The 125,472-nt window shown below is 40.9% G+C and overlaps 5 protein-coding genes and 1 long non-coding RNA gene across 7 annotated transcripts; 2 read left to right on the top strand and 4 right to left on the bottom strand.

Moving 5' to 3' along the window:
• Nucleotides 1-9,201: 9,201 nt before the first annotated feature.
• On the bottom strand, nt 9,202-16,547 carry ptchd3b (patched domain containing 3b). The gene is made up of 4 exons (XM_085140447.1): nt 11,473-16,547; nt 11,301-11,422; nt 11,061-11,206; nt 9,202-10,730 (listed from the first exon to the last, which is right to left on the bottom strand). Exons 1-4 carry the CDS (start codon nt 12,220-12,222, stop codon nt 9,214-9,216), a joined length of 2,535 nt encoding a protein of 844 aa, XP_084996573.1. The 5' UTR covers nt 12,223-16,547; the 3' UTR covers nt 9,202-9,213.
• Nucleotides 16,548-17,153: 606 nt separating this feature from the next.
• LOC146498173 (ras-related protein Rab-18-B) lies at nt 17,154-32,164 on the top strand. The gene is made up of 7 exons (XM_085140276.1): nt 17,154-17,360; nt 25,560-25,615; nt 25,717-25,778; nt 26,741-26,813; nt 26,949-27,067; nt 29,999-30,065; nt 30,682-32,164. The coding sequence occupies exons 1-7, from the start codon at nt 17,293-17,295 to the stop codon at nt 30,852-30,854; spliced, it is 618 nt and encodes a 205-aa protein (XP_084996402.1). The 5' UTR covers nt 17,154-17,292; the 3' UTR covers nt 30,855-32,164.
• LOC146498172 (homeobox protein Mohawk-like) lies at nt 30,681-45,143 on the bottom strand. The gene is made up of 6 exons (XM_085140274.1): nt 42,935-45,143; nt 42,530-42,689; nt 42,260-42,413; nt 41,770-42,108; nt 34,532-34,565; nt 30,681-34,307 (listed from the first exon to the last, which is right to left on the bottom strand). The coding sequence occupies exons 1-6, from the start codon at nt 43,156-43,158 to the stop codon at nt 33,968-33,970; spliced, it is 1,251 nt and encodes a 416-aa protein (XP_084996400.1). The 5' UTR covers nt 43,159-45,143; the 3' UTR covers nt 30,681-33,967.
• Nucleotides 45,144-45,153: 10 nt separating this feature from the next.
• On the bottom strand, nt 45,154-78,787 carry LOC146498171 (MAGUK p55 subfamily member 7-like). Its single transcript, XM_085140271.1, has 18 exons — nt 77,810-78,787; nt 76,845-76,874; nt 76,468-76,586; nt 75,560-75,637; nt 74,170-74,250; nt 69,724-69,858; nt 67,837-67,918; nt 67,606-67,691; nt 66,380-66,457; nt 65,551-65,747; nt 65,395-65,453; nt 64,543-64,596; nt 57,302-57,475; nt 54,333-54,413; nt 54,149-54,242; nt 53,911-54,019; nt 49,395-49,538; nt 45,154-47,530 (listed from the first exon to the last, which is right to left on the bottom strand). The coding sequence occupies exons 1-18, from the start codon at nt 77,826-77,828 to the stop codon at nt 47,300-47,302; spliced, it is 1,851 nt and encodes a 616-aa protein (XP_084996397.1). The 5' UTR covers nt 77,829-78,787; the 3' UTR covers nt 45,154-47,299.
• Nucleotides 78,788-78,997: 210 nt separating this feature from the next.
• Nucleotides 78,998-88,803, top strand: LOC146498170 (WW domain-containing adapter protein with coiled-coil-like). 2 transcript variants are annotated; one of them, XM_085140273.1, is made up of 13 exons: nt 78,998-79,350; nt 79,768-79,801; nt 80,122-80,311; nt 80,716-80,807; nt 82,924-83,033; nt 83,237-83,334; nt 83,434-83,706; nt 84,497-84,613; nt 84,976-85,124; nt 85,272-85,363; nt 85,732-85,909; nt 87,144-87,271; nt 87,358-88,803. In XM_085140273.1, exons 1-13 carry the CDS (start codon nt 79,310-79,312, stop codon nt 87,425-87,427), a joined length of 1,572 nt encoding a protein of 523 aa, XP_084996399.1. In that variant the 5' UTR covers nt 78,998-79,309; the 3' UTR covers nt 87,428-88,803. The 2 variants fall into 2 exon arrangements, with proteins under 2 accessions (XP_084996399.1, XP_084996398.1); XM_085140272.1 differs by having other exon boundaries at nt 78,999-79,350; nt 85,729-85,909.
• Nucleotides 88,804-111,674: 22,871 nt separating this feature from the next.
• On the bottom strand, nt 111,675-114,586 carry LOC146498169 (uncharacterized). Its single transcript, XR_014870575.1, has 3 exons — nt 112,442-114,586; nt 112,217-112,363; nt 111,675-112,134 (listed from the first exon to the last, which is right to left on the bottom strand). It is a non-coding gene; the product is annotated as an uncharacterized LOC146498169 (long non-coding RNA).
• Between the last annotated feature and the right edge of the window lie 10,886 nt (nt 114,587-125,472).

Raw genomic sequence — 125,472 nt, 5'->3', positions numbered from 1 at the left:
ATCAGGGGTTAGACAACCCTTCAGTCGTTGCACAGATCAGGGGATTATTCTGCCCCGATTTCAAACAATGATCTGTGTATTTTGGGGTCACAGCTGTATTTCCCAGAAAAAGGAACAGGAACGTGTCCCCCTTATGACCAAGAGCCTCTCGAACGTCGTTGGTCTGGTGTTTCTGGATTTCCGCCAACCCCTTCATGGTTATTGCTGTGTTTATGGGATCCATCCTTTTGAGGTGACTAACTGGAGCCCAAAATGCCATGACACTTGAACCCAGTTGATGTTTCAGCAGTCACCGTGTCTGTCTCTGCTGCGAAGGATCCTCGTATATCTGTGACCTCGTCTGGTGTCTGTTCCTTTCTCTGTAAGAGACAGAAAACCAAAACACCTCTCTTCCTAGCTCTAATCTAATGTTGCTGTCTACTGATCTTTTGGTGGTTCAGAATTGGTTTAGAACATTCAGAATGTCCCAAGGACTTATCCTAATTTAGTGTATGTGTGTGTAAGCGTGTTTGCATTTAGCCCGCTGCACTGGCATTTCCCACACTTTATCAGTCTGGACTATCGCCGAACGAAGCTTATGACCTTCAAAAGACCGAGTGCCAACTCATTATAGGTACCTTTGCAAGGTATGTATGAAAATGATTAAAACCACTCATTCTAATAAAAGACATCAAAAACAAATCAGCCATTTCTAATTCTAACATGTGTCAATTCAACGGAGCTAGAAAATTAAAAAAAAGGTTAGTGACCTCATATCTTAGAAAGTATCAGACTTTCTCCTATCCAGTGTCGTTGCTCCAGTCTTGTTATCCTGTGTTAGGGAATGAAATCAATTTAATTGTCATGTTAGATCTGTTCAACTCCTGGCTCCGCCCAGAGCCTGCGTCTTCACAATTGTCTACAAACAAAACCTGTATTAATATGAACTTCACTTCAACATGAACTTGTTGACTACTTTTGACACCTGTAAATAGAAGATTAACATGAGGTTATAACAATCACTGTAATACAAATATTAATGTAATGTCAATAGCTTCAATAAGTGTTCAATGCAATGCTTGTTATATGATTCTGATGTAACAATAATGCTGATGCTAAAATAACAGTAAAACACACCATTTTTATCCCATTTATAAACTTCACACATAAACGTTTACAAATGCCTCTTTTCAATTTTATTTCCCCCTGTTTTCCCCTTACTGACCACAGCAGGGGCATCTATGTTTTAATTCAGCCATGAATCCAGCTCAGCTGATTCATCACTGAGCCCCACCGGCACTGGCATCTGACAGGGTGGCGCTGCATATTCTTCCTTTAATGTCACTATTTTCAATCTGTTAATTAGAGTGTTTAAACATGAAGTAGACTACGTCCACAACAAGTCAATGCGGCTGTAAATGTGGCCAATTATCAATCTATTACCAATCAATAACAAACGACAGCTTTTATTTTATGCATGCTTTTAGTCAACCACTCACCCAGAGGATCTTCAACCCCAGAAAATTCCTTCTCCTCATTTAATGAGTCTGTCCTCCTTCCATGCCCTGGTAACTGGTCCATCCAGAGCCATATCATCTTGAAATATACATACAACAAGCCAAACCCCACCTTGGTCACACCAACCCTTTTCCGCCCTGAAGATGTCCAACGCCATCTTAGTCTGGACTATCAAAGGTGACTTTAACGCTGACTGTTCCGACAATCCATTTTCTAACATTTCCTGGTCAGATTAGCCAATCTCTGCGCACTGGAATAAACATAATCAACATGGTCAACATTTTTCTTGCGTGTTTTTTCACCATCTTATTGATTCCAACGCTCCATCCTTATGTGGTTTGCTACATTATGTTTATCTAGAACTCCACTCTGTCTCTAAATGTTTGAAGAATTTTTCATGTTAGGGGTCAAATTTTAAGAATTTGACCATACGTGAAATTAATGATGTTATCACCCCCATCGGGGCTTACCCTTCCCACTTCTGATGATATTCCTCCCTATTCTTTGCAAGTACCCCCTTTTGGTGGCGAGAAACTGTTGGTGTGGTCAAGTGGGTGCTGTAAAAACAAAAGCTCAGGACAGAACAGTTATCAGTCACGTACTTCATACAAAATTAGCATATATTGAATTTCATATTGATCCTCTGAGTGTAATGGTACATTTTAACTTGAATTTATCAAAGCTAAACACAATAATTTTTCTTTATTTTGCTCTTGTTCTTGTGCAGCACCACATCTCAGCACATGCCCCTGTCGGTTATATCCTACTTTTCTAAATTATTGACTATTTCAATGGAGAACCTAAATGACGTGGACCAGGGTTTGTTATTACATATCTCTATTTTGAATGTGACAAGTCTATCATTCCCTTGTTATTCATAGACATCAATAGAGTTTTTTTGCTTTTTTCCATCCATCCATCCATCTTCATCCGCTTTATCCGGGGCCGGGTCGCGGGGGCAGCAGCCTAAGCAAAGAGGCCCAGACCTCCCTCTCCCCAGCCACCTCCTCCAGCTCATCCGGGGGAACACCAAGGCGTTCCCAGGCCAGCCGAGAGATATAATCTCTCCAGCGTGTCCTGGGTCTGCCCCGGGGCCTCCTCCCGGTGGGACATGCCTGGAACACCTCACCCAGGAGGCGCCCAGGAGGCATCCTTATCAGATGCCCAAACCACCTCAGCTGGCTCCTTTCGATGTGGAGGAGCAGCGGCTCTACTCTGAGCCCCTCCCGGATGGCCGAACTTCTCACCCTATCTCTAAGGGAGATGCCAGCCACCCTTCGGAGGAAGCTCATTTCCGCCGCTTGTATCCGCGATCTCGTCCTTTCGGTCACTACCCACAGCTCGTGGCCATAGGTGAGGGTAGGGACGTAGATCGACCAGTAAATTGAGAGCTTCGCTTTTACACTCAGCTCCCTCTTCACCACGACGGACCGGTGCAGCGTCTGCATTACTGCAGCTGCAGCCCCAATCCGTCTGTCGATCTCCGGCTCCCTTCTCCCATCACTCGCGAACAAGACCCCGAGATACTTGAACTCCTCCACTTGGGGCAGGACCTCATCCCCGACCCGGAGTGGGCACTCCACCCTTTTCCGGCTGAGAACCATGGCCTGAGATTTGGAGGTGCTGATCCTCATTCCCGCTGCTTCACACTCGGCTGCGAGCTGGAGGCCCTCACCCGATGTTGGCTTCATCGGGTGAGGGCCACTGCTTTTTTTTCTATCAAAATTAATTGGCTTTTTACAGTGGCCTGCTATGGTTAATAATAACATGTTCAGTCATGAGTGAAATCAAAGCTTCTCTCCACTTTAGCATTTAACATTCCCAACAATATAATGTGATACATTAATCGAAACACAGCTAATAAAACACAATTTTCTTGATGCAAACGTCAGTAACTCAAAATTAGCAACCAAAGGGTTAAGTCTGCAGTTCACACTCATGTGAAGCTACAGCCTCCCCCTTTAGTCTCTGTCATCCTTCTGTTCCTGCAAAAACAAAACAAAGCGAGACAAAACATCCACCCTTCTTTTACAGGCTGGGTGAATTGTTTGTGGACATTTACTAATCCTAAAGTCGGTACAGTTTTTGTCTCAGTATCAAGTCAGTTTAAACTTTTAGTCGTCAGTCCATCACAGTCCAGTCACATGCCTACATTCACACACATTCATACCAGATATTGCTAATAATGGAGTCTCACACGCAACCTATTCGAGCCTCCATCACCAGCAAGATGACGTCATCATTTTAAAGGAAAAACAGTTCCTTGTTTTTTTTTTGACTGGATTGACTCGCTGCAATCCTTTTAGGCTCAGGACTTCTCATGTGATCAATGTCCCATATAAGTGAATTTCTCCAGAGCCCATTATAATCATGGAGAAAAATACTTTGCGACTGTTTTCAGTAAGAATATTTTATAGCGCTTTAAAGTTCAATCTCTCAGGCCTGGATTAAAGAGCTGATTTATTATATCAGGAACTCACAAAATACCAAAATATCACCACCGGTGGATCACACCTCTAAGATGTTCTTATTTCAGTGCACTGTAACAAAAGCAAAAACAAACGTAACCAATAAAATACTCATATAATAACAAATACTGGGGCCCGTTAGAACCATGTCCAATCATAAAACCACCTTTCTCTCTCTTAGAGAAAGAAAACAATCCAAACCTCACTGATAAAATCAACCTAGTATTAAGCAAAACCCAAAATCAACCAAAACTTCACCAGAAAGTTTTTCTCCGTCCCGGGACAATATTGTGTAAGCATACAGGTACCGTAACTTCTTTTTGCACTGACAAAAACGTGTTGGACTTATTTGATTCAATAGTGGACACTAGTTGCACACAAATGTTTTGCTTTGGTAGAAACTTAAACAACTGAGTTAAATCAACACAACCTTTTCATATTCAGTAAACCTGTGCATTTTGAGTTCATAAAACACAATTAAAACATGTTCAGATGGAGTAAGTTGAGCTCCTGGAATATTTTAATCCTTCACCATTCTGTCATTTTATTTCAACACTATTCAATAACTTTTATCCAAATTCTACTTGGTCCCTTAAATACTACATGTTGTCTTCATATTGCATACGGTTCAACAAAGTCTAAATTCTGGTTCCCATAAAAATTGAATGGGTCTACAACAACTACCATCCTCCTATCTTTATCCTGATTGCCGGATGGCCTGGGAAATAACCCTGAAGTGATAGGTTACGAGGCAGGGTGCACCCCGAACAGGTCACCAGTTTATCACCTAGAAACAAACAATCATTTACACTTACATTCACGGATAATTTAGAATCATCAATTAACCTAGCTCTAACAGCTGCATGACTTTTCACTGTGGCAGGAAACCAGAATACCCAGAGAGAAACCACTGCAAACTAGCCAGACTGTGGACTTGCACCCAGGACCTTCTTACTGTGGAGCAACAGCACTCACCAGCATGCCAACAATGTAGGAAATACAGGGAAGCTATGATTTCCTGTTGAATTTTGTACAGATCTTTAAAGCCTGAGGCAATTGTGTTAAATACACGTGGGATGCTTACGTAAATCCAAGGGCTGGCCCCCTTTTCTTTTTTCTTTTTTTTAATTTTATTTTCAGTGTGTTTCTCCTTCAATTAAATCTCAATCACAAAAATGTGGTGCTCCGAAATAAGGCTCACACCGTTAATTCATCATTTTCACTCTGTACCACTGCTCCTTATCAGGCTGTGTGAAGCACAGTAAACAATTCAGTCTAGGCCTTGAGCCATAAACAGACATCACTCACAGACATTGTTTTCATAACCAAACTGCTTTAGACCCTGTCCCCTAAATCTGCACAAATGCCCTCTGGGTGACATGAAATGCATTTAACCAATAAACAATCAATGGCTTCTTGTTGTTGTAACAAATTCTGTATTTGGATGTTTGTGTGCAGCATTTTGCGTATCAGCATAGCATTTGTTAGTAAAGCCTTCTTCATTGCATCAGCGTGTGTGTATCACTCTTTATTGCACAAACATGTGTATGTGTGTGTGTGTGTATCATTTCTCAGTCAATCAACGAGTGCATATGTGTTCATATGTGTGTTTCTCTTGATTCTGAGTCAGTGTATGTAGATGTGTGTGTTTGTGTGTGTTTGTGTTCATCACTTTCCTGTTCTGGTGTTCTGGGTAAACCATGGCCTGAAGCCCCTGGGGTCCTGCCTCCCCCTTTTCAGTCCGTTTGGGTCCATTGGTGCTGCTGCCCAAAGTTCTCTCCATACTGGTTCTGACCCCAATTGAGGCAGTCCTTTTCTCCAGTGTCCTGCATCTTCTCCTTGTCCAGCTCCTCTTTAACTTGACCCTTTTACTTCTGTAGCTCCTTCAGGGTTTGCTCCTGCTGTTGGAGCTTCTCGTCAGGTTTGGCAACCTCCTGCTCCAGCAAGCTCCGGCCTGATTTAAAGTCCTGTATCTGGGACTCTAAGCCTGACTGATGGGTTCGATTAGCAGCCAGCTCCTCCTGAGGCATGCTCAGTTTCTGCTCTGATGTCTTGAGCTCTCACTGAGGGCAGAAACCTCAGAGTCTTTTCCGTACACGTCAGATTGACATTTATTGATGTTTTCCTTGCTTTGCTCCACGGCCTTCTGCAGCCCTACTGTCCGGCTCTTCTCAGAGGTCAGCTCCTGACCGAGCCCCGACACCTGTGCCTTCAGCTTATGTTCTTCTGCTGCTTTTGTCCAATCTGAGGTGCCTTCTGACCTCAGTTACTACTCGTGTCTCTGGCACGCCCTTTTTGCTGCCCGATCCTCCGTGTTGGTCCATCACTGTCCTGCACAGTTTTAATGCAGAGTAGTTAAGGTCAGCATTCTCTTGCTCGGCCTCACTTTTTATCCGGGCTTAATAGGCGTCTCGTCACAGCTCTGTCAGCTGAAGCTGTCTGGAAATCTCCCCCGTGTAGTGAAACGGGCCTTGGATTTAACGTTCTCCGGCTCCGCTGCATGAGATCTTTTTCCTGCAGCACTGTTGACATTCTCAGGCTGTTGTTGTGGGTCCAGCTGCTGTAGCATTTGGTCAGGGTCACATCAAAGATTTGACTCTTTTAACCACTAAATTTGTTGTTTCATCACTGGTTTGTCATACCAGTGTCTTTCTTTTTGAAGTCAAGTTGTTGTCCTGCAACCCAGAGAGTTTATTTGTTAGTAGTAGATAAACTTTATTATGTAACAACAGGTGTATGTTAAGTTTCGCTGCTTTAACCTTGCTGGAAAATCTTCACGTGTTCATGAATGTAAGCTGTTTCTTCATTGCGTGTGTGTACGTTTGTGGGTGGGTTATTTTAACTTTTTTTTTTTTCTCCAACAAGGCATTTCTCTAATTGTGTGTGTTTTTAATTTTGTTTCCCAAATTTTGATTTCCCACCTTAAATAACAGCATTCCATGTCTTCAGCCAGGAATTAGAGCTTGCTTGTGAGATTCAGGGACACATGGTGCCAAAAACAATTCAGTGAAAAACTTGCCTGAAAATTTCCAGTGATGGTAACCGATAACTGGAGGAGAAGATGTCCTTTAAGCTTCTTTTTCGGGTGGGGACAAAGTGAGAGGTCAAGCTGTAAAATTTTGAGCCAGAGCTTGGCCTGTCTGTCGTCCCAATTTTGTTAATCTATCCTTTTGCTGCTGTACTCAGGTTTCCAGGTTGAGAGAAATCCACCTGTATTAAGAGACTAAAACATTCATTTACTATTTTTCTTACAACATCCATTTGGTTCATCTGCCTAGATTTTACTCTCTCTCTTGGTGCATAGTTCACACAGTCAGGCAGTTGCCTTTTATGGGCATGCAGATTTCCGGTCACACACACACACAGCTACTCACCCCCAGCAGCTGCAAAGCCGTCTCTCCTATATCAAAACCCAGCCAAACATTAAACATTCACCGTAGTCATTCAAAACTTTATTTGTAATATTATAATCAGCAAAATCAGCGTTTTATTTACAGGCATGTATCATTGTTTGCATACTTATAAAACTCAATAACACGCTAAACAGGAAGTCCTCTGTGGGCTTCACAGCAGCCACCTCATTTGCATGTTCACACACTGTCTAAAAATAGCTCGCAGCGCTGCAGCGTGCTTTCGTCACACACAGCCTCGTTTCACACTCAACTCTCTATTTTATTTTACAAACACGTCTTATATTTACAATCACTCTCAGGCCTGAAAGTTTTAGCGCCTAACAATTTTGACAAATTTAAGATAACGGGTCCAACCGAAGAAAGTCCAACTTTTTTGTACTCAATTAACCAGTATCAGACTCTAACTGTATCTGGCCTCATCTCTAAAGTCCCTAACTCAATTTAGAGTGTCCAAAAAAGCGCAGATACCGTTCAACACGGTAAGTGGTGCAACCACTAGTTATTCTGGAGTGCCCCAAGTTCCACAGTGACCAACTGACTATCCCTCAAAGAGGACAAGGCCTAGGCGTCCCCGGCCTTGGCAAGCGTTACCTCTGAGCACTGCGCCTCCTAGTGGACTCTAACCACCGTTCTTAAATAATTTATAATACTTTTAAACTGCCGTCAACCCTCTAAAACAAGAGTATGACTGACGCAGATGCAACGTTATGGACAATGGAGACTCTAACTCGCAACATGGCCAACACAGATGCAATCCTTAGACCAATGGAGACTCTAACTCACAAAATGACCAATTCCCTATCAAACTACCTGGGACTCGAACCCAGTATTATTTTCCTTTATTTTGGGACTCTAACCCAGTATTATTACTTATAAGCTTACTTCAAGTTTCAACACTCATGAGATTTTTCATCAAAATCAAAACAGGCCTTCACCAGTAATTTCAGTGAGTAGGCTTTTAATTTATACAGTCCAATTTGGCACAGTTTGGATTTACATTCAACAGGTTGTGCCTCACCTTTAGATGTGCCGGCTTGCCCACTCACGTCAGACCACTGGCTCGTGCCTGCCCGTTCAACCACCTCGGACCGTCCAAACCTCCAAAACTTCCTCCCCAATACCACAGGACGAGCCCCCAAAACTGTTACGGATTCAAATATTGGGGATGGATACAAGAGGAAAACCAAAAATAACCACACTGGTCCGGCCGGGTCAAGTCAAACGATGATTTAATGAACACACGCGTGGGAGATGGACACCATACAGCAGACAGCATCAAATCCCAAAATGGTGGAGCCTTGATCAAACTCTTATAGCCTCTAGTGGCCCCCACCTAATCATAAAAGCCTAAACATTCACATTCTTTCTCTCACACAGCGCCTAAGCTACAACCTTGGCTCCCTGTTTATCTGCTCCTGCTGAGATGGGGCAGTATGCTCTGTTCTCTTCTAACCAGACAAATAAGGCGATGACTTTCTGGAACAGTTTTTCTTATAACTCAGCAGTATAATACATCATAAAACAATATCATTCATTCACAATAAATCAGCAGTCTAATGTAATGCAAATCAGTTTACCAAATGTAATAGTTATCACCTTCTTCTAATTCAGGAGCATAATGCAAACTAAAACGACATAATAATTCACAATCTTTAATTAGGGGTCTAACATGGCATAAAATAATATTATAATCCGACAATAGATATATATATAGATACTTTCAGTGTGTGAAAACACACTATATATATATATATGTATATATATATATATATATATATATAGATATAGATATAGATATATATATATATATAGATATAGACGCACTGGGCATCAACTTAACGTGACTTGCTACAGGCCCCAAACAACGTGAGAAACACTGGAATAAACGTCAAGCCGTGGAACAGTCCAAACACAATGACAAGAAACACGATTTTGAAAAATGTCCGGAATATGTAACTCCCAGACATGCTCAACACCACCACACCTAAGATAGTGGACAGTGCTCCCTGCAGTACTGGGTAACCCAAAATCGCCAAAGCCTCAATAGCTTTCTCATTGGCATCACGTTTGGGACTCGAAACAAAAGAGTAGCAAATGTGCGCCGAGAAATCTACCGAGAAACCGATGCACATGACCAGATTGATCATGGAGATGGAATCCAGATTGACGCCCCAGAGGGACATGAATCCCGTCACGCCGGTGATGACTGAAACAATTGCAAACACTACACAAAGTGAGCAGAGAGGATCGGGTATGAGTACGAGAGAGATTGCAAGCATTACGATCACAGCGGTGAGCATGGTTTGGATGGTGTTATTTAAAATGACAGTGTACTGGTCAAAGTAGATGAAAGAAGGGTGGTACACCAGGAGGTCCACTGAACATTTCTCTGCAGTTTTCCTGAGCTCCACCATCATATCTGCCATCGGTACGTTGTTTTCTGTCTGAAGGAAAAAGCGAGATGCCTGAATCTTACCATCTGGAGTCCATTGGATGTCTTGTGCTAAGAATGGGTCAAAATTTAAGAAAGGTCTCAGGTTGTTTAGGAAATCCTCCTGGGAGCTTATGGGCTTATTATTGGCTTCTGCATAGTTTTCAAAGAAAATGAACCAAGCCATTGTGTAATTGACAAATTTCAGTGATTCAAAACTTGAAATGCAAGAATTTAATTGCTCCCGTTGGTCTTTGTCCCAGTAGGGGAATTGCTGCTTTATTGCCACCATTGCACTGAAGCTATATTCACTGAAGTGCTCCTCTTCATGGTTGTAGTAATTGATAATGTAAGAATCATCCAAAGCCAGGTTCTTAGTATCAAGTCCTTCTTTTAAGATTACACAGCCATAGATACTAGCAGCTAAATAACCTGCATAAAGGACAAACACAAAGACTTTTGTCACTTTGTGGGTCAGAAATGGACCGTAGAACCTCTCAAAAAAAGAACTTATGGGCTCTGTTTCCTCTTTTTCAGTATCTTGGTTGTACCGACCCCCAGTACAGCACAACCAGAAGGCTTTTGATTTCCCTGATGCATCACTTGGGACTTCGATGCAGGTGATCCAGTGCTTGTTCTCTGCTTCCCTCTGCCCATTTAAAGCCATGCATGCACCCAGGAAGGTCAGGCTGTAGAAGTAACAGAAGCAAAGACAAATTCCAGCATAGAGGCAGAAGGACTGGACCGAGCCAAAGGGTGTGATGCAGCCCAGGAAGAGAGCCAGCACATCGGTGAGGGTGGTAATGGTAATGGAGATGGCAGCATCTTTGTAGGTCTCACCCAGCCGGTCTGGAACGCTGTCCAGAACACGAGTCTTTTGCCAGCAGGAGATCATGATGAACATATCATCGATCCCAATACCTTTAGTGATAAAAGTCAGAGTGGGGAATATTTTTAAAATGCAAAATAAGACTTCAGGCTTAGAGTATTGGTGTGTGTTTGTGTGAGTGTCTACAAGGCTAGGGTTAGGGGAGATAGAGACCACTAATGACAGGGTTACCATCAGCTGTAATGGTAGTTTCTTAGAAAACATTGCTGAAGTCAATCAACTGTAAGTGTTATTTTAAGAATGCAGGTCTTGTTGACAATCGCTGCTGTGAAAATCTTGCTAAAGCTTTTTCTGGCATAACATTTTCTACAAACTGCTGCCTTAACTGAACAGTTTGACCTGAATGTTTAACAGAGCCTCACCTAGAATCATGAAGGGACAGGAGGCAGCTGTCATTACAAAAGGCTGGCCCACCAACAAGAGCAAACCAAAACCACTCAGGACCGCTAGACTTGTAGAGAGAACGCCGCAGAACCCCACCCACACCTTCGTCCTCACATTATCCAACCTGAAAAAAAAACAAACTCATATTTTATTTTATCTTTAAAGTAATTTGTCAAATACACATTCAATGACAGGCTTGGCTGTTATTTTTTTCTGACCTCCAGCAAGTTATGATGGAAAATGTGATGGCAATAGAGTAGGTGATGGAAAATAAAGAGATGACAGAATCTGGAGATTTCTCAAATTCCCACTGCATTGACATTGAGGTGGAGTATGATACCTAGAAGATGGGAAAAAGAATGAGCAGGAACAATCTCACCAAGTGGGAGGATAATAACTTAAACACAAAATGTGAGTTCTTACCTGGAGGGAAGGTGAGGGGCTATTCGACACCAAACTAATGAAGCTTTCCAACCAAAGGTCATTTTTTGTTTTGTTGCCCTCTTTTAAATAGTAATAGAGTTGTATAGCTTTAGCGCTTTCAACAACTGAAGCGTCTCCTTGTGTCACACCCCCCAGACTTGTATACAACGGCAAATTTGTGTTACCATTGTGATACCACGGGAATGTCAGTGTGACAGCGTCTATATTTTTGGCATTGTATTGAATGATATCTAGAATGCTGTTTGAAGTGCAGTTTTTCATCACCTTAGCACAGATGCCCTCATATTTAAATGATTCCTTGTCAAATTCTACCAACATGTTCTTGATTTTAGAGTCCAACACGAGGATTTCTTCAAGCATTTTAACAGTCAGAATATTAGTCTCGCTTGTAGCTATGAGAGTGGCATAGTTTCCATCTGTGGTCTGCCGCAAACTTGAAAACGTGGAATCATCTTCTGGAAACATTTCACTGAAGTGCTTCCTCTCTGTCTTGGCCGGTCCATTAAAAGGTGTAAACTCCTCTTCAATATTGTTGGAGATTCTGTCCTGAGTAAAATAAAACCCGCTTCCCAGAGCTGCAGAGACAATAAGGGGGGCAATGAGGAACCACCAGGGATTGGATCCAACAGATTTGCCCATCTTCTTAAAGAAGCTCTGAAGGGGCTTTTCTATGCAATCCATGCGACATCTGGCCATAGCTTCAAAACCTGGCTCCTTTGACAGGATGATAGAAGCTCAAAAATATGTTTTGTGGATATAAATCGGTTGCTCCTTTGCTTTCAGAAATGTTCAAACTATCGTCACAGGCTGCTGTGAGAAGCAGTTACTGTGCCGCAGATTCCTGTTTGGCTCCACGTTCTTTGTTGCAGTTTCTTTTCAGCAGATGTGGTTTGAGGAAAGGCTCACTCAGTGAGCTTGTTCAGGAAGAGTTGGTTTCATACGGTTCATTGGTTCTATCTCACTCTTTGCTAGAGTTTCTTGTTGCTTAATCTTGTTGTATCACAAAAAAAATCATCTTTGGAATCTGTAAAAAAAAGCAAAACACCTAAAAAAATAAAATAAACGGAGAAGAGCAAATTTCAACCAAAAAGATTTCCCAGAGTGCTGATTAAAAAGAAGATGCACTAACAGCAGACCAAAAAAACAGATGAGCTCTCCTGAGCGCTCAACACCACCACACCTCCTGAGCACTCATTTATATAGAGCAGGGAACTGCTGGCTCCTCCTTTTGGTTATACTATAACCATCTTGGCATCATTTTTTATTTCAATTTCATGACACTATTACAATCCATTTGTAACTTTCTGAATCCAATATTTCTATATACATGCTTACAGCATTTCTTTTTAAGTGCTCAAAACCACACATAAGCTAAATATGTTGGTAATAATAGATCACAATGACCTCACTGAGTACTTGACGGTTTCCAGTATGTTAGTACAAAGTTCAGTGTGGTCATCAGTGCCAATGACAGGTTATGGACAATGAGGATATAAACGGATGGGGAAAAAAACTCTTTCTCCTGTGATCTTATCAGTCAGATGACACACCTCATATAATTAACCCAGCAAATGTATCATACTCGATGCATGAGTTTTTCAGACTACTTTTAGTTTACCAGCACAGCTTAAAACAGTGTGATTTCTCTCCCCTCAAAGCGCCTAAATAATTTGCACAAAAGCAAATATGATACAAATCCAAATTCATATATGTAAATTTATATTTAACATCTTTTTCATTTTCATTTTTATTGGCCAGGTTCAAGAAACACCCTAGTTTTTTTTTCTTTTTTCGGACTATTTCACAGTTCAAGCATCACAGCGTTAACTGCAGCAAACGCACCCCGTTATTATTCCCCCACAACCCTCGGGCGATACCATGTCATGGTTCGGGTAACGTAAAGGTTACACAAAGGAGGGCCTTTTACGATTGATGGAATGAAGCCGATGCACAAAACAAAGACATGTTGTGCTCCATTATGTGACTCTTTATTTAGGCACTTGAAAGGTAACCCCACCTGAAGGCAGTCATTTCCTGTGGTTGTGGTTCCATGCACTAATTTCAGTTCAGCCTGAAGGGTAAGCTGGCCCATAGCAGAGCAAGAACATGTGTGTAAATACTAGAACTAACAAAATCAAACATTTAACTGTTAAGATCGGGAGAAATCCCAACAAACAAGAACAAAGATGCATTATTAAAAGCTTTTATTAACAGCTTGTAACAGAAATTAGTTTCCAATCTTTATGTTTAACTCACTTGTATTTGACACTAAATGCATTTGCCTTGATCAGCTTTTCAAATCCTGGTAGCGTTTAGTTGGTTTTAGGGGATGTTCATTTATGCAAGTCATGAATAACTTGCATAGTGTAAACATATATTTGCATTTTCTTATTATTTCTGACCAAACACCAATTAAATGAAGTAACGTAGGTGAAATTCACTAAACCCACTCTAGAAAAACTAGATTATTGCTTCTTCTCTGCACCACTCCTGCAGAAAATCTTGAGAACCCTTCATTTCTTTATATTTTAATTCAAAGGAGTTTTAAAGTGCTCTTGAGCAAAAGTTCATCGGGATTTCTGAAGGTCTTTCAAATTGTTTATTGTTTGTTAAACAATATAACACTGGTCTATGGATCATAAACCTTTAAACCTTTAAAGGTCATAAAAAAGCATAAAACTAACTAAAGTAAGCAATTTGAAATTGTTTGTCTAGGCACTTTGTTATAAGCTGCCTGTCACAAAAGCCATGGGTACATCCACAAAATGACAAAGATAGCACAATTATGACAGACATAAAATAGTATTTTGAAAACTCATGCAAAGACACGAGATAGGACTTGAGAGATGCATCCCACACTGCTAATGAAACGGTGTGGAATAAGTTTGACAGAGAGCAGAAGAAAAGGCAGCCGATATCCAAAGAAGAGCTTTGAATGTCCTCCAAGAAGCCTGCCTGGGGAACTATTCAATTCAATTCAATTCAATTTTATTTATATAGCGCCAAATCACAACAAATGTCGCCTCAAGGCGCTTCATAGATACAGAGAAAAGCCCAACAATCATATGACCCCCTATGAGCAAGCACTTTGGCGACAGTGGGAAGGAAAAACTCCCTTTTAACAGGAAGAAACCTATGCAGAACCAGGCTCAGGGAGGGGCGGCCATCTGCTGCGACCGGTTGGGGTGAGAGAAGGAAGACAGGATAAAAGACATGCTGTGGAAGAGAGACAGAGATTAATAACAGATATGATTCAATACAGAGAGGTCTGTTAACACATAGTGAGTGAGAAAGGTGACTGGAAAGGAAAAACTCAATGCATCATGGGAATCCCCCGGCAGCCTACATCTATTGCAGCATAACTAAGGGAGGATTCAGGGTCACCTGGTCCAGCCCTAACTATATGCTTTAGCAAAAAGGAAAGTTTTAAGCCTAATCTTAAAAGTAGAGATGGTGTCTGTCTCCCGAATCCAAACTGGAAGCTGGTTCCACAGAAGAGGGGCCTGAAAACTGAAGGCTCTCCCTCCCATTCTACTTTTAAATACTCTAGGAACAACAAGTAGGCCTGCAGAGCGAGAGCGAAGTGCTCTAATAGGGTAATATGGTACTACAAGGTCATTAAGATAAGATGGGGCCTGATTATTTAAGACCTTGTATGTGAGGAGCAGGATTTTGAATTCAATTCTGGATTTAACAGGAAGCCAATGAAGGGAAGCCAAAACAGGAGAAATATGCTCTCTCTTTCTAGTCCCTGTCAGTACTCTTGCTGCAGCATTTTGGATTAACTGAAGGCTTTTCAGTGAGTTTTTTGGACATCCTGATAATAATGAATTGCAGTAGTCCAGCCTGGAAGTAATAAATGCATGAACTAGTTTTTCAGCGTCACTCTGAGACAGGATATTTCTAATTTTAGAGATGTTGCGCAAATGGAAGAACGCAGTCTTACATATTTGTTTAATATGTGCGTTGAAGGACATATCCTGGTCAAAAATGACTCCAAGGTTCCTCACAGTGTTACTGGAGGCCAAGGTAATGCCATCCAGAGTAAGAATCTGGTTAGATACCATATTTCTAAGCTTTTCAGCACCGAGTACAATGACCTCAGTTTTATCTGAGTTAAGAAGCAGAAAGTTAGTGGCCATCCAAGTCTTTATGTCTTTAAGACATTCTTGCAGTTTAACTAATTGGTGTGTGTTATCTGGCTTCATGGACAGATAGAGCTGGGTGTCATCTGCATAGCAGTGAAAATGTATGCTATGTCTTCTAATGATGCTGCCTAGGGGAAGCATGTATAATGTAAACAGAATTGGTCCTAGCACTGAACCCTGTGGAACTCCATAATTAACCTCAGTGTGTGAAGAGGACTCTCCATTTACATGCACAAATTGGAGTCTATTAGATAGATATGATACAAACCACTGCAGTGCAATACCTGTAATACCTACAGCATGTTCTAATCGCTCTAATAGGATGTTATGGTCAACAGTATCGAATGCTCCACTAAGGTCAAGAAGGACAAGCACAGAGATGAGTCCACTGTCAGAGGCCATAAGAGGATCATTTGTAACCTTCACTAAAGCTGTTTCTGTGCTGTGATGAGCTCTGAAACCTGACTGAAACTCTTCAAATAAACCATTCCTCTGCAGATGATCTGTTAGCTGTTTGACAACTACTCTTTCAAGGATTTTTGATATGAAAGGAAGGTTGGAGATTGGCCTATAATTAGCTAAGACTGCTGGGTCTAGAGATGGCTTTTTGAGTAAAGGTTTAACTGCAGCCACCTTGAAGGCCTGTGGTACATAGCCGATTATTAGAGATAGGTTGATCATATATAAGATCGAAGAATTAATCAATGGCAGGACTTCTGCAGTTTTGTAGGAATGGGGTCTAAAAGACACGTTGATGGTTTGGAGGAAGTAATTATTGAAGTTAACTCAGAAAGATCGATTGGAGAAAAAGAGTCTAACTTAACATCAATGGCACTAAGAGTAGCTGTAGATAATATTACATCTGTGGGATGATTGGTAATTTTTTCTCTAATGATAAAAATTTTATTTGTGAAGAAGTTCATGAAGTCATCACTAGTTAACGTTAAAGGGATGGTTGGCTCAAAAGAGCTCTGACTTTTTGTCAGCCTGGCTACAGTGCTGAAGAGAAACCTGGGGTTGTTCTTATTTTCTTCAGTTAGTGATGAGTAGTAAGCTGTTCTGGCTTTGCGGAGGGCTTTCTTATAAAGCAACAAACTATATCTCCAAACTATTCCTGAAGACTACTTAAAGAAATGACAAGAGAGCTGCCTCAGAGAGTTCAGGCTGTGTTGAAGAATAAAGATCAAGGTTATTGGAAACGTACAGACTCTGATTTTGCTTTATATCCTGTATTTCCATGTATGCTTACATATTTCAATAAACTGCTGCAAGATTTTCATAGCATAATACAAGGAAATTAGAACCTTTATCAGGAGAGCTAATATATTTTATACAAGTTCTTTGTCACTATAAATAATTGTTAGAAAATCTTCATACTTAAAAACTAAATAATTGAGTTTTGTATCAACATAATAATAATAATAATTTTTGTGTTTTTATTTTCAAATCTCGCGAACACCGGTGACGTCGCGCGTCGCACTTTGGCCGGAAGTTGCGTGAGCAGTAGGCTATCATCGGAACTGATAGCCGCCTGCTGTCCTAAAACACATTAAAAAAATATCTGTAAAAGCGTTTTTAGTTAATTCAGAGTCAAAGGTAAACTAACTCCAAAACAAATATGGACGACGATGTGTTGACGACTCTGAAGCTGTTGATAATTGGTGAAAGTGGCGTCGGAAAGTCCAGGTTTGTCTGTGTTTTAGCGAGCTTAGCAGCTAGCCTGTTGTGAATGTTGACATTGTTGTGTAAGTTTCTTTCTCCCTGCCCAGTGTTCCAGCTTAACTGGTTTTCGTGGTGTCTGTTGATGCCAACATTTCAGCCCGTCTTCACAAACTTCAGATGTTCCTGGTAACAGATTAGACACATTTCTGAACACTTTAGAAGTAGATTTGAAGTTTAAAAAAGACATATGCTCTGGGGTTGCAGTGTGATTTGGCAGGTTAGGGGAAAACTACAAAAATCTTACATAATAATGTCTGCTCTGAGCTTCAGAAGGCTTTCTTTGTGTACAGCCTGGGATCAGCTGACCTGTCCTATTGCAGGTTTGGATTTTTTTTGTTTAGTTTTTTTCCCTTTGTGAATTTAACCAACTGTATTCTACAATATAAAGGCCCACGTTACAGGAGCCTTGTCTGCTTCCAGCGTCTAGCCAGTATAAATGCGGAATTTGCAAGTTGATCAGCTCAAATCCAAAGTGATACCTCCTTTGAGAACCAAACCCTATTATACAGCAGCTGCATTGAAATGCAAATGAGCACTCCATTTTTTGAGTGTTATTTCAATTAATTTCAATTAAAAAAAACCCAAACAATTCATGTACATAATATTAAGTTAAACCAGATTTTTTTTTAAATCACCTTACTATGCACACAAGTAAGGTTTTAAAAGATTTTCACCAGGAGGCCATACTTTCAACACTCTCATGAACTCACAGTTCAATTACGTGTTTCTCTCTGATAATATCTGTGCTTTTACTCGGGAGCTAACCTAGCACAGTCTGCCCTGCACCACTCCAGCACCCATTACTGTAAACAGCACCACAGCACTGCACATAGCTCCAGTTTAGCCAGCACTTACTGGTCAGTATAAACTCTAAATTGCCCAGAATTATAATCTTATGATTGTGAATTTGCTTCTAAAAACATGTCAGAGTACTTAATGTATTCAGATGTATTCAAATAAGTTCAACAGCACATCATGTATAGATCCATGATTTGATAAAAAAAAAAAAAAAAACCTCAAGCAAAACAATTAAACTTTTGGAAAATGCATCCACTGTGTCATTAGCTTGCAGCTAGCAGTAGGGGTGGGCAACAATGAAATCTCTGACGACATAGATTCCAAAGAAATTCTGAACGTTTTATTGATGGTTGTAAAGTAAATGGAAAGCCATCTTTTTCCAACAAACCGCTGTCACTGATAAGCAGTAGCAAAAGTAAGCACAAAACTAGGGCTAGGCAGTGTTTGCCTTTGTAGCTCTTCAGGAGCTGCACAATATGGTCACATATTAAAACAAAAAAAAAGTGTTTTCTACCAGAGATGACTTGGGTGTCTTGGGTCAGGCTTTTTAACCAGTTGCTGAATTATCAATTCTCCAGAAAATAGCGTCACCATTCCCAAAGGATCCACCAACCTCTCTGCCCGAACAGTAGGAGTAAATAATAAATAAATATTAAATAATATAGATTTTTAAATGCGACTTTATTCCTTAATGTTTTTTCTCCTGTTAGCAGCAAAAAAAATTTACAACAGCTTTATTGTTTTATAAACAATAGCAAGACACCGACTCGGTACTCGCTGACCTCATATCAAATTTATACTAATTTTGAGTTCTATTTTTATATTTAAGCTTTACTCTCAAACGAGAGTAAAGCCTTTTATTGGTTTTTAAATCTCTAAATGGTCTGGCACCTGTTTATTTGTCTGACTTGTTGAAACCCCATGTCCCCATTCGTTCCCTTCGGTCAGCTGAGCAGTTGTTGCTTTCGGTCCCAAAGTCACTGCTGAAACTTGGAGGAGACCAAGCGTTTGCTGTTGTAGCACCGATGCTTTGGAATAACCTTCCTCTCCATATTAGACAGGCTACATCAGTGCCAGTTTTTAAGTCCTTATTAAAAACCTATTTTTATTCCCTGGCTTTTAACTCTGTGGGTAACTGACATTTTTATTAATTTGATTGCTATGTCTGGTTTCTGTTATTTTATTACTATATCTATATTTGTATTGTACAGCACTTTGGTCTACCAGGTGTGTTTTTAAAGTGCTATATAAATAAACGATGATGATGATGATGATCAGGGCTCGCAAAATCGCTAGCCCGACGTCCCTGGGCTTTTTCCAGTCGGGCTATCAAAATCTATCTCTGCCCTGCCCGTCGGGCTATCATAGGAAGGAAAAATATATGTCAGTGCTTTTGCATTCTTTCGGAAATGTAGCTGGGTAATTATGTCATTGGCATCGGTGAGCCACTGTTAATATGGGACATATTGACATCGCGTTTGAATTTGCGCTTGTTTTTTGCTTTCACTTTGCAATCGCGCAAACTGTGTGTAGAGAGTGACAGCACTGATTGGTGAGTGATGATAATTTGCACACCAATTCCTCTGACATCGTCTTATCAATCGTTAGCTTACTATGCAAACATGACAAGTGAAATCTCCCGCAGCTTAAACATGTGAGAGGTTGATCGCGCAGAGAATCGCTGAGCGTTATGTGAGTGCGTGTGTAAAAGCAGCAGGATATATATTTTAGTTCTGCTGAGCCAAATAAGACAGGTCAGCGTGAAGAAGTGACAGCCAAAGAAAAGCTTACCACAAAACGGAAAAGTTATGACAAATCAGACTATAAGGCAAAAAGAAAGTGCAGCTTTATGGTTTTATGGACAAAATAATTTCTGTGGCTGCAATATGACGAGCTAAATAACCAGGGCTGCACATAAGTGGTCCGCAGGTGCGCATTCGCTGTCAAAATAAAAAAAAAACACGCACAAGATAAGAAGTTGCAACGTGTGTTTGCGTACATAAGATTTTCTGGAGGAGGACAGACATTTGTTTAGAACTCTTAAAGATGTCGAAGAAGCTCCTTTAAGCAATTACTGTGATGTTCCTCCACCTCCAAAGAAATGTCAGGAGTCCGAACCACAAAAGAAGCGCGTATTCTTGGAAAAGTGGTTGCAGGAGGTGAGCTGGCTTCAAACAAATGATGAACGCACAGAGATGTGGTGCAGAATGTGCCATGAAAATCTCACTGTAGCGGACAAAAACACTGCCTTTTATATGGACGCACACGCGCGTTGCAACTTCTTATCTGGTGCGCGTCTTTTATTTTGACAGCGAATGCGCACCTGCGGACCACTTATGTGCACCCGTGTAAATAACATAATGTTCTGCCGGGTGTGTTGTTACTGGGACCAGTAATTTTATGAAAGGCCCCCATTAGAACCCATGAGAAATGCAAGAAATGCATTATTGCTCAGTCTGCAATATCTTTCCCAGAAGAAACACCAATTGCAAATAACATACTAAAAATAAACCTGAAAAATCAGTTTAGACCAGCGTACTATGTTGCAAAGAGTGAACTACCACTGGCAAAATTTAGCAGTCTTTGCAAACTTCAAAAAGCAAATGGCCTAGATCTTGGTTCCACTTGCCTCTGACCTGTGACTTCAGTGGAAATTTCTAATTCAGGATCTGACACAGACTGATTCATGTTCTACACAGTTCTTACCTGTTCATAGAAATTTCTGTTCAATTAGAACCAAGTATTTGAGTTGATGATTGTAATTTTTATACAATGTTGTAATTTGTGTTTCAACAATTTTTTGATTAATGTTTTGTTTCCGTTACAATATTATACTTTAATGTATAATATTGTATCGGAAACAAAACATCAATCAAAAAATTGCTCTCTTTTTTATTCGGGCTACTTAAATTTATTTTGGGCTACCAAAAACTGAAGAGTCCCTGCCCGAAGGGCTACCAGGGAGTTTGAAATTTTGCGAGCCCTGATGATGATAACACTAAATAATTCTATGGGACATTCTTCTTCTTTTTGCAACAGTGCTGCATTTTACTAGTATATTTTTATGATCTATAGAGGTTTTTATCACCATTTGATAACATTACCGGAGTAGCTGACGCTTTGAGATAATTTTCTGTGGAAGAAGAGTGAGGTAATAGTCAGCTTTGTGTGACCATGGTGATCCCTATCACCTATGTTTGAGTCAATCTAGATAACAGGATGACACCATATTTGTAGAATATAGCCCTGATTGTACTGTGGTACAAGTTTATTTATAACAAGTTTATTGTTTCCACCTTAAGAAAAGTTGTTTTCTTGCATATTTGCTAAGCACTGTTTTTAAAAAAAATAAATAAATAAATTTAAGGTTCAGAGGCTGACATGCAGCCCTTGCTCTCATACATATCTTGGCATGCACTAGGAGACGTAAACACATGGCAGAGAAATGGTGTTGATGTTCTTATATCATGTAAAAAATTTACATGATCATTATCACAGGATGATATGATAAGAAGCCACAGCTAGCAGGCACACTATGTGCCAGATTATCATATTTTATACTCCTTCTACTTCTAGAGTTAGGGTAATCATTAACTAAAGGTGCTATTCTCGGGTTACTTCCTTAAATATACAGCCCTTTTTTATTGTCTCCTGGAAATAAATAATGCAAAAGTAAAAATGAAGTGCCTTAACCTTATTATGCGCAAAGTAATGCCAGACTGTTACCGCTGCCAGTGCTAAAATGCAATGATTGCTAGTTAACATGGGCTCAATGAGCAGCAGGTGTTAATCAGCTGACAGTGTGAACAAGACAGAGCTGCAGACTAACAGGAGAGATGAGGAAAGTGCACAAGTTTTATTAGTAAATGGTTGTTTGAACAGGCTGTGAATGACGCAGGGCTGATGATACTCTGGACACAAAATGTGTTATGTCTGTCAGGTAAACATGCGTAGGCCAGTGTGCACTAAAATACCATTACAGTTGCACAGAAGCTTCTCTTCAAAACACAACAAGAAACTGCAGGTGGCCTTAACCTACCACTGCACCCCTGGCAGAGTGAGAGGCTTGTCTGTCAATTAGATCATGAAGTACAAAGTACTCATGTTTGGGGGGAGAAAAAGAAGTTAAAATTCTGGTGCCTTTATAATCTTTTGGCATGTGCCCACTTGTCCTTTAAATCATTTTCTAATAATTTTAAGTCAGTTAAGTTGCTTTTAAAATCCATGTTTTTATTTTTGTTTTTGTAATGTTACCTTTAGATCAGGGGTCGGCAACCCTGGGCACGCGAAGGGTTAACTGATGGCATGACTATAGCTGGACTGGCCATCGGGCATAGCGGGCATTTGCTCGGTGGGCCGATGGTGATTTTTCGTTTTTATGGGCCCATGATTTTTATTTATTTCTTTATTTGTAACGGTAAGCAATGAGAGGTGGTGGACTGGCCAGATGCTGGCCGGTGTGTAAAAATAACTCAGTTGTTTGGTGGTGGCTATGGCGGAGCTTCCACAGATTCAGTAACATTAGCAAGTGGTGGAGGCCAGCAGGTGGATGAGGGAAAGGGGAGGCAGGAGGAGGAGAAACCCGAGGCGGCCTCCGGTCAGGTGTCAGGTGAACTGAACTTCAGGTGAGAAGTTATGACCTGCAGTCTATCTGGGCCAGATATAAACCAAGTTTAGGTGCAGTTTATTTTCGTTGTGCTAACTTTTTACAGTCAGTTACACTAACTCGTACTGTGTGCTAGCTAGCATGACAGAGTTTCTATACAGCTGGGTGGGTGCTATGATGTTACTGATAGTGAACTTTATTTTATTCATAAGGTTAGTTAGTAGAGTTGCCAACCGTCCTGTATTCAGAGAAAATATTATGTGTTTCGTATTGAGGTGAAAAGGAACACAGTTTGTCCCGGACTTCAGCTACAATGGAAAAAGACACAAAGCTGGAGTTACTCTGTCTTTGCTGCACAGCTGCCTCTTCTTCTCTCATTCTCTCCCCTCCCTCTCCTGTTGCTACTTCAATCATGAAACTGATCAATGATCAGCTGATTGGCTTTTCTCTCTTGTTTGTTTATCGCCCACTTTACGCCAGAAAGAGGAAACCAGCGGATGTCGCGCTAAACAACAGCAGCACGTTTAAGCTTGATCAGCTGTTGTTAGAATTTATTTAATATTAATTTCTAGTATCAGCTGATGTTTGTTGGAGCTGTAAAAGCTGCTGGTCATGATATCGGTTTGGTTATCTGGTGAGAGGGAAACATGAAGAAGAAACCAGGAGATGTCCTTACTGAATCATCAGAGCTGAACAGGTGATGGAGAAACAGGTTTACCTTTTAGGTGACATGGATGAGTTAATGGGAAGTTATGAACTGTTGCTGAGAGACAAATAACACCAGGATCCTTTTTTACGTAGCTGACAGCTGGTAACTGTGCAGGGGCGGGTCTAGCAAAGTTTTGCCAGGGGGCCAGGTAGGGCATTAACAGGGAAAGGAGGGCACAAAGAAATACTTTTCTTTCTTATTCGCATTTAAAATGTCTAGCTTTTAATAAATAATTATCTGAATCTTACAACCAAAGTTTTTATCTGATGTAAAATGTATAGAAGTCATACATATACCAACAAGACTGTACATCACTGTCACAACAGCATCTGTTTTCATTCAAAGGCTTTATGGCTTTTCCTGTAATACGTGGTGGGCCGGTCTCTAGTCAAAATGCCCGAGCCGATTTTTTTGTCCCAGTCCAGCCCTGGGCACGACACGCAGTGAATTAATCTGAGATGGTGCATTAAAAAATAAATGGCCGCGCCAGCGCTGCACATTGCAAATTAGCTCGCATAGTCACATTAGTTGTGCTGCTTCTTAATGACGGTATCTTAGCTAACAACCCCAACTACCAGATTCAACTTGTAATTGGCTAAAAATAACTTAGCCTACCGGTGAGAGGGACGTTGTTAGCTTTCCACATTCCGACACTTCAAAAGCTTCAGGAGTTTTCCGCTCAGCGCAGCATCAGCACCGCGGAATTACACGGATACATCCGTAGACTCGAGACAGAATTCACAATGCTTTTTTGGGACGTATGGACCAATGTTTTCTTTTCTGATCAAACCAGAAAGCTTTAATGAGCAGCTGGGTTTGTCTCACATTAACTGGCTGAGTTAATGCCAGTTAATGCAACATCGAAGCAGCTGGAATCCACAGCTGTGCGTGTTCATGCAGCTTGCATTATCACCCGCTAGACATCACTACCTGACAAGTTTAACTGTCTTCAGAACATTGCAGAGGCCTTATTGACAGTATTTGGCTCTACATATCTGTGTGAGCAGATTTTCTCTCACATGAAGAGTGTCCTCAGGTAGCCGTCTGAATATTGGACACTCGGAGACCTGTGTCTTGTTATGGATAAAAAGTGTCTTTTTTTTGTTTCAAAATAGCTGATAACTATTCGCTGATAGCTGCCAACATCTGCGAACAAATATAATTCTATAAAGTGGTTCTATATAGTGTGTAATTGTTAATATAGATTGTTATTAAATTTATCGCTAATGCAATCATATGGCACATTGACTTCTGAGGAAAATTTAGATGGCACTCGTCATCAGAAAGGTTACCTACCCCTGCTTTACAGCACTTATTTACAACTTATTTAAAACTTAACTTAAAATTGTTTGAGCTATTTCCATCCTGACTGATTCCCTGCTCCCTCTTTGTAAATCACCTCGTATCACTTTGATCAGATAAGTTGACCTGTTGAAAATGGCGACTCTGAATGCAAATTCTTGAACACAGAGACTGAAAAATATAATCAAATCTCACCAGTTAACATGGAAACCACTTAAGTGTTTTTGGTCTTTTTCTAACCGTTTGCTTCAAGTATTTGCTGCTAACAACCCTGTAGTAATGCTAATCTTAAGGGCCTTCCTTTACACACGGACGCGTAAACTTTGTTTGAACGTTTCGTGAGCTGCACATATTCTTAATGCAGATTCTCACACTGTCCATTTGATTTGATAGGATTAATTTTTTTTGCTGCAAATAAAAAAAATCGTGTCAATCAAACCGCTGCATTTGGCGACGAGTACGTCTTACTTCAAAACATGCACCAGTACTTAATTTGGAATTTTGTGTTGCAGGTTTAAATTTTTTGTTTTTTGCACCTTGCCCTGTGTCTAAAGGCCTTTACTCCTGCAGTTTTAAAGCTTTCCAATTTTTTCTTTTAGCTGAAAGGTGTCAAGCGCTGTTGTCAAGACCATAAAGTTATTGTGATCCTGTGGCCCTGCTCGGGGGAAACCTGTTCAAAGCTACGGCTAGCTCACAATAGCCTGTTGTACTGGATGAACTGCTCATTTCCATTTTATCTTTATTACAGTCTGCTCCTGAGGTTCACAGAGGATACTTTCGATCCAGAGCAGTCTGCCACAATAGGTTTTACACACTCATACATGCACACACATATATGAAAACTACTATTGATTTTAAACTTATAACTTAAAGATTTTTTCTTTTTGTCTCTTATAAATGATCAGGTGTGGACTTCAAAGTAAAAACACTTGCAATCGATGGAAATAAAGCTAAGCTCGCCATATGGGTAAGACAGAAATTTTTATTCCTGTTTTCTACATTTCATGTTTGGTGGGGGAGGGAAAAAAACACGATGAAGTAAAACGTTTCTCCACAAGATGGTGACATGGTACAGCCAAAATTGAAGGACATAGGTGGTATTCCCAGTATCCAGTAAAACCATGCTATGCACAATGAATCCATAACCTAACCCCCATACAGAGAAGTGCTTGAAATTTCTTTCTAAAAAGTTATTATTATTGATATTATTATTTTATCTGGTCTCAATAAGAACATGTGTGGGAGGTTTATAAAAATTGGAAAAACCTAATGGCCTCTGTTTTTATGTGATGAGGGGAAAAGTAAGGTTTATATTGCATCTGTTGTTAAAAATAATGCAGTGTTCTTGGAAAGCGTTGTCCCGGGCATTCACATAGACGTTACTGTAACACAAAACACCTAGGGTACCATTGTCCCATTCCCTGTATGACTCCAACTCTTTCTCCCAATGGCAGCAACACATCAAGCCATGCCACAAAAGGGAAAAAAGACAAAAAAAAAAAGATCAGAACCAGCTCTGAGACTTGGTCTCCAAACTATTCACATCCCAATCAGATTGAGCATCTGCCAGAATCCATATGGACCCTGTCCTGCAATCACGGGGACCTAAAGGCTCTGTTGTCAACCTCCACCACTAGAAGACACACACGGGGTCAAAGGTGGTATGACAGCAGATCGGGGATTTAAAGAGTATTAGACAGTTTTATTGTGGTCCATCACTTTATATTAATAGTGTTGTTTTCCAGTCAAACTTGATAGAAAAAAAAAGATTAATTGTTCCCGAGGCAACAGAAAGCTCACATTGTGACTGTCCGAGTGGAACTTATCAGAAACACATGGTCTCTGAGGTCAGATGCTGGGAATTGGCTGCTGTGCCGCTGGCCTTAAAAGTTTGGTATCAGAAATCTTTTGCGGCTTTTATTTTCGTAGGACACAGCTGGACAGGAACGGTTTCGCACTCTGACACCCAGCTATTACCGCGGCGCACAGGGAGTCATACTTGGTAATTACCTGTACTGCAACATAAATCAAGATCAAAACAGACCGATACTGGCAGTTGCATTTCTGTCAGTGCTGTTATAGTAATGTAATGATTTTCTCCAGCTCCTTCTTACTCGTCACGTCTTCCTTTTTTCAGTGTATGATGTCACAAAGCGTGACACGTTTACAAAGCTCGAAAACTGGCTGAACGAACTGGAGACCTACACAACACGCAACGACATAGTGAAAATGCTGGTTGGGAACAAAATTGATAAAGTGAGTCACTTTTACAAATCCTTTTAGCTCTGGTTTTATGAATCCAGTTCATCCTATATTGTTTAATAGTGCATTTTGTCTGTGAAGGTTCTCAGTCATCCAGGTCATCATAGTCTAAGGAGCTTGGAAAGAAAAGCGTCTTGACTTTTTAAAGTTTCCTCGAAGACATTTCACCTCTCGTCTGAAAACCTTTTTCAGTTCTAAGAGCAGATGGTGGAGATTTCCCACGACATCCCAGTGTACTTCAGACCCAGCCACACAGTCAGACAAAAACTGGTTCATCCCAAACACAAACTCCCAAACACATACTTAACAACGTAATATATGCTGTACAGAACAGCGAGGAATGCTCAAACCTTTACATTGGAGAAACCAAACAGCCACTTCATGAACGCATGGCACAACATAGAAGAGCCACCTCGATGGTACAAGACTCAGCTGTCCATCTCCATCTAAAGGACAAATGTCACTCTTTCAAGGATGCCAATGTTCACATATTGGACAGAGAAGACATATTGTTTGAAAGTGTGAAAGAAGCCATCTATGTCCACTGTGAACGACCATCTTTGAACAAAGGGTGGTGGCTTATGGCACCAACTGTCTGCCATCTATAATCCAGTTTGGAGATCCCTTCCCAGACGCCTTAACGCCCCCTCACATCCTGGCCTTCTGACCTCAGTAAGGCTACATCCACACTAATGCGTTTTCGTTTGAAAACGCATCGTTTTCTCTCCGTTTCGGCTTCCCGTCCACACTGAGGCTACGTCCACACGTACCCGGGTATTTTTGAAAACGCAGATTTTTCTATGCGTTTGCACCTTTCGTCCACACATAAACGGCGTTTTTGGTCACTGAAAACTGAGATTTTCAAAAACTCCGGCCAGGGTGGATATTTTTGAAAACTCTGTTTTTGCATTTACGTGTGGACGAGAAAAACGGAGAAAACGCAGCATCAAAGGTTTTTTTTTTTGATGTCACACTGTGCGCCACGTTATTATTTGGGTGAAATGAATTTCTACAATACTGTTACTGTTAATTGTTCTCTCTGCAGTATTTAAATGCTTACATATACACACACAGTTACTGTCCCTCCACACATACGACTCGGTTCTGCTTCTATGCCCCAGCTTTGTTTACTTTTTCCCACCGAGGCTTCTAGACTTCTGATTGGCCAACATTTCTGCACGGTTAGGAATATATCGCCACCTGTTGCTTTAGCGTGTTCCTAGCAGCGTTTTCCTTCATTTCTGCCTTTACGTGTGGACGGGATTTGAGACAACGTTTTTTCTGATGGAAAACGCAGCGTTTTGAAAACGCTCTCAAAAACGCATACATTTCAAAACAGAGCTTTCGCGTATCCGTGTGGACAGCGAAAACGCAGACTTTTGAAAACTATGACGCATGTTAGTCATATGATGCAGTCATGTGACCACTTCACCCAAGATGGCGGAGGGCATTATAGAGCAGTTGTTTTGTTTGCTCTCAATTTTGACAGCCCTATTAAAGAGTAATATCAGTTTGTACATGCTCCAGATAGCTTTTCTTCCAATTCTTTAATTCTCACTCGCTTTTGCAACTTTGTACTTTTGTGTTGCTCGCAGCAACAACTCCACCTCATTGTTAGTCCATTTAAAAAACTCGGTGCTTTTCCTCGACATTTTGCCACCACGTTTCAAAGAGCCGGAAAGTAAATAAACGGCAGACAGAAATGAGGCAGGCCAAATCTTCTTGCGCTTCATGCATGCGCAGTACTGGAACGTAAGTGTTTTCGGCCGTTTCAATGTGGACGCACAACTCTATGAAAACGACTGAAAACGCTAGTGTGGACGCGGAGTGTTTTCAGATGAAGACGCCGTTTTGAAATCTATCCGGGCTAGTGTGGACTTAGCCTAATGCCGGGCTCACACTGTGCGATTTTTTGGCCCATTTTGAGCCGATTTTTGAGTTGTGCGACCGTTTTGGCGATCGGCCCAATTTTGGCCTTCACCGTGCGTTGTGCATCGTGTAGTATACGTGGGGTAACGAGAAGCGATTAACACCTCATGACCAGCTCCCGATCATCAATCGCTCGCGACCGTCGTGAGGGTGTCACCGCAGTTTCTCACACTGCGCATGCGCAAACACAAATGTCAGCGAAAAAGACGGCACAGCACGGCAGTGCAGCGAGTGATCTGGACACAAGCGATCGAGGCACAACTTGTAGAACTTTGGAAAGCTCGTCCGAGCCTTTTCGATGTGGCCTCACAAAATTATCACGACCACAACAACCGTGAAAATAGTTGGATCTACACTGCTGCTCAATCACAGCTGCCTGATCAATGTTTTTCATTAGCAATTTAGCAAAGTTGATGGCGGTGGTGTGCGTGTCTGTGTGAGTGAAAGCGAGCGACAGAATTTCTGTTATAACCTTCATTTTATGGACATACAGTGTGAGCACTCGGGTCGCATCAGAGCATCGGGTCGTATAGTGTGAGACCTGCATCGTGACCTACGAACTTCTAACCCCTGCGAGTCAATCGTACAGTTTGAGCAGGAGCTGAATCGCGCGACTGAAAAAATCGCACAGTGTATGCCCAGCTTAAGTCACATGATGGGGTGAGGCTAGGTTTCACAGTGGGTTCACCTGAAACCTTGGCTGATTGTGACCCACACCCATTTTCACACCTTGGGTTGTGTGATTAGGCAGAGGAGCACTAGGGGGTCCATGACCCTCTTGGAGACATTCCCATAGGGCTTAAAATCTGGGACTCTTCACCAATTACCCCTCAGAATTGAAGAAGCTTCTCGGATGAGAGGTGAAACGTCTTCAAGGAAACTTAAAGAAGTCCAGACGCTTGTGTTACTTGTCTTGTGTTGTACTTTTATGATATGTACACAATTCTCCCTCACCATTCGGGCAAATGACAATTTTTTTTTTTTTTAACTATTCAGGACGACCGCGAAGTGGACAGAAACGAGGGGCTGAAGTTTGCTCGGAAACACTCGATGCTTTTTATCGGTGAGTTTCTGTGTTCGAGTAACGTCAGGCGTGGCCGGTCATGCTCGTTTAAAGTAAGAAAGGCATAAAATGTAACTTAAAGCTATTAGAATTTACCGTAGTGCTGCTTAAAAGTCAGGACTGTTAGTGCACAGCTGGAACAAGCCAAGACATCATTGAGTTAGTCATGCGTGTAGTTCAGATGAGATGAGCTGTGCTGTTTATACTGCTCGCGCATTTCTGAGTCTCTGCTGTTGAAAGACGCGGCCACTCAGAGGAGCTGCATTATGATTAAAATCTAGCCAGCTTTCATTTATCAAATCCATGTCCGCACGTGTTCCTGATTCTCCTCTCCAATCTGGCCCTCTCTGGTAAATTAGGTTAAGGTTTGTAAAGAGTTTCCATTTTAGAACGGCCAAATTAAGGGGTTTTGAAAAGGGCAGGGCAAGAAGAATCTGAAGCTTTCATCTGCAGCAAGGATGTCTTCATCCTGATGGATGACTTCTGCTTTTATGAAGTCATTTTATACTTTATTAGTCATGTTTGTCAGCTGACTGATATGTTTTGTTTTGGTAGCATGCTGGAAAATGCTCACATTTACTTATTTACTGATCTCTGAAATTCTTCCCTTACACAGAGGCCAGTGCAAAGACCAAAGATGGCGTCCAGTGTGCCTTTGAGGAGTTGGTAGAAAAGATCCTCCAGACTCCGGGGCTCTGGGAGAGCGAAAACCAGGGTCAGAAAGTTCGGCTGGGAGACCAAGAGCATGCCAGGCCTGGGGTGTGCGGAGGATACTGTTCCATACCCTGAAAACGAAAAAGCACAGACGTGAGAGGACTGACTAGTGACGGGAAACGGAGAGTGAGCGAGAGGTGGAAGTGGATGAGCGCCTTTTTATTTGTCGGGAGTACGTCAGTCGGTCGAAACAGACACTGCTGTTTGCACACTTCCTTTTCCATCACTTATATATCACTACTTCCTGTTTAAAAGAATCACGCAGAAAAAGAGCCTCGTGTTTGAGGTGGGTGTTTTAAATTAACCACGTGGAGTATGAGTCTGTCATCCGAGTGTGTATGGTTTGAATTTATCTTGGTGGCTCAGCTGTACATTAAGACTTCAGGTTACACAGTTCTTTCAGCGTGGACCGATTTTGTGGTTAGAATAGACAACCTGTCAGATTTTAATCTAATAAATTAATTGAAGTCTCCTTCATCTCTTCACAAATCTCACCTTCTATGTAGCTGCAAAGTACAAAATCTTCTGCCAAACATATATTAGGAAGCTTTATTAAACACATACTATAGCACTTGGATTGAGGATTAGGGTGGGAAACATCCAGGCTAATGCAGGTTTTCATTTCAGTGCACTCGAGAACACTGTGAATTCTCCAAAATCGAACCTTTTCCAATGACACCCCAACCGTCACCCAGTTACTGACATCAGTTTGTCTTTTCTGTTCACTCGTGTGTTGTCTGTTTGTCTATTATGTCGATTCTCTGCTTCAGACTGTTTAGATGCCTTCAAACTAATTGATTTCCTGTGTTTATTTCTTTTGGCGTGAAAATGTGCAAGAAAAGTGATCAACTTTGTCTTGCAGGATTTCCAGTAACCGAACCCATCTCTGTCTTTGCATGCGTGATCTGGACGGTAACTTCTAGAGCTACAAGTGTAAAGTTTACAGTACCACGAGCTCTTGCAATAAAATGTAGCTTTTTATGCACTTGAGCTCATAGATTGTTTTTTTTAATACTAAACTTTGACTTTGTAATCTTGTTTTCGCATTTATTTTGAAGGATTCATTTAGTGTTGTCCAGGTTAATTGAAGGTATTTCATACTTAACATAGCTGTGTTCTTTCCCATCTTCAGTATATTATAAACTTGATGTGTTTTTGCTGTTTGTTTCTGTTTTCTCGATAAAAAATGATGTTGAACTCTTCGCCCTGCTACACCCTTTCTCTCTCCCCCCGCTCCCCCATTGCTTTTGCTGTGCATCTGTTTAAATCATATAAAGTAATATGTTAAATCGATATCTGCCTTAATATCGAGATGCATTTGCTAGAGTTATGGTCAATTAACGTTTGAATTGTTTCAAACTGAAATAAATGACAAACCTCAAGATGCCGTCACTCGTGTCTGTTGTTTAATGGCCCTGTGGGATCTGCCTTTTAGTTTCCGTGTTGTGTAGAAGCCCACCTAATCAAAAGCAGGTTTACAGTGGAAACTTCAAGTGAGGCGCTCTTTCCATAATACTTTGTTGATGACTAGCCTCCTGCACATGTAAGACTGAAAACATTCCTTGCAACAAAAAAAAACAAAAAACAGACCAAAACTGGGACGTGTGGAAAAATCCAGTTAATCATGTTGTTTAAAAAAAAAGTTCCAGTATGTGATTACAAGCTTGATGTCAGGATGTCCCCAGATGCAACAGGACGAGACATTCTTCTGAAGCCTGAAGGGTACTTGGTATTTCCATTATTTATTTTCTGCAGCTGATCGTGTGTGTGGAGGAAATAGAATTCCTGAAATGTCATTCAATATAAAATAAATTAAAAACATTTGTGAATGTTTCATTGTGATCTTTGCTGTTCCAGGAAAATGAAAAGGTTGATTTTTAAAACAGAGAGCACATCTATTGAGAGCAGCTTACGTTATTATTCCATGACACCACAGGGGCAATTCCATTTGAAACTTAACAAAAACCTTACATTCGAGCTGCTTGGGTGGGGTCTCTGTGTACATTACTACAACATTAGTATCTCTTTGTAAATGGTTATGGGGATTTGTTAGCTATAGAGTTATATACAAATTTGTTGATGGGAAGTGGTGCTATATAAATAATCTCAAAGGGCTTCATATTGTAAGGTAAAGAACCAACAGTAATATAAGCCCAACAATCATGCAAACCTCCTATAAGCAAGCACTTGGTGAAAGTGGGAAGGAAAAACTCCCTTTTAACAGGAAGAAACCTGCAGCTGAATGTGGCCCAGGGAGGGGCACCTATCCATCACAAATGTTGGCAGTGAGGGGAAAGAGAAGAAAACACAGAGACACACTGGGTGATGTGTTTCTGGTAACTTGTTCAGTGTCTGTTCTTTTAGCACAAACTAGCATCTTTAGGAAATCATACATTATCAGCTCTTTGGATGCTAAGCTCTTCTTTGTTCATTAGATAGCTGCTATCCATGTCTAGTGTGTGGCCAGTACTCTTCAAGAACATCTACTTATGGTTTGGCTAAAACACTGAAGACAAGCATCATAAGGTCAAAAACAATGATTTAAGTGAGTTCAAAGAGCTCCACATGCTGTGGTTTCATCACTGTGAAAACCCGCATTCACATCAGACAATGGAACCATTGTTTTTAAAGAAGTATTAATATGGCAGCTCTAAGTTTGTAACAGGAAACTAGGATTTGGCCCATGTCTGTTTCTAGCCTTCCCTCCATGTTCCCTCCAGGAACTGTCTCCCTAGGCCACTATAATACTCTTCTTCCATCAGTACAACCCTTTTAAAATCCAGTTTGTGTAACGATGCAGTAAAACTTCACCACGTACGTCTGCACACGTGAAAACTAAGACTAAATACAGCTCAGCAAAACAAAACTGTGCATAGAAATTACTCTAAGCACACGACTATTCAAAAGATTTCACATTAGGTTTATTGAAATAGCTGCTGTCAAACATTAGCATTGGATGATGATCCAGTCTCTTGGAAGTTAATATAACTTACTGCAACAGAGGGGGGCAAGAGGAACATAGCAAAAAACAGTAACAACTAATAAACAGCATTAGGTTAGTGTTAAAAATGGTTACAAACAAGTTAATCAGCATTACAAAACAAAGATCTCAGAGGCTGTACATATATATATATATCGCAAGGCACGTGGACGTCTGGTTTTCCTGTATGAAACAACATGTTTAATGCCTACACACTGTTTGCCAGTGAGACTTTGACAGTCTGGACCTCAGAGATATGAGAGGATTTCTGGATGATGCGGTTGGTGAGAGCGGGCCCGGTGGCACAGCTCTGCTGTAGACCTGAGGCAGATCCTGTGTTGCTCATCCCGTCTGTGATAGTGGTCTTTGCTACAGAGAGAGGCCCTCGGGTGTAGCTCTGCCCTGTGGCAGCGCTGGACACTGGAGCACTGCTCTGGTCTGCAGTGCAGCTCTGCCCCTGGGCCAAGCTTGTCAGAGCCACAGCAGCGTGGATCTCCCTCCAGCCTTGGTCATGTTGTCTCTGCTGGCCTCTGAGCGGCTGCTGGTTCCTGTGAATACATACATACATATAGAGTATATACATATCATTTGTAGATCATTTATTATCACCCACGCCTTCCTTTAAAAAAAATGATCTAAACACCAATTTCAGATATCCAGAGCCAAAAAAACCCACAAAAAAAGCATCTCTTTATAAAAGTCAGATGATTAGTGGTTTGATTTCAGTGAGATTATAAAATGTATGTATTCAGTAATGAATGAGTAAACTTACCTGTCACATTTAGTTGAATTGTAGTCGCTTGTATCTGTAAAAGAGAATAAAAAGACTCAAAACGTGCCATGAATCAGTTCGACTCGACAGCAGTGAAACTACAGACAGTTTAGTCATGGGACAATGAGTGTTTGGGTTAAGCTTTGGAATCATATATTAGTGATAAATACATGTTTTTTTGTGGATACCCATGGGCTTGTGTGTGGCTGTGTATGTCTGAATGGCAGTACATTCTTATATGTTTGTGTCTCTGGATGGATTTTAACATGCTGAAAAGTGTATTGGTCTGTCTGTCCTCAACTATTCAACTGCTATTCAGTGTTGAGCGTTCAAGAGGGAGAAAACAATCTTAAATGTACACTGTATCTTGTGGACACCCTGTTTTCATTTTTTTTTAACAGCCATATGGGTCACATAAATGAATACGACCATCATCTAAACCTGTTAAAGAAAGAAGGATGAGGTGTTCTGTCAGTGCCCTAAATAGAAACAATCTGGGCATTTTTAGGAGCAAGAGAAGAAAAAAACAAACTTTTCAGTAATATATCGCTACATGGTTTCTGTTTGTGGTCAGCATATAAGTGTGCATTATATGTAAAACATATTTTCCATTTCAGCTTTGGAATATTGCCTATTTTCACTGGAGCAGATTGAAGCTGGTCAAAAACAGATTTTTCTTCAGAGAGGACTAGACAGGGAAATTAGAGGTCTGCTGTGAAACGCAGTCTTTCAATGCTAACAGCCCGAAACATTCCCATCTCTGACTGTGAAAAAACATAGGCCAGGGCCAAAAGCAACTACTTGTTGATAGTAAATCATTTTGCTGTCTTATGCTTTTCTTTTGCTACCGAATGTTCTTCAGCCTATAACCTCGCCAGTAAAATAGTTTAGTACCTCAGTTGTATTTATTACCCTGAAAAAACATTGTTTCAGCTCTGGTGAGTCTTAGATTTGCAGCAAAGATCAGTTACAACAAAATTTTACAAGGGGTAACATGAAGCTGCTGAGACGTCTAACTGCTATTACATTGTCCCGCAGTGATGCAATGTCATTTCATGTTGGATCCATAATTATGGCCATATAAGGGATGGTTTCATATTAAAAAGAAACAAACTATTTCATTTTGTTGCCGAGTACAACGACAAGAATGATGGCACTCAAATGTCTGTATAGCAAATAGCCCATAAAACTAAAGCAAGCAAGCGAGTTAATTTAGCTCAGTAAAAAATGTCTCGAGGTAACAAAATCCACTTTTTGGTGGATTTACCATATTTGTTTCAATAAATGCCAAAGTTTAGAAACATGTAGTAGTTACATAGCAATGTCGTTAAAAACAATATGGTGCCTAACCTGTAAAACTCTATTTGATGTTTTTACAATTTGTTTTTTTTTTGTGTGTAGATGGTATGAGTGAACAGATGGTATAATTAATAAGTAAAGAAAAGCAATATTTTTACATTTGGAAAGAGGCTGTTTTCCCTACTGTTTGGGCTATGCTAAGCTAAGCTAAGCTAACCATGCTAAACGTTTTACTAATCTACTAATAAAATTTGAATTTCTTTAAATTTGAAAAAGTAACATAACTTTTGCGTTAACATTGTCTAACTCAGACGTTCCCAAAGTGTGGGGCCCGCCCCCTAGGGGGGGCGCAGAGCCATTGCAGGGGGGGCGCGGCATGAAAAGGGAAAAAAACAAAAAAAACAACGCTTGGACACTGCTAGCACGGGCGCCCACACGAACGCAAAGCAGGAGATGAAGCATAGCTGAATATGTTTCCAAACCAACTTCATTCTATGGTGAAGCATATCTTCCCTTTGGTTTCACCTGCACAAGTGCCGAGGTAGGTCTCCCTGCAGGATTGGTTTCCCCTTCGTTGGGAGCAGCGCTGGGCTGTTTAAATCACGGACAAACATTATCCCACATTCTTGATTTGTAGTTCACAAACACTTGTTGTAATGACTAACTACTCCTGACATTTTGGAGATGTTAGCTCTTTATACAGTAAAGTTACAGTGGGATACAAATAACATCAGGCTCATCCTGCCACAATTAGTTCCCCGGTTCAAATCACGGACAAACAGCATCCAACAGTTGTTTATGTTTTTGAACCCATTTTGCAGAGGGATTTTTTGAAAAATGTATTGATAGCAATGATGAATATTATTACACAGGAAAAAAAAAACAACTACATGTAAAATAATTACACCATGACGCCTCTGCCTTTCTAAATGGAGGGACAGTAACTGCGTGGGTATGTAAGCGTGTAAAACCTGCAGATAGTCAGATTAACAGTATTTCGTCTCTGTCTGCCATTCTGCAATTCATCTCATGTAAACAATAACGTGCACACAGCGTGACGTGAAAAAAGGCACATACCTTTAACGTTGCATGACGAACTCTGTATTCCTCGTCCACACGTAAACGCAAAAAAGGAGTTTTAAAAAATCTCTGTTCTCAGTGATTCGAAACGCCGTTTACGTGTGGACGAAACAGCTGCGTTTTCACAAATACCCGTGTAGGTGTGGACGTAGCGTAAAAGACTTAGTAGTTTATTTTCTTACTACCTGTAATTTATTGCAGATTACTTGTATTTGCTTAATTGTTTACTAAATGTTTGAGGTGTGAAATAAACCGCAATGGAGCAAAATATGGGCGTGTGTGGTTGGAGGATGTGTTCGTGCGTGTGCGCGCGAGGGGGGGGGCGCGAACATTTTTCTTGTAAAACAAGGGGGGCCCAGCAAAAAAAGTTTGGGAACCACTGGTCTAACTTATGCAGGTTTCTGGCATGTTGTCATGTACACATTGTTTGAGAGTTTTTGGTCATATTGGTTGTGCCAAAGATGTGGCTTTGGCCATTAATGTGTATGATACCAAATTTTCCACAAACATTTGCTAACTACTTGCCAAGTAATAGCAAAGCTTGAAAACTATAAATGTAAAGCGTTTGCCTTCTAAATAAAAGTTGCGTCTCAGCACAGGCTCCATTTCTGGTCCGTGTTACATTTTTCACTATTTCACTACTGCACAGAGAGTAGCTAGTTAGTATTTTCAGATAAGCCGGTGTGCTTTATACAAACTACAGAAGACCGCGACAATCTGCTAGTGACTAGTAATTGTTGGGTTGTCACTGGCTGGTTTCTAAGCCTGGATGATTGGTTCTTAGCAATCGATTTCACAGCAAATGCAGGTTAGGGAATACATTTGCTTGATGGTCATGGACCGGTCTCTAGGTCTGTGTGACTGGTGCCTTATTCACCCGATCCTACATTGCCACATGTCCAAAATGGTGGACATGTTAAAATGATGCGGTTAGTGGTCACAAGTTTGCAAAACCTCAATACTATTTAGTAATAAAATATTAACAGATCACCAGACAATGAATTAATATCTACATGAGATCTTTAAAACCTTGGCGCTCTCCCACAATATAAGTTGAAAACCGCTCACATGTCCCAGTGTCAGTGATTATGAATTTTTTCCCAGATGTATAATTCAGATCCACAATACAGCATATACGAAACAAAAACCTTCACTCTCCAAATCTATGCTTTCACTAGAAACAAAACAGGTAGAAAACACAGTGAGTTTTTTCTCTAGTTATGCATTTCACTGCTCCGCATCCAATAAAACCTCATTCTAGTCTAGTTCATGGCCCTCCAGGCTTTTTAAGGGAAATACTGAACTTGCTGTGAGTGTCAAATTATATAGTATAGAAAATTACTATACAGCCAATACTAACATTGCAAACATAGACTCTGCTACTAGACTTTTACTGCCTGTGGGAAATAAACCGATATCTTTTAGGTGTCCTCGTAGGTTAGTGTGTAGTGGCATCACCTATTAGCCAATCACTTTGAGTTTAGTGACTGTTTTAATCGTCTCCCGGGCAGAGTTAAATGTGTTAATGGTGTTAGCGCCTGTCATGAAGCTGGCAGCTTAACTTTCCACTTCACCTCCACAGAGGAGTTGCAAACGTTGCAAACACCCTTAATATGACCGTCAGGGATACATTAAAAGTTTGTAAAAACATTTCAGCAGCGCTGCATGTAGTGTTTGATGACATCATGAAAACCTCAAAGAACCACCAGAAGAAATATAATTTCAAGTAAGTATATTACACACTTACAGGAATGGTTCAGCATTTTGGGAAATAGAGTTGACCTCAAGAATTATTCTATGTCTACCAGCTAAGCTGAGCTCAAGTTGATCAAAATAACTGAGCTTGTTTGGACTCTGTCTGTAAATAGTGTTGCCAATTAACTAGTTACATGCAGAGACAGATAACTGAATTATAAACAAAAAAAATGTTGATTTATTGACTGAAAAATGCATTTAAACCATAATTACTGGTCAAAAATTATTAAAAAAGAATTTACATTTGTTCTCTTTTAGCTAACAAAGCTAATGTAGTTAGCTTTACGTACTGTACTTTAGTTGTGTCTTTCCACCATGCAGGAATGCTATGTTTTGGCATACTATACTATAAGATAAAGAGGAGTACAACGTTATAAAGTGTAGGATGGCTTAAAGAAGCCCTGACTCACTGATGATGGACTGCCAGATAGAAGAACGTGCATTTCTGTAAACAACCAGTACTGTTGCATTTGACAAGAATTCCTTTCAGTGTTGAAAATCAACCATTGTTTTTAACCTGAAGTTAGTATAGGTTTGTAACACTACAAAGTATTGTTTGATCTGTTACCAAGTAGCAACAACCAGGGCTAAAACAGGACGAAATGTGGAAGTACAAAAAGACGCAATTCCTTCGATGGCCACATGATGCTAGCTAACAATTTTGGTTGCTATAGCTAATTTTGTCTTCATTTATCTATCCCAGTGTTGCCAACTTAGCGACTTTTTTGCCATATTTAGCGACTTTTTTTCTAAAAAGCGACTAGTGACAAATCTGGCAACGTTTCCTGGTGTTATTGGAGACTTATGATGACTTTTTGACGTGAAAGCACATATCGCTCTTACTCTCAACAAGCAGCGGGTGCTGCCGTGGGTACCTCATCCGTGCTATAGCACTCACAGGCAGCGGATAGTCCTTACGCAGCAGTCACCCCCAGCTGCTGTCAGAGCAGGAGATGTTAACATCTTGCTTCCAAACTCCAAATGAATCACGCTCCTGCCCTGACTGTAACGCAGTCAGTTCTTGTTTTACTGTTACTTTTTGTGGATCACAAGGTTTAAAACTACTTAAACACACACACAAACACACAAAGTCGCTGCGCCAGAGTGCCTATTTTGGGTCACTTTTGCTGGTCCCAAGCCCAGATAAAGGAGGAGGGTTGGAATTCTGACATAAAAATAAACAATAATTGCTAAAAGAAATTTAATTTGTAGATCTAAATATATTCTAAATGCATTTAGGGTGTTTTTTTTTATTCACTTTATGTCTCTTCCACAATGTTATTTCTCCCTCCTACAATGTAGGTTACAATTACATAAGCATGACCAATTATCTTAATAGCAGTTTTCCTTACTAAGGAGTTGGCAACACTGATCTATCCCATCGTCATTTATATCTCACTGTTCAAGGTTTCAGTAAGACCTAAAGTTAGGTGTATGGCCATTGTGACGAGAGCTGTTTGCTAGGTTTAAGTCACTGAAATGGGTGTTGGTTCCTTTACATGGATTTATCTAAAAGATAATATGACCTGTTATATTTTACATCCCATTCAAGAAGTTTGTGCTTCAGTTTTGGTGAGTGACACTTACTGAATAGTTTATAAGTGCAGCTAATTAAGCTTCCTAGCATTAGCTGATAACAACTAGCCTAAATATTTGAACTTTTGCCAAAGTAAACCAAAGTGGCAATGGCAAAAATGCTAACCCCCTAAACAACGAAATATCTTTTATGTTGTTTTAATCAATTAAAAATAGTTTTTGCGATTATGAAGCGGCACGTCTTTTGGCATCCTACCTTATTTTATACTGTCTAGAATCTATCTAGACTCTAGATAGATAACAGTTAAGGCAAGGCATTATATTTCATGTGGAATATAAGTTCAGTGGTTTATTTATCTACATATGTTTCTTTCTTAGACTGTAATTTACTCCCCAGGTTTTTCAAGTCAGCCATGACATTTAATTTAGCTTTCACAGAAAATAAAATTATCCATTAAATAACTTCTTTAGACTGGAACAAGGTGATTGCCAGGAAACTACTCTTAACATAATAAAACAGAACCTTTTTTGATTTTAGAGTCAAACTAAAGAGAAGCGCTAAAAAGCAGAACTGGTTTCAAAAATCTTTTCACAACTTTTATAATGTAATGTAAATTTAGATTGACTTTGAGTAAGAAAGTAACACTTGGGAGAACCAGACTGCCAAAGCACATAGCAGTCGAGAGAGCGAAGCCACAACTTCAAACACCGAAGGGGGAAGCCAAATGGATATTAGTGGTCTTGCTCTGCGCTGTCTCACAGATGAGTGGCAGCACCGACAGTCGCTCTATGAGACCTCTCCGGTGTAGTCCTGACAGACTGCTCCATTTCTGCATTTGGCCAAGGTTTCCACTTCTCACCCTGGGAAGAATAAAGTCTCAGACATTCTGTAATTGTCCTTGAGACTGGACTGGACATTTCCACCATGGCAAGAAGCTGAAGCGGAACAAATGGCACATTCTAGAATATGGAAATGATATTTGCGGTGTGCAGCAGCAGCCAGGGCGAGCTCCATCCAATTTTAAAATGAGGGATTTCAGCGTCTGCATGAGACTTTATTAGTAATGTTTGTAGAGGCTTTGGCTCTTGCGCTTTAGCGGATTCGAGGCTTGTCAGTTTGCTGTGCTCCCTATAGGTCTGAAAGGGCACCCAGGTGTCAAACTCCCTCCCACTTTCCCTCTAACTTTATAATTGAATCTCACAGAGCTTCTGACTTTCAGTGAAGTGCCAGAGATTTATTAATATCAGGGCGCTCAGAGGAGCCATGTGGAAGTTTCTGTTCGTTCTGTTCTTACTTTACTGTACACTGTGGTGTGTTAAAAATGAACAGAGGGGAAACAGGGTAGTTAAACTGTCAGTTTGCCTCACATTCAGCATAAATCCACAATTAACAAGGAAGATGCTTTAGTAATTTCTATGGATGGGGGGAGATCCTACCATTTCTAGACTACTGTGCTGTTTTTGATTGCTGATTGATGCATGAAGCTGATATTGCATCACATCTTTCTAAATTCCTGTATTAACACATACAGATATTGCATTTGTGTTAGAAAAGAAACAGGTCTCACCCATGTGGTAGACAAAGTTGGTCTCTGTTTCATAGGACGATGCGGGCGAGACGACATCTCCATCACATTCGTTTGAACTGAACGACTCGGAGTGGCTTCTTCTCTTGCAGGCTGGCGCAACGCCATCGGCCTTCGCCACCATCATGTGCCGCAGGGTGTCGTTCAGGTAGCGATTCAGTAAGCTGCTCTTGTACTTGGAAGGAGGGGACGTGCTGTCGTCACTGTTGGCGCAGTCAGCCATGGTGAGCATGTTGCCTTGTTTCTCCAGCACGCTCTTGTGGGATGATGACCTGCGGAAGTTTGACTGGCTGATGGGAGTCTGTAAGGGACATTCTTCATCTGCAGCAAAGGAAACAAAACTGTCACTGATTTCACACTGAATCGATTCATATCAGTGAATATGAAATGTTACAAACTATGATTAAAAAAGAGAGACTGGGTACATCCACTCTGATGACTTAGAAACTACTAATTCCCTGAAGGTCCTTACCCTCTGAGTCAGTGTCATCACTGCACATGCTCAGCCTCTCCGCGTTTCCCTGGATATATTTATTGTATAGTTTGATCCTCAGGGCCCAGCTCAGGTCTGGCTGCCTCACTGTGTTCTTCAGCCTTCGTCGGGCGTTTGCAAACCAGTTGGAAACCTGCACAGATGCCGCTGTGTTTTTTTTAGCACAGCACTGACTCGCATAAATCAGCACTAATACATCTTTCAAATCACTTTTGCTTCATTCTTCTTTCTTGCGTGAGCTCGTCTCACCTGTACTAGTGTCATGTGCGAGCCCAAAGCCAGTAGGACCTTCTCGGTTTTAGTGGGGTAGGGGTTGTCCCGGTGTTTGTATAACCAGTGTTTCAGGGGCCGAGCCATGTCCTGCAACACCTGTCTTTTGTGACGAACTTTTACGCCAGTCAGACGGGACCTGAAGGAGTAAGAGGTCAACAAACATTGTCCAGCATGCTTACCTGTAACCTGATTGTAGCACTGTAGCAATACTTTCGATCTACTTCACTGTCAAATTTGACTAAATTATGTCATGCAATTAATTTAAGCAAAGCATAGATATCCAAAGAAGTACAAGATCTGAGATCGCAGCATTATTTTAGATTCTTTATAGGTTTAATGTGTTTTTCTGCTATCAAAAAAAGCAAAAAAGTGATAAAATACCCATATCTTCTGTACTTCACGGCAGAGTTGTGTTCTGCGGACTCTTGGCATCGCAGCAGGTCCGTGCTCTGTCCTTCTGCTAAACTTGTCTGAGGTACGTCTGCACAGTTCAGTCTGTTCCTCTCCTCTGCTCTCCTGCCGTCGTCCAAGTGAAGCTCAGACTTCATCACAGCAACTTTGTTCATTCTTAAACGTGCCGAGTCTTCCTCAATCAACAGGTGCATCAGTAAACTCCCAGATGTAAAGAAAGGCAGTAGATTCCCATTCTTGGTAGACTTGGTGTAAAAAGGAATAGGTTAAAAATAAAAGTGTCCCATGCTTTTCTTTCGGTGCTCTCGGGAACATACGTTGACAGACAGAAGAGGAGAATGATGTTTGAAAAGTCAGATGATGTTGTGCGAGGAGAGTTCAAATAACCTGCTGCTCCGCCGCCTATTGGCTCCCCCCACCGTCCAATCGTTTCTGTGGAGGGGTCTGTGAGGCAAAGCTTGCAGAGCAGCGGTAGCACCCGACGGTTTGAGCGAGATTGCACATGAAAAGAATATCAGCAAATGCGGTCATTAGATTTACAAGTGAGATTTTTGCTTGGTGTGACTGCAGTCTGTGCTAAGCAGTTCAACATGCCCTCATATTTTCTACATGAAGCACATGATTCATGTGGACCTTACGGTTTTACCAAAAACCGTGTCAGCAAATAATAGTACATGTTTTACCAGGAGATTCTGGAAATTTATGCATGTAATTACACGGTTACTTATAACCAGCAAAACCACGGCGCTGTGCCCTGTGATAGGCAGCAAATCCTGCTGTTTTCAGATGGATTTCAGTACAAATTGGCCAATCCACAGAGGCCACACAAACACAAGAAAATGACATTAAACTGTGTGTGTGTAATTATGAGTTTGTGTTGCGTCTGGGGTTTAAAGTTTTTAAAGTCTACGTATTTATTTGAGTGTCAGGACTGCATTGCATCCCTTTGCACTGGGAGTAGGGTTAATCCAAAGATAATGCGCATATTTGTCAGTGTGGGTCCCCATTTTTGAGCAACCGGGACTGTAAATAATTATGGAAACTCAGTCTGAAGGAACTCTAACATCATCATTAGTGTAACTAAATGACAACATGTGGGCTCTGAGCCCAGTATTTGAAGACTAGATGGCTCGGCTTAAGCTGTAATTCACGTATGTTTTTCCTCTAAACACTCTTATGTAAGAGTGTTTGGATATACACTGATGACTTTGCCATGCACAATCATAACTCAATAATCTTTAAGCAAACATTTGTGATAAAATGGGGTTTTGGTCATCCTGGCTGCAGTTTAAACTTTGGAAATTGTGGCCAAAATCCAAGTAGCACTTGTTCGGTGTATTAAAGCACTCTAAAAAGTCCACATTCATAATTCAGGACTATCAGCGGGGGAGGTTGAGTTTCAGTGCTTTCAAAGCTGAAAAACACATGTACAAGAAGCGTCCCCGTTAGGTGCTGTAAATTCCTTGCTCACATTCCTCGGCAGCAGTCGGAAAAGGCTACATGCTATCTCACACCATTTACTCCTGTCCCTCTGTGATATGTTCACCGGCTCAACTGTTGATATTAGCTGGGAACACGCCTACATTTGGCAGCCAGGAGACCTGTAAAAAATTCAAGTGGAAGGATATATATCTCGCTTTGTTTGGATACTTTGGCACTTGTGTCTGTGTATGTGTCTTGCAGGTTCACAAACTCCAGGCCTATCCAAAGGGACAAACACCCAGCAAAGTGTGAAGCAAAGAAACAAATTGCCAAGAATTCTTTTTATTATTATTATTTCTAATCCGTTTGGTTCAAACAGACAATTATTGATAGCGCTGTCAAATGTTGTAGATTCTGTTGCATGCTGCTGGCGCTTTGTCCTATTTTAGCATTTCAGCATTTTTTAGCTAATTGTTTTAGTTTACAGCCTGCAGTTAGTGGAAATGAAGCAGCTCAAGTACTCTAATTAGTTAGCAATTAACAACAAACTGACAAATTAAGTTTCTGAAGAGGATGCATTTCCCCGGTACATTCAGACATGGTGCTAATCAAAATCAAATAACTGTAGCGCCAAGATAAATAGGTAGTGCTAGCATAAAACTTAGTCTATTTCTTCAATTATTATTTCTTCAACGCTAATGATGTTATGCTCTGATGTATGGTAAAATGGTAAATGGCTTGTATTTGTATAGCACTTTACTAGGATGCATTTCCCCGGTACATTCAGACATGGTGCTAATCAAAATCAAATAACTGTAGCGCCAAGATAAATAGGTAGTGCTAGCATAAAACTTAGTCTATTTCTTCAATTATTATTTCTTCAACGCTAATGATGTTATGCTCTGATGTATGGTAAAATGGTAAATGGCTTGTATTTGTATAGCACTTTACTAGTCCCTAAGGACCTACCAAGGCCATGAAGACAAAGCGTTAGCATGTCTGTTGATGCTTGAGCGAACTGACAAACTTGGTGACAAGCTCATGAACGCCGTGTAGCATTTAGCGGCTAAGGAGCTAGCCATTTGCCTCTGGAGTGGGTGGACCCAAAACAGAGCAAAAAAGTTAAGGTGAAAATTCGAATTTGATTCTTTATTGGTTGCAAAATTGTCTTTTTGAGATTTTTGTGTTGCAAAGTTGTTTTGGGTTAATGTCAGCACAAATGAGTCAGCCAAAGACTCATTTGTGCTGACATTGAGTCTTAGTCTATTCTGCAATAAACTAAAAACCTTTCCCTTCCTGCTTTAGGTTTGTGTAAGTATCTCCCATATATTTTTACCATGTGCTTTACTGTGTCGGTTGTTTAAAAGTAATGAACATTTCCTGCTAACAAACTAGATGTTGTTTAACATTGGTTGTATTTATTGTTACATTCTTCAGATAGACAGCTACACGACTGAGCCAAATTATTAGACCAATTGACATCATACTTCTGTGTAATGTTTGAAGTGGGAGCTACTCTGAACATAAACCGGCAGGTTTTCATTGGAGCACTCTGGTGTCTTTAATGGCATCATTATGATCTCAGAGGGTGCCTGCAGATTCTCAGCGGTGTGATGAAATTACACTGCCACGCTTTGGCTCAGGTTGGGCTTCAGACCTGGCAAGAGTGTCGAGTGTTGTCTTGAGAGTCTGCATTTAAAATAGAAAATAAGAAAGAAAGAAATGCAGACATACCAGTGGATGCATCTATGCTGTCTGCGTCCACTCAGTTATGTTTGACTCTTACAATAAGCTTTCCAAAGACAAATAAATATTTGAGACTCGATGATGCTCTCTTTACTGCTGCAGCCCGATCGACTACGTCTAGCTTCACTGTGTTTTTAAAGTACAATTTTATATGTCGTCATAACTTCTCTCCGTACGTCTACGAAGGCCTACGTCCCTTGAAAGCCATTACCGTCTCCCCACATCACACTGCTCTCTCTTCCTCGCAAACACGACACGATAGAGCCATTAACACTCCTTCACCCCCAATTGAGCACACCATCCAAAAAGAGGAAGGAAACAACACGGCTGTAGAGAAATGTAGTCATAAAAACATTGGATTACCCGCCATGTGTGAGTGAGAGGAGTAAAATTTGTACCCGACGACCAGCTGTGATGCTCAAATATGAGTATTTGTTAATGGAGTGTCACTAATGGTGAGTTTCTGCCAATTGTTTCGGGTAAAAGACACCTCGTTGTGGTTAATGTTCTATAACAAAGGTGATTTTCAGAATAGAGCATTTAACAATTAGTTATTGGACTTGCTGCACCTTTGGGTCTTTGCAGTATTTGCACCATTCTGCTGTTTGCAATCATAAAACGGTTTTTCCATCTTGCTTCAGCAAAAGTTTATGATTATTATCGTGTTTGTGTCCCTGCTCCATATAGCATGTAGCTGGCAAAAAAAGCCTCCCTGACTGCTACTAATAATATTTCTCTGGTGTACATTACAGTTAATTGAAGTGCAGCAGCTGTCAGAATAATTACATGCTGATGTTTGCGACTTGGCAGGCAGGCATTACACTCAGCCACAAGCTCTGGAGAGTTTCCTTTTTTCCCCCTTCTTCTTGTTCTTCTTCTGCAAACTGAAATGTTTTCAGCCAAATGCCAACAGAAAAGCAGGAGCAGAGACAGATGGAGGGAGAGAGAGATGGAGAGAGGTGGAGAAATGGATTCTGCCTAACTGGATGCGCACAAAAGACAATATGGAAAACTTTAGAAATCGCAGCTTTTGTTTAGCCCAGGATTAAAATATGTTTAAAATATGAAATTCAGTCTTCCATGTTGTTTGTTGTAAAATGACACATTACATACAGCTATGTTATATTTTTATTAATTTGTTTTTCTTACTAACTTCATATATAAATCTCAAATCCAGCTGGGCAGATGACTACAGCTTCTCCGTGCTTTTGTTGGTGAGGAGCAGCTCCACTCTGTGGGCACCCACTGGACCCGTGCCTCCTGAATCTTCTCGAGGTCTGACCTCAGCTCTCTGAACGCAGAGGCGATATCGCCATTAACAATCACCTTGTCAAACAGGTGACCGTACTGGTGCTCCATGTTTTCAGCCAAGTCAATCATGTCCTCAAAATCCGCCTCCTGTGAAAGGAAAATAGTGTCACCAGTATCCATCAGACAACAAAGATTCTATCCATGGATGGAGTGGTGTACAGTGTTGTGCAAAACGACTGCTCATTTCTTTATATTTTGTCAGGAGAATGGGAGATAGGTGCAGTAATGTACTGAAATGTGTAAACATAAATGGAAGTACTGGCAAAATCAGTTTGTGCAGTTGAAAGGCAATATTTGATATGACCACCTTTATTCTTCAACGCAGTTTCTCTCATTTCTCTCAGTAGTCTTCAGAAATAGTTCTCCAGGCTTCCTGAAGGACATTCAAAGCTCTTCTTTGGATGTTGGCTGCCTTTTGTTGCCTTCTCTGTCAAGATGATCCCACACTGCTTCATTAAATTTGAGGTCCGGCCTCTGGGAAAGCCAGGTGTGACTTTACTGCATTGGCAGTGTGTTTGGGATCACTGTGGTGCTGAGAAATGAAACTGTTGCTAAACAGATGCTTTCCAAAAGTTACTGCATCATACAAATCTGACGGTAGGTTTCTGTGCTCATAATTCCGTCAATTTTGACAAAATCTTCAGTACTAGTGGCTAAACCCACAAACCATGACAGAGCCTCCACTGTGTTTTACAGCTGTAGCTCAACTTACCTCTCTCCTGACCTCCTCTGTCTAATATTGATGACGATTTTAACCAAAAACGTCACACTGAGATGTCTGATGAGGTTTCAGTAAACAGTATATGGATCAACTCAAAGGCCTTTTCTGGCTTTCAGATACAGATCAACAGTTGTATATATTTTTTTAGGCTTGTCACTTCTTCTTTTGTTCTCCACCTGTCCAGTCTTTTGCAGACATACAAACATTATGCCGATATGTGACAAGTTGTCGGCTAAGGCACAAGAAGCCTTTTCACGCAAGTTGAAAACACAGCCCTTTGAGACGAGCCTCAACTCTGAATGGACAGTACCAAAACCTTACAGCAACACAGCTGCGTCACCTTGTGGGTTTGAAAAAGGCAACCTGGGCAAATGTGGCCAAACAATGAATCTGCAAAGCATTTTTAAAGTTACTTAGCATGTTTTGATTCTGCTGTGCCCCATCAACTCCAGATGCTTCAGTTTTAAACTCCTAGGACCTGCGTCCAGATATGTGGACATCACATTTTGGGTTGTCTAGACCAAAATACTACATTTTGCTCTACAACGGCCTGATATCCACGTACGAGGACATTATACTGCCACTGTCCTATTGAAATTTAAAGCGAATGTCCTCTTATGTGGATCTCATTTTTCTCAGAAACAAAAATCAGGTAAAATAAATAAATAAATCATGTAATTCTTTGTTTTTACATTCATCGGGTCCCAGTCAGCCCAAATAGCAAAGAGAGATAAAAAATGCATGCCGTGAAGAATTCGGGTCTTAGGAGGTTAAAGTGAGCAGGTACTCAGCAGAACAATATAAAATGCACAGACTCTTCAGTCTACATCAATTTGGTGAATAATTTAAGTGTGTTTCCCTATTTAATGTGATTCCTTGCTATTGCCTATTTATTGTTACAGGTTTTTGTTTGTGTTTTCTTTTAGTCCCCCCCCCCCCCCCCCCCCCCCCATTTAAATCACGATCAATATCACACACAAGCTGAAACTTTTATCTCTGACACAAATACGCTTCCTTAGATGTTATCTTACTGGAGAAGGAGCCAATCAGAAAGCAGTTTTGTAACTTCCCATGTCTTCTAAATGCAAACCACAGGACCAGCATAAACTAAGGTGTGTGTTAGTTCGGGGTGTGTGCCACAATGTTTGTCCTCATACTGTCATGTGTGTTACATGGAACAGGATCCTTAATGCACCATGCTATTGCTGGACTGTGTGTGTTTTTTCTTACTGAAAAGATCCTGACTTGGTTAGTATCCTCTTCGTCGCAGACAAATTTAGCTCTCCGTCTGGTGAGGCGTAGCTCCTCTATGCGCGGTGGCTTGACAAACACCACGTATGGTTTAAATTCAGACGTGTACACACACTTTATTTTCTGTTGGAACAAAAGAGGATTAGATTAGTTGAAGACAGAAGGCGAGTATCTGTAATAAAACATGTTGTCTAAACAATACACATGTGTTTTCTGAAGACTGGGCCACTGCTTCAGATTCTGTTTGGCAGAAAAACACAAAATCATAATTATATCCAACTCCCATGATGTAAAGCTACTACTGTTACTTCAACTGTGGCAAAGTAATTACTTGTGAGAGCTTAGAAACTGTTGTTTTTTTCCTAGAAGAACCATTGTCTCGTGTGTCTCACCATCTCATGTGGAGCCGAGTAGAAATCTTACTTTAACTGTTCACTTATTTCCCATTTAAGCAAGCAGAAACGTTGCTATCCGATATAAAACCGGATTACAACGAGCAGTGTGACATAGCGTATAATTAAAAGGTTTGTCCAAAGGTCCAAAGGCTTTTACAAACCATCAAGTTCAAGGTCAAGTTTATTGGTATAGGACATTTAAAACAACCACGGTTGACCAAAGTGCTTCACAGGCTGTCAATAACAACAAACAAAATAATTACAAGATGTCTAGATTTAGCTCGACATGAAGGCCAGAGAGTAGAAATGAGTCCTGAGGAATGACTTGAATGTAGCAGCTGTTTGGTCAGTTCTTTTTTTTTTTTTTTTTTTTTTTTGCCTGTCCCATTTGGTTCTTTAGCCGTCAGAATTGTTGTCTGAAGACCAACAAGGATACCCAATGGATTTATTTTGCCAAATGGATCGTCATGGCATTGCCGTATTGGTCCATTTGATCGACCTTTGTTTTTATTATTTATTTTATTTTATTTTCAGTTGTTACAGACGGGACAGACATGAGTGAGGGATAGGAAAGGGAGAAAGAAAGAGGAAGGAAAAGAAAAACAGAAGGGGAGAGGGACAGTGAGAAAGGGGGGAAAAATATCTCTGGGATCACCTGTTGAGAGAAAAAGAATAGAAAACAAGCAAAAAAACAACAACAAAGCAACATACTAAACACAACACCATCGCATTAATCTAGCTAAGTGTAAACAGCAGTAAATACTAAATATTGAATGTTGTTGTGCAGCACGCAGGACAGACAGCGCACAATGTGCTTTGAAGTAGCAGCCAAGAAAGGTGTGATTTAAGTCTACGAACAGTGAACACCCGTGTGCACACCTGTGTGGATCGGCGTGCTTGTATTCAAATGGTTTCCCCATGTAATGGTCTGCAAGAGGATGTAGAGAGCCATAGCCTTGTCCCCCAGGGCATGAAGCAGGCATGGAGGAGATCCAGGCCCCAGACATCCAGAGGCCCCAGAGTGCAAGAGCCCAAGGAGGACCCCCGGAGGGGCATCCGTGCCACCCTCATGGGAAGGGCTGAGGATCCCCAGACGAGGGGTCACCCAGTAGCCACCGGGCAGAAGCTAGAGGGGGCTGCACCGGCGTGCCCGCCGGCTCTGCCGGCAGCCAGCTGTGCCAGAGTGAACCGAGCCGCAGGCACAGAGGCCGGAGGCCCGAGGGCCCTCCGCGCCCTGGAAGAGGCCTGACCGAGCAACAGGCGCCAGGCCCCGCCAAGTAGTCACCGGGAGTGAGCTGGTACATACCTGAGCGCCCAGCCCCAGACACCAAGAACCAACAATGCACCGACCCCTGAGGGCATCAGTCACCGGCAGGGAGTGTGGTGAGGGGAGATAGGCCTCCACACTTGGAGGGCCTGGGAGTTCCCAGAGAGGTGGAGTCTAAGACCCGACCTGACATATAGACACAGACAAACAGGCACACACAGACACAGACATGCATTCCCACCCTCATGCACACATATACAAACACTCAGCACTCACCCAACGTAGGGATAAACGTAAATGGACATGTACACACAATCACACTCCCCAAACATACTCTATACCCCGGGTCCAGGTATCCTCACCCCCAGAGGGGGAAACAGCACCCAGACCCAGGAGATGTTACCCTTCCCTCCGGGGTGGAGGCAAGCAGACCACCCCAGGCTCTGCAGCAGCAGGGAGGCCAATCGGACAGCCAGCATCTCCCCCCCCCCCCCCCCCCCCCCCCCCCCGGCCCCGATGGCTAGTAGAGAACGGGGGGGTGTGTTTGGTCAGTTCTAATATGAAATAATAAGGCATTCCAGAGACTCAGGGACACAATTTGAGAGCTCTGTGTCCACTATTTTTTTAAAGGCTAAATCTCGGACTATTGAGGATAATCTGAGTAGAAGACCTCAGTGCTCTGACAGGAGTATGAGCATGAATAAGATCAGACAAAGACAGTGGTGCCAGCCCAATTAGAAACTTAAAAATGATCAATAAAATGTTACAATTAAACCTAAAGTTGACAGGACTCAAATGGAGTGAAGCTAAAATTTGTTTTTGTGTTCCATTTCTTTCCTACATACAAAGAATAACAATAATACAGTCTTGTCATAATAAGAGCATGTATGACTCTGAGTCATGAGTCACGAGAAAGGCAAGGCTGCACTTTGGCCAATAATCTCCACTGGTAAAAGAAGCAGTTTTATCGCAGAATCAATCTGTTTATCCAAATTAAAAGAGCTGTCAACAATCACACCCAAGTTTTTAACAGATTGATAAATGAACGACCCATAAGCCCTTTTTCCATTAGTACCTACTTGGATTGACTCGGCACGGTTCGCCAGGGTTTTCAGGGCTGTCCAATAAGTCATAGTACCAGGTACTAAAATAGTACCTGCTTGGCCGCGGTTAAAAGCAATCCAAGCAGGTACTAAAATGTGACGTTGTCAGACTGCCATGCCACCGATTGGCTGGTCAGTGGCATCACTTGATGAGTTATGAGAGTGTCTCATTCACGAAGATCAAAACTGCCATTTTTGAAACCAGGAAACGAGGGAAATGGCTACAAAAAACAACGCCCGGCCCCCGAGTCTGACGATAAGCAACAGAATACCAGGTATATTGTTGGCTCGACGTCCACTTTGGTTTGCCTTCCGCGTCGCATACTAATTACATCACGGGATGCTCTGCAGTGTTGCTATGACGACAACCATGGACATTAGATAGTACTGGATTGTAATGGAAAACCAGTCGATGCAAGTCAAGTCAATCCGAGCAGGTACTAATGGAGTAGGAGAGCCAACACAGAGGAAACACAGTCCTACAGCTGCTCACAATCTCTGTTTTCATTTCTGTTCATTTTACCATTAAAATTAAGAAAATTCATGTTTAACCAATTCTTTAAGTCAGTCTAACTAATGAATTGGGGTCATTAGATTTCACAGGAAAAGAAATCAAGATGTTATCAGCAAAACAATGAAAGGATTGGTTAAATTTCTCAAAAATTAATAATAATTTTTAGCTCACTGACATGTGTAACCTAACAGGATTAGGGACAGGATAAAGTGGCAGTCTCTAAGGTTGACAGAAAGAATCACGAGAACTGTAGAAAGAAATGACAAAAACTGCACTGCCTCAAATTCCCAAACATTTCCAAATGTTAACCTCAGAGTAAAAACATGTTAGCGGTCTGGTTCAAAAACTGTTTTGGCCTGGATCGTTAATTTCCCCCTTTATAATAACTTTTTGTGGGATTATTATTTATTTATTTGTATCCCTTAGATGGCTCAAAGTTCATTTTTAAGTGGGGAATGATTATTTTTAAAAGAGGGGCAGTAAAAGCCTGCTTGGTGACCTTGTTTGGTGTTAGTGCCTTATGACCAAAGTTGTACTAGCAGTTTGCCCAAGTTATCAGTGTTTAGCAAATATCTGTTCTTGTGCAGTGTACCCATACTGTCACTTTGCCTACTAAACTTGCTGGTGTTAACTGAAAACTTCCCTGCACCCCACCCTCTGTATAATTACATGTTCAAAATGTTCTGGCTCCCAGAAAACAAGCTGTGAATGTCAGGCTTCAAACATCTACAGATGATGTCCTGTTGGATAATGCTCATCTCTTATATACAGTCTATGATTTTATCCCATTTTTCCCTCCACAAATTTGAACTGCCCTAATATCCTAAAGCTAACTTGGGAAAAAGTCCACACAGGAATGTTCTTCTTCTGATAGAAGCAGAGTACTCAGTCCTTATTTGTTTCTTTAAACTGCAGGGTTTAAAAAGTGAGGAGGCTCATGCTACTCTTCCACAGATCATGCAAAAAAGCAAGTACAGTGTGATCCCTCACTGGCTTCCCAGCATAACTAAAATAAAAAACTAAACCCTTGTCGTGACACACGGGACTTGGAAACTTTACTTTTATTAGTTCAACGTGAAAACGCCATAGGACAAAAACCGAACTGTAAATTTCCATTTCTGAAAAAGGTGCTGGCTCACAATGATTATTTAGTATGAAGAATCAGCGTGAACTGTTTATTAGGGACACATGACTTTTTGGATGGCACAAAGCTTACACTGGGGTGAACATCCAGGAGGCAGACCTTGCCCTCTGCCATCACTCTGTGCACAGAGTCTAGACTTGTTCCATAGTAGTGACCTCTGTAACTCCCATACTCAATAAACCTGGAGGCAGAAAGCATCAGGGACAGGAACAGACATGAAAACAATTAAAACGGCAGAGTAGACAGAGTGAGTGGACAAAATGCAAGCGAGATTCTTTTAATACCATGGGAACACATGCTAATGGAGTACCTGTGACTCAAAATGAGCTCTTCAAACATGTGGACTGACACAAAATGATAATCCACACCTTCGCTTTCCTGCCTTTTCTTCTCCCGTGTGGTGTCTGTAAGAGAAGAGCACGGCAGGCGGGAGATGAAACGCATTTTAGCGTGCAGGAGATGACAGTCGAGGAACTCGAAAGCGTGTGTCTTACGGGGTACGGTGACGCCATAGCGGTCGGGGTCGGAGATCAGCAGCCTCCTCTTCAGTTCATTAACGCCAACGCCGCTGGGCCCTCGAGACAAATATCAAAACACAGTGTTCTCCATGTGGGTATTCATTCCAAGTATCACTAATGTGTACTAATGTTTTCCTCAAGACAAGCCCAACATCAAATGACGCATCTGTCTTTACCATCAGAGAGGGAGCGACAGTCAGACAGAGCTCTGATTTCATTCAGATTTTCAGCGTCTGTCTGCGCCCCCCCCCATCGAACGTTTAACGCTCCTATACCCTCTGGAAAATACATAGGATTGCACTTAAATGTGACATCTGCAAAGCCACGCAGTATCAATGTCATTATAGTGTAGGATGCACAGGATGAAGCGCACACACAGACACACTCGCGCTGTAGCATCTGGGATTTTCTTCTAGAGCAGGTTTCGGCAGCCCCAGATTGCATCAGACTCTAATGGAGCTCTGTCTGAAAGTGGGATTCCTGACATACCTGCCTTTTCCATCACTGGGTTGCATGAGCTTGATACATTACAAAATATCAGGTTTATGGACTCTCCGCTCTTACACTTCTAATGCGTTTCACAGCTGCCGCACAGAACCGGAGAGGAGCATCATCGGGCTTTGTGGATGCTTTCCTTTTCAAGAGTTACACGATCTGTGGGCGCTTTAAGTGGCTGGCAGTCACTTTCACCAACTTCCCTGGGGCATAGGGGTCTATTGTTTCATTCAAAGTGCATATGCAGTGCAAACTGAAAGGATATATTTCAAACCTGGTCAAACATCATCCAGCTGGTCCTGGTTTAGTGATCCAAGGTTTTGGTTTTCCCGTCTATAACTTTCATTGCCAATAAGCTATATATTCTTAATGATGACCTCCGGTCAATGAAGAACCCTCACAGCAGACAGTAAAACGTAATCCCGAGTCGGGGTTAGCTCCAACTCAATTAAAGAGGTCTAAATCTAAATCCAAGCTGTCTTAACTGTTCCAAGTTGATGATGGAGCACTTGGCTGACATTATGAGGGATCGTCTCCACCATCCACCATTTCTCTCCATTCTTTTATTTATTTATTTTTTATCTATTCTCTATCTAGTATTGTTTTTGCACCTCTTCAGCTCTTTGTGTTTCTCGCTTCTCTTTTCTTTACTTTTTCCGTCTCTTCGTTTCTCGTCTGCCCTCCGTTCTCCTCAGTCACAGGCGACCTACAGTTGTATCGTAATATGACATTAAAAAGACCTTCAGCGGGGCTCAATCTAAAATTCCCTGTGGAGAGATAGAGCTCAGAAATACATAGAGCAGGCCTGCCGGGCTGGCAGAGAAGCGAATCTGGGGTGGGCCGCTAGGTAACTTAAGAGAGCACGGTATATTCTGACTTTGGGTTCTCTGACAGTGTTTACGTGTTTCTGATGGGAAAGGACTGTTCTTGCGCTCATGAGTGGGAACATAAATCTTCATTAACGCATTGCTTTTTCTTTTGATCAGCAACATTTTCAATAATACCGTGTTTTACGTAAATGGGACTCTGGCATTTCTGAAATTTTTGCAAGGGCTAAAAAAAGGGAAGCTACAGGATGATATAAAACAGAATATAACTGACTAATACACCTTAAACTGCACGGAAATATTTATGCTGTTATCTCCATCATCTCACTGGCACATTATTTAACTCTCTCTAATGTTTATGGCATTTTTTGATAAAATTACTCTCCACACAGCGTGGTTGTGTTCAGGGTGGATATTGCACACACAGAGATAAGTCTTGTACACCCAGGGGAATCAGCTGGACATTAATGTGCCAGTGAAAACTACAAAAAAAAAGACTATGACAGCATTTAAAAAAAAAAACCTCATTGTTTTTCATCATTATCAAAAAAATGCAATGCTTTTTCCTTTTCCTTTAAAGTAGCAAAAACTCCCGGTTGACTTTGTTCATTTACTAAACATCATCTTAGAAAAAAAAAACAGCAATCAGCCCAGATGCTGTTTTGTCCAAGACAGGAATGTCAGTGAATCGTATAAATCATAATCATACAGCCACTGCTCCCTAATCCTTTCTTTTCTATTCCACTAAGAAAAGCACAATTTTTCTGCCTAGTTCATCATACAAGTGCTCGTCATAAAAACTATATTTTACAGAGATTTTTGTTTTTAATGAGGTATTGGACTTGGATAGCTCTACAAAATCTGAATGCAATATTTTTTTGAGTTTTGACTCTCCTAACCCACCATAAGTGCGTCCAAATTCAGGGGCTCCATCCCTCAAAGGACACAAAGGAAGGTCGAGAAGGCCGGAAGTGAGTGGCTGATAAATTAGACCAGGGGTAGGCAACGCCAGGCCTTAAGGGCCGGTGTCTTGCAGGTTTTAGATATCACCCTGGGTCAACCTGAATCAAATGATTAGTTCATCACCAGGCCTCTGGAGAATTTCAAGACATGTCGAGGAGGTAATTGAGCCATTTGAATCAGCTCCTTTTTGGGTCAAGGATGCATCTAAAACCTGCAGGACCTTGAGGCCTGGAGATGCTCACCCCTGAATTGGACAAAATGTAACTTTTTAAGATTCTTTGTTAATTTAATGTTTGGAACAGTTGGATATTTAAATGCAATAAAACCCAATGCTGACTTTAAAAGTTTATCCCTGGACTGCTTTGCTTGGACCATCTGCCATTTTTCTTTTCCAAAAAATGTTTTACAACCACCAATGCACAATAAATCTTGGGATAGAGTGGGTTGAAAAGGATTCGCCTGATGCATCCTTCAAATCCCAGGGACACATTTGTCGGCCTCGGCTGGAGGAGCCTTCGAATTTGGACAGCCTTCGTCGCCTTGCTTTGATGTAAGAAGCCATCAAATGTGGCCTTCAAAGGATGGAGCCTCATATCGCTCCCCTAAAACGTCTTAAAAATACCCACCCATACACTTTTTTGCTTTTTTGATCATACATACCAACCAGGATGACCACTCGATGTCTGTCCTTTGGCTCCCTGTGGTAGGGGATCACTTCTATGTAGGTAGGTGGACAAATTGAGCTGTGTACCCCGGCGCTCCATCTCCTGAACCGAGCAGCTTCTTTGGCCCAGCTGCTCTTTCTACCGAGTCGGAAACTCCTTCTTAACCCAGCTGGCAAAGAGACACAGGGACTCTTCAGTAAGGTGTATAACTGGAAAGGTAGCTGTAGCTATATGGCAGTCCTAAAAACTTGGGTTAGTTCATTTGAGGCAGGGCTACAAAGCCTCTGGTGTGTACAGTTATGTATATGTGCAAGCAAACCAACACGGCAACATTTGGAGCAATATTTCTCATCAAGTTGAAAACATTAACTCTCAGTTTGGCTCTGTTATTAGTGTTAGCCATGTATTCTTGAGGGAAAGATCTGTCTTTAGGGCTTTTTTGGTGGAAGTGAATCACAACAGTAAAGCTGTGCTTTGTAAAATTAAAGAAGTAGCATAAAGGTTTGTGGCTAAGTCTGTTGATCATACCGTTTCATCATCTGTGTTTCCTTTCATACACATCATTGAATCCATTGTTAATGCCAAAATCTTCTAAAACATTTCTGTCGCTCCCTCTTTTTTTTTTGCTTAAAGACGACAATATTACTAGTTATTTCTTAAGTCTGAAGAATTTTATATTTTGAGCACATTTTCACACATTAATAGTCAGCAGAGTTGCGTAAGCCTTGATTTAATCTAGGCTTAATTGACCTGCGTCTGGTTTTTGCTCTTGTTTTGGTAAAAAAGGCAAAGACCAGAACTCTTTTATACAGTGGAAAGGGAAAAGCATTGAGAATTATTAAGGACAAGAGAAAACAATTCAAGAAACCATCTGGTGTCAACTGCTATCCTGAGCAGCACACGTCTTATTTAAGAGACAATAATTCAGTCTGTCACGCGTCACTGCTGTCCTGTCTGAAATCCAGCCTCTGCTATGCGACTGTGGTCGGGCCGGGCTTGGCAGACTTGCTTTCTTTCATGATGTTAACTAAGTGATGGTGCCAAGCCCTCTCTGACGTCAACCATAATTTCACTTTGTAAGCATGTCTATCCATTTCCTCTCCAGGCTTCATTCTGAGAAACATACCAATGTGATTTCAAGCTTTTGTTTACACTGGATTTAAAATGATGAGCTCTCTCAAATATGCGGATTAAACTGTATGAAAAATAATTTTACAAAGCAAAAAAACAAATCCTATTTCCTAAAATCAAATGCGCTCTGCACAAAGCCATTTTGTATTTGTCAGTCTTAAATCATTCTGGCAGACAAATTATCATCAGTGACTGAAAATGCTCCCAGCCCCACATTTGTTGAGATACTAAAAGATATTTCAGATTTACTGATCACTGTGATGTGACGGGAAAGGAGTGATAAGACCGAGTAACAGGCCAGCATACAACATGCTGTGAGCTGGGCCTGAGCTCTTCATGTCAATGTTGTCAGTGTAAAAGAGTTGTGTCTGTAGCATCACAGCCCTCCAACAATACAGTGAGATCATTAGGTGGCACTGAATGATTCAGTGTTAGCAATTAAGGAAACTGAATGACAGGACTGGTAGATTCCTGGTTTGGGACTTCTCCACTGAGGAACCATTTGTTTGTTTGTGACTCAAGAATAAAACATGGACTTAGCTTCCAGGTCAGAAAAACAAAGTCAATGCTGAAGTGCCTCTGATCTCCAACCACAGATATTGCCATCTGGTGGCGATAGCTGCGGTTGGATGTAAAGGAAAACAGCTTTCTGTGTCAGTTACTCATTATGCGTCATGTTGAATATTATCATTTGGTCATGCCATATTTCACAATAAAAGATTATGAAAGCTGGTAACAACTTTCAATTCAGTTCAGTTCAATTCAATTTGACTTTTATAGCACCAAATCAAACAGTTCACTCAAGGCGCTTGTGACTGACAAGTAATAGACTATGGTTAAAAATATCTTTTTCCACATATTTGTCATTTAACAAGAGAAAATATGATAAATGAAAAGCATCTCCATATATTTCAGAGCTTTTACTTCAGAGCAGAGATTACTGCTGCTGTTCGTACTATTTAAAAAGGCAGAGATTGGGCCTTTATCTGAGCCATGGTCTGAGTAACCCCTGCCTTTCTATTCTAAATGGTAAATGGACTGGTTCTTATAGAGCACTTTTCTACTCTACAGTGGCTTGCAAAAGTATTCGGGCCCCTTGAACTTTTCCACATTTTGTCACATTACAGCCACAAACATGAATTAATTTTATTGGAATTCCACGTGAAAGACCAATACAAAGTGGTGCACACGTGAGAAGTGGAACGAAAATCATACTCAATTCCAAACATTTTTTACAAATAAATAACTGCAAAGTGGGCTGTGCGTAATTATTCAGCCCCCTGAGTCAATACTTTGTAGAACCACCTTTTGCTGCAATTACAGCTGCCAGTCTTTTAGGGTATGTCTCTACCAGCTTTGCACATCTAGAGACTGAAATCCTTGCCCATTCTTCTTTGCAAAACAGCTCCAGCTCAGTCAGATTAGATGGACAGCGTTTGTGAACAGCAGTTTTCAGATCTTGCTACAGATTCTCGATTGGATTTAGATCTGGACTTTGACTGGGCCATTCTAACACATGGATATGTTTTGTTTTAAACCATTCCATTGTTGCCCTGGCTTTATGTTTAGGGTCGTTGTCCTGCTGGAAGGTGACCCTCCGTCCCAGTCTCAAGTCTTTTGCAGACTCCAAGAGATTTTCTTCCAAGATTGCTCTGTATTTGGCTCCATCCATCTTCCCATCAACTCTGACCAGCTTCCCTGTCCCTGCTGAAGAGAAGCACCCCCAAAGCATGATGCTGCCACCACCATATTTGACAGTGGGGATGGTGTGTTCAGAGTGATGTGCAGTGTTAGTTTTCCACCACACATAGCCTTTTGCATTGAGGACAAAAAGTTCCATTTTGGTCTCATCTGACCAGAGCAGCTTCTTCCACATGTTTGCTGTGTCCCCCACATGGCTTGTGGCAAACTGCAAACGGGACTTCTTATGGTTTTCTGTTAACAATGGCTTCCTTCTTGCCACTCTTCCATAAAGGCCAACTTTGTGCAGTGCACGAGCAATAGTTGTCCTATGGACAGATTCCCCCACCTGAGCTGTAGATCTCTGCAGCTCGTCCAGAGTCACCATGGGCCTCTTGGCTGCATTTCTGATCAGCGCTCTCCTTGTTCGGCCTGTGAGTTTAGGTGGACGGCCTTGTCTTGGAAAGGTTTAAAGTTGTGCCATACTCCTTCCATTTCTGAATGATCGCTTGAACAGTGCTCCGTGGGATGTTCAAGGCTTGGGATTTCTTTTTGTAGCCTAAGCCTGCTTTAAATTTCTCAATAACTTTATCCCTGACCTGTCTGGTGTGTTCTTTGGACTTCATAGTGTTGTTGCTCCCAATATTCTCTTAGACAACCTCTGAGGCTGTCATAGGGCAGTTGTGGAGCTGTTTTGCAAAGAAGAATGAGCAAGGATTTCAGTCTCTAGATGTGCAAAGCTGGTAGAGACATACCCTAAAAGACTGGCAGCTGTAATTGCAGCAAAAGGTGGTTCTACAAAGTATTGACTCAGGGGGCTGAATAATTACTCACAGCCCACTTTGCAGTTATTTATTTGTAAAAAATGTTTGGAATCATGTATGATTTCCGTTCCACTTCTCACGTGTACACCACTTTGTGTTGGTCTTTCATGTGGAATTCCAATAAAATTGATTCATGTTTGTGGCTGTAATGTGACAAAATGTGGAAAAGTTCAAGGGGGCCGAATACTTCTGCAAGCCACTGTATCTGAGCATCAAAGAGCTTTACACAACTAGCCTCATCTACCCACAAGCACTTTTTTCTCTGCTGTTTCCAAGTGCTTTCTATCTAACATTCACACACATTCATACTTCGATGGATGCATCGGGGAGCAGTATGGGGTTAGTATCCCGCCCAAGGATATTTGGCATGCAGACTGGGATCGAACCTTCCAGTTAGTAGGTGACTGGCTCTACCAACCCCCTTACTATTGTTTATTATTGGGATAACATGCACAGTAAACACAGAGATAGTGGACTCTTATAAGTACCTGGGTGTTCACCTCAACAATAAACTGGACTGGACTACAAATACAGACGTCCTGTATAAGAAGGGCCAGAGTCGACTCCACTTGTTGAAGAGACTGAGGTCCTTCGGAGTCTGCAGGACTCTGTTAAGGACATTCTATGACACTGTGGTAGCATCTGCCCTTTTCTATGCAGTGGCCTGCTGGGGGAGTGGATGCACGGACAGGGACAGGAGCAGGATTGACAAACTGGTGCGGAGGTCTAGCTCCGTGCTGGGATGTCCCCTGGAGTCTGTGGAGGTGGTTGGTGAGGGGAGGATGTTAGTAAAGCTGACATCCATCATGAACAACCCACATCACCCACTGCATGAGTATGTGAGTGGGCTGAGCAGCTCCTTTAGTCAGAGACTGAAACACCCTCGCTGCAGGAAGGAGCGCTTTCGCAGATCATTCATCCCAACAGCAGTTAGACTCTATAACTCCTCAATCACGATGTCATAAGTCACTGGACACTGTGAACATCCACGGTCACCACCTCATGCATAATGGCCCTTCCATGACCTTCCAAGCTATTAGTTTATGTCTTCCATATTTCCAACTATATCCATAATCACATACTGTGTATGCTACCATTGTATATAGTGTATTATCTTACTTTTTTTTTTCATTGATTGTACTTATTTGTATTTTTATATTTCCTTCTAATATCTGTACCTGAGCTGAGGTGACGCAAAATTTTCCCCGTTGTGGGATCAATAAAGTCTTATCTTATCTTATCTTAAACACCACACAGACTGGATTTGAACCCCCGGACCTTCTTGCTGTGAGTCATCAGTGCTAACCGTGATGCCACTTTATAAAAGTTGTTTCAAAATAAGCTTTACTCACTGCCTTTGTGACAGAATCAGTTCAAGAAAATGTGCCATGGATCATTATTTTGCCATGACATACACACACGCAGTCAGACTCGAGTTAAATGGACACACAGTACTCTACTAAAACCCTTTACAAAGCTCTTTAATTCAATTTCAATTCAATTCAATTTTATTTATATAGCGCCAAATCACAACAAATGTCGCCTCAAGGCGCTTCATAGATACAGAGAAAAGCCCAACAATCATATGACCCCCTATGAGCAAGCACTTTGGCGACAGTGGGAAGGAAAAACTCCCTTTTAACAGGAAGAAACCTCCGGCAGAACCAGGCTCAGGGAGGGGCGGCCATCTGCTGCAACCGGTTGGGGTGAGAGAAGGAAGACAGGATAAAAGACATGCTGTGGAAGAGAGACAGAGATTAATAACAGATACGATTCAATACAGAGAGGTCTATTAACACATAGTGAGTGAGAAAGGTGACTGGAAAGGAAAAACTCAATGCATCATGGGAATCCCCCGGCAGCCTACATCTATTGCAGCATAACTAAGGGAGGATTCAGGGTCACCTGGTCCAGCCCTAACTATATGCTTTAGCAAAAAGGAAAGTTTTAAGCCTAATCTTAAAAGTAGAGATAGTGTCTGTCTCCCGAATCCAAACTGGAAGCTGGTTCCACAGAAGAGGGGCCTGAAAACTGAAGGCTCTGCCTCCCATTCTACTTTTAAATACTCTAGGAACAACAAGTAGGCCTGCAGAGCGGGAGCGAAGTGCTCTAATAGGGTGATATGGTACTACAAGGTCATTAAGATAAGATGGGGCCTGATTATTTAAGACCTTGTATGTGAGGAGCAGGATTTTGAATTCAATTCTGGATTTAACAGGAAGCCAATGAAGGGAAGCCAAAACAGGAGAAATATGCTCTCTCTTTCTAGTCCCTGTCAGTACTCTTGCTGCAGCATTTTGGATTAACTGAAGGCTTTTCAGTGAGTTTTTTGGACATCCTGATAATAATGAATTGCAGTAGTCCAGCCTGGAAGTAATAAATGCATGAACTAGTTTTTCAGCGTCACTCTGAGACAGGATATTTCTAATTTTAGAGATGTTGCACAAATGGAAGAACGCAGTCTTACATATTTGTTTAATATGTGCGTTGAAGGACATATCCTGGTCAAAAATGACTCCAAGGTTCCTCACAGTGTTACTGGAGGCCAAGGTAATGCCATCCAGAGTAAGAATCTGGTTAGATACCATATTTCTAAGCTTTTCAGCGCCGAGTACAATGACCTCAGTTTTATCTGAGTTAAGAAGCAGAAAGTTAGTGGCCATCCAAGTCTTTATGTCTTTAAGACATTCCTGCAGTTTAACTAATTGGTGTGTGTTATCTGGCTTCATGGACAGATAGAGCTGGGTGTCATCTGCATAGCAGTGAAAATGTATGCTATGTCTTCTAATGATGCTGCCTCTTTAGTAAGTTGTATGACTACATACTTCAAAGTTGCAACACAGTACTGTTGTAATAGAGTCTCTCTGCAGTCAGACAGACCCACCTGCCAACCTACCAAAATACCTCAGCTGCTTCTATGATAGTGCCCACCACAGACGTCTCTCTAGGACCACATTTTTATGATAAACACAGGCAGACTAATATATATAGTCTGCTGAATACCAGCTGTGTTACTGTTGCATATACACCACCACATCCCTTCTCTTCTCCCCTCCTCATGCATCACTAAGGATGTACATGCAAAATAAAGAGTCTGAAGCTCTGTCCTCAGGTGGAATCTGGCCTCAGATAAGATGAAATGCACATTATTAACTGTACACGACTCTTTGAATTGATATTGCGCAATATCTGTAATTACCTTTCCTTTTACAGACGAAAGGAGCCTTTTTACAATCAGCCACAAGTGCACTTCCCCATATGAACATCCTGCACTGCTCACATGCACACATGCAAATACACACAAGACATTATTTCCAATCCATGAGATCAAGACAAATGGGATAAACTGTGCAGCTGAAACCACATTTGCTGTTATATTCCTTTCCTCTAAATCTACAAACCACAGAACTACATCACCAAATGAACTGGTTTGTACGGCAAAATACAACTAGGGTCTCCTTTTTTAGTTTTTATTACAGAGTTTAAATATGTGTGTTTTTGTGATCGTTCAGGTTGAAATGCCCCTGAGTTATATTTTGGAGTAGCAGTCTGGCCCCTTTTCCATTAGTGGGATTTGAGTGGGACAAGTCAAACATCTTACCAACATGGATCCCTGTTATAGCTCTATAGTCTGCATCCTCCGTGACTGGAAAAACTGGAAGAGAGAGGAGAAAGGAAATCACAGATAAAAAAAGAGAACCATTAACAACCATTAACAAAGCATTAATCTTCGAAATTAAAAGGTAAAGCATGCTCGAGTCGGCCAGATTGGTTTTAGATGTTACATCTTAGGTACAAACAGAAAACCCCAAAACCAAAACCCAAAACATACTCATTACCATCCATTCGCTTCCGCTTATCCTTTTCAGGGTCGCGGGGGGCGCTGGAGCCTATCCCAGCTGTCATAGGGCGAGAGGCGGGGTACACCCTGGACAGGTCGCCAGTCTGTCGCAGGGCCAACACACAGGGACAGACAACCATTCGCACTCACATTCATTCGCACATTCACACCTAGTGACAATTTGAATTAATCAATTAACCTATCCCCACAAGCTGCATGTCTTTGGACGGTGGGAGGAAGCCGGAGTACCCGGAGGGAACCCACGCAAACACGGGAGAACATGCAAACTCCACACAGAAAGACCCCGGCTTGATGTTGGAATTGAACTCAGGACCTTCTTGCTGTGTGGCAACAGTGCTAACCACCGTGCCACCGTGCACCATACTCATTACATCGTGACAATTATTCTGAAGGTAAGGTTTCGAAAGCAAATGGTAACTGACAGTACCTTCCCCCTCCTCTATGAAGCATGTGGACAAAACAATTGAAGTTAGTACAAGAGGAGGGTGGCCGGGGTCACCCTGACCATTAACCATGACCTTCAATAGCTTAATAGAAAACGTTTTGTGCTTTTCACGTGTGGTGAGTTTATGGGCCAAAGGGGTGCATCACCTGGTGGCTTGACTCTTTGAGGCTGGAACAGAGCTTTGGGTCGCTGTAGAGCGACTCTTCTGTAGTAAGCCAAAAAAAAGAAAGGCAGAATGAAAGCAGGATAGGTGTGTCCATTCAGAATTTTAAAGTCAAGTGACTTAAAAGCAGGAAAAAGACCTTTCATGCAGCTCCTTCGAGGGGATGAGCCCAGCTCCACCGTTGCTGTCCTCGAGGTGACAGGCCTGCCACCAGGTGTCATCCTCCATGCTAACAATCTGGAGGACATCACCCCTTTTAAAGGTGAGTGCAGCGTCCTTGCATGGAATGCTAGGATCTTGATTGGGATCATAGTCAAACAGAGCTCGCACAAACAGCTGAGGAAAGAAAACTATGACATTATACAACCTTCAAACTGGTGAAAGGAAAATACACAATGCCTTTTTTCTGTTTTTCCACAGCAGCTTCACAAACTTCTGTATCCTGGCAATGGACTGCGCTGGTGTTTCTTCGCATATGCTGGTGTCAGTTTTGAGAAATGACCACAATCACTGAAAATAATTTGTCTTAATCCATTGCAAATGCTCTCTAGCTGCTCTAACAGTTTCCAGCTTGGACATACACTCTGTGTGGTGAAGATGGCCTACAATTAGTTCTAGCTAAGATTGTTGAACTTGAATTTTTCCACATAAGGTAGGGATTCATTGTTGATGTTAAATTGAGTCAGTACAGTTTAAACGTTTAAATGATAAAAAGCTGTAAGTTGTAATGACGTTAGCGTCTTATCCTTGACGGTCTGATCTGTGCTTACTTCTTGAGAACCCTGCAGCAGCAGTGACAGCATTGTGGCAGAAACACAAAATATAACCCAACACACAAGATATCGCTGATTTCATACATTTTTTTTACTGAAACCAGGTGGACAGTTTTCTCCATGCAGCCGCATCGCATGCTAATGTCCATGCACAATGCACGCTAATATGAGTGTTATGGTTAATATTCTTTGTACCTTTTGCTTAGTTGTTGACATTTCTTCCCTGGAGTATGCAGGAATAATTTTGAACCTGACTTCATCCTTAGAGCGAGCCTGCACAAACACAGTCACATGAAAGCAACAGTATGAGGTACCGCTTTCATATTTTTACACAAAACAGTCGAATCAAGGGGAACAAATTGCCTGGATCTGTGAAAATTTTAATCAATAAATTGATTAAAACATTAAATAAATATGCATTTTTAAACCTTAATTATTGGCATACTTCTTTATTTTTTAGGCTTGCACAATCACCAAAGTACTTTTGTATTATTTTAGCTAGCTACATCGTTCTGTTTCTAGCCGTTAAGCTAAGCTAGCTATTGCTCAAAGTAGCAACAGAAAAACATGTTGTTTTGGTTTGTTTTTTTACTGACAAATAAATCTCACTTTAAATTGAAAGTAGGAAAAAATGGATTTGAAGATAGGAGCCTCTGATGAAGACTGTAAACAGTCTGAGAGAAATCAAAATATTAGCAGCATAATGTGATAGCATTTGATGTTTTCTCAGTTTTTCCTCATGTTTTTACCTTAAGTATGATTTATAGAGTTCTGGCTACTCAGAATTTTTTTTATTACATGTTACAATATACTTCTAGCCTTGATCCTACAAAATTTTACCTCAAAGAAAAGTTTAAAAAATGTGGTTAGCTTATGATATTACTCTTTACTCTAACCTAAATTTATTGCTCTTGTATTGAAGTTGGTGTCACAAGTTGGCCTTAACACTTTGCACATGACTGGGTAGCAATTTATTGCAAATAGCCTGTGTTGTTTATGTTTTTGGAATAAAATTTTCAAAGATTTCCATCACCATCGCTTGTATTTTCATTAGACTGAATATTTTGGTTGGTTGGACCCCATAAGATTAGCTGCTTTTTAGTGGGCTGCTGAACTGGCTGGAATGGCAGGATGATGGCACATGATGTTTTAGCTAACTGTCAGCCGAGTCCTCTTCATTTGATAGCGCAGGTGTTAACACATTTGGCTAACAGAGCAAAGAGTTCCAGTTCACAAACCCAGCCTTGTGTTAGGTAAGTAACACACTACTGTAATCTGTTCAAAACCAAAAAATGTTGTCAACCTTACAGAAATATTGTAATTAGGTGAACAAGAATTTTTTTACAGAAGGGAAAGTTTAAGTGAAGTGGAAAGGTTTATTGGTTTTGGTGGCTTAATGAGAAAAAACATGTGAGACTAACCAGCAGAGGAAGGATTTCCTTTGGCTTCCTGTGCTCTAGTGAGACTCCATTCACCTCTCTCAGCTCATCGCCTTCATGGATGAGGCCTTCAAAGCATTGGAGATTAATATGGAAACCTGTACCTCATGCTTTTCTTTAAAACATGGAAATGTACAATCACAGCGTTTCTGCAACCTAATGTAAGCGAGGATGAAAGGAAGCATATTTGCAATCAAGAGTCTATCAGCTTACCGCTTTTGTCAGCTGCACCTCCTCTCATGATCCTCGCCACAACAATAGCCCCGGTGGATGTATCCCTCTTTATTGTTGCTCCCTTAAGGACAGTGATTAGTGAATGAATGGACAAGCATACGAGCAGATGCAGAGAGGCAAAGAGGTCAAACGATGGCGAGTGAAAGTAACATGTTGAATTTATTAGGGCCTAGACAAGCTTCTTATTTAAAGTCCCCTGATTCCAAGGAAGGTTATTTGTATCAAGACGGGCCCATTTAGGCGGCTGCCTTCATGTAACACACAAAGCGCTGGAAAAGGTTATTGAAATCAGCATTATTTTCAACAGATGTTATTGATGTGGAGCAAATCGCAATGGAAAGAGCATCTTATGTAGCTGACTACAATCAGCTCATGCTCGGGTGTAACCCTGTTGTCTGGAAAACATGTTGGATTGATCAAAGAGGGTATGTCAGAAAAAGGTCAGTCCCCTTCCAATCTAATTTTGGGATCAATACAAAAGTATGTTCTCCATTATTGGTCCGAAGAGCCTTTTGGAAGCTCAATCACCAACACAGGAGTACACACACACACAAAAGCAAAAATGTCCGTCATTAAGTAAATTACGTTAATATTTATCCTGAAAACATATTTTAATTAAACCTGTCGCTGGGATTTCTGCGCTGTTTGTTTGTCTTTTGCTTAGTGAGATATCTCAGAAAGCTGCCATTAGAATTCACTGACATCTGTTGGAAAGTAAAGCAACAATACGAAATAATAGAAAAGCCTGGTTTTGTGATGTAGATCCAGGATTTTTCAAAAGAAATTTTCACTTTGCATTTGAGGACATTTCTTCTATTTTCTAATAAACTACTGGGCGTACTTGAATGGGGGGAAAAACCTGCCATATGAACCCCATTGCTATCAATCACTGACTTTATGGAGATTTTGATCCAGAAGCAACTGAAAAAACTGATTATAATAACAAATTTAGAGGATTTGTGGCATTGGCAGAGGTATGCACGCTTTGTAGTTTTACTGGTTTCCTGTCCCATTTCACTTGATCCAGGAAATATAGAGAAAAAAAAAACTGACAATGGCTGAATGTTGAATACGGGGAATCATTCCGATACCACCGAGAAAATTAGCTTTGATTAAAGACCTCGAAACTAGTTGATCTTCATTAGTAACAATCATTCTAAACGAGCAGAACGGCTTTAAAATGCCATTAAGAGGTTGGGTTTTTTTTTGCTGTTTATACACACAAGTTTTGCACACCATACACATCTGCACAACAATGCTGGAATCGTGCCGCTCGTCTCTGCAGATATATGGCAAAAGAGATGTGGAAGAATTGACTCTGTAAATTTTGAGCTGAGGAAAGCTGCCTTGTGTTTCAGCCTAGAGGCAAATGTGATCCTGTCAAAGGCTTTCGTCCCGCTACACCTTGGCATACGCCGCTTTAGCAGTCACGCTGTTCAGCAACACAGCATGAATTCAGTCCCTGGAGAAAACTTCAGCCTGTTAGATGTGCTCATTGCGCTGGATTGCCCGTGTGTGTCAGTTAATGTGGCTGGACAAATTGCGCATTTTTAGGCACAGTCGTCTCGTTACATGGTAGCTTTGACCTAAATGTTTGCATTTCTCTATGTTTTGCGTGAGGTCTGAGACCAGGCAGGCTGTATTAGAGACAAGCTGGCACGCAGCACAGACAGAAGGAATTCATTTTCTCGGCATGACGTTTTTGTAACCGGCCTCTGGCCTCTGTCACTGGAAATTAGTTGTATCAAATGTGTTTATTTGTTTCGCTGCTAAGAGTTAAATGAAGATTCACATAACCGCTGCATCGTGGCTCTCTCTCTGTTGGTTTCTTTTTTAAAACCTGACCTTTGAGCAGGCTGTACTGACCAGAGGCTCTTTGGTTTTGACCAAACTGACAATTTTGACCGAATCCTCCTCGTCCTCCAGTGCGTCATCAGGTATGGGTGGCAGAACAGGCTCAAAGTCTCTCTGAGCTACAGCGTCATGGACATGCAGGAGACTCTGCAAAAGGAATAGAAAAAACAGTCAAGATGGTGTTCAGCTTTGAGTTATGTCACTTTGCATTCTGGGATTCTGGAAATACACTGGGCTGAGTCCAATCAATCTGACATGCACCGAAAAGAAATACTCCTCTGTAAGTGTCCCAGGCCATACATACTCTGAACATAATGAGGCATGCAGGCTGTCAAGCTGCTGTCCGATTCAGCCTGTGCACTAATGCTGGAGGTTTCATTGGAAAACTCGTCCAGTTTGAATTTAGGTAGGCAGTAGAACTGCCTCCCCGCTATCCCCAGTGTCCCTAATGTCACCAGCTTACACGTTTAGATCATCTGTTAGGTAAAGTGTAGTCTTAGAAAGGTTGACAGCCAAGCTTCGCCCCGAATACACTTACCTAATCCAGAGGCAGCAGTTTCCTCCTGGAATGTCAGCATAATTTAGTTTGGAATGTACCACCAGCCTGTGGGCCACCTGAAAGCAGCTCCCCCTCATCACTAACACTGGCTCTGCCTGCAGCCATCTGGCTCAGCTCAAACATCGCGCATCTTATAAAGGATCACTTCCCAGCGAATTGATCTTTGACTCGCTATCAATACACAGGCAGTTCATTTAAATTCTTTTTGATATGGTTGCTTTGGCAGTGTGAAATTCCCCGGTTTTGTTTGCTGAAAAGCAACACACAGGATAAATGTTAATCCCTCTCTCTGCGAGCCTGTGCAAAATGCAGTTCCAAACAAGAAGGTCATTTACTGTAATATGAAAGAATGAGAAGAGGGGGGGAAACATGTGCTCATCAACTTCATTTTAATAATCAGCCAATCCATCTGTCAGTTAGTCTACTTGTTATCCGCATATCCATCAACAGTTACTCTGCTCAAAAGCTGCCAATGAGTGAGCAACGTGTCTCTGGCCACTTTCACAGACAGGTTTTTAAAAAAAACAAACATTCATTTACAGGATATTATACCCAGTGTCTCTTATAAGTATGTGCGAGCCCGTGCACTGTGGCCAAGAACAAACAGGTCATTAGGGCTGTTCAAACAAACCTGTTAGTTGTCGGCTGGCTTCTGCTCCTCATTAGGAAAAGCCACAACTTCTGCAGTTCACTGGAAAACCATATGCGCTGTGTACGTATGCTACGTGTATGTGTATGTGCATCTGAAAAATGACTGTCAGCAGATCCGAAAGAAGGAACTGTGCGTTTGAGGAGTGTGGACCTCTATATGAGTGCACACTAATAAACATAACTCGGGAGTAGATTAGCTTCAGTGCTAGTGTGGTTAATAGATGTCAACACCTCTCAGCTGCAGAATGATGAGGTGTAATCAGTTTAAATGAACTTTACGGTCAGATTAATTTGCCACTTTGAGTGACTCATATAAGAGTGGATTGTAGGAAACATATACTGTAAGTCGTTTAATGTATATGTGTGCTTGTAGCATGAGCGGAGATGGAGCTGTCAGCTACAATTTTAATGTCAACAATCTTGGAAAAAATTACTGAGAAGTACACAATTACTTTTCATTGTTGCCATTGAATCTTTGGTGCTGGAGAGCTGAGACAGAAGTGAACAAAGCAACATGTTTTTTTGGCTGCTTTTTCATTTCGTCTCAAATCTCATATTTCATCATCATATCTGGAATCATCAAATCCTTGTGGAAGAAACATGCACCCTTTCGCAGTTCAAGTAATGTTTGTGTGTAGCAAAAAGAGTCAGTTCCTTGAATACTTAGATGAGACTGAAGCCTCTTTTCTATCGCTCTTGAAAATAGCAAGAAGCTGTGAATTACTACCATAAGATAAAAACTGTAAATGGGGAAAAATAAGAAACTATTCTAATGAATATTTGTTCTATTTTTTGTGTCGGTTTTTTCTAATAAAACAAGTTAGCTGCATCTCCAATTAGGTCACTTTTTGTCTTCTTGCTAAGCTAAGCTAACTGGCTGTTAAAAGACAGGCATGAGGGCAGTGTTGATTTTCTGATCTATCTCTCAGCAGCAAAGTGTAAAGTCATCAGCAGCTAAAGATTTCTATGTTTCATATTGAGTGTGCTGGGTAAACATGAAATCTTGTCTCTTGTTACGACATTTGCAACAATCGCAGCTTTAGAGCTTTAGAGCAAGACAAACCAGGAAGTATTAAAACAGGTCCAGTGGCTGAGCTCCTGATGGCTCACTGCAAATCACAGATGTCCATACCATATGAAATTCTTTACAATGCATCCTAAAAATGGAGCTTTACTTATATAGCACTTTTATACTCAAAGCACTGCATATTAGAAGCCACATCCACCACTATACACACCTTTCATGCTGTTTGCTAAGTGCCTGGCTAGGAGATGAGGGGACTAACATTATTATAACCAGGAAAAGAAAAAGGCAAATAGAGTGAGTTGTTCATTAAGGACTCGACTCACAGAGTCTGCTGCAGTGCTATTTCAGCCAAACAAAAGGACCACAAGCTAAAATATCCTGAAAAGTAAAGGAGATGTTTAACCAAATCAAAGGGAAAACACTTCTGCTACAGGCAAACACTTGCTACTTACTGGTTGCTTAAAGACTCATCTTATCTCATCTCATCCTCAGGCAAACCATTCAAAGCTGTCCCACTCACTGACAGAGCAGCTCTTCACCAGCTTATATACTGGCTGACTGCTGAATGTGCACTGGCATAGTGTTACAGGCCTTTAACCAATTCTGAAAAAGTCAGAATGCCATGTAAAATGTAAATAAATGTAAATTAAACAGATTGCAACAATTTTTTTTAAAATTTACAATATAGCATAGAAAACATAAGAAATATTTAAACTATCAAAATGACAACACCAGAAGCAAGCACGTGAGATCATATATTGATTTCTGTCTGTCTTCCTTTTAGTTATTTTATGTTTGTGTACACTTATAGTGAAACACTACAAGGTAATTTACAAGTCTACTGATAAATTTTGCTAAAGCGTTTCTATTAAAATAATCATTGCTGAGTAGTCACCTCCTCTGTGATTTAGAAGAGCAGGAAGTGGTGAGTGGGAGGGACAAGAGAGAATGATAACGCAGCAGATTTTTAAGCTCTTTAACTTTTCTACTGCTAGTTTTACAAGGTGTACACGGTAAAATTGTGCTGGTTAACTTTAAGTTCTTGTACACCTTGTTAAAAGAAGGTCCGAGATGGATGTCATATGTACTAGTGAAATGATTTTGTTTGTTTTTTTGATTGTGACAGGGGCGCACCAAGAGGGGTCAGGGGGGCCACTGGCCACGCTCAACTTTAATAGCTGGAAATTAACTAGGCATATAATTCTTTTCCCCCTCTTTTTTTGCCATATTTTTGCAAGTAACCTATATTTGCCAACAGCATAACAAAACTAGAAAGTCTGTTTTCAGTGTGCCACCCCAATATTTTAAGTGGTCCCCATATGAAAAAATTCTGGAGGCGCTCCTGGATTGTGAGAGAAATATAAATGGAATTGTGGACATCAGTACGAAGCGTGGATGCTTTTGACCAGAGTAGATACAATGACATTTTATATACAGGCATTGCATGGGCTCAGAATGCTTCAGAAATCATTGCCTGTAAACACAGTTCACTATGCCATCCATAAATGCAGGTTAAAGCTCTATTGGGTACTTTTGAAAAGGACCGAAGAAAAGAGGAAAACCTTTCTGTGGTCAGACGGTTCAAAATCCTTCTGGACTACAGAGAGAGACCATCTGGCTTGTTATCAGCTCTCAGTTCAAAAGCCTGCATCTCTAGTATGGAACTGGAAGCTTGCACCATGAATGCTGAAAGGTTTTAGAACAACATATACTCTCATCCAGGACAATGCTAGAATATTATCACTATCAGACAGGAATGGGACAGCATTCCCCTCCCCAAAACCCAGCAGCTTGTCTCCTCAGTTCCCAGGTATTTACAGACTGTAGTTAAAAGAAGATGGGGTGTTTCACAGTGGTAAACTTGTCCCTGGGAAACCTTTTTGGTTTTTTCTGAAAATGGTGCATTATCTCTGCTGTGTTTTCTGTGTTCTGCTGTAAATAAAAAATATGGGATCAACATGTTGATGACACGCTTTACCTCTGGCTGTATGCTAATAAACTGTTTAACTTTAAGTCAGTTCAAATTCAAGAGAACAAGCCATTTAGCATCTCTCTGTGCCTGTTTTACATGATTTGCAGCTAATATCTGCATCTTGTATCCATATATATATATATTCCCTTTGCTAAAAGTGATATATAACTGGCCCAGGGAGAGGGGAAGCTTTAGCTTGACACATGTCAAGTTACAGTAACATGTCACTGTGGAAGGAAATATTTTTACCTGAAAGTGGGGTTTGGAAATGAGGGCAAGCAGCTCTTTGACTTCCTCTCTCCAACCCTGGTATATGAGCTCCTCTGCCAACTGGAACAGGAAAGAAGAGAGAGGTCGGATGTTTATAATTAGAGGTACTCTTTTTATGTTAAGGCTTTTGTGACGTTTTCAGGTAGGGAAACGAGCAAAAACGCATAAAAGGTTCATGAAATTTATATCTGCCGGACACAACGTCAGTGCTGTCGTTATTTCAGACACTTTCTTAAAGCCCTGTTTGCCTCACGGGGAGTTTTCTCATCCTGGTGTGAGCCATTTGTCTGTTTCCTGTTTTAGCTTTGCGTCTCGAGTCACTGTCGGAAAAAAAAAGGCAACACTTCTGAATGTTCAAGGCTACACGACAGCTGTGGTGACAGCTAAAACAGAGCAGCCTTGACCGTCGGCAGCAAGTGGAGAGGCGGCGAGTGACTGTGTGCAGTCGCCCGTCTTGTCAGGCATATTACTGTAATGACTTCTACTGCTTCAAGATGTCGAGGCACACTCCAGAGACACAATGCATGAAGGTCATTAGTTTCCACTGTGAGCAAACAGAAGCCTCTCTGAGGGGAAACAGAACCTCGGTTTGGCCCTTGCAATAGGTCCTGATGATTTAAGCCAGGCAGAGAGTGGCTGTCGTACTGAATCTGAAGCAAGGGGACTGAAGGGAGAGAGCTGAAGTGGGGGAGTGTAGCAGAGAGACAGAATGGAAACATGGCAGATATTACAGTATATGGATATGAAAAAAGAAGAAATGGAAGGAAAAGAGAACAAGAAAAGGGGTGGAGAGGTAAAGATAATGGAAGGGAGGGAACGTTTAGGGGTGGAGAGAAGAATATATGGAAGGGAAAAGGGTTAAAAAAAAATTCAATTTGGACATTGTCCAGGACAAAGGTGGTGAAATCAGAAATAAAGGTGGGGGATAATCGAAATGTACAAATTAGTCATTGGGATGGATGAAAATGAAAGAAAGACGGGATGGTAACAGGAGTGAGGATGACGCACATCTGTCTGTCACTTCAGCCTAAATCTGAAATGAACTGTTTTCCTGAAACATTAGATGGAATGATTTTCGCGGCTCCCGCTTGGTGCTCAGTCTTCAATGATCTAACTCTTGGCTCATGAGTTAAAAAAAAAAAAAAACTCCTTTAAAACAGCCTTTTCAAAAGATGATATCTAAGGTGACAGCGTTTGAGACAACATTTCATAATTCAGCACACATAAGAAGAAATCCTCTTTGTGACAGGAAAGTGAGAGAAGACCATTTGTGAGATAACCTCCCCCCCAGAACTGTTCCCTCTTCTGTCAAGCTGTCATCCTCGGCAGTGTGTCTATCTGCAAAAGATGTTTGGAGACGGTCACTTACACTTGAGGCCAGATTCGCCGCGTGCTCCTGGATGGGGACGGGGCTTCGCTTCTCAAAACGCTTCAGTTGCTCGTGAATCTGGCAAGTAAGGAGAGGATCATGCAAGAGCTTTTCTCTGCAGTAAAGAGGAACTTTAACTATTACTAGTTACTTATCAATAACTACCAATACTACTGCTGTGAAAGCAGCTGGCTACTAATATAGATTTAAAGAAATTTTAAAAAAATCCCAAAGTACTGTAAATATAAACCTTTAATACAGTACACAGCTGTAGTGAATCTGTGATATGGTTTTATTGTTTTTGAGACTGGTGGAAAATATAGTACACTGTTGCACTTGCTGTAAAAAAAAATACAGGACACCGTTCTTTTTACAGTTAAATCCTGTAAATGCTGACGCCTTTAAGGGAAAAAATTATTAAGAGCAACTGCTGAGCTAAGGCCACCATGAGACTCCTGTTGCCCTGAATCACTTCCAGGACGGCCCCCGACCAGATTTTATTTATGTAACAACATTTCATGGAAAGTTTACATGTAATTAAATTAGTTAAACTCAGCATCGAATTTGTGTGTGTGTGTGTGTGTGTGTGTGTGTGTGTGCATAATTCTTGTCATCTGCAGACTGGAAAAAAAGTATTTAATCCTTTTACTTAAGTATAAGTTATAATCATAAGTATCTTAATAGTGCCATAATATGTACCTGAAGTACATATGGTGGCACTTTCCAGTGTACATAATATTAACAGCACTCTAATCCAGTGGCATTACTTGTACATAATAAAACATAAACACATAATACTGCTAACAATAGGATCTGAATACCAAATTCACTTTAAATAAAGTGAATTCTGTGACTTGGATGGACAGATTGAGCGGTCACAGCTCATTACAGCACAAACGTGCGTTCACCTTGAAGAGCAAGTGAAGCTTCTTCTCCATCAGCATGCTGTGGAGAAACCTGTAGTCCTCCTCTCTGTCGGTATGTGGCTCAGTTCCAGACATCATTGACGATAGCAGCATGCACATGCCTACCGGGTAAGTGGCAGGACATGCATAAGCACACGTGCAAATGAACAAACCTGCACCTGCTCTTATCTTCTAGGTTGTGTTTTTGAGGGTCAGAAGGTGAGGTCAGAAGCCAGATGAGAGAGGTCAGAGGTTAAATGAAAGGTGTGATTAAAAGCCTCCTATATGGAAGATCCAGTGTCACTGTGCTCATCACACAGGATATAAGGAAAAGGATATAATGAAACCATACTCTGGTTCATATTCTATATTCTACATACCTCTATGCTCAGTTTGGTTTAGCATCCCTCCTAAGAATAGAAGAAAAAAAGGACAAAGAAACCATCTCAGCAGACTTAAACTCTCTCTTTTTTTTGTGTAAAGAGGGAATGTACCACATGTGAAAAGGAAAAAGGAAAGAGTGTATTTGTCTTTAGATGGCCCCGAACAACATACTGAGATATTAGTGCCCCCTATTGCTGATTTTTATTGTAACAGTTCTTATCAAGTATCAACAAAGCCATGTCCATTATTTATATTTATTATTTATATATATTTCAGTTTGGCGTGTTTAAATAATCAACATTTCTTGCAATAATTTCAGGAAAAGATCAAAACAAAGCTCAGTTATTACATTTCAGTTTAGATCTTAAAATAAATATATAAAAATGCATTACTTTGATGAAAGTATGTTGCTTTCTTTGCTTGTACAACAGTTTTAGCCATGATCTATCCACCAGTGTGGGTAGAGGATAATGTCTGCAGGACCTTTGCACGGGTTCAGTTTTAGATTTATATCTAAAAATGTATGTGAAAACCAAAAACAATAAGGTTTGCACTCTCACAACAGACTAATTTATGTATGAGTTACTCTGTTGTTACTCATGCATGCAAGTATGAGGTACAAAGAGTTTGAAGCTACACAATACTGTAAAACTGATTTAAACACGTGAAATAATATAATAATGAATATTTTGAATGTTAATACGCATTAACAACAAATAGTAAAAATCATGAGAAATTTTTTGATGCTCTGTCACTAAAATCAGTTCAAAAATGAAACACCTTGAACAGAATATCTCAACACTGATTATCTAGGATTTAGTTTTAATTCTTTTAATATTCCAAGGCCATGTTACAAAGATTATAAAGGATGTTTCTGTCTTATTTTGGTTTTTTAAATTCAAATAGTGTTTAAGTAGAAAAAAAGTTACTGCTAAGCAAAACAACAGAAGGATGCACTCACCAGAGACTGTCCATCCCATAAGGGCCAGGTCATGCAAGCCATATCATTTAAAATGTGTAAAGAGTACAGGCTGTGTTTGAACATCCACTTGTATTGAAAGGTTATGCACTGTTCCACTGACCGCAATGTAAGAAAGACCGTCTCTTATTCCATCAATATGTGTTCGGTTTGACACAAATAAAGCCAGCAGGCAATCGATACGCCAATCACATCATGGAGGTTACACAGCATGGAGTTTAATGTTGACCTATTTCAGTTCAGCTACCCACATATGACTGCAGACGCTCAGTCATGCACAATATTAGTACTAGATAACGTCTTACATGATGAAACATATGGATGTTCTGATTTTGAAAATGGTGATGTTGGGGTCTCTGTTACTATAATGGAATACACTGTATAGTTGCAGTTGCATTAGATATCGCTGGTCACAAAGTTCAGACTGTCCATCAGGAACCCTGTACAGTGCTTGTCTCAGTAGACTCCAGACATCCGAGTAGTTGACTATAAATGCCCTGGACTCATTGCATTTATAGTCAACTACCATATTCTACATAAACCACGTATCAATTAGGCCAAAACCCAGGGGTGGTAAGAAAATGGACATATTAGCCTGCTGTGGCCTGTTCACGCTGGGCAAAGTGTTCGTGCGGGAGCTATATGACAACACCACAAAAGCGACAAAGCGTGCAGGCTGAAGCAAAGTCCCACTTGACAACTTAAAACTACCGAGACGTGAGGTGAACTTTGAGCAGCCAACAGCAGCACTGACAGACTGCGTCATGTTATCCAGACACAGCTGAGCTCATACGGGATATGATGAGACTTCCTTCAAAATAATAGCCCATCAACGCGGAAATGCCACGGTGAGGTGTGAAAATCAAACACTTTTTGTTAGAGAACCACGTACGGTTATTTTTGTTATTTTGTGCCATTTTGACAGCATCGCATAAAAAGTATAATTACCTATTTAAAAATGATAACCCAGTTACTTGTGGTTTTGACTTAAGCATATATTTTATAATTTTAAAACGGAAGAGTGGAAGTTCTTTTGCGATATTCTGTTTCACATAATACATGATAATAATAATAATAATAATAATAATAATAATAATAATAATAATCTTCTAAACGCATAACTAAAATTATTTTAATTTGAAAAGACAAACAGGAATTTCGTCCTCCTAGCCAAACATTACTGCCTTCACCGTTTCCTCCTCCATCTGCTGCCTTCCGCTGAACTACATCGGCCGAGTTTAGCGTATACCGTAACTGCATGGCAGATGGTGCACTGAGGGTGTTTCTTTTTTGTTTTTCTTTTTCAGTAAAGACCAGCCGCTATGCAGTGCTGGTATTCGGTGCGTGACTTTTAGCTCTCTGTTTGGCCGGACAGACTAAGTGCAGACATCAGGAAGCTGAAGAAAAGAGCTGTGAGAGCAGCCAGGCAGTCAGGAGGCCACGGTTCCCCCTCACACACATACACACATCACCACGGTCTTGATGGTGATGTATGCAAGGAAACCAACAAGAGTCAGCGATGGGTAAATCAGACTCAGAACTTAGCGTTTGAAACATGTTTTTCTTACGCCGTTGATTTAATTTGTGCGTTTAAGGTTTACTTGTAGCCGTTAGCTAGCATGGTTAGCCTGCAATTAGTTAGCCGTTGATTCCGGATATGTACCTTAGCTGGTCGATTACCATTACACTTAATAGTATTCACATCGTAAATCCTGCCTATTCTAGGTATTTGTAAGATATACTTTAAACTTTACCGATTCAATGTGAACTACAGTATGAGCAAACACATGATGATAAGATGGCAAGTCAAGCTAACTTGGCTAACGCTAGCTACTTAGCTAACTGTATATGCTCCAGAAAGTCAGTTTTCAAAGTGACAAATAAAATAAAAAAACGTCATTGAGATCTTGCTCTAACCTTTGTTCTCTGTGTCTCCACAGGTGCAACGACAGAAGGGATCCCCAATCGTATCAGGTATGTCATGTTCAGGTTGTTAGCTGTCACCTGTCATGACGATCCATAAACGTAGGTCAGCAGTGTGCAAGTGATCAGCAACTGTCTGGACACATTTCAGTTTGATCACAATGGTAATTCATATGTGGACTGTCTTACTTCAGCCCTTGTGTTTCAGTTACTCTTATCAAAACAAATATTTACTAGAAATGTCAATAGAATGTCAATAAAAATAAAAATGCTCTCATTCAACTTAAAGGGTCTCCTGATTGAGAGGTAAGAACACCACTGTGTGAGATTGAGCATATCTCAACAATTCTGCTGTGCACTGTCCTTTTTAGACCCATAAATCTCAGCCAAAGAGCCAGGCCACAAGCCTTCACCGCTTCGACAAGGTGCGCGATGGGTCGTCAGATCCTGTGCCCCCTTACAAGATGCAGCGACGCTCAGACGAAAGTCCTGTCAGCAGACACGGAGAAGGCACGGCACATGGCAAGGCGAAACCCTCTCACAGCGTCAGAGGGAAAAACGGTGAGTCTGGTGGCATTGCACGTGCATGCCATTGCAAGATTAATCTCAGGCGGTTGTTATGAAGGGGAAACGGTAACCACAGATGGGCTCAGATAGGCATAAAGGTCAACCCTGTCGTTGTTTCTATGCTGGTCCCTGACATAATATGTGAACTTCTTCTGTCATGTGTTATTGTCATGAAGACTCTGGTCACCCCTTCCAGTTGTCATGTTGTGGGAAAAAAGCTTCCCATAATACTGCCATCAGATTAAAATGTTAGAATGTAAACTGCAAGTGTAAGCCTAAAATAACAAAAGGCAAGCTGATTTCTTTTCCCTGTTGTGCAGTTGTGACTCTCCCTGAGGATTTAGCTCTTAGCAGAGCCTTGTTTGCTTTCTCTCCTTTGACAAGTGGCTTTGTTGCAGGGACCAGTGGCTCTCCTCAGGAGAACTCCCACAACAACAGTTCTCACCATGGCACCGACTTGCACGCGGCTCAGAGCAAGCCCGCAGACAGGGTAAGGATCTACCCAGTGTTATCTGATTATAAAACCTTCAGCGATTCCTTTAGAGTGCAGCCACGCCACTGTGGAACATTTTATGCGGGGCGTGATGGATAGCCATCTTCCTTTCTCATGCAGACATTTATCAAACCTAACGCAACAATGCTTGACTGTAACTTCATAATTATGTAAGAGGCTCCTTGTGTAGTAGATGGTCTGATTAGAATGTGGACTTCCTTGTTTAAACGATTTGCCATTTGTCAGTGTGAATGAGAGACACATTGTTATTTCTCACTGGTTGGACTGCACAGTGGGACCAAATACACAATATTCAACATTGTCTGGTTTGACACTAATTCGAACCGCTCCTGCAAGCACCCACTGCTCCGTGCATTTGTAAGCTTTCCTACAGACTCTTGTCAGTGCACACATGGCTCACTTTAAGTGTGTAATATTCAAATTACATTAGAGTCTATCTTAATTCTCTTATATCAATAACTGTGGGAACTGCAGTACTAAAAATCAAATTATATAATTTTTTTTAAATGAATTGTTACTAAGATACTGTTGGTTTTACTAGTAGTATGTGGTATCTAATTACTCTTTCCACAGAGAAGGCATGAGATCATATGTTATAAGGGCTCAAGCCTCACCTACAAAAGCACAGTTTTAAAGTTAGTACAGATGTGGATGAGAAATGTTAGATCCTAACAGAGTCGTTAGTATATGCATCATCATTAATATTAAACATACCAGCTCGCATCCACACTCAAAAGCCCCGGTCCATTATCGAGGCTCGGAAATGAAAGATGTTTACCTCCCAAAGCAAAATGGATTTATGTTTACCAAATGTGCTGACTCAGGTATGCTCTTGCCAGTATGTACAATGAAGTAGGACTGCTACCTCCAAGCACTGGAATAAACAATTTAAATGAATTCTTCCACTTGTTGATCTTTGCTTTTGAAGCTTCATAACCCATTTACACAAAGTGATCGATTGCCTTGCGTTACATCAGTTTAAAGAGCACTTTAATATCCTCTCAAGTTGTTTGAAACTTGAATGCGTGCTCCTCAGGAAAAAAAAAAGTGAGTGCTGGAAAACCGACACTGTTGCTTGAAGAAACTTTGACTTGAGCACTTTGAGACTGGAAAAGTGCTTAGTGGAGCAAAAGCAGGTGTGATGGCTCACAGTTTCAAGAGGAATGTCACTGCTGGAAAGTGGGTTGTGTAATAACACTGAAAAGAGAACTACCGACCAGCAACTACCAGAATGCTTTGCAACCTTTTCCTGTTCATCAGACAGACTGGACTGGTTTGAGGAGGGAGCGTATGGAAAATAAGGAAGTACTTTTATACAGAGCGGAAGAATTTATCTGGGGGAGATTTGCATAAATCACATAGCATGGAAGGATTAAAAAAACACAGATACTGTGCTTTCAGTTTTACAGTTCTAGGTTTTTTTTTTAGTATCAGTGAAATAGCCTTTGAAGATCAGGGCTCATGAAAACAAGGGAACATCCTAAACCTGTATGAACAGTGGGTACTTAAAATGAATGCATGCTTCTGCAATGGATCGACAGAAAGCCTACGGTGCCAGTGCCAATACTTATACCTGTGCAGGTTGCATCAGTGGCAGTGTGTAGGGCTTCAGAAAGGTTTGTAGTTGGGATGTACCTAGATTTAACAGCGAAATGTATGTCTGCCAGTGCTTGATCAGCAGGTTGTATGCTTTACCAAGAGAATAAAGAGTGTGTGTGTGTGGGGGGGGATAGACGATTAGATGCAATCAAAAAGTACACAATAAGTTGAAACTGGCCAAAAATGAACTGTCAGGATTTTCTTTTCCCAACTAAGGTTAAATTTATCTGCTCTTCGGATCATCATGGCGGGAGGACCATGTAGCTAACTTGGCATGACTTCTTTGTCAGATTGACTAAGCATCAGATATTTTGACTTTGAAGTGAAGGGTCACAAGAATAATAATAATAAAAAAATCTATGAAAAATGATCATGCTTACAATAATTGCATTACTTTGGCAATGTTATTGGGAAAGTTTTTGTATAAACTGAGCAAAATGAACTTGGGTGAAATTTTTGTAACTGTTTGACTCTCCATTTTCCTTGTGACTAGGACCCAGCAGATGACTGGACAGAGCACATTAGCTCCTCTGGGAAGAAGTACTACTACAACTGTAGAACTGAGGTCTCCCAGTGGGAAAAGCCCAAGGACCTGCTGGAGAGGCAAGGCTCACTTTATTCAAGTCTGTTGGCTTTTTAACCTGAGACAGTGACTGAGGTTGTTGTTCTCATGCAGAGTCACACATGACGGCTTTAGCACCACAATGCTATCAGAATATCATTAGCTTAAGGCACAGACTCAAACCGCACCCCACGTCCTTAACATCATCGCTGTTGCTTTACAAAACCTGTTTGCTTTGCTTCAGGGAACAACGGCAGAAAGACTCAGTCAAGATGGCAGCAAACAGTTTTCCCAGGGACATGGACTACAGACAAGAGGCCTTGCAGGACAAAGCCACAACAAGTACGACTTACCAATAAAATCTTGTTCATGTGTATATAGTTGTGCTTCAGGATATAGCGTGAGTTCATTCTGTGTTCATCACTCTGCTCGTCTCCACAGAAATCGCATCAGTGGATCAGTCCACAGCAGCCAATTGCGGCCATTCTTCCTCTTCCTCTCAGAGCCTGACCCCTGCTGCCGCCGCTATAGGCTCCACCCCTTCCAGCATGTCGTCCTCTTCTTCGTCCTCTAGCGTTCAGGCGCCTCAGTCTGCCCAGTTGCCCTCGCCGGCGCTGCTCCAGGACCCGGCACTCCTGCATCAGCTCCTCCCGGCGCTGCAAGCAACTTTGCAGATGAACAACGGCAGCATGGACGTGGCCAAGCTGAACGAGGGTGAGGATGAGGGCGTGGTTTACACTGCTTACCGGTCTAGTGTCTTATTCAGCACAGGGGCGCACAGTTGGTTCTCAGAGTTATATTATGGGTTGTTTACAACTTCATAGTTGTTTAGCTTAGAAAAAAAAGGGGGGGCCGTCCTGTTTGGAAAGCTTGCTTTTACACACAGGTATTCCTGCGTACACAGCAAAATATGTCATCTTTCAAAACAACATCTTGTTTGTTTTTGCTTTTTGTAACCCCCACCCCCAAGAAGCACATGTGTTCCGGCATAAAAAGGAACATGCCGTGCTCCTGCCTTGAGGTATGACTTCCAAAAAGAGTCAGGATGAGTGCGCGGGCTAAGTTTATGAGAACCAGCAGAATTTGACGATGCGTGGCAAAACAAGCTAGCAGTTCGGCTACATTTAGGCTTCGTTCATGTTAGCTTCCTTCTGTCTGTTGATATGAACTTAGTTGGTGCACTGTGGTTATAAAGAAGCTTGTCGGACAGGTAAGAGCTGGATTTTTACCCTCTTAAGATTTTGCGTCAGACAGCAAAGAGGCCACAGTGTTATCGACCCTTTTGGTGATAGAAAGAAAAAAAAAAATTAGAATCTGTGTTTTATTGTCGTTTTTGTTTCCCTCGCACTGTTGCACTAACTCGATTCTTATTTCAACTGAGTTTTCTGACTTCTAATGTTTATGCACTCACCTGTTGTGTGTTCTTGCTCACTCACCTGTGTGTGTGTGTGTGTGTGTGTGTGTGTGTGTGTGTGTGTACACGTTCCCTCTTTCCTCCCTCCAGTATTGGCAGCTGCTGTCACCCAAGCTTCCTTGCAGTCTGTGCTTCATAAGCTCCTCACTGCTGGACCCGCTTTCAACGTCACTGCTCTGCTCTCAGCTGCTCAGCACTCCAACCAAGGTACGGCCTCTTTGCTGTTTTTCACCATCTGCTGTCACATACTGATTTTTATCCTCTTTGGAAGGTTTCTGCTCTCTGTGTCCTTGTTTTACTGTGTGTATAACTTTAGGGTTTTTTAGATTGACTACAGCTATGTGGGGGGAAAAGAAGCACAAGACATGGTCCCATGTTCTGGGATAAAGGATGTTTTATATGCTGTTGTATTCCCTCTTCAAGCCTTTTTACCTTTTTAACTGTTTGCTGTTAGTCCTAAAAAAACTGGTCTAATATCAGTGCTCATTTTCCTCCCTGACACTCTGTACAGTGATACGTGCAACCTGACAAATCCCCCATTCTTCCATTTTATGTTTTCCTGTTTTCAGCCCAGCACTCGAGTCAGTCGCCGGTCTCCCTGACGTCCGACACATCATCACCGCGGCCGTACGTCTCACCACGGAACGGCACGCCACAGAGCAACCAGAAGTCTCATTTGGGTGTGCATCCTGGCAGCGTCTCATCCTCGCAAACCAGGGTGAGCCTTTGAAGCTAAAGTAACAGAGCAGAGACGCTGTGTTTATGACTGCACTCCTCTGGACCATCTTCTCTGTGTGGGTTTTTGTATCCGTGTCTTGTTTTTATTCATGTTTCTCCTCATCGTCATCTGTTTTTCCCTCTTCAGGGCAGCATGTCTTCTGGGAAGCCAGGCTCAGCTTCCTTGTCCCAGACAGCAGAAAAGCGTCCAGAAGACCCCAGAACTCTGCAGCAGAGAAGGTAACTTTCAGGAAGGAATTATTTAAAAGGGCAACTGGCCTGAATTGCAAAAACATGCTTTACAAAATGCAGCAACATGTGTTCCAGATAGTGTTTATGGGAACGGTTTATTTTTGAGAAAGGGTTTGCAGCAAGGTCTGTGTGTTATTTGAGAATAGTCATTTTGGGGACACTCAGCTCCCAATGATGCAGTTCCTCGAACAACCGGAAATGTTGGTGAGGCTTATTATTCATCCATATTTCCCCATTCATAGGTTAGACGGTGAGATTATAGACCGATCTGTGTAACAGTAATCAGCTAGAACATCAGAACAACTGCAGCAGGATTTTATTAACACGGTCTCCACCTGCGTGTCTTCCTCCAGCAGCCAGGACATGTTGTGCACAGGATCAAACGCATCTGGTGCCTTGTTGCCTCACGCTCCGTCCAGCAGTGCGAGCCACTCAGACACCCCTGGCTCCTTCACTCCCAGCCTGTCAGCTCATTTCGATGAAAACCTCATCAGACATATCCAAGGGTGGCCTTCAGAGAACACAGAGAAACAGGTATAGTCCTCCAGAAGACAGGTTCACATTTTGTAAGGAAAAATGTAGAGCTTTGAATTCCATTTTTCGATAGTGAAATTGGCTCTTGAGTGACTTTCAGTAGACTTTGTCGTGAGTGGGCCTGTACAATATATGGATATATCCTCAGTAGTTTTATTGCTGCTCATTGTGTTGATGTTTGAATGGACAAACTGAGACTGCAGAAAAAATGATGATGGGGTAAAGAGCTTGTGCTGTGAAATGTTTTCACTGTCACTTCTGGTTGTGCTACTCTGTCATCTTTTCTGCTCCCTGTGTTGGAGTTTTATTTTATGCTGAACTTTCTCTCTCTCACTTACACACACACACACACGCACACACACACTGTGTGTGTTCAAAGATGCTGTTCTCCATCGCATCTATGATAACTCTTTGTTACACAAATGCTGGCGTTTTTCTTTTTCCTTTTTTTCTTTTTTTTTGCCTGTCCCATTTGGTTCTTTAGCCGTCAGAATTGTTGTCTGAAGACCAACAAGGATACCCAATGGATTTATTTTGCCAAATGGATCATCATGGCATTGCGGTATTGGTCCATTTGATCGACCTTTGTTTTTATTATTTATTTTATTTTGTTTTCAGTTGTTACAGACGGGACAGACATGAGTGAGGGATAGGAAAAGGAGAAAGAAAGAGAAAGGAAAAGAAAAACAGAAGGGGAGAGGGACAGTGAGAAAGGGGGGGGGGGAAATCTCCTGGATCATCTGTTGAGAGAAAAAGAAGAGAAAACAAGCAAAAAAAAAAACAAAGCAACATACTAAACACAACACCATCGCATTAATCTAGCTAAGTGTAAACAGCAGTAAATACTAAATATTGAATGTTGTTGTGCAGCACGCAGGACAGACAGCGCACAATGTGCTTTGAAGTAGCAGCCAAGAAAGGTGTGATTTAAGTCTACGAACAGTGAACACCCGTGTGCACACCTGTGTGGACCAGTGCACTTGTATTCAAATGGTTTCCCCATGTAATGGTCTGCAAGAGGGTGTAGAGAGCCATAGCCCTGTCCCCCAGGGCATGAAGCAGGCATGGAGGAGATCCAGGCCCCAGACATCCAGAGGCCCCAGAGTGCGAGAGCCCAAGGAGGACCACCGGAGGGGCATCCCTGCCACCTTCATGGGAAGGGCTGAGGATCCCCAGACGAGGGGTCACCCATTTAGTTTTTTGTTGACAAAATGCACTTCTCCCTTTCCACCAGGCGGCTCGGTTGCGTGAAGACATCCACAACATGGGCAGCTTGTACATGTCTGAAATCTGCACAGAGATGAAAAATCTTCGGTCTCTGGTCAGAGTGTGTGAAATCCAGGCCACACTGAGGGAGCAGAGGTGAGGCAAATGGCTACATTTGCATAGACTCAGCTGTTAACACACATGCATTTGGATTTACATTTTCTTTTTTTTTGCAACTGCAGAATCTTGTTTCTGAGGCAACAGAGCAAAGAGCTGGACAAGCTGAAGAACCAGAACTCCTACATGGTGTGAGGACCTGACCCGAGAGGAACAGGCTTGGATGGTCCGAGTGAGACAATTAGAGAGGGAGGAATAGACACGGACAGCGAGCTGCTACAGTTTATTCCTCCTGCAAGAGCGACTGTTAGAAGTCAGTAACTGACAGTGAAGCTCCGTCATCCTGAACATGTCTTTTCTTTTTAATATATATATATATTTTCTTTTCTCCATTGTCCACTACATAAATTGCTCAAACCGACTGTTCGCATGTCGGAACAGCTAAAAAAAAAGTGGACAACGGGACCTTTTTTGGACAGCACCTTTTGGACCACAAACCTTGGATTGTGTGTGTTGTATTGGGTTAACTTGTTTTCTGGTGTGTTTTGATGTGTAGTGGTCAGGAAGAGAGTCAAAATGAACTAAGACAAACCCTCTTGTGATTGGTGTGACACTTCTGTGGGTGGGGGGGAGAGCGATCGGGTCCCCTTCCCAAACTTCTGAAACGAACTTTGTCATGCACTGCGATGTGTGGCTTCAGTGGCAGTGATGTTACTGTTATTATTCTTTTTTTTTTTTTTCTTCACCAATCAGTGGGTTTGCCAACCCATTTTGTCTTAAAGCTGGTTTGTTTTACATGTCACGAGATTCACTGAGATCTTTGGCCAGAGCGAAATGACAGATGTTTTTTTGTCCCAAATGACGGGATTGTTCCACTGATACAGAGTCACTTGGAAGACATGGCTAGTTGTGTAAAAAGCACTTTGAAAGCTGTTTTGATGAAGCTTATGTTATTGGACCTAGGTTGGCCACAAGTACATCTGAGGTTGTTTTCCATTGGTAGCCCTGCTGGCAGTTTTCTTCCTTCTTTTCTTTTTAAATTGTAAAATTGTCAATATTTTGTTTCTGTTCCAAGTCAAATTGGGGACATGTTCATTCCTTACACGCAGCTTAGCAGGAGGTTGCATAAAAGAATAGAAAAGTGACTGAATTTACAGTCCCTTAAAGCTAAATTATTATTATTGTGCTGGAGTTATTACATCCTTGTAGTTGTAACGAAAAAGCTCGACGAAGGAATTTTTTTTTTTTTCTGTAAGAAACTCATGTTTTGGTTTTGTTTGGTGCTGTAGCCTTATCGATTGACTCTAGACAGGTGTGGTTACTTTTTGCGAAGGGTTCATTCGCAATGAGAGGGCATACTTTTATATGGCCATCAGATTAAAACTGCAGTCTTACACTCCAACAGTTTAAAAAAAAGTTCCTTTGTTTCCTGGTTGTTGTTTTTTTTCTGTGACACGGAATAGTTCCCACAAGATCGGATGTGCACAACTTTTGGGGTTTCGGGGTGGGGTCAGATTTTTTTGGGGGGGCTTTGTATTCCATTAAATATGTGAATAAAATATTATGCCACACCCTTTGCTTGACTTTCACTGACATCTCAAGCATGCCAACAGAATATCTTCAGTATCACTTTGTAAGCAGTTAACAGACCATTGCCTGTTTGAGTACAGCTGCTGACCACCAGATGGTGACAGTGAGCAGTGTTACTTTTAAACCTAATCCTGCCCATGTGATCGTTTCTTGCTGGAATCCGTCATATTAAAAGAGGACTTGGAAATTTTGAAATACCTGGCCTGTGTTACTTTTCTCTTCCTATACCGGGGCCATATATCCATAGTACCCAGCCCTTAGATAACCTGCCACACTTTACTTTCCCTTGCCAGGGGTGTTTCCACACTTAACATAGTTTAATTGCCATTTATTAACATTTGTATATTATAATTTAAAATAAAAAATATAACCTCAAATATTCATAAACCCTCTATTTACATTAAAGGCATAAAACTCTACAAACCCAAATGACACCTAAAAACCCAGAACAGTGTCGCCCCACCAAACTTGCTGCTTGGTCTCTCCCAGAACCCTTAACTAGTAACCTTTAAGAGCTTCCTTTGTCTGAAGCTGGATTTTTGCTTCAAGAATTGCAACATTTTCCTCATTTTCTTCCATCGTGACCTTTGCTTGTGTTGTGTTCCCCATGCACACAGCTACCACATGCTCAGAAAACCAAAACCTAAAGAGTGTTTTCGTGCTTTCACCAAGTATCTCTTGCACTCTATATAGAGTATTGGGCCATCCAGTCTCTTCATCTTTGAATTTCAGTCCCACTTCCAGAGGTGTCCAACTAGCCATGCAGTCCGCCTTTACAAACATTGGTAAGAAATGGGTCTTTTCAAAGAGCTCTGGTAATGTAATAGGATCCTTTAATTACAACAAATCAACTGGTGAGACGTCTTCCCTCTTAGATAATCTATGATCAGCTGTAAGTGGTGTCATTGCAAAGTGGAAGAGTTTAGGAACTATAGAAACTCAGCCACAAAGACACCATGTAAAACTTCAGAGCGAGGTCACATGCTACACTCTGCTGACTCGATAACTGCAAAGCTGCAAACCCCCTCCAGCATTAACATCAGCACACAAAAGCCGTGTGCTGGGGTTTCAAAGAATGGGTTTCCCTTATGGAGCAGCTCCTGTAGGTGTAATGTGTAGGTGACCCAGTACTTTTGTCCATATAGGATAGTTCATATATAAAAAATCAGATTCGTTTTCATTTAGAGACTGAAGCATTCACAGCAGCTATACGAGTGCAGATAAGTCCAAATTATTCTTTTAATTATGTCTTCATCCTAATCGGATCATGCTGATCAGCTTTACTGTTCAAATGTAGGAACACATTCTTATAGTTTCGCAGTGGTCAGCACTGGCCCCTTTGAGGTTTCCTATCTTTTTTATACACTCCTGGTCTGCTCATTGTGCATTCAGGATTTCCACTCGATTTCTTTTATTACCATTTAGTCAGTACAAAGCTCTTTTTCTAGCTGATACATCAGCAGCTAAATGTGCAGAGATCACCAAATTTATCTGCTGCACGGGTTCCATTTGTTCTCATATACTACATGCTGCTGTTAGGGCACAGAGGGCATTGCTCTCATTACCAGTGATGCAACATCTTTTTTTTTCTGTTACACTTAATCACAAGCTTATTAAAGATGATTAAATACTGTTGTTTCAGTACATGGTCTATGGCTCAGAGTGGCTTGAGACGGAAATAAAGTTTTTTAAAATTTTAAATCTTACAGAGTCTGTCCATCCATCTCATTCATCTCTTCCAGAAGAACAAGACTGCAGTGTGTCTTGGTTTAAATAAATCCTGAACTGTGTGCTGTTTCATTGAGTTAGTAGTGAAGCCTGTGGCACTGACATCAAGTTACCATCATGGCTATTATAATGATCTGTTCCTGCCCTCTTTTTCCCCTCATCACTGTTTGGTTCTTGTTTTTCTTTGTCAGTTATATGAACTCACCTCTCATACATTATTTAAGGATCACACTCCTGATTTTCATCTCCTCCTGGGACCATTTCTATGTTATAAGTCACCCTTCCTTTCTCATCTTTGTTCAGTATCTTAATTTGTCTTAAGTTGGAAGCTTAATGAGTAATCTGGGTTTTGTTTGCTGCGCTGAGTAAACAGTGTGTGGACGTGACCCCCCAACACGAACACATCTCATTTAAAGCAAAATTAAACCCGCGGTGATACGTTGATGGCTGCATTTTTTTATGGATCCCGCCCAAATGCCCATGATGGCAAACCTTTACCTCTGAACCTCCTGGTATGATACTGGTATTAGTTCTATTGTCATGCATCTTCCTTCTACTTTTCTAGTTTTTCCAGGAAAAACAGACAGACATGGAAAGCCAACATCAGTCTCTGTGACTGCTTCACCTTTTTCTCTGTCACCCAGATAAACAAAGAGGCTTATTTTTACCCTCTGACACTCCACCTTTTTGTTTCTTTGCCTCTCTGCTGTGTGCCATCTAGGTCACTTTACTAGAGGTGGGAATCACCATACATCCCACGATACGATATTATCACAATACTTAATGCATGATACGATATTATTGCAATTTTTAAAAATATTTTGCGATATTCAGATTCTGTACATAAAGGTAAACTTTATCAATATTCGTTTTATCTAATATCAAAGTCTCACTCTCAGTCTTTCTCTCATTTCAGTTTTATTGTTGACAAACTGAACGGTTTATATTACAGTCTAGTCCAACTTACCATCTGGTACAATTATAGCTATTCTGAACTATGAAATTTGTGAAAACTATGCAGCCCCTTCAGCAACTGAAGAATTTGAAAGTAAATTAAAACAAAATATAATTTTACATTAAATAAAAAAGTTTTAAACTTAATTAAAATAAAACTTCTTAAATGAAAATAAGTAAACTGTCATGTTTATTGCTGCCATAAAAAAGTTAAACATATTTGGACAGTGAAGGAATGTTAGGATTCTTGCTCAGAAAAAGGATCAACATGCTCTGAAGTCAGACAAAGTCCACAAAAACTTTTTTTGTAACAAAATATCGATTTCTGCTGTCCCTGTATCGATACATTATTATCAAACAAAATATCACGATACTACACAGTATCGATTTTTTCCCCCACCCCTACACTTTACCGTATATCATGATGGGAAACAGAAGTAAGCAAAGAAACACACCTGTTGATTACATACATCTTAATAAATTTGCTATGAGACCCTGTTCAAATGTCCTGCAGGAAAAAAACAGTTGTTGACCCACATGGCCAACTGCCATACTTCCCTAGAATATACAAAACAACTCCAGTTTAGTAATTTATCAAAAAAAACCATCTTTGCATCATATAACATGGAATCGATCAGGGATCTGAATGACAATGATTAATGGGATCATAAATTCATTCATGATCTGTAGGTGTAGACGTATGTGTACAAAGGCCAATTTTTAGCATCACTCCTATATGTCTACAACACCTTCTGTTACCTAATGCAAAACTATGATAGTTAAAACTGGCTACGTTTGGATATGAGCAAAGCTCAGAACTGGTGATCAAAGAGGAAAAGACGTTTGGCTCGTTGAGTGTCTGAAGCATGGGCCTTGGTGGGTTCTCTGAAAATGCTGTCGAAACAACAACTTCCTTTTGTATCTTAAAGAATTTTTGTCTCATTTCAGAACCCAGAGAAATAAAACCCTAGTGGAAGTGGCTTAAACATCTTCTTACTCTGGATGGCATTACCTTGGCCTCCAGTAACACTGTGAGGAACCTTGGAGTCATTTTTGACCAGGATATGTCCTTCAAAACACATATTAAACAAATATGTAAGACTGCGTTCTTCCATTTGCGCAACATCTCTAAAGTTAGAAATATCCTGTCTCAGAGTGATGCTGAAAAACTAATTCATGCATTTCTTACTTCCAGGCTGGACTACTGCAATTCATTATTATCAGGATGTCCAAAAAACTCACTGAAAAGCCTTCAGCTAATCCAAAATGCTGCAGCAAGAGTACTGACAGGGACTAGAAAGAGAGAGCATATTTCTCCTGTTTTGGCTTCCCTTCATTGGCTTCCTGTTAAATCCAGAATTGAATTCAAAATCCTGCTCCTCACATACAAGGTCTTAAATAATCAGGCCCCATCTTATCATAATGACCTTGTAGTACCATATCACCCTATTAGAGCACTTCGCTATCGCACTGCAGGCCTACTTGTTGTTCCTAGAGTATTTAAAAGTAGAATGGGAGGGAGAGCCTTCAGTTTTCAGGCCCCTCTTCTGTGGAACCAGCTTCCAGTTTGGATTCAGGAGACAGACACTATCTCTACTTTTAAGATTAGGCTTCAAACTTTCCTTTTTGGTAAAGCATACACCTCTCTGCATTGAATCATATCTGTTATTAAACTCTGTCTCTCTTCCACAGCATGTCTTTTATCCTGTCTTCCTTCTCTCACCCCAACCAGTCGCAGCAGATGGCCGCCGCTCCCTGAGCCTGGTTCTGCTGGAGGTTTCTTCCTGTTAAAAGGGAGTTTTTCCTTCCCACTGTCGCCAAAGTGCTTGCTCATAGGGGGTCATATGATTGTTGGGTTTTTCTCTGTATCTATGAAGCACCTTGAGGCGACTTTTGTTGTGATTTGGCGCTATATAAATAAAATTGAATTGAATTGAATTGAATTAAACATGCATTTTAGCTGTAGGCCACCAGATGGCGATAGCTGTTGGTGCAAAAAGACTTCCGGTCCTAGAAAAGTCTATGGGAGAACGGCTGTCTGTCTTGACCTCTGTAAACACTTTTCTAGTGAGTTAATGGACTCAGTCACTCATTCTGGCTCATACTGAATAAAAAAACTGAGTCACTTGATGATTATATGTTTCAAAAAGCTGCTCATTGGCTAACGACTTGTCAATCATTAGTCATTAGACAATAAACAAGTGCTTTTAAAAAAAATCCAAGATACAGTTAGGTGAATACTCATCTCGAGGCTTCAAAGCGACGCTTCAGGATGCTGGAATAACTCACTGGATTGAGGCAACCATAGATCGTAAGGTTGTCGCAAAGGCCTGGGTTTGAATCGGGTGTCCCACAACTTTGGATGACATCACAGCAGCCACCGCCATATTTTACGCGGTCTATGTTATGTTGTTGTTTGGATGAATTATTATAAATAATCTCAGAAATCATTTTTTGATTAAAAAGATGGCCTTTAAAGCAAACACGCACTTTTATAAATGACCTACAACATTTGTCAGGGTTTCTCTAGTTCTGCCTCTATAAAGGAACCTCTATGCTTTGATCTTCTTCTGCTGGCTCTTCAATTAACTGAGCATACTCCTCTGCTTTCAAAGTCACTTCCATTGTTTCATCTTCCTGGGTTATGCTTGTCTTTGTAGTAGCAACAACATCATATTTTTCAGTTTAATTACAGTACCCCTGAAATGGTCTGATCACGAAATTGTTGCTTTTTTTTTTTCCATTTTATTGTATTTTGTGTGTGTATAACATGCTACTGAGGCAGGAAAGTGCAATCTCTTTTTATTTTTAACCTTTTTTAGAACTTGTTGACTTATACTGTAATTGTATATTACAAGGATGAACTGTTTTTACACTGTCAGCAGCAATTTAAAGTTTTGCCAGCGGTACTCTTGACAAGATATTGTCCTTTTTGCCCATGAGGCAGCTTAAAAACATTGCGCTTTATATCACTTCTATAACCCAGGTAGGCTTGATGGCTCTCACCGCACACAACCAGTATGTCCCCACACTATGTCATTGATAGATCGAGTCACTGCTGCCTTCGATCCTTCAGTATTCACTTCATACAGTGCAGGTTAAAGGTCATCTTCATCTACTCTCACCTTCTCTGCGGTAAGTTTGTTCTCTCCGGGGTATTTTTGTAGCATCTTCTCCTCACGCGCTTCACTTCAATCAGCGGCCCATCAGTCAGGGTGATTTTTTAAGACTCTCTGCAGTCCCTGTGTCCTAGCCCCCGTTCACCAGCACCGTCCTTAGGGGACACGGGTAATTGTCCTGATTACCTGTCATACTATATTTATTGCTGTCACACATTTATTGATGGGTCCCCCTGATCCAAGTGAGCCAGATGCAGGCTCTGTCATTAGCCCTGTTTCTCTGTTTATAGCACCTTCCCTCCAATCTTCAGTTAATCCTGTTCTCTCACACCCCCAGCATTACACCCAACCCCTCCTCTTCTTATCTCACCCCCTGGCATTATTCCTCATTTCACTCATTTTTTCCCTTGTTTTTGCAGTCACCCACACCCTCTCTCCATCTGTCCTTGTCATCCTCCCCACACTTCCACTGGCCATTTACCCCCCCACCATCATTGACTCCTTAGTGCTCCTCTCCCATCGTCACAGCCAGAGGGCTTTCACTAAAGTTGCCGATCTCGCCTCAAACCGAACCTAGCATCGGGGGGTAGGGGATGTCGGCTTTGGTTGACTTTGTAAAACTTTTGATAAATGAGAGAGCAAGCCAGGGCCTTGTAAAGTCGACGTTATTTAGAATGTCATTGAGGCCTGTGAGTTGAGACTGGGACATGCAGCATTAGGGAGGATGTGCCTTGAGCATCTTGGTGAACACTGCATGTTTGACTGTCATTTCTACATTATAATGGAAACCGTCGTGGATTGATGGGCGCAAGGTGGGGGCTGGAAGTCCATTTGTCAAACAGTGCCATTGTGAGTAAATTAAATCTTGTGATTTAATATTATAGGCCCTCTGGGAGCATGCAATCCACATTAGCTATGATATATAACTGAGGCAACTGCAACAAATCTCATGATTTGTTTTCTGGAGTAGCATCAGCCCTCCTGGTCTTGTTTGTACAGTGGGGCAAAAAAGTATTTAGTCAGCCACCGATTGTGCAAGTTCCCCCACTTAAAATGATGACAGAGGTCAGTAATTTGCACCAGAGGTACACTTCAACTGTGAGAGACAGAATGTGAAAAAAAAAATCCATGAATTCACATGGTAGGATTTGTAAAGAATTTATTCGTAAATCAGGGTGGAAAATAAGTATTTGGTCAATAACAAAAATACAACTCAATACTTTGTAACATAACCTTTGTTGGCAATAACAGAGGTCAAACGTTTACTATAGGTCTTTACCAGGTTTGCACACACAGTAGCTGGTATTTTGGCCCATTCCTCCATGCAGATCTTCTCAAGAGCAGTGATGTTTTGGGGCTGTCGCCGAGCAACACGGACTTTCAACTCCCGCCACAGATTTTCTATGGGGTTGAGGTCTGGAGACTGGCTAGGCCACTCCAGGACTTTCAAATGCTTCTTACGGAGCCACTCCTTTGTTGCCCGGGCGGTGTGTTTTGGATCATTGTCATGTTGGAAGACCCAGCCTCGTTTCATCTTCAAAGTTCTCACTGATGGAAGGAGGTTTTGGCTCAAAATCTCACGATACTTGGCCCCATTCATTCTGTCCTTAACACGGATCAGTCGTCCTGTCCCCTTGGCAGAAAAACAGCCCCATAGCATGATGTTTCCACCCCCATGCTTCACAGTAGGTATGGTGTTCTTGGGATGCAACTCAGTATTCTTCTTCCTCCAAACACGACGAGTTGAGTTTATACCAAAAAGTTCTACTTTGGTTTCATCTGACCACATGACATTCTCCCAATCCTCTGCTGTATCATCCATGTGCTCTCTGGCAAACTTCAGACGGGCCTGGACATGCACTGGCTTCAGCAGCGGAACACGTCTGGCACTGCGGGATTTGATTCCCTGCCGTTGTAGTGTGTTACTGATGGTGACCTTTGTTACTTTGGTCCCAGCTCTCTGCAGGTCATTCACCAGGTCCCCCCGTGTGGTTCTGGGATCTTTGCTCACCGTTCTCATGAGCATTTTGACCCCACGGGATGAGATCTTGCGTGGAGCCCCAGATCGAGGGAGATTATCAGTGGTCTTGTATGTCTTCCATTTTCTGATGATTGCTCCCACAGTTGATTTTTTCACACCAAGCTGCTTGCCTATTGTAGATTCACTCTTCCCAGTCTGGTGCAGGTCTACAATTCTTTTCCTGGTGTCCTTCGAAAGCTCTTTGGTCTTGGCCATGGCGGAGTTTGGAGTCTGACTGGTTGAGGCTGTGGACAGGTGTCTTTTATACAGATGATGAGGTCAAACAGGTGCCATTCATACAGGTAACGAGTGGGGGACAGAAAAGCTTCTTACAGAAGACGTTACAGGTCTGTGAGAGCCAGGGATTTTCCTTGTTTGAGGTGACCAAATACTTATTTTCCACCCTGATTTACGAATAAATTCTTTACAAATCCTACCATGTGAATTCATGGATTTTTTTTTCACATTCTGTCTCTCACAGTTGAAGTGTACCTCTGGTGCAAATTACTGACCTCTGTCATCATTTTAAGTGGGGGAACTTGCACAATCGGTGGCTGACTAAATACTTTTTTTCCCCACTGTACATAGTGAAGGATAGTGTCACTGATAAAGCCCAGAAGACATTTTTTACTTAGTCAGCTTAATGTGATCAATAGTTTACTTAAAGTGCAGATAACAGACATTTCTCAAGATTTTTGAGGGTGATGATGAATAACTGAAATGGTTGGGGCTCGATTGGAATACTGAGGATTTGGTAGTCTTTGTGGTTATTACCTAATGTGGCAATCAAGTCTGTGATTCTACACCCACACAGTCATAGCTGGTTTATTTCATTATTTCTTCAGGTAGCAAGAAATCAAATAGCACTCTGCAGATGTCTGGCATTTAATTTCTTACTCAACTGATCATCAACCAGCAACTCCTTTGGTAACTGACCATTACAACAGGTTGACTACGGTAATTTACTTTCTGGTTTCTTTATTTTTCAGTCAGTAACAGACTGGAAATCTTTGGGATTTCTAACTTCTGAATAGGATATAAAAATTATGCCCAAGTTGGGCTAAGTCACGTTTAGCATGCTAAGAGAGATATTACAGGTTTCCTTCTTCCCAGGAATGTTTTCCTTTCCTTTGGGATCCTGAGGTACCCCCAGGCCTTACAAGAAAACATAATTTGTCTGGTGATATCTGTGTCTACCTCAGGGTCACCTCCTCCTGGTCATGCCTGGATAACCTTGAAGGAGAGGGGCATCCTAATCATGCCTGAACCACCTCAGGTATCTTCTTCCAACATCTAGAACTCCAATAATAACAATAATAAAAATAATAACAAACTAGAAAAAAGCATTTTCTAGCAAAAAGTGGAAATGTGAATGCGAATGTGAACTTAATTAGTTAGTCAGCTCATTTAGATTATAATATAAAATGATTAAATATAGATTAAAATATAAAAACTGTTTAAGCAAGGACGTCAAAGTCATTTTACATCATGGTCCACATATATACTGTATATTCACCATACATTCACTGGTCTTAAGTGAAGACCAGTGAATCTCCTCTTGTTGTCAGTGGGAACAAGTACAACTACACATTGAATCGCTCAGATTTCTTGATAGAAAAAATAGCAATTGCAGACTTTGGCCTTCACAGGCGGGGCCAGTGTATTCTTGGTCAGTGGACACTGACTCCTGGTCGAGGGCCAAAGCCTTCAGTTTTCTCAGCACGGTCTCCACTCCCTCAGACACTGAGCAGGACTTTTCAGGGATTTTGTAACAGGAAATAGGAATATTTCTTAAAAGTTTTTGTCAAAATAAGATATTTAGAAATTCAGACTATGAACTCTGACAGTCATGTGTAATCGTGAACAAAAGGCAGTGAAATGACTGAAGGTTCCTCCCTGTAGTTGTCTTATAAATACAGAATTCCTGTCATGCATGATCAGTCTACGGACCCTCAGCATGCAGACTGCATTTCTATGAGGTCATAATGTAATAGACAAATATTCTGCAGAAATATGTTTTTAATTTAATTGAATGAAATGTATTTTACCTGTGTGGTAGTCACTTCAACTTTCTTACAATACTGTGACTTTTTCTGATTACAAAAAAATTGCCAAAAAGAATATCAAGGTCGAAGATTTTCAGCAAATTACAAGTATTTTCAATCAGTGTCTAGCTATTTTGAGTTATTTGTTCAGTTTTTTATTCATACTTTTTTCACACTTTTTTAAGAGGGAAAAATCCTTAATTTAGTGGTGTTGTACTCTAGTCCAAAGCTAGGATAGAGTACTGCTAACCTTACAATCTCCAGTACCATTGGACAAGAGTGTAGATAGGACCAACAAGAATGTAACTAAATACATTTACGCTACGCGACATGACTTCTTCAATGTTACCTCTGCTGTTGCAGGATGGAGTCAGAATCTGTCCTGTGGCGTCAGAAATTGTGTTAAGCATTTTCCTGGCTTCACTGCATCACACTGAAACATGGTCACAAAACTCTTGGAGCCCAGCAGGATGGATGGACTCTCAAGCACTCAGATTAAAGGCATACAAGAGTACCACAAGATATCAAACTGGGATCTCAGGTCGGTGATGTGCAGCAACTTTCACAGAAAGACAGACAGACGATGTCCCTCGCCTGTTGTATTAATCCAGATCTAAGGTTTAACCACAAAGGGCGTCCTTAAACAACCAGAAAAAAAAAAAGCTGCTGACAAGCACCAGCCACTGTTAATTGAGCATGGAAGTGCCCATGAAATGGAGACACGCTGTAGTTTTCAATGGCATCAAAGGCAAGCGTACTTTTTTAACCTTAATTACCACAACTGAGTACCAAAGCTAGACTTTTTGCACATCATAACACTTAAACTGTGCGATGTCCTGAGTCCCCTGGATGTGTAAATAGGCAACTAAATGCTCACAGAGTTGTGATTTTGTTGTAAAGGTTTTCTGCTGTGGACTCGCCATAAAATCTTTTGCCTAATTATTCTTTCTATTATAAGCAGGCGTTTTAATTCACTCACATTTTGTGCTGTTCTGTAAATTGTCACGTATATAAATCATATATAACTTACCCAAAAAATACAGTTTTAGTTGACTCATCCCTGTGTTACCCACAGTGCCATAAAATCTTTTACCAACAGAAACTTTGTTTCATGAACTATTTGAATCACAACTCATTGTCTCATTGGCAGTGAAGCACACTCTCAGAGTTAGAATTGCCTTTTTGCCAGTCCCTGTATGCATTTTTTATTTGTTTTCATTTGTTTGCCAGACTAAACTCTGTTTTTCAGCCTGGGGACTCATGATCAGTCTGTCTAAACATTGACGCTTCATCTCTTACATTACTTACAAAGAGAATGCATAAAAATAAAAACATCCAGTTTGTTTTAAAAGATGTGAATACCTTTTTGCCCCAAACCAAAGGTGCAAAAAATCATTATGTTATGTACCTAGGCATACATCCTAGGAATATAGTTTGTGTAGAATTTATAGTTGTAAGACATATTTGCAAAGGAATATCTAGAAAATAAGTTAACATGCCCTGATGTGTACCTGCTTATATATACGTTCACTTCTGCCCTCATGCTAGACAGAGTATTCACACAGTCCATAAATCTACACAGGTACACAGTTAAAGCGGATATAGAAAGTCTACACACCAACCACTGTTAAATTAAACATTTACTTTCAGCTTCAATACAATCCAACATAAAACTTAACAATGCAGAGATCTTTAAACGAATACCTTAGGCGAAGCACCTTTTCATTTGATTACAGCCCTGAGTCTATCAACGCGGCACATCTGGACTCACTCTTCTTGCATAAACGCTCCTAATCTGTCACAATGTGGATGTGTTTCCTGTGCACTGCCCCCCGTCAGGTGACCCAGCAGATTTTCAGTTGTACAGTTGTGGTGTTGAAAGTATTTCTCTCCAGCTTCACTAACGTCCCAGTTTCAACAGGAGAAAAACAGCACCAAAGCGTGATGCTTTGCTTCTCTGTGATATAAGCCCCAGACAAAGATAATAAAAACCTGGCCTGAAGGAGCCCTCTCTCAACTGCAGGACTGCTTCTCAACAACTGTATGGGATTTATTCTCCAGCCTCAACCTCCAGGAGTACACGGACACTGTACTCTCGTACATCAGGAACTGTGTTGACAATGTCACCGTCAACAAAAGGGTCAGGGTGTTTCCAAATCAAAAACCCTGGATGAATAGCGAAGTGCAATCCCTCCTAAAAAGCCGTAACACTGCCTTCAAGTCAGGGGACAGGGCTGCGTATAGGGCGGCCAGGGCAGACCTGAGTAGAGGCATCAAGAAAGCCAAGGCTGCCTATAGGAGGAGGGTTGAAGATCACTTTGCTGTTGACAACGACCCCAGAAAAATGTGGCAGGGGATCAATCACATTACCAGCTACAGAAGCAATAACCAGACAATATCTAGGACTGATGCCTCGCTGGCTGAGGAGCTAAACCGTTTCTTCGCCCGCTTTGAGACGACCAGGCCCTCAGCTGTTACACCACTTCCACCCGCCTCCAGCACCGGCACACTAACATTTGGAGAGCATCAAGTGAGGCGTGTTCTAAGGTCAGTGAATCCCAGGAAGGCGGCAGGTCCTGATGGTCCTTCACTAAAATCTTCAACCTTTCCTTGTCATTAAACACCGTCCCACCCTGCCTCAAAACCTCAATCATCATCCCCATCGCTAAGAAGACGGCTGTAGACAGCCCAAATGACTACAGGCCTGTTGCACTTACGCCTGTAGTGATGAAGTGCTTTGAGAGACTGGTCTGTCAGCACATCAGGGCCGGTCTGCCTTCCACTCTGGACCCCCACCAATTTGCCTACAGGACAAATCGATCCACCGAGGACGCCATCACCATAGCGCTCCACACTGCGCTGAGTCACCTGGAGCACCGAGGAAGCTATGTGAGAATGCTCTTCCTGGACTTCAGCTCAGCATTCAATCACATCATCCTGGAGATCCTGGTCGAGAAACTGTCTCACCTGGGACTCTCCACCTCCATCTGTCTCTGGATCAAGGACTTCCTGACAAATAGACCACAGTCTGTCAGACTCGGCCCCCACCTGTCCAGCACCATCACACTCAGTACCGGGTCTCCACAAGGATGTGTTCTGAGTCCCCTCTTGTTTACGCTCTACACATCCGACTGCTCCCCTACCCATCTCTCAAACACCATCATAAAGTTCGCGGATGACACCACAGTGGTTGGACTCATCTCAAGGGGGGATGAGTCGGACTACAGAGATGAGGTTAATAGATTGACTGAGTGGTGTTCAGTTAACAACCTCCAACTGAACACCACGAAAACTAAAGAACTTATTTTGGACTTCAGGAAGGGCAGAGCAGACCCGGCCCCACTCTACATTCACGGGAACTGTGTGGAGAGGGTACACTCCATGAGGTTTCTGGGCGTGCAGATCTCTGATGATCTCTCCTGGACTGCAAATGCCACGGCGGTGGTAAAAAAGGCCCAGCAGCGTCTCCATTTTTTGAGAATGCTCAGGAGGAACAACCTGGAGGAGAGGCTGCTGGTGACATTCTATAAAGCCACCATAGAGAGCATCCTAACGTACGGCATAACAACATGGTATGCAGGGTGCTCAGTTGCAGACAGGAAAGGACTGCAGAGGGTCATCAACACAGCCCAGAAGATCACTGGCTGCTCTCTGCCCAGTCTGGAGGCCATTGCAAACTCTCGATACCTCAGCAGAGCTGGCAATATCATTAAGGACTACTCTCACCCCAGTAATCAACTGTTTGAACTATTGCCGTCAGGCCGACGGTACAGGTCACACAAAACCAGGACAAACAGATTCAGGGATAGCTTCTTTCCCAGAGCTATCCACGTAGTAAATAAGCACAAAACAATTAAACCTGCTTAACTATACTTGCCATTGTCACTATATTATGCTGCTATTCATACTATCATTATATTATGCTGCTATACTGTATATATTGTACTTATTATTGTCTGAGTACTACGGTTGTTTTATTGTATTTTTATATTTTACATTTATATTTATTTTGCATTTTGCACCAAGGGAGTGGCACTCCAATTTCGTTGTACTTTGTACAATGACAATAAAGGCTATTCTATTCTATTCTATTCTATTCTATTCTATTCTATTCTATTCTATATCCACAGCATCAGTGTTGACTTGTGATGCAGTGATGTTGTGTATCTAAACATACCCTTTTGAATTATTTGCAAAGCGTTTAACTTGGGTCTCATTAGATCACATTTTCCCACATGCTTCTTGAGAACTGGTGTATATTGTTGCAAAACTTCGCTGGGCTTGAATGTTTTTCTTCATAGGAAAAGTTTCTGTTTTACCTCCCAGCCCAGAAAAGTTCAAAATATTGGAGATGTAGTACACGACCAGTTCTTTGTACCTTTCTCCTGACTGATATCTTTAACAGTGACTTCCCTTTGATAGTTTCTAAGCTTTTTGCAGACCATAGATTTTAAAGTAAATGCGAGGAGTCCTATTAGAACAGCTGCTCTTTATTGGCTTTTGGAGTCACTTTAACTGGTGGCAGGTGTGTACTGACTACAATTTAACCCAGATTTTAATGTGTTTTCATGTCAATTTCGAACAGAAGTACGTCCCCAGCTATAAAAGGGTGTGGACGCCCAAACCAGCTCATTCCAGCTTTTCAGATTTTACCCCCTTAAAATATTTCCTTTTGTTTTTCAGTATAAATGCATAGATTATAGATCACATTCTGAACTGATTTATCTTGGTCTAATTTTTTTTACATTACAAAAACGTGCAATTCTAACAGTGCTTTGCAGGTTTTTTAAATCCATTAAATGTGTTAAAGGTAGAAGAAAAGGAATGAAGGTGTAATTATACACTCTGACCACAGGAGGGTGCTGTTAGACCCGCTGATGTAGTGATCAACTCCTCTTGGCCTCTGATACAAATATAAGCGTACAAAACATTATAAATTAGTGTCCAGCCAAAGGAGAAATTATCATTTAAACGTCGTAATAAAGTACAGAGAAGTCAAAGCTTACTTTATTAGAATTTTGTGGATTTGCACAAATGAGGATCACTAAAGGGAATGAAAGGAAGGTGGTTTGATGTAAAACCAGACAAAGCTGACCAGTGATGTTAGCAAGTCTGGTGATCTCAGAAGGTGCGGTGGTTGTGAATCACACCCATTAAATCCTGACTCACGATGGCGCATTCATTGCTTGGGCTCTAAGAAGGCAGTCCATGAAAAGGTACCAAAAAAAGGTGTTAAATACATTAGTGAAACAACCAACAGCAGCTATCAGTGCCTCACTAAAAAGAAAAAAAAAAACTTTTAGGTTTCTGAGGTGCTCCTCAGTTGACTCGATCGAATTAATACTTTGTTCATTATTCTTTGCAGTGTTTTGTTGCTATTTGAGTGGTTGTTGCAAGCGAGAAGGCGTCAGTCCCTGTGGTCTTGTGTGCAATACTGCTACAGTAAATGGGGTAAGTCACATTTGTGCAGTGGCAACGTAGAGTAGGTGTATTGGCTTGTTAGAGCTGTGTGGGTTAGAAAGATAGCATTGCAATTAACCCTGTATTCATGTGACCCAGAGGGATAGGTTTGGCTAACATATGTAATGATATTCCTCCTCTTCATTTTTTTTGTGGCTTTAAGAGTGGTTTGTATTGATATAAAGACAGAAATAAGAAAATAATAGATCAGAGGGGAATTTCAACTCTTTTACTTGTTTCTTGCATAGTGTGCTACTTGTTTCAGCAGCAACTTTTGGTTGTGGGTACACTGACGGTTTTCTGTCACTCTGATTCATACAGAAGACTTTGGATCAGCTGTTTACACAGAATGTGATTTAATACAGTCTGGTGTTTACAAGTGCCAAAGCACTCAATCGCAACAGTGTGACATGCCCAGCAGATATGAATATTTCCACTTCCTCAACTCCTGTCTTATCTTTTCGACGTGTGTTTGATCAGCTCCCTATAGATGAATCTCTGTCATCTGTTCAGCAGTTGCTGATATCGTGTTGCTTTTAATTCCTAAAGAGTATATAAAAAAAAGCCTCTCACAGCGAGCCAGTTCAGCCTGAAAGTTTCATTTTATATTAGGAAAGGACAGATGTGTACACGCCTCTTTGCACTAACTCTATGTCAAAATAAGGGAATGCAGCTAGAAATTAATCAGTTTGAATAATTTACATGGTTGAATCTTTCTTCTAATTGGTTTATGAAAAGGTTTATTCCATCCCTCAGAAAGTGACTGAAATTTTGATTTATCTGGGCGTTTTTATTATAATTGGGCTTTTAAACCGATTATAGTTAAAATAGAAGGCTCCATGTAATCGTGGTGGATGACTAGATCCCACTGGCATGTAATCTAATAATTGTATGGCATTAAAATACGAACCAAGTGTAGGAAACGCATTTCCGTGTGTTTACGTGAGACACAACAGTGTGTGCCCACAGAGTTGGGCATTTAATTGAGGACTAGGGCTGGTTTCTATGTGGTCAAAGAGAGGTTAGAGGACTTGAGTGCGACATGGACGGTGCAATTAATGATGGGCGAGATCTGGCATTTTCCTAACCTTTCAAGTGGCTGTTACAATAAGGTCGTTCGTATTTTGTTTTCAATACTTTCACTCTACTGTGTCGTCACTAAAAGTTCTGGAATTAGCGTGTGAGAGGTTAGGCGTGTTTCGAAGAACTACTTCTATCCCAAGTAGGGGACAATAAAGTCATGCCTGGTAAAGTAATTTCATTGAGCCCGGAGCAGCAATATTCAGTAGAATTATGTTCATGGAAATGAAATTGGCATCTTAGCCTACAGCTGGACTTTAAATGTTAATGCTCAATAAAAATAAACAGTTGGGAAATCCTCAGTCAGTGTGGTGCACCATTAGATCAGATCAATTATCCTCCTGAGCACAATGGCCAGTCAGACTTACTTGCATGGGAAATGTGGTTTCAAATAGTACCTGCTCGTGTGTGCAGCTTAACGAGGCTCCGAGGCTTTGCTTTCACATAGGTTTAAATAAGTGCGAGCTCACGTTTAAAGGGACGAGCACAAACCCAGTGTGACATCAGAACAAGTAACTAAGAGCCAGAAAGTCAGAAAACACTTACAGCAGGACTTAACCAACATGGGTGCTTTTCATTGCTTTTGACTTCAGCGCCTTTTGTATGAGGAAGATTGTAGTTGATGGATTTGTCTTTGTGTAAATTTCTTTTGCAGGTTTCGGTAAAAATCATCGTCATGGCATAAATACATGTCAGTGAGGTGTGTGATGCACAGTCCAATCAGCAGATTTCCTACATCCGTATGTCCTTTTGATTTCCAGCATTAACCTGGATTGATTGAAACTTAAGTTTGCCATTTAGTGATTTAAGGGATTTTAGAGAAGCAGTGTCATCATTAAACAAAATGTCTAATCAATACATGGCTTGTTTTAAGGGTCGATCAAAAGTTTTATTATAATTGTGACCTTACTTCACAGCTTCCGTTCAGCTGTGCTCTGCCTTTCACGTTCTCCTTCCAAGTTCTTTTTGATCTCCAGTTTTCACTACAGAAGCGATGGTGATTGGGCACCGACATGTGACTACTCCATTACCCCCTCTCTTTACCCTTTCTTGCCCCCCTTGGTTGTAAAAATTAAACATATTTAATGGGAAAAAAACAAACAGCAAACTGTTGAGGTAGAGTACTATCTCTGAAAAGGCAGCTAGTGAGCATTAGCGAGCCAGCGGATTGTGTATTCTGCACTGATGATACACTGCAAATGATACTGTATACGATACACTTAGATTTAAATTTGTTTGAGATTTGAAGGAAAGAAACAAGGCAGAAGAGAAATAAAGGGGTTCAATAAATATCTCTTAAGTTAGTTTTTTTTTTTTTCAAATGGTACTTTCTGATCATTTGACAAAACAAAACAAAATCCTAATGCCTTTAAAATTGTTCTATCAGCAATTTTATTTGTATTAGCATCCAGTCCTGATGCCAAATTACAGGCTTGCCTCACAATCGTCTGATGAAGCCATTCTGATTCTGAGGGACACTTAGCAGAGCAACAAAACACTTATCACAGCGTGGAGCTACTTCTGCAGAACTGCCTGACATTAGACCTGCTAACTGGATATCACGCATCGCTGAATGGAAATAAAACGTCGAGGCAACTTTAAATTGAAGGAATACTTGCCAGGTCTATTGTTGGAATGTATTTAAAGGAGAAAGGAGAATTGCACCTCTTCAGGTGCCATTGCTTGACTCTGTATGGACATATTATCAATACACTACAAGTAGTCTGCTGGCTTAAATGATTTTTTTTGCACTGCAGAGTAAACAAACGTACTCAGTAAAGTAGCAGAGCCAGCATAAAACTTTATCAGACAGGGCTTGATTTTGCAGGCATTAAAGTAGCCACTTGCTAGAACTCTGCATCAATTCTTTGCCTTGATGGAGGAAAGTAGACATGAAGAGATACTTCAGTTGTTATTTTGTTTTTTATATGCTAAATTGTGAGTGAGTATGTCTACCATTTAAAGCTCTAATATTTTCCATCAAACAATCTATTTTCTTCTGCTTTTTCAGAGCTGGGTTGCAGGGGCAACAGCCTAAGCAGTGATGTCCAGACCTTGCTATCTCCAGCCACCTCCTCCAGTTTGGGGGATCTGGAGGGCATGCCCTGGCCAGCCGAGAGATCTCTCCAGCGTGTACTGTGTCTGCTCCGGGACCTCCTCCAAGCTGGGCATGCCCAGAACACCTCACACAGGAAGTACCAAAGAGGCATTCTAATCAGATCTCCAAATAACCTCCACTGGTTCCTTTCGATGGGGAGTAGCAGTGACTAACGACTAAACTCCTGACCCTATCTCTAAGGGCGAGGCCAGCTACCCTCTAGAGAAAGCTAATTTCTGCCACTTGTATCCGCAACCTCGTTCTTTTGGTCACTACCCATCACTAATCGTCGAGTGTTCATAGTTCACGGCAGGGAAGTATCTCAATTGGTAAATCGACAGCTCTGTTCTCCCTGAGGTTTTGTAGATTTGGAGGTGCTGATTCTCATTACTCCTGCTTCACACTCGACTCCAAACCACTTGAGTGTGAGCTGGAAGCCACCCCCTGATGAAGCCAACAGAACCACATCATCTGCAAAAAGCAGAGATGAGACTGTGAGGCTAACAATGTAGAAGCCTTCCACCACCTGGCTATGCCTGGAAATACTGTCCACAAAAGATTATAAACAGAATCAGTGACAAAGGCCGGTCTTTGTCACGGGCAGAGTCCAACACTCACCACGCACACAGTCCAACTTATTGGTTTTCATTTTGGTGGATGAAGGGAGGTTGCCCAACCATTCTACATGTGTTTTGTGGGCTGGAGAAGGCATTTGACTGTGTCCCTCAGGGTGTCCTGTGGAGGGTGTTCCAGGTGGATGGAGTCTCTGACACATTGCTCTGAGCCATTCTGTCCATGTACAACCATTGCAAGAGTTTTGTCTGCATTGCCGGGAATAAGTAGGACTCGATTGTAAAAATGCACTAAAAAAAAGCTCCAGTGTGTACTACTACCTCTTCAAATGGCTTCCTAAATTTAAAAAACCTTCTAGAATAAATTTCATTAAACCAATAACTCTCGAGTTAACAATTTGCAATACTCCCTTTACCGCCTGTTTTATCCCAGATCAGCCTTAGATAAGTGTGAAGCAAAAAGTACACCCAAATGAGCAACTGCTTCACAGGTCGCCGGTTTTATTTCCCCATTAGAACTACTAAAAGTGTCATTAATGCTGAGATGACTCAGCTAGTGGGGATAGGTTAATTGGATAATCCAAATTGCCACTAGGTGTGAATGTGCGAGTGAATGAGAGTGCGAATGGTTGTCTGTCCCTGTGTGTTGGCCCTGTGACAGACTGGCGACCTGTCCAGGGTGTACCCCGCCTCTCGCCCTATGACAGCTGGGATAGGCTCCAGCGCCTGAAAAAGGATAAGCGGAAGTGAATGGATGGATGGATGACTCAGCTATGAGCAAAGCAAATGTCTTGCACTCCTGAGGAACATCTGGGGAACTTTTATTTATGATTTTTCTACCCATATTCATTCTAATAAACAAGGCTACTGCAGTCCAGTAACAGTCCAACCTTAATCTGCTCTTTAATTACAGTTCCCTGTTCCTTTTTATACATTTTTCTTTCATTAGAACAATTCCTTAAAGAAGTGATACTTAGACATGTACAGTAAACAGAATCCATTTTGCAAATAGTTTACTATAACTCAGTTTATTTGAATACTTGCACAATCCAATTTAATTAATTAATCCAACTCTCAGTATGAGGTCCAAATAGATGTCTTGATGCATGTCAATCATCCAGGTAAGTAAATCCCCAAAAGTTGATTCTGTTCATCTGGACGTAACGTTTTCAGTGGGAGAAATGTTTCATCACCCATCCAAGTGACTTCTTCAGTCTCAGCTGACTGCAGGTTTCCCTAATCTTATAAATGCTGGTGCAAGTAGTGCAAGCCATCATTTGGAGTACCTTAATCATTAGTATGGTACAGTCATTAAAAGAATAATGCACCAGCTTAATAACACAAAAGGCCTAAAAAGTTTGAAAAGGGATAAATGAATTGTGAGGATTATTATCTTAGTTAAGAAAGACGCTTTCACAACACCTGACCAGAAACACTCTTGAGGAGCTGTGTCATTATCAAGCATGGCTACCAGTGCAACCAGGTCAGTACTGCTTATTGATAATGCGACTGTTGATAGAAGCAGCAGGATGAATTCTGTAGTATGCAGTGCTGTACTCTCTGCTGAGATTTAGCCAAATGCTGATCTGAGAGTGTTTCACAGTGCAAATAGATAATGACCCAAAGCATACAACAAAAACAGCCCAAGATTTTCTTTGCTTTGAGCTTCTCAAAGCAAAGAAGCTCATTCAAAGGATTTTTAAAACAATCCTCATATCTAAAGTCATCTTTGATTGTCCATTTGCTTTTAAGCCTTTCAAAATTGGGCACTATGTCTAAAAATGTCTGAAATTCCTGAAAAGTTATTGCAATAATTCTGTCAAACCACCTGAATTAAATCTGAAAGTTTGCGGCTTCAATTATATCTTTGATGTGATTGAAGTGCAGATTTTGTTTGATTTAAAATCCACTGAGCTGGTGCGCAGAGGAAAAATGACTAATGTGTGCGTTAAAATACTTCAGTTGTAAAAGTAAAAATTAACATATATTTAAATAAACATCAACAAAGCAAAACAGAATTTAAAACTGTTAGCTGACAACATTAAGTGGTTTATTATATGTGTAAAATATAATGGACAGAGCAGTGAAATAAAGTGACTTACAGTCTGTTGTTGTGAGAGTATAAAGTTGAAATAAAATTGCAAACAGCTAAACCTCTGCTAGACAGGTGTGTTGTAATTCAAAGAGTTATTGCCTGAGGTATGAAAGATGTCCTGTCCTTGTAGCAGTGGAGATCAATAAGTCTGTTGGAGAAAGTTCCTCCCCGCATCACCAGTGTTTTTATATATTAATAAAGGTGTTCTTTATCAGGGACAAACTTCTGCAATCATGCACCAGAGTTGTCTTCTGTGATTTAAAAAAACAGAAATATGAACCTTATATTGTGAGGCCCCAATTATAAAATCCAAATGCAGAGATTCAAAACTTAAATAAGGAAGAATCGGTGCACAACTAACCACAGAACTAGTTATCAGTCAGCTGTCCAGTTACTTTTGCTGCAGTATTTTTTCGCAAAGCTCTTTCAATTACTTCTTGATTGCTTCATTTGAAATCTATTGCATTGTTGTTCAGTCTGGTAGCTGCTGGGATGAACTATTTTTGTCATTCTACACAGACTCTCATCTTAATATCCAGCTTTATAGGAAATCTTTATAATTTCCATTTGAATTGTACAAAGATTTGCACCCTTAATTATGCGGGTGCGGTTGCATTGAGTCTACTCAAAGTACTTGTTTGGTCTACAGTAGGGATGCACCGATACCGATACTGTAAAATGTGTGTGTACTCATACTCGTAAAAGTTAACCGATACCATGAACCGATACCAACTTATTTCATTAATCAGAGGGTGGCTTGTCATTTCTGTTGTAGTTTTTTAGATTGGCCACCAGGGGGACATCCCGCGCTAAACAGGCACAGGGTTAGACGAGTCAGACTGGCAGCTCCAGATAAAAAAAGAGAAACTGGAGGCTGCTGTAGCTAGGCTAAACAAAATGTCAGCAGTGTGGACCGGAACAGCCAACTTTAACTCAGGTTTTGGAAAAGCGAAGAAAAATGTCAAGAGAAAATCCACTGGCAGTTAAAATAACAGAGGCTCTGACTCATTTTATTGCTCTGGATGACCAGCCAATGCCGGTCGTGGAAAACATAGGATTGCACCATCTTCTCAGCTGCGATATGAAATATAATAAATAAACAGAAGTGTTTATTTATTATTCTGAAAGCTCGGGACAGTGCCAATAGTTCAGTGATATTTTGTTAAATTACAATGTGGAGACTCTGCAATAATTTAACAGAAGTGCTTATTTTTCACTTGAAATTTTTTTGTGGTCATTTTTATTAAGATTTTATTTTTTATCGGCAGAGAATAAAATAAAACCTGTCTTCCAATTCATTGCATTTGTGTGTGTGTGTGTGTGTGTGTGTGGTAGAAGTATCGGTTTCTGTACTCTGTATCGGCAAGTACTCAGATCCAAGTATCGGTATCGTATCGGTTTGAAAAAATTGGTATCGTTGCGTCCCTAGTCTACAGTGATGTGAAATGGAAATAAATACATATATTTTTAAGTGAGCTTTAGTATTTGAGATGACTGATCCACCACTGATAATTTAAATACATTTTTTATACATAGATATCATAATAAAGTAATATATATAATTTAGAAATTATATTTGTAATTATATAATAATTATATGTGAAAAGTCAAATGAGACTTTGATGAGAATGTTAGTGTATGATACTAGTCAGTGAGACTAGTATCATACACTAACATTAACAAGCTTTTTAGCTTGCTAAAGTTCAAATGACTCTTGGCTAAAGGGACTGAGCTCATGGCCTTGAGCCTCAGATACATCAAACACAATTTTCTCAGCAAAAGTAAAATAAAAAGTAAGAAATAAAGTTTTGTCCTCTACTTCTGTCAAACAATGCTATTCACCATTTCTGTAGCTGCTATTGTCATGATTACTCTGTGACAGGAGTAGCGCATTTGTCATGGCACAGTGGCCCATGGAAATGGGATGGACTCAAGTGCAGTTTCAAACCCGGAGGCCAGAGGTGCGGTGTAACGAAAAGAGTCTTTATTTACAATGCCCAGAGGCTAACAGAAATTTCAAACTAGAATTAAGGAACATAAACTAGACGTCTGAGGCGAGAGAAAATACTATGACTATGACTAGATGGCAGGGATAACTGGGTGCAGGGACTGGGCAGGGGAAACTGTGGCTGGCCAGGGCACTGAAACAGAGGAGAGAGCAGTCAGGGGAATCCCACAGAGAGCTGCGAGTGAATCTGAGAATAATACACTGAGCGGTCTTACAAGCTTGCAGGTGGGGGTTGCGTGGAGGAGGGAGGCAGGAGAGGTCCAGGTGGGTGCTGCGTGCAATGCAGGGAGGCAGGCGAAAAAAGGGAGAGATTACGGCTGCAAACTTGTATCCAGGAGAGCTTGGTAGGTGGGTTTCAGATGCTGACGAGAAAAACAGAGGAAATAAGATTAATATACACGATGAGTCACCAAGGAACAGACGTGAGGCCGAGAACTGACTAAAGTTGGCAGATAATCTGGCGAAGACCAGTTGAGTGCGCAGGTCATAAATACTGCCGGTATGATTGCCATCAGGTGAGGAACAACAAAGACTCCACCCAGTGGGGAGGAGCCGATGCTGTGGAAAACCACCCAGACCATGACAGCGTTGTAGCCTAGACCAGCGGTCCCCAACCCCCGGACCGGTACCGGTCCGTGAGTCGTTTGGTACCGGGCCGCGAGAGTTGAGGCTCAGGTGTGAAATGTATGGTTTTCAGGGTTTTTATCGGTTTTCAGCGTTATTTTGTTATCGTTTTTATCGTTAACACAGTTTTCCTGGGTCTTTTCACGTGTGTTATGAATAAATCTTCTTTTTTTCGGTACCGGTACTAGTTTTATTTTGTTGTATTTATCCACGACACCTTAAAGGCCGGTCCGTGAAAATATTGTCGGACATAAACCGGTCCGTGGCACAAAAAAGGTTGGGGACCGCTGGCCTAGACTGTCTAGTTTTACAGCCGCTCACTTAAAGCCTTCTTGGTCTTCGCAGGCTTCGACTGACGAAGCCTATGTAGGCAGTGTCCTTTGAAGGAAGAATTCCCTGACTTTAGACACACCAACTATAATACAATTTTTAATGATTTTTTGTTGTTGTTGTTTTTAAGTGAGCTTCCTCTTTGATGTTACAGTACATTACCAATGGGTCTTGCCAACCAAACTAACCACACAGCACTCTGGAAACTCTGCTGCTGTACCCTCTCATCTAAATCTGGTGAAAACAAAAACCAACCAAAGAAAAATGACAAAACATGAGGCTTCATAGTGGTAATCCACAAACCACTAAGTGGTTGACATCACAGTGGACATCTGCCTTTTATGTAGTCTGTGGGATGCACAGAAGCAAAGAATACAAGCATGATTGGCACATGACTATAAAAAATTCAGCATATTAAAAAACGAAAGAAAGAAAGAAAAAGAGGGAGTTCTCTGCAGGTGTACCTGAAGGAGCTGAAGTGGTGTAATGATAATGGATTATCAAGTGATGTTTGTACTCTCACCGATGGTTGAATGAACTAAATTAAGTATTGATTTCCCTGGAGCCCAACAAATGTACACGTGTGAACAAGAAGACGTTGATAGCAGTAGCTTCTTTTAAGGTTAGCTTTCCTTTCCATTTCCCCTCATTTCGCTGATACTTTACTGCTGAACTGAGTTGAAGCTGTGGAGGCCAGCTATTTGAAAGCCAACAAAAACATTTGTGTTGTTATGTCCCTATAATCACTTTACTGACTTGAAAAAAAACTCATCAATCTCCTTGTGATTTGAGAAGCTGGAGAGTAAAAATAATCTGGCCCAACAACCAAGTCTGGTTTAATTTGGCCTTGATCTCATGTGACGAACACGTGAAATCTGATCAGGAGCTCAAGGCAAACCCCGACTAGTATGGTTTTAAATCTACAGTATGGCATCAAAGGGTACAGAGCACACAATCGGTGGGTCAATTGCAGCACTTACTCAAGATCCAATCATCTTCTGCCTCAGATGCCGGATCCTGCAGCTTCATGTGTGCATTTGATAGAAGCCCCAATAACAACAAATGGGAATTGGGAACCATAATAGATGCTTTCAATATGTGGACAGCAGGATCCACCCTTACAATTTTTGTGTAATATAGGACCGGCCGCACTGACATACAAACTGAGTACAACCTCATAAAATCTATGGTTAAGTCCCACGACTGTACGACGCTGAAATAACGAGCACGTTAAACAGCGTTTTCATATCCGCTCCCGGGGAGACTTAGAGCTCATCTCCTCAGCCTCCGGTGCTGAATAACTAAAAAGGGCATCACAGTGAAGAAGGAATGTCTCTGTCTAACTCTCCAACATTTATTATATAGGTGTTTTTAAAAAAAATCCTGTCCTTGGGTGCTCATGACAATCCCTGTTGTGCTCCTATAATTAGGGACAAATGCAATTGCATGGCAGGATGCTATAAACGAACCAAACTTCAGTGAGGAGAACAACTGAGATAATACATCCACAGTACGAGGTTAGTCGTTAATTTACTGCTGCATGTGCTGGGCTGAAGTTACATCGTAAGGTTTTAAAAACTGAGCTTCAAAACGTGCTGCCGATGAATAGTGGTAATAAAAACTGAGAGCTGGACAGCGGAGTAGTTTGGAAGCATTGATGAATTAAAGACCGGATAGACTTAAGTCTGTTGATTTTGACCAACTTATGCTCACAGAAAGAAAATTTAAAGTGCAAACTCTATGCAACACATCCAATGTGCAATGCTTTTTGTGTGGTAATATATATTTAATACTATATAATAATATAATTACTGGCTGAATGCTTGTTTGGCATGTTAATAGGGTTAGCCATGAAATCTACAAATCTTATTGAGTCCTTTAAAGAATCCCTCAGTTTGTCAACATTAAAAATAGTCAAATATAAAAAGTAAATATTAAGTGTCTGTTGTACATATTTGGAAAATTTTATTTTTTTACTTTATCAAGAATTTTAAATTTTAAATTGGCATACTCCGAGTTGCTTCTAGTTGTCCCTGGTCTAGATTAAAACACAGAGGAGATCAGGCTTTTGCTGGGACTGCTCCGAAACTGTCGAATAAACTGCCTTACATATCAGGACCTCTTCAACACTGGATACTTTTAAAACTCATCTAAAAACCCATTTTAATTCTGTATGACTCTGTCATTATTTTATTCTTATTATTTTCTTATCTTTGATTTTACTTTCCTTTTAAATTTGATCTGATTATTCTATTGTCTATTCTATTCTATTCTATTACTTTGGTCAACAGTTGTTGTTTTTAAAAGTGTTATATAAATAAAATTGATTTGATTTGATAAAGTAGACTAATGGGAAGGCACACAGGACATCGTCCGGGGTAGCATCAAACCCAGGCCCCTGCAGCCTTTCAGCATATGGGTTTCCTGCTCTACCAGTTGAGACATTTTGAGACTTGCTTACAGAAAACCTGACTAAGTGGTTCTGTAAAGACTAATCTATTTAAAATATTCCACAGACTAAGATAGTCCAAGGGACTAAGATGGTTTCACAACCTCAAAAAATAGGATGAGCTCTAACTTTCCAATAAGAACAGATAAGTTAACAGACCTATAACAATTACATGAGGTGATTCAGAGGCAAAGATGTATTTTGGACCAGGCAGCGAGGGGCTACAGAGGTGGATGTTTTTGACTGATAGTACAGATTTAAGGTTTAGTGATGACTGAAATTGGTAGCGATGATCTTTATCTTGACAGTATGGTGGCCAAATGTAGTTTGTAATTTTCTTAGTAAAAAAATTCTGGAGCAATCCCAAGGACCGAGGTTTTATCTGGTTTGAGATTATTAAACTTTTGAAACATCAACTTAATGAGAGAAGCTAAACAGCCATAAAAGATGCTAAAGGCATTGAGGCTAATGGTAATCAGAGGGGGACGTAGTACAAGTTCCCCTTCTGCCAACGCACACATCATTTATCAAAGTAAGATAGATGGGAATCTGTCCAAAATCTAATTGATCATTAATCATTAATTTGTAATAATTTCTAGTTTTCTTACTACTGTCTATATAGCTTCAACAAACATATATAGTAAATCAAACACAGTGACGATTATGTTAGATATACAGTGAAAAAACAGAAAGCTTACTAACCCTGCCAGACTAGCCTTGTCAGGTCTTTTGATACACCTTGGCATTTTGGCAGATGTCTTCTGGAAAATCTTCAATCCTTTCCTACCAAAAAAAAAAAAAAATCCCATCTGGTACGCTGTAAGGTGGATTCTTTCCCTTTATTTCAGGTGCAGCTCTGCTCTTCAACCAGAAAAAAGTCAGTCATTGGCTCAAAATGTGTCTGCGTCTGAATACGAGTTGCCACATCACATTTCTATTCCAGACTGTTTTTAGATGTAACAACACAAACATGTTTTTATTCACTGACACCACAGATGGTAAAAACCGTCAACACTCTATACGATCACCGGCTGTATATACTAGCATGTACAGTATGTAAAGCTCTGAGTCAGAAAAATGAAGCCAACATGAAAGCGATTTAAAGTCACACCCTTTTAATGGCAGAGTCTCCCCTGCTGGTTTTAAAGTCAGGCTACATAGAATTTAATAAAAAATGGCATTATTTCTCACTTGATTTTGACCTCATTAAACGCCTTCCTGATGAGTTCATTAACCTCTTAAGCCCCAAGCCTAACTGATCTCCTGCCTTTTGCCCCCGTATCAGGGGGCGTTGGGGCTTAAGAGGTTAATATCGCTCTCTAGTCTCACTTCTTATTAACTAACTAGATGCTCATCAAGTAAGTTATGGTTCCCATTAGAGTAAAAAACAGTCTAAATTATGCTTGAGAGTTGGTTTAACTTGTGTCTTGGAAGTTATTTTTGCACTGCATGAGTAGGAGCTCACTGAGAAACCAAAAGGAGGAACGGATTGACTCACTTTGCCTCCCTTACACCCCTCACTTGTCAGGTTGAGTTTCAACATCAAGACGGTGATGCTCGAGGCTTCACAGTGGGGCTTCAGTGCCGAATGGTTGTGGCTCATGATGGTGGCTACATCTGTTTTTAACATACAGTCTCTGTGTTGCACTCACAGCCTTTAAACAAGTCTAAGTGATGCATAACATGCTGCACGCATCTGCAAAGATGCACACATACTCATGCCAAGCCACATACTTATTTTCAATTTAACGACACAATTTATAGGATTTATATCTGTAGGTTCCAGTGAGATTCATTTTTCTTCATGCTTAATCAAGTTAACTGCACTGCTGCGAAAACACTCTGAGCTCTGATTTAAATTTCCATTGTAGATATGTGTGTGTGTATGTTTGTGCGTGCTGCGTGCATATAAATGTGAGCAAGACGGTGTCAGCATATCAGTTTTTAGTTTTTGTCAGTTTGCTTATTAGTTGGGTTCTTTTTAGTCAGCACTGTTACAGCTGAAACACCTTGAGATTACAGCTGCAGACAGACAAGAATATCTCAAACCACTGTGTCGGTCTCAAGCATGATAATCTACCTGATTTGCTGAAGTTAATTAATGGAAACTGAATGGATATAAAGTTTAAAAAAAAAAGGCACCATGCAGTTTTTTTTCCCACTCCCTTTTTCTGGGTGATGCAGGGATCACTGCTCACACTGCTGAGAAGAAAAAGAAGTGCATCTTCCACCTCATTTAACGATTGGTGTAATTACACAGTGTCACCTTTGACCCATCTTTATTCCCTTTTTTTAATGTATTGCCTCGAATCACAACAGCTAATAAAAGCAATACATCTTCATTCTTTATAAGCTACTTTCTCCCTCTGATAGCAAAATAAATAGGAAAGCTTTGCTGAATGAGCTTACAGGCCAAATTCTGTGTTGTTGCAAACAGACAAATAAAGGGAAGGGTTGATTTATTGACCCTGACAAATTTAACCCAGTTAGTTATGTTGGAGATTTAATTACACATGCACACATGGGTGGCTCAACAATCAGTTGTTTCTCCTGGTAGATGTAGTCAAACAATCTGTGAAACGGAGCTGCAAACTGTGCTTTTTGACCACAATGAAGCACAAACCACGGCAATGATACCCCTGCAACTTTACACAATCGTCCGCTAAAATAGTCTTATGCTTGCGTTCTTTTCAGGGTGAGTATTGGTGTGGACGGATGGTTTCTAACTAATGCCTTGTGGCAGTGATAAATGGTGCTGGAGGCACCAGCAGTTCCAGGATTATCATAGTACAGTTAGAAAATCGCAGGGATAAAGTGAACTGAGCTGTATTCAAGCACGTGCTCGGCTATTAAACCCCATGCAGTCCTTGAGGCTTGTCCTAAGTCCTGTGTGATGTTACGAGCAGGAAGCCAGGTTATCTTCACATGACTGATTGGTAGTAGGATTCCTGCTCTGTCAGCCAAAGGCAGTTTTATTATCATCAGAGATCAGTGTTATGTGTGTTATGATGCCAGAACAGAGTTTTGAGTGTCTTTTAGTGGATAAGACAAAAACAGCACTTTACAGTTAAGATTTTGTTTAACACAGAGTAAGTCAAAGGTAACTGTGTATCCCTGGCAAGATCCCTCTTAATGTATGTGCCAAAGAGTCCGGATGCAAATAACCTTGCACTGTCTCTTCTTTTTATTTTGGCTCATTATCCCCACCTGTCCACTTGTCTTAGGATTTGCAACCATAAGTAGTCCAATTAGAGAATGATCCTTTTTGTTGCAATTACCATAAACTTCTATATTTGATAGCTGTTCCCCGGAGAAATAGAAAAGGAGTAAAATGAAATGCAAGGGATATCTTTAGAGGAATCATTGGTGTAGTACGTGAAGACTTGAGACTTTCCCAGGAACATTTCCAGGACTGACTCTTGCACCTCCTCACAAACGGAGATAGTGGATATTTACCCACATTTTGAGCCTGTTAACTCCCTTTTCTTGGACTGTAACTCCTATCCCTCCAAGCCTCTTCACTTTGCTAGTATTACCACTTTGTATCTCTGTCATTGGACAGAAGTGAGCTTCACTGAATTGACGATTTGAGCCCTTTTTGTTTTAGACAAGGTTGCGCACCTTGAATTGATCTGCTGTTAATCTGAGGAATTTTAAAAGAGCAAGTAGAGCAAAACTAGTGAGAACAGGACTTCCAAGAAATAACCTAACCATAGCAAGAATTCATAGCTAGTCCTACAGAGCTAAATCTTGTATGCTTTTTAGTGTGTAGTTGCTCAACTGCGAATAAATAATGGCGAGGGGATGAAAGTATCTTTACCTGCCTGGCTACTTTCACAGTATTTAACAAACTGTGTAGTGCATATATGATAATGATCTAATCATAAATTGGTATTTAAATGCGGGACTGAATAGTTCATCTACCACTGTATCCAGCATACAGCATGCTCACAAGATAAGCCGCACTGCATATATTCATTCATCTGACCTTATCTTGTGACAGCCAAAGGTTTCTGTACTGCTACATACAGTGTTTGCAGTGTCACTTTGCTGGTAAAACATGCGCATACTTTATAATGATCCCTGAGACTGAGCACAAAGGGCAAGAAAATTTCTTTTCTTTTTTTTTTTTCTAAAGGAAATAAGGGAGAGAGAATCTTACAAATTGGCATAAATTACAAAACATCAAAGTAGCCACAGATGGCACTACTGTGGTCATCAGAGAAAATGGACTCTCCAGAAACAATGATGAAATTTACAATAAAGGCGAAACAATGTGAGTCTCTGAAAACAATGGAGTCCATCTCACTGGATTTGGTTCCAAATGCTGTGACTCAGGAGGCTGCTTTGTTGATTTATCACCATTTCTTTGGGTTAATTATACTCTGAACACTACAGACATATGTGCAGTTTTATATTTTAAACCCCTGTATTTTCTGAACACAACATATTCAAATTTCCTTCATGTCTGCACATTGTGCAAATTGAGCCAAACTGTGGTCTGCATTAAAATACTTCATTTTGTAGGTGCTTTTAATTCAAAGCCAGATGTAATTTGTTCCCAAGAACTGTTGACAGTCCTCTGAAGATTAAGCTATTTTTTATTTAGTCTGAAAATAGCTGCTGACTGCAGCAACAGCAGAAAATGTGCTACACTTTACTCGCACAAACATTTCATTTAATCAGGAAGTCAAATTCATCTCAGTCCCCGATGGTGCATACGGTATGTGCTGATCTTGTACATTCAAATTAGGAGAATCATTTATTAGTGGTGTCTTGGAGTCTTTAGCAATCTCTAATATTTGCATGCAAATAGACAAATATTAGTCACTTTTATGTATATATATTTTATCGATGTCCGGTGAGTACTCTTGTGACAGCATGAACCATGTGGTTGCTTTATCCACTGCAATGGATGATTTATAACCAGGTAAAAGGTGAGATTAAGCTGTGGATGAGGTCTCATTCATATTACATTTATAAGGATGCCGATGTACATTAGCAACGAGGGCAAAACTGTATAAGCACTGCCTTATCTATAGCAAATGGACTGACAAGAACTGATGTGGTCATAACAAACCTAACAAACTCTGACTTTAGATATGTCAGGGGAAACCTGTAGAAAGAAGGATGGTGCAGATTCCAGAGGCTTAGATATCAAGCCTGATATGAAGACTTTCTCCTTCTCCTCTGCCATCGCTCTGAAACGTGCTACATTGCCTAAATGGCCAACAGAAAAGTGTTTAAAAAAAGCCAATAAATATCACATTTAAGACTTTTTGGTCACTGTTTCCACTTTTGTGCTCTGGCATCTCTGATGTGGTGATCCGGTTCAGTGTCCTAAATTAAAGTGAGCCAGACAGTGTGCTGAGAACCCTGGGGTTCCTCTGACATGTTGTGTAAGTAGCCAACCCCTTTGATGGATGACTCTTATTTTCTTGTCAGGCTCACACCACTTTTATGTTTATCTTGATATCTTGTTGATGGGCTTTCATTCATAAAGTACAGACTGGACCGGACAGGACAAGACAGGAAGGGAAGGGAGAGCAGGGAAAAAGAGAGAGTCACTCAACGAGAGAAATTGCGCTGGTGGACACTGGAGAATCTGAAATACCTACAGTATACACTTAAAGCGCGATCTTTTGCAGCACCAGTGTGGATTACTTGGCAGAGACACATGAGTAAGGTGCCATTGTCTTCAAAAGACTCAACAACTATACCTCAGAATTTACCCAATTTGCCTACTAACCTTCATTTGACTCATACAGTTCACATTTGGCCAGTGTACGCAGTTGGAGGAGCTCTCATTTTCTCCAAATAATTCTGGGGTATTGCTTCGGCCCAGTCTGGTGGTTAGTTACTCGATGAGCAGCACTCCACCACATCACCCAGGGGAAATTTAACCACATCACACCGATTTTCAAGGCCTAACATCAGCTTACCCTAGAGATATCTTGAGCATCCTCACAAGCACTTTTAAACACTTGGTGTGCACATATGAAATCGCTGGCTTACAGCACGTGTTTCTTCTCAACTTTGCTTTGTTTAGTAAAGTTGCAAAGGCGTTAAAACTTGATGCTAAACCAAATAAATGTGACGTACACTGAGTCCTTGGAGATGGAGATGACTGTCAGACCTTGACAGTTGAAATTGTTATGTTGTCTGTCATTCATGTGGGATCCTCATTCGGTTGTTTTGTTGTCACTCCAACATCACAGGGTCCTGCACAAATCTCATTACTGCTATCAGAACATAGAAACTGCCAAATTAGGAGGGAGTTTTTTAATCTAAAAAAACATTACTTTTTGCACCGCAGTGCTCATAATCACACAGTCTACAAAAGTTTGAACATGTTAAAAATTCACTCCTGCTAGCCTGTATAGCTGGGAGACTCACATGGGGCACATTGAAAGGAAAAAATTAAAATCCAATTAAAATTCCAGAGTTTTTTATTCTTGGTTCAGTGTTTAAGGTCTGATTTGCTCTATTGTAATAAGGCTTTAGTATTCTTTCATTACAGCACTATTCTACTACCCTATGCAGTCCTGTGAAAAGGCATCCACACCTCATGGTAACTTGAGTAGCTTGTAAAACATTTTATGTTTCATTCAGAGAAAAGAGGCTTTATTCTGGTAACCCTTCCAAACAAGCCTTTTTCTTATTGTACTGCCATGATGTTTAACATTTAACATGCTCACTGAGCCCTGTAGAGTCTGACATGCAGCTCTTGGGTTTTCTGCAACTGCTCAGAGCGTTGCACAGCCCGAGCTTGTCTCTGTTTCTGTGTTACTTTATGACAAATGAAGCAGACGTAATATCTAAGTTGATTCAAAGTGTTGAATTTGTATTTTAGAATTTTTAACTGTAGGCCACAACTATAGTGTATGATAGAAATACATCAGTGTGAAAAGTGTTTGCTGTTTCTAAGTGAAGGTATTTATTACTAAGGGAAAAAAGGGAGTGCCCCCTAAACCAAATAACTGGTTGGGCCACCCTTAGCAGCAACAACTGCAATCAAGCATTTGTGATAACTGGCAATGAGTCTTTTCTATTTAAAGAGGAAATTTGTTTGAGAACATTAAAAAAAGTAATAAAGAGCCAGATCTGACCCTCAAGATTTTAGAAAACATGTTAATGAGCTAATAAGAGACTACCACTTGTCCCTTATAACAGTTACCCTGAGCATACATCCTTGCTAAACTAATTCAACGTGATGCATTTACGTGTATGTGTAGCCCAAGTAAAGAACTGTACAGCAAAGTTGTTTTTCACATCTACTTCAGAGGTTTGGAAAAGCAAACATCCTTCCTTTGCTCTTCATAAAGTCGTGTTGAAAAACTACATGACCGAGTAGGGTATCGTAGTTCCTGACAAAAGGCAGCTTTGGTGTGATGTACAAGGTTGCTACACACAAGAGACTGTTACGAGCTGTATTGTGAATAAAGGTGACTTTATGACTGATGCTTCTGTCAAAAAAAAAAGTCAAATGATGAAATCATCATCGTTTCAAACACAAAGACTTGCTCTAAAATCACTATATCACCAAAAGTCAAACTTTACAGGATTAGTGGTTCTATACTGAGCTCACAGTCTGCTGCTCAAATCTGGCATCACGTCAGTTTCAGTCCCACAAGATTTTTTCTTTTCTTTTCCAAAATAGTGATAAATTGTGATCTAATATAAGTGCACTTAAATTTATCACAGTGTGAGGTGAATATTGTATAAACGGAAGTATAACGCAATTGATATGTGTTATCTACTGAATTAATTTGATGTGATTATATACACATGCTGAACATTGTGTTATCAAAGCACGTTGAGACAGTTGTTGTTGATGTGTCAAAGGAATATTGTTTTTATATAATGTGATCAGCTTCATGAAATGTATTCTTTTATTGATCACTGAGCAAATGTCTACGTGACTTTTGACATGTACTTTTGTGTGATAAACAACTAATAGCTTCCTCTTTCTGTAAGAACATACAGAATTAGAAAAAGGGGAACCTCAGCTCAGAGTTCTTAGAATAAGAAGCTATTTGTACACACACACACACACACACACACACACACACACATACAGACAAGTATAAATAAAGAACGCAGACAGTGATGAGACGCAGGTCGTGCGTCCATGACTGCCCTTGCGAGTAAAGACAACTGCAGTGTTTGTGTTTTCTAACTCAGGTGTCTTAGCTGAAGAACTACGGGGTGATTTAAAGAAATCCCCTGTCATGATGCTATACTTAAATAATCTAATAAGCTGAACTGAATAATTTTGGTAAATTAGTTGAATGTGCTTAAATGGGAATGGGATCAGTTGAAGACACACTAAATGGGCAAACACTGAGCCTTCTTCACAAGCTCCTGGTGCACAGCTTTTGTGCTGATGTTAATCCCAGAAGATGTTTGGCAGTTATTGAGTTTGGTGAATGTTAGTGATGTTTACACACTATATGCCTCCACACTCGGTAACTTTATGTGGTCTGCCACTTTGCATCTGAGTCGCTGTGGTTCCTAAAACTGACTAATTGCAAATGCAGCATCTCATTGCAGTACTACGCTTGAATTCAGTGAACTCTTTAGAAGGAGCCATTCTTGCACAAATGTTGGTATATGCAGACTGCAAGGCTAGGTGCTTGATTTTACTACACCTATAACAATTGGACTCAAAACACCTGAATTTAATGATTGAGAGGCATGGCCCAATATTTTTGTCCAGATAGTGTAAGATAAACTGAATTTTCAAAGACTTTTATCTCATTTATTCACATTCTGTCTGTACTGCCACCACTTTCACCAGCTTCAAGTTCTAAACACTAGTTGTGCATTACCTGCATTGTGTATTATCTATGACATTGGCAAGAGACCATATAAAAGAGACAATGGCACTCAAAAAAATCCTCAATCTGCAACTCCATCTATCCATTCATCCATCCATCCATTCATCCATCCATCCATCCATCCATCCATCCTGTTTAAAGTAGAAAAGGAGTAGGAGCCTATTCCAGCTGGCAAAAGGCAGGCCCAGTCTATTGCAGGACTAACACAGAGAGACAGACAACCATTCACACTCACATTAACGCCTAGAATTGTCATTTAATCTAACTCTTGCTTGTCTTTGAGTTGTGGGAGGCAGTTGGAGCACCCACAGAAAACCAACACAGGCACAGGGAGAACATGCAAACTGCACACAGAAATCCAACTGGATTTGAATCTACGACCTTCTTGCTGCGACAGTGCGAGCCTCCGCACCACCTCACGGCCCCCAGCTGGTTTTGTACTGGACCAGCTGAGTTGGGCCAGAGTTGCAGATCAAGTTAGCATGCTGGGGTTTTATACTATGATGGTAGAAGTATAAGTTTGGGGGGGATTTTATTCTTTTCAGATTTGAGACTTTATTTACACTGATGCACACTATTGTTATGCCCTGGTGACCACTGGAATAAATGAAGAGTCTTTCCTCACTCATTTAGACTTTGTTCTACAATGACTGACTTCTGGTAAATTCTCTGAATTATGTTATCATGTTATCATCATTTGTGTAGTTATAATTTGAAATATAATGTGAAAAGCTGTGTTTGATGTACCTCATTTGTTGTCAGAGGTCATTTGCGTAGAGAAATGAATCTGAATTTTTAGGCGTTAGACAAAGATAAGCAATTTTTGTTGTGTTAGTTATCAGAGATTGTTTTACTATCTACAGAGATAGAGAAGAATGTTTGTTCATTATCAGATGAAATGTCTGTGGTTATTTGTTGATGAGGTAAAGATGAAATCGCAGAAAATTAATTTACACTTTAGTATAACCTTTTAATAGATTTAGGTGGCTTCACAGCTCATTCTATCAACCACGAAGTGATTGTAAAAACAGCCCAAGCAGCAGAGAGAGACAAGAAAGTTTAAGAAGTGTGTTTGGCATGTCATTGAAATACTGATGTGGTAAAACATGTCACAAAAGCGCATTTTACTGCGGCTGTGTAAGGCAGCACATGAAAAGTCTCCAATAGATAGGAGGTGTATGCATGTGAGAGAATTCGTGGCCCATCAATCTCTGTTTGTGGCAGTCAG

Source organism: Neolamprologus multifasciatus, chromosome 18, assembly GCF_963576455.1.
Source record: "Neolamprologus multifasciatus chromosome 18, fNeoMul1.2, whole genome shotgun sequence".
Lineage (NCBI taxonomy): Eukaryota > Metazoa > Chordata > Actinopteri > Cichliformes > Cichlidae > Neolamprologus > Neolamprologus multifasciatus.
The sequence above is the reverse complement of the archived record's forward strand: the minus strand, read 5'-3'. Positions and strand labels throughout refer to the sequence as shown.

Excerpts from the sequence above, each read along its gene's own strand:
- ptchd3b (XM_085140447.1), bottom strand. The coding sequence starts at position 12,222 with ATGGCCAGATGTCGCATGGATTGCATAGAAAAGCCCCTTCAGAGCTTC. Across the intron at positions 11,423-11,472 it reads TTTTGTGTTTAAGTTATTAT|GTATCATACTCCACCTCAAT; the intron begins CCTCCCACTTGG and ends CCCATCTTCTAG. Across the intron at positions 11,207-11,300 it reads TCCATCATAACTTGCTGGAG|GTTGGATAATGTGAGGACGA; the intron begins GTCAGAAAAAAA and ends TTTTTTTTTCAG.
- LOC146498173 (XM_085140276.1), top strand. The coding sequence starts at position 17,293 with ATGGACGACGATGTGTTGACGACTCTGAAGCTGTTGATAATTGGTGAA. Across the intron at positions 25,779-26,740 it reads AAGCTAAGCTCGCCATATGG|GACACAGCTGGACAGGAACG; the intron begins GTAAGACAGAAA and ends TTATTTTCGTAG. Across the intron at positions 30,066-30,681 it reads ACACTCGATGCTTTTTATCG|AGGCCAGTGCAAAGACCAAA; the intron begins GTGAGTTTCTGT and ends TCCCTTACACAG.
- LOC146498172 (XM_085140274.1), bottom strand. The coding sequence starts at position 43,158 with ATGCACCTGTTGATTGAGGAAGACTCGGCACGTTTAAGAATGAACAAA. Across the intron at positions 42,690-42,934 it reads GTGAAGTACAGAAGATATGG|GTCCCGTCTGACTGGCGTAA; the intron begins GTATTTTATCAC and ends TTACTCCTTCAG. Across the intron at positions 34,566-41,769 it reads CAACTTTGTCTACCACATGG|ATACAAGCGACTACAATTCA; the intron begins GTGAGACCTGTT and ends TCTCTTTTACAG.
- LOC146498171 (XM_085140271.1), bottom strand. Across the intron at positions 54,243-54,332 it reads CTATGGCGTCACCGTACCCC|ACACCACACGGGAGAAGAAA; the intron begins GTAAGACACACG and ends CTTCTCTTACAG. Across the intron at positions 49,539-53,910 it reads TCCTGGATGTTCACCCCAGT|AAAATAAAGTGTGTGTACAC; the intron begins GTAAGCTTTGTG and ends TTGTTCCAACAG.
- LOC146498170 (XM_085140272.1), top strand. The coding sequence starts at position 79,310 with ATGGTGATGTATGCAAGGAAACCAACAAGAGTCAGCGATGG. Across the intron at positions 83,034-83,236 it reads CCCAAGGACCTGCTGGAGAG|GGAACAACGGCAGAAAGACT; the intron begins GCAAGGCTCACT and ends GCTTTGCTTCAG. Across the intron at positions 83,335-83,433 it reads GCAGGACAAAGCCACAACAA|AAATCGCATCAGTGGATCAG; the intron begins GTACGACTTACC and ends TCGTCTCCACAG.